Source organism: Mesoplodon mirus (genome assembly GCF_964341445.2).
Source record: "Mesoplodon mirus genome assembly, chromosome: 11".
Classification (NCBI taxonomy): domain Eukaryota; kingdom Metazoa; phylum Chordata; class Mammalia; order Artiodactyla; family Ziphiidae; genus Mesoplodon; species Mesoplodon mirus.
The window spans coordinates 75,749,215-75,876,560 of record NC_138987.1 but is presented as its reverse complement, the minus strand read 5'-3'; the positions used below and the strand labels follow the sequence as shown (position 1 = coordinate 75,876,560).

General features: G+C 38.3%; 2 protein-coding genes across 2 annotated transcripts; one reads left to right on the top strand and one right to left on the bottom strand.

Moving 5' to 3' along the window:
• Window positions 1–20,615: 20,615 nt before the first annotated feature.
• Window positions 20,616–105,669, bottom strand: PKP2 (plakophilin 2). Its single transcript, XM_082635455.1, has 13 exons — window positions 105,405–105,669; window positions 92,942–93,054; window positions 91,920–92,593; window positions 83,599–83,734; window positions 66,571–66,778; window positions 58,701–58,878; window positions 37,504–37,621; window positions 36,475–36,639; window positions 35,097–35,270; window positions 29,619–29,772; window positions 25,201–25,390; window positions 22,424–22,511; window positions 20,616–22,292 (listed from the first exon to the last, which is right to left on the bottom strand). The coding sequence occupies exons 1-13, from the start codon at window positions 105,616–105,618 to the stop codon at window positions 22,224–22,226; spliced, it is 2,481 nt and encodes an 826-aa protein (XP_082491581.1). The 5' UTR covers window positions 105,619–105,669; the 3' UTR covers window positions 20,616–22,223.
• On the top strand, window positions 42,882–43,730 carry LOC309812094 (very-long-chain (3R)-3-hydroxyacyl-CoA dehydratase 1-like; the record flags this gene model as incomplete). Its single annotated transcript, XM_082635600.1, is given in 4 exon segments — window positions 42,882–43,222; window positions 43,224–43,361; window positions 43,363–43,430; window positions 43,433–43,730. Coding segments are annotated over 4 exon segments (735 nt in total). The 3' UTR covers window positions 43,621–43,730.
• Window positions 105,670–127,346: the final 21,677 nt, after the last annotated feature.

The window sequence follows — 127,346 nt, the reverse complement described above, 5'->3', positions numbered from 1 at the left end:
GCTGCTTCCCACTAGCTATCTATTTTACGTTTGGTAGTGTATGTATGTCCATGCCACTCTCTCACTTTGTCCCAGCTTACCCTTCCCCCTCCCTGTATCCTCAAGACCATTCTCTAGTAGGTCTGTGTCTTTATTCCCGTCTGGCCCCTAGGTTCTTCATGACCATGTTTTTGTTTTTTGTTTTTGTTTTTTAGATTTCATATATATGTGTTAGCATACGGTATTTGTTTTTCTCTTTCTGACTTACTTCACTGTGTATGACAGACTTGATGTCCATCCACCTCACTACAATTAACACAATTTCATTTCTTTTAATGGCTGAGTAATATTCCATTGTATATGTGTGCCACATCTTCTTTATCCATTCATCTGTTGATGGATACTTAGGTTGCTTCCATGTCCTGTATTGTAAATAGAGCTGCAATGAACATTTTGGTACATGACTCTTTTTGAATTATGGTTTTCTCAGGGTATATGCCCAGTAATGGGACTGCTGGGTCGTATGGTAGTTCTATTTTTCATTTTTTAAGGAACTTCCATACTGTTCTCCATAGTGCCTGTATCAATTTACATTCCCAACAACAGTGCAGGAGGGTTCCCTTTTCTCCACACCCTCTCCAGCATTTATTGTTTGTAGATTTTTTGATGATGTCCATTCTGACCAGTGTGAGATGATATCTCATTGTAGTTTTGATTTGCATTTCTCTAATGATTAATGATGTTGAGCATTCTTTCATGTGTTTGTTGGCAATCTGTATATCTTCTTTGGAGAAATGTCTATTTAAGTCTTCTGCCCATTTGTGGATAGGGTTGTTTAATTTTTTGATATTGAGCTGCATGAGTTGCTTATAAATTTTGGAGATTAATCCTTTCTCAGTAGCTTCATTTGGAAATATTTTCTCCCATTCTGAGTGTTGTCTTTTGGTCTTGTTTATGGTTTCCTTTGCTGTGCAAAAGGATTTAAGTTTCATTAGGTCCCATTTGTTTATTTTTGTTTTTATTTCCATTTCTCTAGGAGGTGGGTCCAAAAGGATCTTGCTGTGATTTATGTCATAGAGTGTTCTGCTGCTGTTTTCCTCTAAGAGTTTGATAGTGTCTGACCTTACATTTAGGTCTTTAATCCATTTTGAGTTCATTTTTGTGTATGGTGTTAAGGAGTGTTCTAATTTCATTCTTTTACATGTAGCTATCCAGTTTTCCCAGCACCACTTATTGAAGAAGCTGTCTTTTCTCCACTGTATATTCTTGTCTCCTTTATCAAAGATAAGGTGACCATATGTGCATGGGTTTAACTGTGGGCTTTCTATCCTGTTCCACTGATCTGTATTTCTGTATTTGTGCCAGTACCATACTGTCTTGATTACTGTAGCTTTGTAGTATAGTCTGAAGTCAGGGACCCTAATTCCTCCAGCTCTGTCTTTCGTTCTCAAGATTGCTTTGGCTATTCGGGGTCTTTTTTGTTTCCATACAAATTGTGAAATTTTTTTGTTCTAGTTCTGTGAAAAATGCCAGGGGTAGTTTGATAAGGATTGCATTGAATGTGTAGATTGCTTTGGGTAGTATATTATTCCTAGATATTTTATTCTTTTTGTTGCAGTGGTAAATGAGAGTGTTTTCTTAATTTCACTTTCAGATTTTTCATCATTAGTGTATAGGAATGCAAGAGATTTCTGTGCATTAATTTTGTATCCTGCTGCTGTACCAAATTCATTGATTAGCTCTAGTAGTTTTCTGGTTACATCTTTAGGATTCTGTATGTATAGTGTCATGTCATCTGCAAAAGGTGACAGCTTTACTTCTTCTTTTCCGATTTGTATTCCTTTTATTTCTTTTTCTTCTCTGATTCCTGTGGTCAAAACTTCCAAAACTATGTTGAATTATAGTGGTGAGAGTAGGCAGCCTTTTCTTGTTCCTGATCTTAGAGGAAATGCTTTCAGTTTTTCACCATTGAGGATGATGTTGGCTGTGGGTTTGTCATATATGGCCTTTATTATGTTGAGGAAAGTTCCCTCTATGCCTACTTTCTGGAGGGTTTTTTTCATAAATGGTGTTGAATTTTGTTGAAAGCTTTCTCTGAATCTATTGAGATCATCATATGTTTTTTCTTCTTCAATTTGTTAATATCATGTATCACATTCATTGATTTGCATATATTGAAGAATCCTTGCATTCTTGGAATAAACCCCACTTGATCATGGTGTATGATCCTTTTAATGTGCTGTTGGATGCTGTTTGGTAGTATATTGTTGAGGATTTTTGCGTCTATGTTCATCAGTGATATTGGCCTGTAGTTTTCTTTCTTTGTGACATCTTTGTCTGGTTTTGGTACCAGGGTGATGGTGGCCTCATAGAATGAGTTTGGGAGTGTTCCTTCCTGTGCTATATTTTGGAAGAGTTTGAGAAGGATAGGTGTTAGCTCTTCACTAAATGTTTGATAGAAGTCGCCTGTGAATCCATCTGGTCCTGGGCTTTTGTTTGTTGGAAGATTTTTTTTTTTTTTTTTTTTTTGCTGTACGCAGGCCTCTCACTGTTGTGGCCACTCCCATTGCGGAGCACAGGCTCTGGAAGTGCCAGCTCATCAGCCAAGGCTCACAGTCCCAGCCGCTCCATGGCATGTGGCATCCTCCCAGACTTGGGCATGAACTTGCGTTCCGTGCATCGGCAGGTGGACTCTCAACCACTGCGCCACCAGGGAAGCCCTGGTGTGTTATTTTCTATTTCTTCCTGGTTCAGTCTCGGAATGTTGTTCATTTCTAAGAATTTTTCTATTTCTTCCAGGTTGTCCATTTTATTGACATATAGTTGCTTGTAGTAATCTCTCATGATCCTTTGTATTTCTGCAGTGTCAATTGTTACTTCTCCTTTTTCATTTCTAATTCTATTGATTTGAGTCTTCTCCCTTTTTTTCTTGATGAATCTGGCTAATGGTTTATCAATTTTATCTTCTCAAATAACCAGCTTTTAGGTTTATTGATCTTTGCTATAATTTCTTTCATTTCTTTTTCGTTTATTTCTGATCTTATCTTCATGATTTCATTCCTTCTGCTAATTTGGGTTTTTTTTTGTTGTTGTTGTTGTTCTTTCTCTAATTGCTTTAGCTGTAAGGTTAGGTTGTTTATTTGAGATGTTTCTTGTTTCTTAAGGTACGACTGTATTGCTATAAACTTCCCTCTTAGAACTGCTTTTGCTGCATTCCATAATTTTTGGGTCATCGTGTTTTCATTGTCATTTGTTTCTAGGTATTTTTTGATTTCCTCTGTGATTTCTTCAGTGATGTCTTGGTTATTAAGTAGTGTATTGTTTAGCCTCCATGTGTTTGTATTTTTTACAGATCTTTTCCTGTTATTGATATCTAGTCTCATAGCATTGTGGTCGGAAAAGATACTTGATACAATTTCAATTTTCTTAAGCCTTTTACCAAGGCTTGAGTTTTGACCCAAGATATGGTCTATCCTGGAGAATGTTCCATGAGCACTTGAGAAAAATGTGTATTCTGTTGTTTTTGGATGGAATGTCCTATAAATATCAATTAAGTCCATCTTGTTTAATGTATCATTTAAAGCTTGTGTTTCCTTATTTATTTTCATTTTGGATGATCTGTTCATTGGTGAAAGTGGGGTGTTAAAGTCCCATGCTATGATTGTGTTACTGTCGATTTCCCCTTTTATGGCTGTTAGTATTTGCCTTATGTACTGAGGTGCTCCTATGTTGGGTGCATAAATATTTACCATTGTCATATTTTCTTCTTGGATTGATCCCTTGATCATTATGTAGTGTCCTTCTTTGTCCCTTGTCATAGTGTTTATTTTAAAGTCTATTTTGTCTGATATGAAAATTGCCACTCCAGCTTTCTTTTGATTTCCCTTTGCGTGGAATATCTTTTTCCATCCCCTCCCTCACTTTCAGTCTGTATGTGGCCCTAGGTCTGAAGTGGGTCTCTTGTAGACAGCATATATACGGGTCTTGTTTTTGTATCCATTCAGCCAGTCTGTGTCTTTTGGTGGGAGCATTTAATCCATTTACATTGAAGGTAATTATCGATATGTATTTTCCTATTACCATTTTCTTAAGTGTTTTGGGTTTGTTATTGTACATCTTTTCCTTCTCTTTGTCTCCTGCCTAGAGACGTTCCTTTAGCATTTGTTGTACAGCTGATTTGGTGGTGCTGAATTATCTTAGCTTTTGCTTGTCTGTAAAGGTTTTAATTTCTCCATCAAGTCTGGATGAGATCCTTGCTGGGTAGCATGTATCTCTTCATATTAGAGTTTTCACCTTTTCTGGATATATGCCTAGGTGTGGTATTACTATATCATATGGTAACTTTATTTTTAGTTTTTTGAGAAACCTCCTTACTGTTCTCCATAGTGGCTGCAGTAATTTACATTCCCACCAACAGTGTAGGAGGGTTCCCTTTTCTCCACACTCTCTCTAACATTTATTATTTGCAGACTTTTTGATGATGGCCATTCTGACGAGTGTGAGGTGTATCACACCTCATTGTAGTTTTGCTTTGCATCTCTCTAATGATTAGCAATGTTGAGCATCTTTTCATGTACGTGTTGGACATCTGTATGTCTTCTTTGGAGAAATGTCTATTTAGGTCGTCTGCCCCCCCCCCTTTTTTTGTGGTACATGGGCCTTTGACTGCCATGGCCTCTCCCGTCGTGGAGCACAGGCTCCAGATGCGCAGGCCTAGTGGCCATGGCCCACGGGCCCAGCTGCTACGTGGCATGTGGGATCCTCCTGGGCTGGGGCACGAACCTGTGTCCCCTGCTTTGGCAGGCAGACTCCCAACCACTGCACCACCAGGGAAACCCAATCTGTCCCTTTTTTGATTGCGTTTTTTTTTTTTTTTTTTGATATTGAGGTGTATGGGCTGTTTATATGTTTTGGAAATCAATCTCTTGTCGGTTGCATCATTTGCAAATATTTTCTCCTGTCCCATAGGTTGTCTTTTTGTTGCCAATAAGTGGTGCCAGACAGTTACATAGGGAAGAATGAAACTAGAACATTCTCTAACACCATATACAAAATAAACTCAAAACCGATTAAAGACATAAATGTAAGACAGATACTATTAAAAACTCCTAGAGGAAAACACAGGTAGAACACTCTTTGACATCAATCACAGCAATATTTTTTTTCAATCTGTCCCCTATAATAATGGAAAAAATGCAAAAATAAACAAATGAGACCTAATTAAACTTAAGAGCTTTTGCACAACAAAGGAAACTAAACAAAATGAAAAGACAACTTTCGTTTTGTTTGGGAATGGGAGAAAATATATGTACTTCACTTTTGTGGGTGATATTGAGTCACCTGGAACCATCCTTGTCAGTCCAAATCCTTCTTTCAGAGTACTTTTGAGAGTAGATTTTCTTTTTTTAAATTTTTGTAGCACTCTAGGCCAAATAGCAAATATATGGATTTATAGCTTTCTTGGTCTGGCCATAAGTGTACATTCTGCTTCTGCAGCTGTGCTACCAGGTTCTTCAGGTAGAAACTAAGAAGAATGCTGCGCCCACTTTAAAGGCTTAAGAGAGAGTTTTTCATTGAAATAGTTTTAGAACAAAGAAAAGGAAATTCTACTTTACATAGTGGGCAAATAATAAGTATGTGAAGCTTTTTACCAGTTAATGTTATATGGTGACTGCCGATTCTCAGTGAAATCACAGACCCTTGTAAGCCCCACAAGAGCTGGGTCATCTTCATCTTTTCATCATATCCCTAGTGCTGAGCACTGTATCTGACACATCACAGGCACCAAATAAATATCTGTTGAATAAATGAATGAAGGATGAATAGTATTGAAAAGGTTTAGGTATGCTCAAAGATGGCAGAGCCTTAACATAATCCGAGGGAGAGTTGATAAGTATATTTTGGGTATACCGGCTTGTTTATGTTGACACTGATGTAATAACTGTCATACTATCTTAGTAAATATTCCTTAGTACCATTTTCAGAGAGAGAATGTTTTGTTGGATGAATCCTTGAGCAGATGAAATTCTTGAGAATTCCAGGTGGGTAGGTTTAGAGACTTCATATCTGAATGGACATTGTTATACAAACAGACTGAAGAAAGGAATCAAAATGCTAATGAAGTTTTTACATTCCACTTTTAACCTGAAATCTAGGAGCCTTCAGATGATTTCTGTACTCTTTTGCATTTTAAGCCACAATAGATTCTTTCTGCCTCTCTCAAGATTTCCCACTTGTTCTGTCATTTAGGAGGCCCCTTCAGAGCTTACCTTGTTGTTAAGCAGAACTGACCAAAGGTGATGTTTTTCTGTTTAATGCAGACCTTAGAAGTTACCACCTGATTCTCAAACAGGGCTGAAAGACAAATGCTGGTATCATGTTCAAGATGCATTGTCTCTTAAATTCCTGTCTCTAAATATATCAGCCTTTCAACAGCAGCATGGTGATAACTAACGTGGGATTACTTACATTGGTAATATTTCCTTAGAAGGCAAAATTACGCTTTTATATTTTGTTTTCATTACATTTAAGGAAGAGTCTCTCACATCCATATAAAGTAAAAGTGGAAATTCCATTTTGGAGTTTTGTATTCAAAATGGTACAGCACCTTTGTTACTATAAGAGGTTTCTGATGAAAAACACCTCCTCAAGTTAAAGAGGTTCTGGACAGTATGCAATTTTGATAACTTGTCATTTTATAGAATGATACCTGTTTTCAATAATATGTAACTGGCATATTTTCTCAATGAACCTCAAATATTTCTAATGTTTTACATAACGATTTAGAGCATGTTTATGTGATCACATTTAAATTTTCTGAGGAAAAAAAGGAGCTAGACCTTTATAATCTCAATTTAACCGATCTGTGGGTATGGGCTTTCCCTGGGAAGGGGGTTTATGTATATATATGGCTGTCTCCAGCCAAAGTCAAGTCCCAAAGAGGGACATCTCTCGGCTGAGAGATGGTGGTTGACAACACTCCTAGGAGCTGGAAGTGTGTGTTTCAGACCCAGGGTAAGGGATCTTGGTGGTACACAATGGCCTCTACTAGAGATGGAGGTGCAAAAAAGTGTGTGTGACTGCCCATAGCTCGGGCTTCCTCCATTTTTAATCATGGAAGCCCATATTTAACTTTAAAATTAGTTTTAAACTTTTTAATCATGACATATATCATACTAGAGAACTTATAATACATGTATTACAAAGAGACCATTTTCAATAACTTGGAAGCCCCCACACGAATCTCCTTAATTGTATTCTCTCCAGAGGTAACTGCTGACCTAAGTTTAATGGTTATCATTTACTGGCTACTCTTCACAGCTTTTTTTTTTTTTCTTAATAAGAACATCAGGAAGAAATTAGAGAAAGAAGAACAAAAAACACACAAAGTTATCAGAAGGAAAGAAATCATAAAGATCAGAGCAGAAATAAATGAAAAAGAAATGAAGGAAACAATAGCAAAGATCAATAAAACTAAAAGCTGGTTCCTTGAGAAGATAAATAAAATTGATAAACCATTAGCCAGACTCATCAAGAAAAAAAGGGAGAAGACTCAAATCAATAGAATTAGAAATGAAAACGGATAAGTAACAACTGACACTGCAGAAATACAAAAGATCATGAGAGATTACTACAAGCAACTCTATGCCAATAAAATGGACAACCTGGAAGAAATGGACAAATTCTTAGAAAAGCACAACCTGCCAAGACTGAATCAGGAAGAAATAGAAAATATGAATAGACCAATCACAAGCATTGAAATTGAAACTGTGATTAAAAATCTTCCAACAAACAAAAGCCCAGGACCAGATGGCTTCACAGGCGAATTCTATCAAACTTTTAGAGAAGAGCTAACACATATCCTTCGCAAACTCTTCCAAAATATAGCAGAGGAAGGAACACTCCCAAACTCATTCTATGAGGCCACCATCACCCTGATACCAAAACCAGGCAAGGATGTCACAAAGAAAGAAAACTACAGGCCAATATCACTGATGAACATAGACGCAAAAATCCTCAACAATATACTACCAAACAGAATCCAACAGCACATTAAAAGGATCATACACCATGATCAAGTGGGGTTTATTCCAGGAATGCAAGGATTCTTCAATATATGCAAATCAATCAATGTGATACACCATATTAACAAATTGAAGGAGAAAAACCATATGATCGTCTCAATAGATGCAGAGAAAGCTTTCGACAAAATTCAACACCCATTTATGATAAAAACCCTCCAGAAAGTAGGCATAGAGGGAAGTTTCCTCAACATAATAAAGGCCATATATGACAAACCCACAGCCAACATCGTCCTCAATGGTGAAAAACTGAAACCATTTCCACTAAAATGAGGAACAAGATAAGGCTGCCCACTCTCACCACTCTTATTCAACTTAGTTTTGGAAGTTTTAGCCACAGCAATCAGAGAAGAAAAGGAAATAAACGGAATCCAAATCGGAAAAGAAGAAGTAAAGCTGTCACTGTTTGCAGATGACATGATACTATACATAGAGAATCCTAAGGATGCTACCAGAAAACTACTAGAGCTAATTAATGAATTTGGTAAAGTAGCAGGATACAAAATTAATGCACAGAAATCTCTGGCATTCCTGTACACTAATGATGAAAAATCTGAAAGTGAAATCAAGAAAACACTCCCATTTACCATTGCAACAAAAAGAATAAAATATCTAGGAATAAACCTACCAAAGGAGACAAAAGACCTGTATGCAGAAAATTATAAGACACTGATGAAAGAAATTAAAGATGATACAAATAGATGGAGAGATATACCATGTTCCTGGATTGGAAGAATCAATATTGTGAAAATGACTCTACTACCCAAAGCAATCTACAGATTCAATGCAATCCCTATCAAACTACCACTGGCATTTTTCACAGAACTAGAACAAAAAATTTCAAAATTTGTTTGGAAAAACAAAAGACCCCGAATAGCCAAAGCAATCTTGAGAACGAAAAACGGAGCTGGAGGAATCAGGCTCCCTGACTTCAGACTCTACTACAAAGCTACAGTAATCAAGACAGTGTGGTACTGGCACAGAAACAGAAAGATAGATCAATGGAACAGGATAGAAAGCCCAGAGATAAACCCACACACATATGGTCAACTTATCTTTGATAAAGGAGGCAGGAACGTACAGTGGAGAAAGGACAGCCTCTTCAATAAGTGGTGCTGGGAAAACTGGACAGGGACATGTAAAAGTATGAGATTAGATCATTCCCTAAGACCATACTCAAAAATAAGCTCAAAATGGATTAAAGACCTAAATGTAAGGCCAGACACTATCAAACTCTTAGAGGAAAACATAGGCAGAACACTCTATGACATAAATCACAGCAAGATCCTTTTGGACCCATCTCCTAGAGAAATGGAAATAAAAACAAAGATAAACAAATGGGACCTAATGAAACTTCAAAGCTTTTGCACAGCAAAGGAAACCATAAACAAGACCAAAAGACAACCCTCAGAATGGGAGAAAATATTTGCAAATGAAGCAACTGACAAAGGATTAATCTCCATAATTTATAAGCAGCTCATGCAGCTCAATAGCAAAAAAACTAACAACCCAATCCAAAAATGGGCAGAAGACTTAAATAGACATTTCTCCAAAGAAGATATACAGACTGCCAACAAACCCATGAAAGAACGCTCAACATCATTAATCATTAGAGAAATGCAAATCAAAACTACAATGAGATATCATCTCACACCAGTCCGAATGGCCATCATCAAGAAATCTAGAAACAATAAATGCTGGAGAGGGTGTGGAGAAAAGGGAACACTCTTGCACTGCTGGTGGGAATGTGAATTCGTACAGCCCCTATGGAGAACAGTATGGAGGTTCCTTAAAAAACTAAAAATAGAACTACCATATGACCCAGTAATCGCACTACTAGGCATATACCCTGAGAAAACCATAATTCGGAAAGAGACATGTACCAAAATGTTCATTGCAGCTCTATTCACAATAGCCCGGAGCTGGAAACAACCTAAGTGTCCATCATCGGATGAATGGATAAAGAAGGTGTGGCACATATATACAATGGAATATTACTCAGCCATAAAAAGAAACGAAACTGAGCTATTTGTAATGAGGTGGATAGACGTAGAGTCTGTCATACAGAGTGAAGTAAGTCAGAAAGAGAAAGACAAATACCGTATGCTAACACATATATATGGAATTTAAGAAAAAAAATGTCATGAAGAACCTAGGGGTAAAACAGGAATAAAGACACAGCCCTACTTGAGAATGGACTTGAGTATATGGGGAGGGGGAAGGGTAAGCTGTGACATGGACATGGACATATATACAGTACCAAACGTAAGGTAGATAGATAGTGGGAAGCAGCTGCATAGCACAGGGAGATCAGCTCGGTGCTTTGTGACCACCTGGAGGGGTGGGATAGGGAGGGTGGGAGGGAGGGAGACACAAGAGGGAAGGGATGTGGGAACAGATGTATATGTATGACTGATTCACTTTGTTATAAAGCAGAAACTAATAAAAAAAATTTTGTAAAAACAAAAAAAAGGAACATCAGGCAGATTGGGTTAGGGTACACAGTTCAGTCTATAACAAGATTGTTTTTTCCTTACAAACATCTTTATTACAAGTGCTCTTTTTTTATTAATTAATTTATTTTTGCTGTGTTGGGTCTTCGTTTCTATGTGAGGGCTATCTCTAGTTGTGGCAAGTGGGGGCCACTCTTCATCGCGGTGCGCGGGCCTCTCACTGTCGTGGCCTCTCGTTGCGGAGCACAGGCTCCAGATGCGCAGGCTCAGTAGTTGTGGCTCACGGGCCCAGCCGCTCTGCGGCATGTGGGATCCTCCCAGACCAGGGCTCGAACCCGTGTCCCCTGCATTGGCAGGCAGATTCTCAACCAGTGCGCCACCAGGGAAGCCTGCTCTTTTTTTTTTTTTTAATAATCCTTCCTCCCTCCTTCCTTCCCTTCCTTCCCTTCCTTCCTTCCTTCTTTCCTTCCTTCCTTCCTTCATTCCTTTTTGGCTGCATTGGGTCTTTTTGCTGCGCATGGGCTTTCTCTAGTTGCGGCGAGGAGGGCTACTTTTCATTGTGGTGGATGGGCTTCTCATTGCGGTGGCTTCTCTTGCTGCGGAGCATAGGCTCTAGGTGCGCGGGCTTCACTAGTTGTGGCATGTGGGCTCAGTAGTTGTGATGAATGGGCTTAGTTGCTCCACAGCATGTGGGATCTTCATAGACCAGGGATCGAACCTATGTCCCCTGCACTGGCAGGCGGATTCTTAACCACTGTGCTACCACGGAAGTCCACATGTGTTCTTAAGCCCTTCTGTACATGCATTACAGAAAGGCTGCCTCATGCATTCACTGATATAGTACTGATTGTTCTCAACATGGCAAGCAAGTAGCACTCTTACAAGCATCTTTCTTATATGTGTTCTTAAAAGCTTCTCTGCATGCTTTCTTTTTATAGCTTTTTGGTTTTTTTTGGTTTTCACTACTCTATTTAACATTTTTATTGGAGTATAATTGCTTTACAATGGTGTGTTAGTTTCTGCTTTATAACAAAGTGAATCAGCTATACATATACATATAACCCCGTATCTCTTCCCTCTTGCGTCTCCCTCCCTTCCACCCTCCCTATCCCACCCCTCTAGGTGGTCACAAAGCACTGAGCTGACCTCCCTGTGCTATGCAGCTGCTTCCCACTAGCTATCTGTTTTACATTTGGTAGTGTACCTATGTCAGTGCCACTCTCTCACTTTGTCCCAGCTTACCCTTCCCCCTCCCTGTGTCCTCAAGTCCATTCTCTTTTTTTTGTAGCTTTTTAAAGCCATTATAAGTATCTATTCCTAATCAATATATTTTTTAGTTTAGTTTTGTTTAAGAACTTTATATAAATGGAATCACTGCACTTTATATTGCCTTTTTCTGCTTAACATGATCTAATTTAGGTTTATTTTTATGGATGCTTGTAGCTGTAGCTCATTCTTCTTTACTGTATATCATCTCACTGTATGATGATTTATTATGTAATGCCACTGATTTTTTTTATATGGTCTTCTGTTGTTCGTTGGACTTTTGGGGATACCTTTCCTTTCTTTTTTTAAAATTTTAATGGAAGTATAGTTGATTTACAATGTTGTGGCAATCTCTGCTGTACAGCAAAGTGACTCAGTTATCCACTTATAGACATCCTTTTTAAATTTTTTCCTTTTTATTTAAAAATTCTTTTAAATTAAAAAAATTTTTTATTGGTGCTACCTTTCCTATGAGAATTTGTATTTTAAGAGCTTCTAATTTAACCAAAGCCTTAATCTCTAATTGTTGACTTCCAAGTACTGTGACAAACTAGATGTAAATATCTTATTCAAGTAGGAACCTTTTATTTTGATAGAAATATCTTCCTTATACCACCTAATCAGACTCTGTTGACCCACAAAGGATGGTTGATTTTTGTCAGGGCACAGTTAACATTATAAAATTCAACATTTTGTGACTTTACAGTTGAAAGACTATATTCAGGAATACCATCTTTAAAAAAGACGTCTCATTTTAAAAAATGAGATTGAAAGGTTAACCAGGAGTCAGTAAATAACTGTGGTATATAGAAACAAATTTTGTGTATGGGCACGTCATGAATAATACTGAACATCATTTCTCAGTTTTATTGCTGTGATTGTCAAACATGGGGTCTTAGCCTGGAACACAGCTATTCAAAATAATGAATCATGGGCAGTGAATCAAGAAATGTTGAACTTAAGCCCACAACTCTAAGAATGAAGAATTCTGCTAATTGCTTGGGTTTTCATATTGTACTAATGTGGTGAATAGCTTTTCAAACAAGATTAATTTGCCAAGCACAACATTTCTGGAAATGACCTTTCTCTAATCGTTTTCCTGATGCAGTAGAAATTCCTACAGGAAACCTTGACCTTCAATGTAATTTCCAGTAGCTAAAGACAGAACAAATCAATAGGTTTTAGTTTGCTAAATGTCTAGGTCTACCCTGTTAGATCTATGAAGGCCCTGAGATACACTGACATTTTGTGATTGTAGTTTAAACTGCTTATAATTAATGACGGTGTTATTAATTTGGGATTAATTATTCTGTTAAACTTATCAGTTATTAAAATAGTAATCAAAGATCAAGTAAAAGGTTTATAGAAAAATTACTAGATTTATATTGAAAATGACCAGATATTCAGATATTTAAATTACGCTTATGTTTAAGAAATACAAATATTTATTTATCATAAAAAAAATTTACACTTCACCTACATCCCACTGGCTAACACTTAGTCATATGACTTTACTCAGTTGCAAGTGAGGCAGAGAAATGTAGTCTTTATGCTGGGCACTATGTGTCCTGTTAAAAGTCAAGTCTATGCCATACCCAACTTTCATACAAACAGTTACTCTTGAAGGTTATCTGAATACTCTCCTCGCAAAATCAATTTTTTCAGAAAAGGAAATTAAGTTTCACTATTTGGCTGAACTGACACATTATTTACCTTGGGTAGAACAAATTATTTTAGTAGAAAAACATATTCAGTATTTCCACCTAGGTTAGCGAGAACACATTGTCTCCTGCTGTACCCCTAAGCAGCAAAAAGGGGAATTGTTTCACTTTGTGCCCCTCGAAGTTTCCCCTGATTTGAGTTCTTCAGGAGGATGGAGTTTGGTATAAAAATGGGCAGGATAAGGGACTGTGGGTTTGTGGATCTCAGGTCAGCAGAAGAACAGTGAGCAAAACCTGGTGGCATGAGGAAGGGCCGGAGGGGGCAAGGAAATTCAACACACAGGTTTTCCCTCCTCTATCATTTCCTGTTTTACCACTATGGAGTTTGCTTTCTGCTTTAAGATGATCCCCGGGACACCGAAAAGCAGAGGAATAAAACTGAAGGCAGAAACTGAAGCCTGGGGACCTCTGTGCAGCAGCCAGATCTACAAAAAGGAAGTAATCACTAGGAGCCAGTCATTTTGAAAACATCATCTCAGTTTATCCCCTCAACAATCCTATAATCAATAATTTTCAACTCCATTTACCAATGAGGTAAAATTGACACTCAGGAAGTTAAAGTAACTCCCCAGAGTCACACAGCCATTGAGAAGTAGTCAGAATCCAAACCCAATTCTTTCTACTCAGCTAAACTAATGTCTCATTGGAGTAACTGGAGATTATCCAAACACCTCAAGCTCAAGCCAACTTTCTTCCAAGGTAATTTGGTCAATGAAGGTACAACTTCTGTTCCATAATTAGCAGTTAAAGGTGAGGAATAGTATATGTCAAGAAAAGGAGAGAATGAAAAAAAAAAAGGAGAGAATGAAAGAGGCACAGTCGTTTCTGAAATGATTTTATTCTACCTCTACAGTTCAATTGAGCATCATCTTTTATTGTTCTCCTTGAAATCATGATTATTTGCTTAACTACAGTTCTCCTATCATTCTTTTTTTTTTTTTTTTCGGTACGCGGGCCTCTCACTGTTGCGGCCTCTCCCGTTGCGGAGCACAGGCTCCGGACGCGCAGGTCCAAGGGCCATGGCTCACGGGCCCAGCCGCTTCACGGCATTTGGGATCCTCCCGGACCAGGGCATGAACCCGCGTCCCCTGCATCGGCAGGCGGACTCTCAACCACTGCGCCACCAGGGAAGCCCTCTCCTATCATTCTTTAACCATAAACTTTCAAGGACTTTGTCCTAAATGCAATGCAACAGCCATAGTAGATAAACTTGCTCTTTTATCTGCAGCATTTGAAAGAACAGTTGTCTTATAAGTCAAATGAAATCAGTTTGCTAAAAAATGTTTAATCCTTTTTTCTTTGAGTGTCTCTACATAGGGCAGGCAATGTTCGTTGACTATTCTGCAGCCCCCCTTTTCCTTGCTCAATTATACACTGACTTTGTTCAAGTATTCACCATTCATGAGTCTCAGGTAAGGTAGCTCCTGCCTTCGGTGAAATATGATTGGTTTAAGAAAGGAATAGTAGGGACTTCCCTGGTGATCCAGCGGTTAAGACTCCGCGCTCCCAATGCAGGGGGCCGGGGTTCCGTTCCCTGGTCAGGGAACTAGATCCCGCATGCCGCAACTAAAAGATCCCGTATGCCAGAACTAAAGATCTTGCATGCCACAGAAAAGATCACGTGTGCTGCAACTAAGACCTGGCACAGCCAAATAAATAAATATTTTAAAAAATAATAAATTTATAAAAAAAGAGAAAGGAATAGTAGTTTCATTTTTCTCACCAGGAATTGATTTAGGAATGGATGTGTGATGTAATTCTGGGCAATATGAAATGAGGGATGTCTGATGGAAGCTTCTGGGAAATTTTTCTTTGTTTTAAAAAAAAAGGATGCAAGAAAGGAGTGTTTACTTTTCTGGCCTTTGGACATGGCTCTGTGAAGATGAGATGTTTGGAGTTGCTGCAACCATTTTGTCAACATGAAGAAATCAACCTGGAGACAAAACCTAATATGGTGAGGATGACAGCAGAAAGATTAAAGGAATCTGAATTCTCTCTTTTTTAAAAAAAAAAAATTCATTTATTTATTTTGGCTGTGCCCGGTCCTAGTTGCAGCATGCGGGATCTTTAGTTTTGGTATGCCTGCGGGGTCTAGTTCCCCGACTGGGGATCGAACCCAAGCCCCCCTCATTGGGAGAGCAGAGTCTTACCCACAGGACCACCAGGGAAGTCCCAGAATCTGAGTTCTTGATGACCTCAATGAACTGCTGAAATAACCAAACCTGAGCCTAAACCTGATGTTCCTGTTCCTTAGGCAAAAATCATTTATTGCCTAAGCCATTTTGAGTTGGACTTTCATCTTACTCAACTGCAAATGAAGCATCTTAAGTGATAAACTAAAACAGAAACTAAAACAGGAGAAACACAACATGAGATGAAGAATTGGGTCATTTTAGAGATGAGCCACTAAAAGTTGGAGTATGTTAATATGCTATTTAATATGTTCACACCTAATTCTTTTTTAAAAAGCTGTTTTGACAGTACCACTAAAATAGATTACTTATGTCTTTTAAATTTAGGACTGCAAAAATCTCCAATTCAAGCAAGGAGTAAAAGAAACAAGTTCCTGAGGAAAATAAATTTTGTCAATTTTCAAAATATTAGAATTTTCATGCACTCTTATTACAGGAGTGTCAATTCTGACTTAACCCCTTCTGGCTAAAAACAAAGGTATTTTCTTAATAATTCTCTGCTTCTCACTCTAACCATTTTTTTGTTTTATGAGAGAGATCTATTCCAGAAGACCTGTGTAGTTCTAGAGCGCCTTAACCCTCACCACACAGTTGATGACTTTTCATTTCCCAGGTGAAGCAAAGGGCACTGTAAACTGTGAAACTGTCACAGTGAAGTCAGTTTCATGAAGAGCTGTGAGTGCTTCCTCAGATAGTTACATCTCACTGGTCCTCAGCTCCAGAAACAAGTGCTCAATACATGTATGTTGACAGATACCCTAATTGAAAATGGATACCCCTAACTTCCTTTCCCAAACAAGAAAACATCCAAAACAAGAAAACACCCAAAACACTGTTACTGGGAAGAACATACTGCAATGGTTCTGAGAAAATCTGCAACAATTTGGACTTGATTTTTATTCCTTGCCAGATGTGTGTTAGCAGCTTACAAGCAAAGTTCAGGCTTCTGAGAGATTTAACTGCTTCTTGAAGTGGGATTTAAGAGGAGGTCTGATCAGCCAGATGTAAGAATGTTTATCGCTGTCTCAATCTGCTTCTCTGGGCTAATACGTACCTCCTGAGTTACCTTCCCATCCACAGATGCAGCACTCCAGGTGGGAATGAGACAAAATGTTCAGGAACTAGCCCTAAATCTATTGAAGTCGCTGATTTTCAGATTTTACTAAATCATGACTAAGCCCAGGTATGGTTTACTAGTAGTCCAGGCTTTAGCAAGATGAACTGGGCTAGACTGTGAACAAGATAAATGCCTTTTTTCCTCTTGACTATGGCTCAGATCACTGCTGGTCACAGTGTTTACAACAGAAGCACAGCTTCAAGAATCATCTAGGAAAAAAGGGGTTAATTGATTCAACCAAAGGTTTGTGACATGCAGCATACTCTAGCCCCTTTTGGAGATTTCACAATGTACCCTGCATATTAGGGGCTCTGAGAAGTCTTGTAATCCAGATTCTTTCAATATTTGTATAACTCAGCCCTTTTCAGACTTCAAGTATGGGATATTTCTTTTCACATAACACTTATAAATACTCCCAAAGAACTTGTGTTCTGAAGAACAGACTTTCAGCAACACTTGTCTGGGCCATATTTATTTTCCTCATTTCTACCTGGCCTTCTGAGGGATGGATCAGTATGTGTATGTGTGGGTGTACAAAATGCATGGCTGGGGGGAAGGTCGGGCTTTTAACTGAACCAACCTATCTGAGAAGTGAGAAACTTCCCCCAACTAACCCTAACCTTAACCCTAACCTTTACCCTTACCCTCCCAGTAAGTAGAACAGTCACAATTTGAGCTCAGGCTGGCTGGTCCTAGAATCAATCCTCTTAACCATTATATCAGACTATCCTCTTAACTCACCAAGAGACAAGCCAAAGAGAGCCCCAAGTTTCCCCAACACAGAGACCTGAGTCTTGCATTCTTGCCTCCCAGGGACCCCAGAGAGAAGTCATCCCACCTGGGTTTACATGGCCCCTCTGTACTTTCTAGCTATGCAGCTTTGGAATGTGACCTAACCTTTCTCTGCTTCAGGTTATTTTCATGTGTAACATGTATTAAAAAAAAAAAAAAAGAAGTACATACTTCATGAGGAGGCTGTGAGAAGTACTCAACAAATGTCCACTCTTGTTCAGTCAAAGCCAGTCACACAAGCCTCTGCCTACTGACCCTGGTCTGTCCTCTACTCTGTCAGAGGAAGACTGTGTCATCTTCTATGCCGTGGTCTCTCAGATATTTAAAGACAGGTAACACGACACCCTTCCTCCAGGCTGGATATTGCTGGGTTCTTCGTGTCTCCCTATGACTTTCAAAATGCTTTCCCTTAACATTTTTTTTTTTTTTTTTTTTTGCAGTACGCGGGCCTCTCACTGTTGTGGCCTCTCCCGGTGTGGAGCACAGGCTCCGGACGTGCAGGCTCAGCGGCCATGGCTCATGGGCCCAGCCGCTCCACGGCATGTGGGATCTTCCCGGACCGGGGCACGAACCCGTGTCCCCTGCATCAGCAGGCGGACTCTCAACCACTGCGCCACCAGGGAAGCCCCTCCCTTAACATATTTTAAACAACTTCTATGCCAATGTGTGGCATTTTGGTCTCTCTTTCTGAATAGATCATAAAAAGAGAGTTTTCCTTTCAGTTACAGTTCTTAAAGGGTTGAAGTTTATTTCATAAGAGATGAAACTGTCATTTCCACTATAAATAAAACATTAAATCTAAAGCTGAGTTTTGTTTTGAAGAGTTTGTTTCCTTTTAATCTTTTTTCACTTCCACAACGAATACATTAAAATGCAACAGTTACTGAATCTGAAGACAGGCCAGTTACAGGGTCATGTTAGGCATTAGTTGAATGAATGATTGCATGTTTTTCTTCTCTGTTACTTTAATAAGAACTGAGTCTTTTATGATACAAGAAGATACTCTAAAGAGGACTTGACCAGATGCCCTCTAAATCCCCTCTTAATCCTCAGATTCTGTGATTCAAGTCTTCTGCAACTTTGTTCAAAGTACACACATACTGAAGTCCTCCTCATTCCAATGCAGTGCCTTCATTATATATTTTATTCAGAGGAAATTTCATTTGTAACTATAGTATATAAATTACATATATATACACATACGTTTCAATATATATTAAAAATACATATTTATATATTTAAACATATATATGTGTGTGTATGTATATATATTTCTCCCCCAGCATTTCCTTCTTTCTTCTAAGGGATTGCTTCTTCATAGGGTGATAAAATTGGTTTTAAAGTGGTTTATCTACTCATGCTGCTTATTTTCCCATTTGACATGTTAATCTCCTCTTTATCTTATCAGATAACCCTTTGGTTTTTTTTCCATCTGGTATAAAATGTTTTTCATTTGATAGAAATCCAGGGCAGCAACCTCCCATATTCCAGAAGATCACTAAGAATTCTTGACAAGGTAGCAAGGCCTTTAGATCTCTTAACACAAATGCATGCAGAGTCCCAGCTCAGTCCTTTTGTTCCTTTGATGACATGGGTACAGTGTGGGACACATAGAAAAGCAAAAAAGCTTTGTGTATATACCTGTGATCAAAAGTGATATTCAGGGGGCTTCCCTGGTGGCGCAGTGGTTGAGAGTCCGCCTGCCGATGCAGGGGACACAGGTTCGTGCCCCAGTCCGGGAAGATCCCACGTGCCGCGGAGCGGCTGGACCCGTGAGCCATGGCTGCTGAGCCTGCGCATCCCGAGTCTGTGATCCTCAACGGGAGAGGCCACAGGAGTGAGAGGCCCGCGTACCAAAAAAAAAAAAAGTGATATTCAGGGCGCTTCCCTGGTGGCACAGTGGTTAAGAATCCACCTGCTAATGCAGGGGACACGGGTTCAAGCCCTGGTCCGGGAGGATCCCACATGCTGCAGAGCAACTAAGACCGTGAGCCACAACTACTGAGCCCCAGGGCCACAACTGCTGAAGCCCGCGCACCTAGAGCCTGTGCTCTGCAACAAGAGAAGACACCGCAATGAGAAGCCCTCACACTGCAACAAAGAGTAGGCCCCGCTCACCACAACTAGAGAAAGCCCGTGCACAGCAACGAAGACCCAACGCAGCCAAAAATAAATATAAATAAATTTATTTAAAAAAAAGTGATATTCAACTGCATAAGGACCTCCCTCAGAAGTGTTCATAGAAAGTAAAGAAGTGAGGTTTTTGAACAAAGGGACAAAGCAGGACATGGGGATCAAGCACAGTCTATCTTTTCATGGTCACAGACCCACTCAATTTACTGAAATCTAGCAATACCTAGATTTGTATGTTTCTCCATTTTTACATGTTTTAGTCACTAGCTAGTCCCGTCTTTCTTATAGGAAGTGTTTCCTGGTAAAGAATTTAGGACTAATTAGGGAAGAAATACAGCAATTACAAAGTATTAAACCCTTAGTAATTAAAGTTGAATTTATGTCATGTCAATCATACCACATACACTAAGATACACAAATAAGTCAGATATACACAGATACCAAGGCAGGCAATGTTATTTTTGCCTCGTTTTGTGTTTAATATTATTGAAGGCTCTACCAATGTCTTAAAAACACAGAAACTTCTTGAATATACATTTAATTCTCTGGAGGAATAAATATACTCCAAATGCTTATCATCAGAATTCTGATAAAAGGGATATAATTTCTCTCTTCAGTATTTTAAAAATTGGTATCTAAATAATTTCATTTTGAACTAGGTTAGTAACCTAAGTCTTCTTCATAGAGCTTTTGAAATTGAAAAAATTTTAATTCTAAATATAATAAAGACTTTGGGAATTCCCTGGTGGTCCAGTAGTTAAGACTTGGTGCTTTCACTGCCGTAGGCTCGGGTTCGATCCCTGGTTGGGGAGCTAAGATCCCACAAGCTGTGTGGCCAAAAAAACAAAACAAAACAAATATAATAAACACTTAAGTACACATTCAAATTGAAAGTGGCAATTTATTTCCTATTACACTTTTCTGGCCAAAAGGAGCTGAAGGATTTTTTTCCTTCTTACTTTCTTACAACAGATATTGTCAGATTTTTTTTTAAAAAGCAAAATATAACAGAATTATAGTTAAGAAGACTAATTCTATCTGAATGGTATTAATCACAGCCCAGTTAAAATAACACTTAATATAGACTCACTTCAATAGATGATGTTGTCAACTTTAAAACATTAGTATTTCTCATATCATTTCTGGATGGCCTAGACACATTTTTCCTCAACATAACTTCATTTTTTTTCCTAGCTTTTCCTTGACTTAAAATAATGGCCTAAGGAAGGTCACATGAGTTTAGTGGTTCTATTTTTAAAATGTTGGGCATGGGCTTCCCTGGTGGCGCAGTGGTTGAGAGTCCGCCTGCCGATGCAGGGGACACGGGTTCGTGCCCCGATCCCGGAAGATCCCACATGCCGCGGAGCGGCTGGGCCCGCGAGCCATGGCCGCGGAGCCTGTGTGTCCGGAGCCTGTGCTCCGCAACGGGAGAGGCCACAGCAGTGAGAGGCCCGCGTACAGCAAAAAAAAAAAAAAATGTTGGGCAAAGTAGGGCTGGTTGATAATGCACTTCATTAAAATGAGCTGTGTTTCCAGGGCCCTGGCTGGTCCAGTAGTCTGAGAGGCCTAGGTTTCTTTTGTAGCCAAACAGTAGAGTCCATTCTTCCACCAGCCCATAGCAGTGGCTGAAGAAGTCCAGGAAATAAATTACACTGAATGCTACTGTCAGAAGAGATTTGCATTTAATGGTGTTATTATAGGTGAAGTATTTCCTTGAGTAAAAATCCTACTTATTCAGTATTTTGAGGGAACACTGAGTTTCATAACCTTAGTTGACTTTCTCTGTAGAAAAGACTTTTAAATTTGCTATGATCACTTCCTTTCAATTTCTTTTCCTTATAGTCATGCATGTTCTGTGCTCTAAATTTCTTAAGTTCATTGAAAGTCAGAGAAAAGATTCAAGAGGATAAAAACAAGCACAAAGTAAACAAACAAGTAATTCTGTCACTACATTTTCACCTGGATAAACCCACAAATATTTCTTGTTGTTTCCATTCTGTTTCAACACTGCAGAACAAGACACTCATGGCTCAATGGTGAAGCAACGTGCATGTGAGTGACAAAACATGGAAACCAGAAAAGGAATATAAATGTAAATCAAACTTTTAAAATCCTAGTAATACAGCAGCTTCCTTCCTTATTTATTCTGTTAACGTCCATTCCACATGAATTCACATTTTGATTCCAGTAGGACATACACCGTCAGCCGTGATCAAAAAGACCACTATTTGTAGAGGGTAAAATCGAGCCTGTTGCCAGTATCTACTGGTGGCAAACTTGCAAATGTTCTCTGGAAAACTAATAAAATTATATTTTGATTATTTGTTTTCTGGATCCTGGGGACCATGGAAATAGAAAAGGATAGCAACAGGACATGCTTTTTTGAAGTTTCTTGGGCTGGGAAGTAGAAAAATAGGTGTTTTCCTTTGGGGCTTTTTGTGACTGAGAATGATGAGGTTCATATTTCTGAGAGCACTTTTTCATGTTCCTCAGTCTTTCAGGGAGTGGTAGGCTTTGGCAGTCCGGCTGTTGACAAAATCTGTCTTCTTAAACTGAGACTTTGGAATAAGCAAACAGAAATGAGAAAGGTTAACAACATTTTCACACAAGAAAATGCAGTTTTTAGTGACTTCTCACCAGGGTCAAGTCAAGCAGGACATCATTATCTGGCTCTTTTTAGCATTCTTACCTTCTTGTAGGCATTATGGAGCTCCGTGTGGGTCCACAGAGAATATAGGAGAACAGAAGCAGCTTTACTTGCTTTGTTGGAAGCACAGCTGAAAAGAAGAAGAGGACATTTTTCGGAGATCAGTGAGAAAGTATGAGGCTTCTGGATGCTGTCTTTGCACGTTCTGTAAATCTTCTTTAATTGCTGTCACTCAGGAGCCATCCACTAAGTCAGGCCACTCACCATGACAAGAGATTAGATGGTGAGCTTTAGGAGGCCAGGGGCCACGTTGGTGCTTTTGTTTTTTAAAAAATCTTTTCAAACCACTAGCAAAGTGCTAACAAATAGTTTATAAAGCAAATTCCTGATATTTATAAGGCATATATTCTTAGAGTTTTATAATTTCTTGAATTTATTTATAGAATAAAATTTATATTTGTACATTTATATTATATATTTTTAGAAAATACTTGTATATTTATAACACATATTTATAGAGTACAAACGCATGAAAGTATGATTGAAAAATATGTATAACTCTTAGACTTAGTGACACCATGAATGTAGGGGTTATGTACCTTTTTCAAATTAATAAATTCTTACTGGAGCAACTGTTATTTTAATACAGTTTCAAAATTTATGTTTTTGTATACAGCAAATGGAAAGTGTGTTCCTGTTATAAATCCAAGTCCGCACTGAATTTGACATTGTACTTACTTTTTTTTTTGGCCACGCTGTGCGGCATGTGGGATCTTAGTTCCCCGACCAGGGATCGAACATGTGCCCCCGGCACTGGAAGCTTGGAGTCTTAACCACTGGACTACCAGGGAAGTCTCCTTACTTTTTTTAAAAACTTTATTATTATTATTTTTATATGTACTTAGTTTTTGATGTTCTGCTTTTAAATTTGTCTCAAACTTCTTGTTTCTGGCTAAGGATCAGTGCTTTCTTAGGTCTCTCTCTCTTCCATCACTTGAATTAGCACATGGCTGCATTTTTTCTTTTAATAAAGAAAAAAAGATTTTATTTTTCCTATCATAGGAGTTTGTAAGCATACAACCAAGAATAGAGAATGCAAAGCTGTATGAAGAAGCCCATGCTGGGTTCATTTAATAGCTAAAAGACCTTGTCTTTCATACCAGCAGTGTAGGGAGGGTAAGTTAAATTAGCACCCTACAGATTTGTTTTAGTACCTCAGGGACTTTTCAGAGTCACTTGCTAATAACTGAAGTAGTAATAAATCCATTAAAGCTGTGGATCTCTAATATTTAAAATTGTAAGTTCTTAAATTGCAAGGGTGTTATAGTCATGAAGGTTGTTCATAAGTTGGTTGCTTGGCACTTGGAACTCATTTATTCAAAGATGAAATGTAAATGGTGATTGGTTATCAGGCTAGCCCATAAATTATGGGTTAGCTGTACAACACTCTAGCAAGGAAGAGACAGTAGACCCAACTGGTAGGAGTTCCTCGTTGAATATTTTTTTTTCTTTCTGGAGACAGGGCGTATGAGGACTGGCTCACAAATGGGACACTCAGTGCAACGAAAAATAGCAGAATAGCACACCCCGTACTTTTCTAAGCTACAAGAAATTTCCAAAAGTGATGGTGTATTCCCATGTGCTTCTTACGTCTGAATACTCAAATAATTAGTCATACTGTCTTATGGAGATTTGGTTAGAAGTCTGGATGACAACTGGGAATAGTCATTTCTGCTTTGCAGCAATAATTCATACTTTCCACAAAGGCTGAGCAACTGCTACTTGGGAGCAGGTAAATATTCCCTGCTTTTGGGAAACAGACATTCTAACTAGGGCTCCTTTTAATCATGTGACTCTGAATGTAGTCCTCCTTCCATGTGAGCTTTGCCAGAGGGGAACTGCAGAGCACAAGGGGCCTAAATTGGGCGGGGCTGTGGGGGGAAGGGTTGTGCTCATTTGGGGTACCACAGATCCCTATGCTAGCCTCTGTGCAGCCAAGCACACATTTATCTACTACAGGTCAAGTCCATTTGCTTTGCAACTCATTAGAACTGGCCTATAATAACATTTATTTTCTTTTTTGGTTACTTACAAAACTAACTTTATTTAACAAGTCAAACAATTCAGAGTCATCATATAAAGAGAAAAAAATAATACTCTTCATACTCCCTTGGGATCCCATCACTCTGAGTTAACTAACAGTAATAATTTGGTTACACAATGTTTTTCATTCTCTTCTTCATCTTTTATTTTTAAAATGGGGAATATTTGAAGACACAGACACAAGGATGTGGGATGACTTATATGCATTAAACCTTCTACTTCAAAAGAGAATAAGAGATGGCATAAAGAAAACTGAGAAAGCAAGAATTTCTTGTTATGTTGCCTCCTACTTCCCCTCCTCATGCTATTACGGGTGACACCGGCTTCACATATTTAAGTGAGGAAAAGGGCATTCCTTGTCCATAGGACTCCAATTTGCCTAATTTCTTCTCTTTTTAAATCACAGCTGTGACTCTGGGAAACAATTCATTAGGTCAATAAAATGCTGGAATGCACGACCCAGATAAGCTATGGAGTTTTACTATTTCTGGATATTTTAGAAGAGAATGAGCAACTACTTGGCTTAGAGGATTCAGCCTTCACTTGCCTGATCACCAAGGACTGGAACAGATGATCTGGTCCGGCTTTACAATCTTATTTTTTGGCCATGTTGTCCATGGTACTCAATGCCTGGACATTCACAACTGCATTATTTACATATGGGAGTGGTGGTGGGGAAAGGGGAGACGCTGACAGGCAGATGCTAAAGGACTTACGTGTCACCTGTGCTTATGGTCATAATTTTCTGCAGGCCCCCAGTGTTTAGAAGATCCCGTGCATTCTGGTAACTATTTTGGATTATATTGTTCAATGTGTAACAGGCAGAGGCTGTAGTTTCAATGAGAAGATCAGTACTTGGGACTGTGTTGGGAATTATGGTAACCAAATCAGGTAGAGTTTCTCTGGCTACAAATGAAAGAAAAAAAGAACACTTGGTTAAAAAGATTGTTTCTTAACCTCAAGATTCCAATAACATTTAAGAAGAAACATTTTGTTAACAAACATATGGAAGGATGTAACCACTTTAATACACAAATTACCAAAAAAAAAAAAAAAAAGATTTTTAAAAAGATGATACTTTGTGCTCAGTGCACTGGAGATCTTTCCAGAAAGCAATTTGACAGAAATGTCAAAAATTTTTTAAATTTTCACATTTTTTGATTCAGTATTTCCACTTTTGAGAATTCATCCTGAAGACATCACTTTAAAAATGGTAAAAGCAGAGATCTTTATTATGGTATTATATATATCATGAAAAATTTTACAAAGCCTAAACATCCCAATGTGAATATGATTAACTAAAGCACATCTGCAAAGAATATTATGCACCCCAAAACATATCTATGAAGCATGTATAATAACAAGAAAATATTTGTTAATATTCTATGAGAAAATAACCAGTATACTTAAAGAACAAACATATATACAAGAAACCTGAGAAGAAATACACTAAAACAGTAACAGCCCTTCTTCTTCTACAATAGTATTAATGGTGACTTAAAAATATTAAAATAAAATTATCTGTACTGCCCAAAGTTTCTTTAATACATAAATAACTGTTATTAAAAAAAAGATAAAGAAACTATTTAAAATTTATTTTTTCACTATGTATATAAAATCTTGGTTATAGGGTTTTCGTTTAGCTTTTTCTGTAGTAACAAGAGAGGTATTAATATTTGATGATGTCATTATACCTTGTCCTATGGTATATATTTCGGGCAATATGAATTTATACTTGATATTTTGCAAAAGTTCTTTCCATGTATTTTTTTTTTTCCTGTAACTACTTCGGACTCTCCTTGAAAGATAGAAGGCATGCTTCTATTGCTTTGTACAAATACTTCTGCCTAATTTTATTTTCTTCATCTGAGTTCATGTGACACCTTGAACTGCACTTCTCTCTCTGATACTGGACTGTAATTAGTTATGTGCCTGTCTGAATTCCAAATGGAGCCATGAGTTGCTTGAGGACAATTACTGTATTCATTTCTGGATTTCCAGCATCGATCACTATGCCTAAAATAGAGAGGTACACAGTAAAAGGAATGGAACCATATGTCTTCCTTTGATAATAGCTGGACCTGATTGACAGGAAAGACATACCTTCTGCTCAAAGGCCTGAACACTTCCTTTTTCACTGTTGTCTAAGCATCTTGGCATGGTGTTAGGAGCTCAGAGCTCAGTCTCTGAAGATACACTTTTTTAGTTTTAGTCTTGTCTCTGCCACTTCATGGCTGTGTGGTCTGGGTAAGTTACTTAACCTCTTTATGCTGCATTTTCCCAATTTGTAAAATGGAATAATAATAGTATTTACTTCACAGGACTGTTTTGAGGGATTAAATGAGTTACCATGTGTTAACTGTATCACAGTTCCCGGCACATAGTAAGCTCTCCACAGATGTGAGTAACTGCCAGAAGGCTTCCTCCTTTTAGTAAGTTAAACCACAGAATGAAAGGCCTTGAGAACCTGAATTTTCCTTTTGCTGAATTTAGGTCGACAGCATGAAAACAAGTGTGAGACAATCACAACAGAAAATGTACAACTGATCTCTCTGCAGGGTGCATCAATGGTTGGCTGAGACCAGGCTGCCCACACGGAGACTGATCCCTGCTGAGAGAGTTCCACCTCTCCTCCCTCAGTATGACCAACAAGAACGTCCAATTCTACAGATCAATTTTAAGGTTGAAACTTTGGGTTATGTCTGAGGAGGAGTGAGAATTAAGAGAAGTTAGAGTCTCTAACATTTTATATCATGTTTGTTTTTCTTAGAAGAGTAGTCAAACTGTTTACATCGACAAAGTTAAACACTACAGTACAGTAAAGGAGTGGTCATTCCGTCTCTCTACTCTCACACACACACACACAGACACACACACCCTGTGGGCCTGAGTAAATACATTCACTTTGAGACAAAGTTAGATCTTTAATAGTGAAACATAAAATCAAAGGCCCTATCATGATATTGGAGGGTTACAGCTCAATGTCATATTATTGAAAGAGATTTTAGTTAATGCTGGTGCTTGCACATACATTATGTTATCTGATCCCTGGAAAAACACTGTTCTGAAGTGATTACTAATTTCATTCGGTTTAGGGCAGTTAAATGACTATCCAAGGTGACATGTGGCAAAGTAACATTATAGGATGCAGAGCAATGTCTTCTGCATGAGACCTGTTATTCTGTCACCATGCTAAGTTGCCTATCTTCAAGTTTTTAAGAAAATAAGTTTCAAGTTTATTTCTGTTAAATCTAAGTGAAATGTGATGACTTCATTCCAGGTCAGCCCATGGAAAGTTTTACTTGGCCTAGAAATCTCTCATGAAAAACACAAAGCTTGTATTTCAAACTGATTTTCATTTATTCCTGGCTATTAATACCCTGAATTAACACAAGTATTTTTACTCAAATTACATATTTGACATAAAGCCAATTTGGAATTCAAAAATTGTATTTATCTTGCTGAAGCCTCTTCTCACGATTGTCCTTAAAACGAGGGGAGGTTGATCAGTGAAATCACCTTATATAAATTGTGGGGCTACAGCTGTATTGTTCCAACAGCTGGAGGACTGTGGAACTTGAGACAACAGCATTTCTGCCCTGAAGGCACAGGCACAGTGTGCAGAGCTCAGTTCTTCTCATCAGCTATGCTCTAAAGATGGACTTAACATTTCATTTGAGAAAAAAAAAGTCAAAGGATAATACACCTGATTGAAGTGCAGCACAAAAGTCCATGAAAGACAATGAGAAGAACACTTTCATAATTTTGAGACAGTGCCTTCGGCAAGGTTTCTTTCAGATTCACTGAAAAATTTCCAGGCTCTCTACGTTCATAATGGGCACAAAAGCATTGTATGAAACCTCCTGTTCAATGTTGTGCTACTGGCTGTCTTTGAAAATGACATTGTTAAAACATAACCACAGACTTTTGGCACTGTGTGAGTGTGAGTGTGTGTGTGTGTGTGTGTGTGTAGATTTCAAAATAATCCAATCCATTAAAAAAACAAAAAACAATTCAGGGGGCTTCCCTGGTGGCGCAGTGGTTGAGAGTCTGCCTGCTAAGGCAGGGGACATGGGTTCGAGCCCTGGTCTGGGAGGATCCCACATGCCGCGGAGCAGCTAGGCCCGTGAGCCACAACTGCTGAGCCTGCGTGTCTGGAGCCTGTGCTCCGCAGCAAGAGAGGCCGCGGCAGTGAGAGGCCCGCGCACCGCGATGAAGAGTGGCCCCCGCTTGCCACAACTAGAGAAAGCCCTCGCACAGAAACGAAGACCCAACACAGCCAAAAATAAATAAATAAACACATGTGGGGTTAAAAAAAAAAAAATTAAAAAAAAAATCTGTTTAAAAAAACAATTCAGTGGAATTTTTGAAAAACTGAGTTTTAAATTGTCAGAAATGACTAATTTATGGAGCATTAGAAAGCATGATTAATTTTAGCATTATCTTCTTATTATCTAATTTTATAGTTTATGACTTAATTCCCAAACATTTACATTTTCAGGTATAAAGAAAATGAATGAAAAATGTTATTTGAAAGTGTAACACAGTTACCATCTTTGTCAATAATACGGACTTAGAAAAAAAGGAGCAAATGTGTTTCATCGTATTTATTCTAAAACCTATGCCAAATCTGTTATATTCATGATTCCTTCTCTTTGTGATTCTCTGTCCAACCATTTTTTTCTAGTACAACAATGGCCAAGCTTCTGAGGTGAACAACCACTGTGTGTGTGTGTGTTTGTTTAATGTTTCAGAAGAGTGGTGCTTAAGCAGGCCACACAGAGAACATTCGGAAAGACATGGGTTAAAAAGACTCACTGGATGGCATAGCTGAGGGCTGAGAAATATCAAATATATTACCTATCTCATTAATTATTAGTATGGTCTAACATTTCTCTTTGGTAGTAATTAGAACAAAAACAAAGCTGGATATTAAGAAAAATCTTATTTGAGACCAGTGCGAAAGCCAACACTTGATGTCTGGGTACACAAAAACTAGTTCTATTTATCACATTTTGCTCTTTATTCACATTTTCAGCTCATCATTGTAAAAAGAATGTGATAAGGACAATGTTTTATTGCATTTGTATTTTCAACATATACACTTTACATCTAGAGACTTATACTGACTTACCAATTTCATTCTGCAGAGAAAGATTCCGAGACAAATTCCTCAGTAGAGAGATGGCAGTCTTTTTCACAGTTGGATCACCAACATGCAGCATCTTTCGTGTGTGCTGAAGGCCATTTTCTTTCTGGACAACAGTCTGAGCTACTGATGTTGGCATCTGTTTTGTGAGACATGTTCTATAAATACTATTGTATTTTACTTCATGGTTAAAATTTCTTAATTTCTGTAGATTACTAGAGATTGAGTGAGATGTTTTAAAAGCTAGAGATACTTTCATTAAATTCTTATTAGGTTTTCAATTTAATTACTGGATAAAGACAGTTTATTCAGTATTTTTAAATAAAATACTGGATTTGGTTAGCTATTATGTTTTGTTTTGTTTTGTTTTGCAGTACGCGGGCCTCTCACTGTTGTGGCCTCACCCGTTGCGGAGCACAGGCTCCGGACGCGCAGGCTCAGCGGCCATGGCTCACGGGCCCAGCTGCTCCGCGGCATGTGGGATCTTCCTGGACCGGGGCACGAACCCGTGTTCCCTGCATCGGCAGGCAGACTCTCAACCACTGCGCCACCAGGGAAGCCCCTAGCTATTATGTTTTTTGCATCTGGTTATAAATAAAATGGGTCTGTCTTTCCCTTTCCTTTCTTTTTTATATTCGTTTAATTCACATTTTCAGTTCATCATTGTGAAAAGAAAAGGACGTTTTAGAATCAAAGTTACACTAATGTCATAAAATTTAGTGGGTAATTTTTTTTCCCCTTTTCTATTTTCTTGAACTATTTGTGTAATATAAGAATAATTCCAACTTTGTGGATCTGGTAGAACTTAGCTATAAAGCCAACTGAGCTGAGAAAAATTTTAAAGGGAGATGTCTTTGATTACTATTTCAATGTATTTACTGGTTGTTGGCTTATTCATCTTCTCTGTTTGTCTGTTCAAATTTTGGCATGTTACATATTTAATAAACTTATTCATTTCTAAAAAGCTAGTTTATTCTGAAAGAGATATTGGGCTTTTAAAGAAAGGAATGTATGGCTAGTCAGATTACCTGTAACTCTATTCTCTGTATCAGAGGCTGCATGGGCAAGTTGCTGGTCCAGGTCTAGGTCCACCAGAGGCAAACCTTATTTGGAATTAGGCTGGTCACCTACTTTCACAGGGTCTGAGTACCAACTAGGCCCTTCCTAGCATCAGCAAACCTCCAACAATACTAAGACCTTAGCTTGTGTCTGCAACTTTATATATTTTTATTTGAAGCTAACATGAGGCTACCATGCCAAAAATCTGTGTATTCTTGACCATTCTTCAGGGTGTCTATCTTCTCTGTTTATCTATCTAAACTCTGCTTGCTTCCCTTACCTCCTGCACAGTGCCCTCCTTACATTCTCCACTGTACTGTCTAAAAAAGGGGTTCTTAATATAGGATCCAGGATAGGTTTCAGGGAGGGAACAGGAGGTCCCTAAAATTATTTTTGTGTTTATAGTAATCTTTTTCAGGGAAAGAGTCCATAACTTTTATTAGATACTCAAAGTGCCCATGACTCAAAGAAGTTTAATAACCACTATTTTGCAATGTTTGCTCCAAAGTTACACTTTGTCTTTCACTAATTTGCAGAACATTCCATCAGACTCTTTTCTTTCCTCTGGGAAGAATCCTTCACCTGCAGCCATTCTGTACAACTCCTCCTTGGACATAGAGGTAGATTTAGCATCCCTCTCTCTTCCCAATGGCCCATCTAAGTAATTATATCTTTCCTCATATGCAAAAGCTCTGCTCTTCTGAGTCAATGAGTCCAGCTCTATCTCTCTCATAGCGTTTTCTTTGTCATCTCAAGGCCTAGTATATAAAAATGATCACAGAATTCTGATTCATTGAGGGAAGTGGGAGAGGCTGATGTGGAATGGTCTTTAGAATTTGCTCATTAAGGAAAATAAACAATCAAATTTACCAAATAGAGATTTCATATTCCAGCTTTGGGGAATTTGTGAGAATGACTGCTAGTCAATTATTTACAAACAGCACTTCTAGTTCATATTGCCCTGATTACTAATGAGGTTGAGCACCTTTTCAAATGTTTAATGGCCATTTATACATTATGTTTGTGAAGTGCCTGTTCAAATCTCTTGTCCATTTTTCTATTGGGTTGTCTATCTTTTTATTGTTAAATCGATGAGTTTTATTTCCTAGATACCAACCTTCGTTACTTATATGTTACAAAAATCTTTTGTTACAAAAATCTTTTCCTCCTCTGTGCTTTGCCTTTTTACTGTCTTTTGATAGCTTAAGTTATTAATTTTAATGTAGTCAATTTATAAAATATTGACTTTATGTGCTTTTTATGTCTACTATTAAGAAATCTTTCCCTATTCCAGGTCATGAAGATATTCTATGTTATCATTTAGAAGCTTTATTGTTTTACCTTCCACATTTAAATCTCATTGCTGTTGGAACTGATTTGTGTGTAAGGTGTGAGACAGGGAACACATTTTTTTTTCCATTGGACATCAAATTAAGTGCCTTTAAAGTGTTTTAGAAACTTGAAAACTGTTTATTTCAATGATTTTTAACTTGTACATTGAATGTTTAATTTTATGTGTATATACAACATAATGAGTTGATATATTGTAAAATAATTATCACAGTAAGTTTAGATAACATCCATCATCACACATAGTCACACATTTTTTTTCCTTCTTGTGATGAGACCTTTTATGATCCACTATTTTAGCAACTTCCAAATATACAATACAATATTGTTAACTATAGTCACCATGCTGTACATTACACACCCAGGAGTTATTTATACTGTACTTTATACTTTACACTATCCTTAGAGAATTTGCTAAATGGGTCAATTTTATCAACCCATCCCCTTTCCTTATTTATTATTTTGTGGTTTTTTTGTATCATTTAAAAAATAATGACCATTATACCTGAACTAATAAAGTTTACATTAAGGTATTCTTACCAGCAAGAAATTACTGCCATAATTTTATACTAAAATTATAGAATTTATCTTTTAGAAGCTATTCAGTCCAGTTCAGGTTCTTTGCCATCTAAGGCACATGGCCATCAATGCTCAGTGCTGTCTCAGTTATGAACACAGGTGAATGGACTGGGTATTTTTTGGAACTATGTTTAATGGTCTGCTTTTCATGTTTTTCTATTCAGTGATTCCTTTTAGAAACTACAAAGCCAAGCATTTTTTTATCACACCATCTAAACATAGCAAAATTAGGGAAAGTAATAATTAGAAAAAATATACATGTAAGTCAAAATTTTAATAAAAAGCATCTTGTAACTTAAAAGAACAAAGGGTCCTCATATCATTGTCCCATGCTGCTAATGATTTTATCCTATAAATCTCTAGTCAAGTTCAACTCTAATAGCCTTGAGTATGGATTAATACCAGTTTAGTGTAGGTCTCCTTTCAGGGGACTGGACTGGTCTAAGGTTAGGTATGATTTAAAATCCACTGCTTGGATTCCTTTTGGACTTGGAACTCTTAGATTTCTGTTTATTTCTTTTTCCCAGCTAGATTATTACCAAACACAGGGATTTTGTCTTATTCACCACTATATACTTAGCACTAGGCTAGTGCCTTTTATATAGAAGGTGCTCAAATACTGTTTGTTTGATAAATGAATAAAGGAATTATGTAGTCTGAATAAACTACACATTCAGAATGGCATATTCTTGTATGTTGGGTGGCAAATATTCCTGTATTGACAGAAACATGGAACCACCTCTGGATAGTTTGGATTCCACGAAAGATTTTGGAGTGGAAGAGGCTAAAATCCAAGCTTAAAGGGTTAGCTCATATTGAACCATCCTCAGAGCATAGTGAGCTTAAATACATACAGACACAGCAATTTAATTTCTGACCTTTTCTATTAAGTTGGCTGGTAGTCAGTTAATAAGAGGGCTTCTGTAGTTTGGGAAAATGAAAGAAATGGTTTTGGGAAACCAAGCATGGGGAAATGGGAAGATAAGACAGTAAATTATGTCTTTCTGTGTGTCAGGGCTCCCTGGTCACTCCCCATTTCTTTCTCTTTGTGTACAAGTACATTCTGAAGAATTTCAAAGAGATTAAAATTGGGTTGTATTCTTAACCACGGTGCTAAAATTAGAGAAATACTGGTTTTAGTATTTCACAATTTTATTCAAAACTGAGCAAAGAATGAACATGGTTCATTAAAGAATGAACATGGTTTCTTAAGTAAAGAATAAATAATATTTTTGTTATCAGTAAGAGTGCTTTCCTCTACGATGATGGATAATTAGACTGGCCATAGAGTGAACTACTTGGGGAGAGTTTAATCATTTTATGATCAAGGCAAAGAATACAAGCTTAGTTCAAATAATTAAATATTTATAGAATCCTTTATTATGTTGCAAGCTGTAAAATACGTGGGGAAAGGAACAACTTTTTACTCTTTTTTAAAGTAATTAAAAAATTTATTTTATTGGAGTATAGTTGATTTACAATGTTGTATTAATTTCTTTACAGCAAAGTGATTCAGTTATACATATATATACATTCTTTTTCATATTTTTTTCCATTATGGTTTATCATAGGACCTTGTAAGTTTTTACTCTTTTTAATATTTTGATTTTGCTGGTATAAAGTACATCTGGAAAGAGAAGAAAGTCTTTATTTTATAGTTGACTTTCTGGGACACAAAAGCACAGATAGCCTTTCTAACTGCGGTGGACATGTGTTGTCTCTGCCTTCTAGCATTCATCCTTCCTTTTGGTAACAACACTCTAACTTTCCATTAGGGAGCCACTCCATGTGGTACAAGTGGTAGTGACCCTCGCTCACTGAAACGCCTGCCCCTGAAATTCACATGTGAGCACATAACCCAGACTTGGCCAATTAGAACACCACAGGCTCCTGGCCAGGTACTGGTTTGGAAATGGGCAAGTAAGACTCATTTCCCCAGTTCTTAACAGAGCTATTGGGAAAATAGTAGTAGTTTCTTTTCCTGTGGAGACATTGAGCTGGACAAGAGGTAAGCCTGAAATCACTGGTGGCTATCTTTGCTGTAATATGAGGCTAGCCTTTGAGAATGAAACCAACAGAGGAAAACAGAGTCCAGAGATAGAGAATCACAAATACAATTGCTGGGCACCTATGTCCCACCATGACAGAAGGAAAACCCACCCTGGACTTTTCAGTTATATGAGTCAAGAAATTCCTCTCTTTTGCCTAAGCCAGTTCAGGTAGGATTCTGAGACTTGTAACAGAAAGAGTTCTGACTGATACTCATAAATACCAACGAGTCTTTCACTCGCAGTCTGACCGGGGTTTGCAGAAGCTGAGGCTGAAAGTCCTGCAAAGCCGAACTCTCTCTGGCAATTCCTGAGAACTGTTTTGATTGAAGTGAGAAAACTTCTGTTCTTACTTCACTGTCATTTCTGAACTTAATGTAGGTGTGTCTACAATACCATTATTTTAAAAAGTAATCATGATACTCACTGGTCCACTTCCTGCCGTGAGATTCTGGAGAGCTCCCAAAGATGCTTCTTGAGTGTAGTTTCGGACACTCTTGGCGATCAAGGACAAATACATCCGTATCACGATGGAATGCCACAGCCACTCCACGCCCTTGGGGTTGCTCTTTTCCTCTGGCATTAGCATGTCCTGGTATTGCTAACCACACACACGATGAAATCCAAAATTAATGCCTTCAAGTCATTTCTACAATTCCACACCCAAACCAAGAGACCAGAAGTACTGTCTTGTCTAGGGAGACTAATAATTAGCATAATAAGAAGCCCTTAAAATAAAAATGAAAAAGCAAATATGTATGATTCACAATCATTTAACTTTTAGCCCATGATGACTATTTCTCCCTCACAATACCCCATACTCACAACTTTACATTTCACAGCGAGAGAGAATGCAGAGAATTAAGCATTGACTGTTCTAGAATAGTTTTAAGGCTGCTGTTAAGCTAAAAGCTAAATAAGTCACATCCACTCTGAAGATAAGAAAAACAGGCCTCTTCCCTCAGAGTCTTGTGAAGTTGTCCAGGATAGCATCAGGATTCTAAATTTACCAGTTGTCCTCCAAGTTCACGTACACTGTGATACTCTGAGAAGTAGGAGAGATCACATTCCTTCTATTTCATGAAATGCCAGTCTGGACAGCAGTCCTTCCTATGTATGGGGTTTGCTTTTAGGATGTACAAATTTGTTTTTAGAATGCTTAAAGCTGAACGTCAGGGCTGCTTTTAATGTTAAAACAATGCTTTGCCACTGGCCATGTGGCATTAAGCTTACTTCCTAACCTGCAGGGCATAGAGCAGTATGGTTTGATGGCTAATAGTGTAAATCTGGGGCCAGATTACCTGGGATTCAATTCCATCTCCTCCACTAATTTGAATTATTCTGAATTAACCTTTCTGTAGCCTCTGTTTCCTCATCAGTAAATGAGGGTATTAATAATACATACCTCATAGGGTAGATATAAGGATTAAAAAAACTTAAAATAGAGCCTGACATATACTAAGTACTCAGAAACACACACACACACTTATTCTTTTTTTTTTTTTTTTATAAATGACCTATTCCTTGAGAATGTGAAGCACTCAGATCAGTTTATTTATTTATTTATTTATTTTTGCGGTACGCGGGCCTCTCACTGTTGTGGCCTCTCCCGCCGCGGAGCACAGGCTCCGGACGCGCAGGCTCAGCGGCCATGGCTCACGGGCCCAGCCGCTCCGCGGCACGTGGGGTCTTCCCGGACCGGGGCATGAACCCGTGTCCCCTGCATCGGCAGGCGGGCTCTCAACCACTGCGCCACCAGGGAAGCCCCTACACACTTATTCTTTCAAAGGTCTCCCCCAACATACCTCTTTTACTTTCCTGCTTCTATTGCCAAAACACCCAATACTTTTGTTGTTGTCAGACTGGATATTCCGGCTTTGAATATAGATACTCTGGGAATATTTCTCTGGGAGCTCTGCCTCCAGCTGGTAGGAGAGATTATGAAGAATGCACACACAGTTCTCTGTGGCCTGAGAAAATAGGACATGAATATTGATCATATACATATAGATATCCCTTTGCAAGGGTTATACCACAGGACCTCTTAGGCTTTAGATCTTACAAGGTTAACTGGATACAACAGGGTGCGCTTGGACTGCAGGGTGGCTGGGGGACTGAAATGAGTACAGCTCGAAAGGCTAGGGCTAAATCATAAATGGTCATGAGCACAATGCTAAGAAGTAGAGGCTGAATGTTTTAAAACATTGGGGAGCAGTTCTAGTTTACTTTTAAAGAGTGTTCAGAATGATTTTAGATTTTAGGTACATTGTTTAGTAGCCACGTGGACTTGGAAAATAGGAGGAGATATTGCTTATAGAGACCAGTCGACTACAATAATCAGTATAAAAGATGCACAAACTATGACAGCAGTAGTAGCATTAAAGAGGACTGGTTAAACTAAAGAGCATTTCAGAAGTAAAATGCACAAGATTTGTTGTCCAGTGGATGTGGGATGTGATGGAAGAGAGGAAGTGCAACATTACTCAGGTTTCTATTTTCATTTGGTAGATGGTAATAATTATTAGGAAGGCTTATACAGAGGAGTAAGTTCAGAGATGAGGGAAGAGATAAATTTCATTGCTGAATATGTAGCATTTGGGCTCCTCTCAAATATCCAGAGTTGTTAAACAGTTAGAAATTTGGGTCTGGAAAGTAGAAAAAAAATGGGGCTAGATAGATATTAATATATATGAGCATGTATGGGAAATCTTAAGCTCAGCAAATGAGTTAATAAATAAAGCCAAACCCAAACAGCTACTTCAAGAATACTCTGAAGAGTCTTAGTAAGACAAAATAAGTAATTCAATATGAGAGACATCTAATTCTTGTATCACCTTGTCATCTGGCTGGTAATCTGCAATGGTTCCTCTGACATAATGGACCAGTGAGTCAATCAGCCCATCACACCTTCTCATCACTTTCCTCCCTTCAGGGCCAGCTGAACTCATGTTTCTATCAGAAAAAACAAACAAACAAATAAACGATCAATCATAAGACAGGCAGTGTATCTAATAGGTTTTTGTTTCAAAGTTTCTTCCAAGGGTTTGGAAAACTGGCAAATTTGTCAAAGTATGACAGACTTGTCCTTGGGTCAATAAATCATCAACTGCCTATGGTCATCAAATCTAGACACAACTTGTAAATATATTCATAACACATTATTACATCAATAAAAGTCTTCTGTCTACTTCATTCCAAGCACCAAGGTCAGAGCATTATTTATTTAATCTTTACACCATTTTGGACAGGGTATAAATATATGAGGAAAACATTTTGCAGTTAAAAGGAGAACAAATGGCACCTTAGCCATAGCAATATACATGTCCAAGTCCCAACTTGTGCCATGCCTTAATTCTAAGTAACTTAAAGCTACTTAAATTCTCTGGGCTTCAGTTTCCTCATTTGTAAATACAGGGTGTTAGACTATATTATTTGGAGTTTTTGTAGGTTTCAGCATATACTGTTATTGACAAATATTAAACCAAATGATCTAAAATATGATAATTCTATAATTAAAATGGCAGAGAGATGTCACAAAAATGCAGTTTTACACAGTGTAAGACCTAAGTTAAAAGCATGACCTGGAAACATCATTGCAGTTAGTCTATTTTTTTAAAACAAATTTATTTATTTATTTATTTATTTTATCTTTGGCTGCATTGGGTCTGCACTGTGGTGTGCGGGCTTCTCACTGAGGTGGCTTCTCTTGTAGTGGAGCACGGGCTTCAGTAGTTGCGGTGCGTGGGCCTAGCTGCTCCGTGGGCCTAGCTGCTCCGCAGTATGTGGGATCTTCCTGGACCAGGGATTGAACCTGTGTCCCCTGCATTGGCAGGCAGATTCCTAACCATTGTGCCACCAGGGAAGCCCTCTATTTCTAATTTGGCTAAGCTATGACACCTTTCTATAAACTGATTAAATCTACAAGTGCAAGTTGCTTCCTTATAGAGACTGAAGCTTATCAAACACAGCAAAGTAATACATTTAGGGATTAAGTTTCAGATTCAGATCATGTTTATATTCTGGTATTACTGTTACTATGTTCCTTTGCATTAAGTTCTTGTCGGCATTAACTATTTAAAAAATTTTTTTTTCCAAAAATGTTAACAGCTCCATCAACAAGAATGGCAAAAGAACAATGCATTCAGGTTTTTAGAATTTTGAGAATCACCCTTATTCCCTTTTGCTAACTTCACTTGCTAAGAACTATTCCTATATATTTTAACAGACCAGTTCCTTTCACTAGTAGGTAGAACATTCAAAGCATATTCTTTTTTTTTTCAGTTTGCTCCTTTTTAAAAATTTTATTTAGAATGCCTGCCTACTTGTTGAAGTTGGCATCATTTTACAAATTAGAAAAATTCAATTTTTCTGTCTCTGCAAACATTTATAATAGGCTAGGAATAACAGATTAGAAATGTAATACATTACAAAACAGTTGCCTATGACTACCTGTACCTTTACTGTGCACCTTAAGGAAAAGAATTCAACAGTGTGCTGTACTTACACTGCAGATAACATCCTTTTATTCTATTTTACAAAACTGACCAGTGGTAGTGATTGAATTTATAAATGGCCATTAAACAGGATATTTAACTTAGATATATAGTTAGCATGCTGAAAAGTGAAAATTTTCAACTGAAGTTCTGTGGCTCACAAAGCATACTTTTTGTGTGTATAATATCTCAGCGTGATTCTGAACATCAAAAGAACTACAATTCTGAGAAATTTTTGGTAGCATTTTCTTCTTCTTTAAAATAATATATTACACTAAGTGATTTAAAAAAGGCTCTCTGTTCCCAAATACTGTTTTCAATACATTTTGTCAAAGAACAAATGTGCCCAGCATTATATCAAGAACTGCAGGGAACAAGGGAGGAGTACCCAGCATTGCACCCTGCTCCCAGGGAGATCACATCTATAATACTCGACTGTTTTTAACCCATGAAAATGCAATTTCATAATCCAACCTAATAGTTGAGGAGATAAGACAAATACATCTAAAACTAAGGATATACTAATAATTTAGTGGTTGCTGAATTGATACAATGAGTTTTTGATTTTAACAAAATCCCTTCTGTGACTTTGGTTCTCATTTGAGGTTTCTAATGTAATTATTCACATCCTTATTTTTCACTGTACCTGACTTTAACATTTAGTCCATTAAAAAAAAAAGATAATGAACAGGCTCATAAACTGTAAATAAAACCATTTCTCCTATAGTTTTTTTTCCAAGAAATGATTATTTGAACCAAGATCCTCTATCTACTCTCTGAGCCCTTTAAGGTCATGGGATCTTAAGAAGCTTGACAAAACTGAAAAAGCATCTTTTACGGTCTCCTTATTTTACACATGGAGAAACTGAGAGTTTAAGTTACGTTTCCTGGTGAGATTAAATTACTGGTGAAGTCAGGATAGGAGAGCTGTTCTTTATTCTGTGCTAAGGGTGGCTCCAGAGTAGAGCAAACCTTACCTAACATTCATTCAGTCTGCCATTTGTTTAGCAAGTACCATGTGTCCCCCAACTCCAAGACAGCGTTATCATATTTTAAAGCTCCCTTTGACCTTTTCAACATCTGGCTTGGAGAAATGGCAGTAGCTTTAAAATTGCTTTGACAAATCAAAAGGTCTCTCTCCCTAGCTAAGCCCACTACATACCTTGCAGATGGATGACTCAGCTTTGTTTAACTTCAAGTCTGTTTATTTTGGGTGGGAATGGTAATTCAATTTGGCAGTACCGCCAGTTCACACACACTAACTGTTGTCTTGTAGTTTGGTATTATCCAGACTCTACTGGCTTGAAATGGGACTTATCAGTGGTTCCTGACAGTTGATACCTTTGCTGACAGAAAGTGCATGGAACCCCACTGCTTCAGTATTTGCTCTTGCATATCAAAAATAGTTCCTACCTTACTCAACTACCCAGAAATATGAATGATAAGGGTGGATTATTTTATAGCAATACATCCATGAATAGAGGTCACTAGTCAGAAAGGAATTTGTTATTGTACCACTTTAAAAATAATCAGAAATTATTAGAAAATGATATATTCATCTTAAAGTATTTTTTAACAGCTAATACATAAGTTTTTTGGAATCAGAGAATTAACATGGCTAATCTTAGGCAGAACTGATCCTTTTACACTGTATCTCCTGAGTCCCGAGAAACATTTATCTATCACTGTTTCCTATATGCAGCCCAATAGAGGTTTAATCTGGAAAACTATCTCAAAACTATACATGAAATATATCAAAACAATTATCTTGCTGAAAAGTAAAAAAGAAAGAGCATAAAACCCACAGTAGTTACTCAATAAAAGTTGATTATCAGTTACCAATGAACATACTGGAAATGTTTAATTCAGTGTCTATGGTTTGAATTTGATTAAATGATGAGTTTATTTCCCCTGGTATAATCTAGCAGAAGTCTGAGTAAATATGTGAGTACCTTTTAGGAAATTAGAACTGCACACTGTTGTATACTGAAATTTAAATACCAGGTGCTTGGGGCTAGGGGTTGGGGCCTCAGGAGGAGGTGGGTAGAGAAGGATGTGAACTACTCTAAACATAAAAGCAGGACTGTTTCAGAGCTCTCCACCTTCACTGGGCCTGAGCGGGAGGCTACCAGTGCGAACTGTGGCTTGTGTTTGATATTAAGGATTTTTCTGCTAATATGACTTATAAAGGGTGAGAAAAAATAGAATCTGAACCTCTGTATGTCCCTGAACAAAACTTCACATATTTAGGAGGCTTCAGGTGATTTATCTGAAAGCAAATCAGTGATTCCTGACTCTCTCCAGGACCATTTATCTCACACATTCCTGAGTGTCACAATGAAAAGGAGAAAAGAAAACCAAACACCCTGGACCTTGCTAGAATTAAAATAAAGAATTGTCTTTGTTAAGATTAATGACAGTGTGACTAAATCTTAAATTTGTATGGCAAACCAAAGAGTGAACAGTGTCAAATGATAAGAAGAACTGCAATTTCGTGTGTGTGCTAGACATTATTATAGATGCTTTGCAGATATTAGTTTTTACAAAATTCCTTAAATTAGGGTGTGCTAGAATCTCATTCAGAACCCTGACCTATGACTGTTGTTTAAAGTCAGAATTACCTGCTTCTAATGGGATTTTTAATGGCCCTTCCATAAAAAGTTATCTGTGTGGGGCTACGTGCAGGCATGTTGTCAAATACAGCTAGTCTGCCAGCACTGGAAGGAAGTTTGTTACAACACAGAATGTCCAAACTTGGGGTATGGACAACTGGCCTGGGGAAATGATGAGCTAATATGAAATGTTTAAAGTAAAAGGTTACAGTTAGTTACCAGGGCATGAGAATGGCAGGCAATAATAATAAGGCAGGAGTGAATCTTTTCAAGACATTTCACCAAGTAATTCTAAGATACAGAGATTTTTATTAAAAAGTGGGGCTATTTCTAATGATAATAGGTGGTTTCCTACTAACATACAATTTACATGTGTATTAATGTGACCTGTCTTAAAGGTCTAACCAGCATACTGAGATAGTGATCACCACAGTGGTTTTTAAAAAATTGTGGCTGTATCTTCATTTTCATCAATAATTATACGCTTCCTAATACCATGTGTTATAAATTATATCCCAAGTGGTACCAGTCAATTAAGCGCTTGGTCCAACTCCATTCAAAGACCCAATGGGTACTTGATAAGACACTGGCTGATAAGGAGGCATCCTTCTTCCTCTGGTTATTTGAGATTTAGGTCTGGGTTTTTGTTTAACTCTCAGCTGATACATATCAAACAGTTGGGCCTTGTCTGTGATTAACCTAGAGAAAGCAGCAGAGGCAGTTTGTGGTTGCACAGAACAAAAGGGGAGCCTCGTTTGAACTGGCAGAGGAACAAAAACTCTATGTCAAAAGAAGGGTTTGTCTGTTATTCTGAGTCAACATCAGATCCTGCAGGTATCCGCAAACATCAGCCAAAGTCAGCTGTTCATTCTGCAAAAGGAAGCAACACTGGGAATAGAACAAAGCTGTACAGCCTACACGTCTCGTTCCTTCCAGGACAAGGAACATCAACTTAATAAAGTGTTAGCATCTATTACACATCAAGAAACTAGAAGGTGTAGGTAGAGAAAATCTATCCTTAAAAATCCTTTAGTTCTGCTTTCCTACATTTTCAGGTCTTCCAAAAGTATTCTGAAGAGTCAGTTCTGAGCCCCCTGCGCACGGCACATGGGGCGCCTGACGGAGGCGGCGGCAGCGGGCCGCGGCGCTTCAGCGGCGCGCTCGGCCGGGCCCCCTCCCGCTCCCCTGCCCCTCTCGTCCACGTTCCCCAGCTGCGCGGCCACCATGGCGTCCAGCGAGGAGGACGGCACCAACGGCGGCGCCTCGGAGGCCGGCGAGGAGAGGGAGGCCGCGGGCAAGAGGAGGCGCCGGGGCTCGCTGGCCACCGCCTGGCTCACCTTCTACAACATCGCCATGACCGCGGGGCGGCCGGTACTAGCTATTGCCATGGTACGTTTTTATATGGAAAAAGGAACACACAAAGGTTTATATAAAAGTATTCAGAAGACACAAATTTTTCCAGACATCTGCCTTGCTTGAGGTAGTTCACTGTTTAATTGGAATTGTACCTACTTCTGTGCTTGTGGCTGGGGTCCAAGTGAGTTCAAGAATCTTTATGGTGTGGCTCGTTACTCACAGTATAAAACCAATATAATTTTTTTATCATCTTATATCCTGTTGGAGTTGCTGGTGAACTTCTTACAATATACGCTGCCTTACTATGAAGAAAACAGGAATGTTCTCAATAAGACTTCCCAATAAATACAATGACTCTTTTGACTACTATTATTTTCTTCTTATAACCATGGCCTTGTATATACCATTGTTTCCACAACTCTATTTTCATACGTTATGTCAGAGAAGAAAGGTGCTTCACGGAGAGGTGATTGTTGAAAAAGATGATTAAATGATCCCTACAACAAGGTGCTTTTTCCAGAATAACCAGGATTACCTGAGTTCAAGTTTTAATAACAAGAATAAACAACTTCATGGAAAAAAAAAAAAAAAAAAAAAGAGTCAGTTCAGCCAGAAATCATCTGGTTGGTCAGCAAGAGTCATTTCCCCTTGACTTAGCAGGCTGTTCAAGGTAGAATGTCAAATTCCATTTTAAATGAATTATAACAGCAAACTAATTTAAAAAATATGCCCAGGAGCCACTGGAACTTGAGTAGACATTCTTAACACCTAAAGGAGAAGTTTGGGATGCTAGACTAGGACAGATGAAGATGCTTAAGATCTAGAGTAGAATAATATGGTGCTCAGACAGCCTGTACCTCCAAGGTAGGCATGTTTTTTAAAATTTATTTTTTATTGCGGTAACATTGGTTTATAGTATTATACAAGTTTCATGGGTACAGCCTGATATTTCTACTTCTGTATACACTACAGTGTGCTCGCCACCAAGAATTGTTTTCATCCTTCACCATACAGTTGATCTCCTTTATCCATTTAACCCTCCCCTGCCCCCTTCCCCTCTCGTAAGCACTACTCTGTTCTTTGTATCTATGTGTTTATTTTTGTTAGGTTTGGTTTGTTTACTTATTTTGATTTTTTGACTGTTTTTTATAGGAGTGAAGTCATTTTCTACATATGAGTGAAATCATACAGTATTTGTCTTTCTCCATCTGACTTATTTCACTTAGTGTAATACCCTCAAGGTCCATGACGGCATAAACTTTAACCACAGGACAGCAACAAAGTCATCAGTGGCTTTATCCAAATATATCAACTCACTTTTTTTTGATGAAGAATTTTTAAAAATTTAATAGTAGTTCTATGACAGTATTAATTTTTTTGGAAAATGACTTTGAGTGTCATAAGATACAGTTAATAAGACACTACCTTCAATTTAAGATACACAGAAGTTTTAAACATGAGGATGCTTTAAAAAAAAAATCTCTGACAAAAATACACACTTGGTTTCAGCCTAGCGCTGCAGATATTATCTGTTGCAGAGGGAGACAGGACCTTTGTGGAGAGAACTGCCAGATCACCCTTGACCAAGTGATCAAGCTTGACATCATGGATAATAGGCCAAAAGGATACCATGCCACCCAACAGAAGTACACAGCATCACCCCCGACTTTTCTTACTAAAAAGTTTGACTTGAATCTGATCATGAAGAAACAATTCAATAAACCCATACCGATACAGTCAAAAAAAAAAAAAATCTCTGACAAAGACATTCTTGGGAATTTCGTTTTCTGTTCAAGACTCATCTCATAAACTGATGCAGAAAAACAAGCAAATACAGTCCTCTTGATATAATAAAAATTATTCTTCTGTTTCCTTCGCTGATCCTTCTTCCTCCATATTATCCCTATTCATGTGTTTTAACAATTATCCCAGGGGGGCTGGACCCAAAGTAGACAAATGATATTTATGAACTGGTTGGTAAGAATGAAGAATTTCTTTGGCAAACTGAAATGTCGTATAATTTCTGTGAAGTACAACTTTTAATCTGGGCCCACCTGCTAAGGACACGAATAAGATAGTGGAAAATTTACTCTGAAGAGTGGGGACCTTTGCAAGGGGGCTGCTTAACATTTCTAATGAGACAAATATTCTTTAAAACATTGGACTCAGGGAGACCAGAGAGGGGTGACCAGGTAATCATGGCCATATTTGCTTTGTTTGTTTGATGTGTCTGCTTTAACAAGTTAATTATTGTTGAGAGATTTAAAAATAATGACCTAAAACCCCTGAGGCTTAGTTTATAAAACAGTTATTTAAAAAAATCACTTATACCTTTTAAAATTACTTAAAGAGAAACTTACACAATAATTTAACTCATTAAATTACTCATTAAATTAAATAAACTCATTAAATTTAACTCATTAAGCCACGTTTGTTTGTATATCTAAAATATTCAATGTATAAAATGTGATTATGACCAACAGAGTAATATGACTAGAAATACTGCCAATTCCATTATTTATGGACTTCATATTGGTTATGTTTATACATCAAATGTTAAGAGTTTAAATAATTAACCAAATAACTGAGGCTGAAGTTGATAATTCAACTTTTTATTTCTGGAAGTCATTCTCCAGACTGAACTATCTGGATACTTCTATCAGGCTGTGTTGTTTACACTGTCTCAGCTAACATTCTTCTAGTTTATGTTAAACTATTTTCTAGAAGTAAATAACCACACATTTAGATTATGGTTTTAAAAAATATATACACTACTAAACGTAAAATAGATAGCTAGTGGGAAGTAGCCGCATAGCACAGGGAGATCAGCTTGGTGGTTTGTGACCACCTAGAGGGGTGGGATAGGGAGGGTGGGAGGGAGGGAGACGCAAGAGGGAAGAGATATGGGAACATATGTATAACTGATTCACTTTGTTATAAAGCAGAAACTAACACACCATTGTAAAGCAATTATACTCCAATAAAGATGTTAAAGAAAAAATAAGTTCTGGCCTGCTTTTAAATCTATAGTCTTACAAAAAAGGAAAATACTTATTTGATAATAAGGGAAATTAGACTCTCATTTAATTATCTAATTCTTAATTATTTAAATAACTAAATAGGATTATGCACAGACATAGACCAGATAAATCCTTTTCTGTTAGGAGTATTTAGAATAAGGGATAACTGAGCAAAGGTAAACAGAATGAAAAGCATAATTAAGGAAATTCAGATTCAGCAAAGTTCTGAAGTTTGATATCCAGATATACATAAAAAATGAAATTCAGGAACACAATGACATGTTTTATTGTGCAGGAGTAGATAGATATAATTGAATATATTAAAAATTTACATGGAGATATTATTTTTCCAGAAAGTAGTTGGTATTGATATTACCAAAAAACTTGCCCTTAACCCAGAGGCTCAATAGGATTAAGGCTGATAATTATAGCTTTTCTTTCTAAATGTACAGTTTGCTTCCTCTGACCACTCCCCACCTTAGCTAGATTTATCATAAGTGACAACGGAAGTTTCTTTTAAGACATCATAAATTTTAGTACAAATAACTATATTACACATTCATTAAAATACATTTACTACACTATGACACATATAGGAAAGAGTGAAGTTTAAGTCACTTGCAGGGGAAATGCATTACCAATTGCTTTTCCTCTTCAACTGGCATAAAATATAATTAAGAAAAAGGAGTATATTTCATAATGTTTTATAGTAATGTTTTGTCATTTTGTCCTATTATCCTAAACAAAATGGCAAATTCTGGGGTGGCCTTTACAATGCAGAAACAGTTGTGTGTTTTTTAACTTTTAATTTATATTGGAGCATAGTTGATTAACAACGTTGTGTTAGTTTCAGGTGTACAGCAAAGTGAGTCAGTTATACATATACATGTATCTAGTCTTTTTCAAATTCTTTTTCCATTTAGGTTATTACAGAATATTGAGGAGAATTCCCTGTGCTATATAGTAGGTCCTTGTTGGTTATCTACCTTAAATATAGCAGTGTCAATCCCAAACTCCCAGTTTATCCCTCCCCTCCACCCTTTCTCCCATAACCATAAATTGGTTCTCTAAGTCTGTGAGTCTGAGGAACAGTCGTTAATCAGATTGTGGCGATAAGATTAAGGCAGCAAGTTTATAAGGCTTTCTCATAAGCAAATGATTAACAAATAATAGGAGTTTAGGAAAACAACTTGTCAGAGTTTTGTGAATTCATATTTTTAATGACTATATTGAAAAAGGATAGAGATGAACTAGTGATAGCATGATGAGCTAAAGATTGAGAGGGACATTCAAACAGCTACTCTTCCTTTACCAGCTCCTTAAATGTGACTCTCCAGTCAACATTTTTTCCCAATCCCTAGGCAACATCAGTTAAGCAACTCAATGTCTGCATTAACAGTCTTTTCAAACCTCTTCTACACTTCTTATCAAATGGACTGTGATAATCTCTTCTGGTGCCTTTCCCCCACTAAAACTGGAGGTCCTCCAGGGCAAAGATAGGTCCCATTCCCCTTTGAAATTTCAGAAATTTAAACAGTGCTTTGGATACAGCAGGCACTCAAGTACTGGAAAGGATTGGATAAGAGAAAGAGGGAAGACAGACCAAGTGGTAAAATCCCAAGAAGGCTGGATTAGTTGCTTTTCTCAAGTTTCTGATAACTGCTTCTATTATTGTGGAAGGGTCACTAGTACTCAATTTCTTCAACTGAAGAATGAGACTGCTAACAGAGGCTTTCTCAGAAGAGTCTGTGTTTGGCCTGAAGTGTTTTCCAGAACTTTGAATGTCACTGCTCCTGGGGTAGGCATTTTTTTCCATTCTGTAATCTGATAGCAGCCCATAGTCTCACACCTGTCCACTTAAGTGCCTGTCTGACCCCTGGAGGCATTTTAATTTCTGACCTCTAAATTGTTTCCACATCTTCCCTTTTAAGAGAACAAAGAAGACTGAGGTAAGAAAGGAAAGAAGGAAAGAAGGTAAGAGAAGGAAGGAAATAGAACCAAATGGAAGAATGGAGAAATAATGATAAATCTTTGGTAGGAATTTTGAACATACACCCTGATAATGACCATTGGTTTTATTTATGTCACATCCAAAGGTGTCCCAAAAGTGTAGCAATCAGTGAGGTGGAACATAGAGAATTGACAGCCATGTCACAGCAATTTCCAATGAGTTACCCATACTAAATTGACAAACAGGGGCTCGCAATAAGTATGTGTAGGAAGGGTATACAATCAAAGAAGGCAGCTAATGCTCTTTGGTAATTTACAATTCTATGGTTGTCACATAAGACTTTTGCAGTTTGAAATGTTTAGAAAAGTATCCTACTAATCAAAATAAATTATTAAATATTTTAACTGTTATACTTCTTGTCCTAAGTAAATAAAAATAATTTTGAAAAAAAGAATGGGGCATTTTAGTAGGTTTTCTCCACTCAAAAAAAAAAAAAAAAAAACACGGGGTGGATAATGCTGCTGCTTCATACTACCTTCCAAGAAGACAAAGGAAGTATTTCTTCTTTGAAAAGAGATATGTAAGGAGAAATATGCCTTTACCCTAATTATCCACATATTGATGTTAATCAACTAATGGAAATTCAGTGCCAGCGGTATGCCAACCAGCTTTCTGGGGTGGTGGAGTGGGGAGAGCTCTGATTTGTAGCATTTGCCAATTTCTATAGTGTAAATACTCCCACCATGGCTGATTTCAAGCTACCAACATGATGTCACTGAATGTGGAGGTATGAGGAGATCCTGACAACTGCTCTTGATGGCTCTAGCACAAATTGGAGTGTATCAATTTATTTTTCCTCTCCTAACTTGGATTTTATTATTCATTATGCTGGCATAGTGTTTAAGAAAAAAACTGAAACTTGCAATGAATATTGTTTTCCCTATTGCAAAATTTGTATCACCTGTCAGTGAGTAACTTTAGTCATGAAAAGTATGTAATTCCAAAGGAGTTACCTAAAGAAAGCACCAAGGCCCACGGTAAATGCTGCAGCAGGCAGATGCTAATTCTGTAGAAAAATGACCTGATACCTGACAGATACGGTGTATCTGACAGTTTTCGAAGGATAAGTTGTGCACGTTCTCCTGTCTGAATGCGATCTCACTGTAGCAGCTCCAGATGGGCAGAACTGGAGCCACTGTTACAAGTTCATTAATGAAGCAAAGATTTTACCTGCTGAGCAGATTCACTCTGCACCACTGCTATCTAAAGACCACGGAAGTCCCTCTCAGAACTGATCTCACTGTCAAGTTAGTAAAGGGACAAAGTCACTGGTCTATGCAGAAGTTCTACTTCAAAGTAGATTGAAGGAATTTAGCTACACTAACCTAAGTCAACACAATGCCCAAAATACTACTCATGTTGCCAGTTCACTGTTGGCTCTACACCCAGTGGCAGAGGCCATACCTCCAATGAACTTGTAGCAGTTACAATACTTGCTAACATTTATTTTTATGTAGTTAAGATTCACTCTTATTAGACCTAGTCAACACCTGTCTTAAAATCTTTTTAGAGTAACTTGGAGTCAGAAATAAGCAACTATTCAGAAGACAGCTCTATTGTCGTGAAAACTGAGACTATTTGATTACAGGTTCCCTACAGGTCCCTTTCTAACTCACATCTCCTTACTGACTTTCATAGTCATTGTGACAACATCTACCCGAAGTTGTCTACAAAGCCATCTCCTCTCTTGGAAAGACCTCCCAGTTCTTATGCTTTCTATATTCTCTGTTAATAGGAAATGTAGTGCAGAGTTCCACTTGCATAGAACTCCTAAAAAAAGACAACGCTGAAATGCGGACACAATGCCCATAATGAGACCTGAACGTGACTGTACACTGGCCTACCTGACCCTGCGAGGTTGCGAGACTGTGAAGGGCAGAGGCTGAATCCACAGCAGAGCAGTCTGTAGACATGTGACTAATATCAGCGTATCCAGCACACTGATGAAGAGCTTGGTCCTGGAGACAGCCTTCCTGGATTAGAATTCCAGCTTTGTCTCTTACTAGCTGTATGATGTTGGGAAAATCTCTTAACCTCTCTGAGCTCCAGTTTCCTTATCTATAAAATGGGAAGGCCTACTTTACAAGGGTTGCTCTGAGAATAAACTGAGGAAATCCTCATAAAGCATTCTGAACAGTTTTTACAACGTAAATATTAGCTATTATTATTATAAATTAGATATACAGATGAAATAAGAATAGATATTTTAGTAAGCAAATACTATGATACTCAATTTCCCAAATATTTTGCAATATTCTGCTTCTGAAAGTAGTTCAAATCAGTGGTTTGGACTGACTTTGCAAACACTGTTTAAAATGGTGTCATTATGATGGGAGTGGATTCAGGCAATAACATATCTGAAAAATGTGTGCCAACAAGGGCACTGCTTCATCCAAACCACGCAAGTCTGTTATTCCTTGTTCATAAAAGGAGACTACAGGAAAAGATCTGTAACCAACATCTTTATTTTTAGATTTCCACCTTCCCAATACACCTTTCATGTGGATATTATAATTTTTCTTCTTCATGCAGAACTTATATTTCTATCCTCCCCACACTACTAACTTTGCTTACAGAAGAAAAATATTAACTCCTTAACATGATTTGTAAGGTCCCCTCAGTCTGGCTTTAGCTAATGTTTCCAACTTCTGTTTGATTACTTTCCATCACAAATTTGATACCTTGCCAGACATGATTATCCACCTAATTCGTAATGGATTTTCATTTGCTCACTCATTCATTACTCATTTCACTCAAATACTTTATACTTGCTTACTATATGTCAGAAACCTTGCTATGTGCTAGGAATTAGAGATTAGAAAAATGCATAGGCTTAGCTCTTAGAGTTCACAGTCTAATAAAAAAGGTATGTAAACAACTTCCCATAAAAATAGTAATGTAATACAAAGTCTGTACAGAGGTGACTTACCTGTAAAAAGGCCCGTTTGAATTCTTATAAACAAGTAATGGCTTTTGCCTGAGGCAGGAAAATGTTTTACAGAAAAGATGAACTTTGTCTTTGCTATTATATGATTAGGAGATTAAGTAATCAGTAGGCAGACAATAGAAAATGTTTACCAGGCAGTAAAATTGAATAAAGCCTTGACTATATGAAATTACCTATAATATCTAAGGAAAGCAAGTACTTTGTAGCTTGCTTGTACTCGAGTATGTTTGCAGGAAAATGGGAAGTAAGATTGTAAAGAAGGTTGTGGATAGACTGAGAAAGGTTGCATATGCTGTAATTGAGGAAGGTGTCTTCTATTTTTGTTTTGTTTGTCCAGCAAGTGTTCCCCTCCCTCTTGCTACTTTAACAGACCTTGTTGCCATTGTTGCCATGAAGCAAGTATCTGATCCAGGTCTGGTCAATCTAGGGGAACAGAGGCTCAAACGATACACACCTTTCAGAAGCAGGGTCAGGGTTAAACCTTCCAGGAGATTGACATTTAAAGAAAGAAGTGCACTTTTTCTGCTGGGTGGCTAAGCAAGGGCTGCCTGTGATTTAGGGATCTGCTACATGGAGAAGGCTTGTTTGCATTTTTAGAGAATGAGCCCAGTAGTCTTCAAAGAGGACGAGTAAGCGGAGATGAGATATACAGGCATACCTCGTTTTATTGTGCTTTGCTTTATTGAGCTTCACAGACATTGCATTTTTTTTTAAAAAAATTGAAGGTTTGTGGCAACCCTGTGCTGTTAGAGGATGGTTAGCATTTTTTGGTAATAAAGTATTTTTAAATTAAAGTATGTCTATTGATTTCTTTAAGACATAATGCCATTGCACACTTAACAGACTGTAGCATAATGTAAACATATTTAAATAAGCACTGGGAAACTGAAAAAATCGTGTGACTTGCTTCATTGCAATATTCACTTTAGTGCGGTGGTTTAGAATCGAATCCACAATATCTCCGAGGTATGCCTATAAATAGGAGACTGAGTCCTAGAGATGCTGAATTTCTGTCCCAGTCCTTGAGGCCATGGTTCCTGGTGCACTTCTTTCACTTCCACAAGTGACCGTCAACATCTCAGCCACATGAGCCACTTGATTTAAGGAACTTTGAATTGTGTATTTGCCAGTTTCAATTGAAAGAGTCCTGAGTCTGCCATGCTAAGAACTCTGTCACACATGGTAAGGTAATGGGAGTGACAGAAAAATTTTAAGATGCAAAATGTTTTTAAATGAATCAAAATGTTTTAATGAATCAAAAATACATTAAAAAGTGGCTCCAAGTGGGTGGAGTACTAGGAGGACGTGGAATTCGTGTCTCCACACAACTAGGGCACTTAACAGGCACTGGTAGGGGACCATGGACACCTAAGGGTACAGGAGGAACTCCCAGTGATTGGTTGTTAATTATAGTTTTATTTTACCTAATATATTTTTTATTTTTCTAATTTTATTTTGTTTTTTATTTTTGATACTGTACTGCTCCTTTTTTTCTTTCTTTCTTTCTTTCTTTTCTTTTCTTTTCTTTTTTTTTTTTACCACACCACAAAGCTCGAGGGATCTTGCTTTCCAGGTCAGAGGTTGGGCCTGAGCTCATGTGGTGGGAGCTCCGAGTCCAAACTGCTGGACTAACAGAGAACCTCAGACCGCAGGGAATATCAGTCCCAGTGAGGCCTCCTGGAGGTCCTCATCTCAGCACCAAGACCCAGCTCTATCCAACTGCCTGCAAACTCCAGTGCCGGATGGCTGAGGCCAAACAACCAGTAAGACAGGAACACAGTACCACCCATCAAAAAAAAAAAAGAAAAAAAGAAATGACAAAAAAAATATCTTACAGATGAAGGATTAAGGTAAAAACCTACAAGACCAAAAAAATGAAGACGAAATAGGCAACCTACCTGAAAAGAATTCAGAGTAATGATAGCAAAGATGAACCAAAATCTCAGAAACAGAATGGAGAAAATACAAAAAACATTTAACAAGTACCTAGAAGAACTAAAGAGCAAACAAACAGTGATGAACAACACACTTACTGAATTAAAAAGACTCTAGAAGGCACTAATAGCAGAATAACTGAGGCAGAAGAACAGATAAGTGAGCTGGAAGATAAAATGGTGGAAATATTGCCAGGGAGCAGAATAAAGAAAAATGAATGAAAAGAATTGAGGACAGTCTCAGAGACCAATGGGACAACATTAACCGTACCAACATTCAAATTATAGGGGTCCCAGAAGAAGAAGAGAAAAAGAAAGGGTATGAGAAAATATTTGAAGAGATTATAGTCGAAAACTTCCCTAACATGGGAAAGGAAATAGTCAGTCAGGTCCAGGAAGCACAGAGAGCACCATACAGGATAAACCCAAAGAGAAACACACCGAGACACATATTAATCAAGCTATCAAAAATTAAATACAAAGAAAAAATATTAAAAGCACAAGGGAGGGCTTCCCTGGTGGCGCAGTGGTTGAGAGTCCGCCTGCTGATGCAGGGGACACGGGTTCATGCCCTGGTCTGGGAAGATCCCACATGCTGCGGAGCGGCTGGGCCCGTGAGCCATGGCCGCTGAGCCTGCGCGTCCGGAGCCAGTGCTCCGCAACAGGTGAGGCCACAACAGTGAGAGGCCCGCGTAATGCAAAAAAAAAAAAAAAGCACAAGGGAAAAACAAGAAATAACATACAAGGGAATCCCCATAAGGTTAACAGCTGCTTTCAGCAGAAACTCTGCAAGCCAGAAGGGAGTGGCAGGACATATTGAAAGGGAAAAACCTACAACCAAGAGTACTCTACCCAACAAGGATCTCATTCATATTTGAGAGAGAAGTCCAAAGCTTTACAGACAAGTAATAGCTAAGAGACTTCAGCACCACCAAACCAGCTTTACAACAAATGCTAAAGGAACTTCTCTAGGCAGGAAACACAAGAGAAGGAAAAGACCTACAAAAACAAACCCAAAACAATTAAGAAAATGGGAATAGGAACATACATATCGATAATTACCTTAAATGTAAATAGAGTAAATGTTCCAACCAAAAGACACAGACTGGCTGAATGGATACAAAAACGAGACTGATATATATGTTGTCTACAAGAGACCCACTTCAGACTTGGGACACATACAGACTGAAAGTGAGGGGATGGAAAAAGATATTCCATGAAAATGGAAATCAAAAGAAAGCTGGACTAGCAATTCTCATATCAGACAAAGTAGACTATAAACTAAAGACTATTACAAGAGAAAAAGGCCACTACATAATGGTCAAGGGATCAGTCAAGAAGAAGATATAACAATTGTAAATATTTATGCACCCAACATAGGAGCACCTCAGTACATAAGGCAAATGCTAACAGCAATAAAAGGGGAAATCCACAGTAACACAAAAATAGTAGGGGACTTTAACACCCTACTTTCACCAATGGACCAATCATCCAAAATGAAAATAAATGAGGAAACACACGCTTTAAATGACACATTAAACAAGATGGACTTAATTGACATTTATAGGACATTCCATCCAAAAACAACAGAATACACTTTCTTCTCAAGTGCTCATGGAACATTCTCCAGGATAGATCATATCTTGGGTCACAAATCAAGTCTTGGTTAATTTAAGAAAATTGAAATCGTTATCAAGGATCTTTTTCAACCACAATGCTATGAGACTAGATAACAATTACAGGAAAAAAACTGTAAAAAATACAAATACATGGAGGCTAAACAATATAATATTAAATAACCAAGAGATCACTGAAGAAATCAAAGAGGAAATCAAAAAATACCTAGAAACAAATGACAATGAAAACATGATGACCCAAAAATTATGGGATGCAGCAAAAGCAGTTCTAAGAGGGAAATTTACAGCAATGCAATCCTACCTCAAGAAACAAGAAACATCTCAAATAAACAACCTAACCTTACACCTAAAGCAATTAGAGAAAGAAGAACAAAAAAACCCCAAAGTTAGCAGAAGGAAAGAAATCATAAAGATCAGATCAGAAATAAATGAAAAAGAAATGAAGGAAACAATAGCAAAGACCAATAAAACTAAAAGCTGGTTCTTTGAGAAGATAAAAAACATTGATAAACCATTATCCAGACTCATCAAGAAAAAAAGGGAGATGACTCAAATCAACAGAATTAGAAATGAAAAAGGAGAAGTAACAACTGACGCTGCAGAAATACAAAAGATCATGAGAAATTACTGTAAGCCAATAAAATGGACAACCTGGAAAAAATGGATAAATTCTTAGAAAAGCACAACCTTCTGAGACTGAACCAGGAAGAAACAGAAAATATAAAGAGACCAATCATAAGCACTGAAATTGAAACTGTGATTAAAAATCTTCCAACAAACAAAAGCCCAGGACCAGATGGCTTCACAGGCGAATTCTATCAAACATCTACACAAGAGCTAACACGTATCCTTCTCAAACTCTTTCAAAATATAGAAGAGGGAGGAACACACCCAAACTCATTCTATGAGGCCACCATCACCCTGATACCAAAAACAGACAAAGACGTCACAAAAAAAGAAAACTACAGGCCAATATCTCTGATGAACACAGATGCAAAAATCCTCACCAAAATACTAGAAAACAGAATACAACAGCACACTAAAAGGATCATACACCATGATCAAGTGGGGTTTATCCCAGGAATGCAAAGATTCCTCAGTATATGCAAATCAATCAATGTGATACACCGTATTAACAAATTGAGGAATAAAAACCATATGAGAAGAAAAACGGAGCTGGAGGAATCAGGCTCCCAGACTTCAGACTATACTACAAACCTACAGTAATCAAGACAGTATGGTACTGGCACAAAAACAGAAATATAGATCAGTGGAACAGGATAGAAAGCCCAGACGTAAACCCACACACATATGGTCACCTTATCTTTGATAAAGGAGGCAAGAATATACAATGGAGAAAAGATAGCCTCTTCAATAAGTGGTGCTGGGAAAACTGAAGAGCTACATTGAAAGAATGAAATTAGAACACTTCTTAACACCATACACTAAAATAAACTCAAAATGGATTAAAGACCTAAATGTAAGGCCAGACACTATCAAACTCTTAGAGGAAAACATAGGCAGAACACTCTGTGACATAAATCACAGCAAGATCCTTTTGGACCCACCTCCTAGAGAAATGGAAAGAAAAACAAAAATAAACAAATGGGACCTAATGAAACTTAAAAGCTTTTGCACAGCAAAGGAAACCATAAACAGGACCAAAAGACAACCCTCAGAATGGGAGAAAATATTTGGAAACAAAGCAACTGACAATGGATTAATCTCCAAAATATACAAGCAGCTTTGCAGCTCAATATAAAAAAAACAAACAACCCAATCCAAAAATGGGCAGAAGACCTAAATAGACATTTCTCCAAAGAAGATAAACAGATTGCCAACAAACACATGAAAAGGTGTTCAACATCACTAATCATTAGAGAAATACAAATCAAAACTACAATGAGGTATCACCTCACACTGGTCAGAATGGCCATGATCAAAAAATCTACAAACAGTAAATACTGGAGAGGGTGTGGAGAAAAGGGAACCCTCTTGCACTGTTGGTGGGAATGTAAATTGATACAGCCATTATGGAGAACAGTATGGAGGTTCCTCAAAAAACTAAAAGTAGAACTCCCATATGACCCAGCAATCCCACTACTAGGCATATACCCTGAGAAAACCATAATTCAAAAAGAGTTATGTACCACAATGTTCACTGCAGCTCTATTTACAATAGCCAGGACATGGAAGCAACCTACGTGTCCATCAACAGATGAATGGATAAAGAAGATGTGGCACATATATACAATGGACTATTACTCAGCCATAAAAAGAAAGGAAATTGAGTTATTTGTAGTGAGGTGGATGGACCTAGAGTCTGTCATACAGAGTGAAGTAAGTCATAAAAAGAAAAGTAAATACCGTATGCTAACACATATATATGGAATCTAAAAAAAAAAAAGTGGTTCTGATGAAACTAGGGGCAGGACAGGAATAAAGACACAGTTGCAGAGAATAGACTTGAGGACACGAGGAGGGGGAAGGGTAAGCTGGGATGAAGTGAGAGAGTAACACTGACATATATATACACTACCAAATGTAAAACAGATAGCTGGTGGGAAGCAGCCGCATAGCACAGGGAGATCAGCTCGGTGCTTTGTGACCACCTAGAGGGGTGGGATAAGGAGGGTGGGAAGGAGATGCAAGAGGGAGGGGATATGAGGATATAGGTATGCATATGGCTGATTTACTTTGTTATACAGCAGAAACTAACAACATTGTAAAGCAATTAAACTCCAATAAAGACGTTAAAAAAAAAGAAAAGCAGTTCTAGTGGACTGTATAGCAAATAAATTTCAAGGGATACTACCTAGAGAATTTCTGTCTACTGAAATAGCCCACCAAAGCCCAGCTCATTTGGCACCTCTGATCCCACTCAGCTGGCATGAATGGTCCTTTGTTCTGCATTCCTGCAGCACTTCACTTGTTCCTGACACGTGTTCCTGAAACTTCTGATTTAGTAGGTCTGGGGTGAAATCTGAGAATTCTAATAAGTTCCAGGTAATATACATGCTACTAGTCCAGGGGCCATGCTTTGAGAATCACTGCTGTAACATATTGCATTCTGGTTTATTTGCTCATCTGCATCCCCTGCTAGATTAAAGGTTAGTTAAGAATTTTCTTATTCATCTTTGTAAAACTCTCAGTGGCTAACATAATTCTTTATAAAAAACTGGCATTTGGTATGCATTACTGTGTGATTAACTGTGGAGATAAGATAAACATCTTACCATAATCCCTCTGTTATCATCCAAACAGACTCCCTCAAAAAGTGAACTGTGAAACTAGAGAAAAGATCAAAAGGCAGAATATGACCCAACTTTTTCTGTGCTGCCTAATTTTGATTACATATCTATCTGGTTTCTTTTAATCCTTGGACATAAATGACAATGATTATTTTCAAATATATATAAGAAAGCCTGAGAGGCACGCTTCTACAAAAGTTGAGACTAAAACGTTTCTTCCTCCTGCATGTGTTTCTATTTCCTCTTGGTTTAGCTGGCATCTGACAGCCCAGGGGAGAAAACATTTCTAGCATTTTTTCATCCCAATATTTAGAAATGCTGATCAAACTAACGTTTTTTGTAAGCTATTCTTGTGGCAAGACATTCTATCCTTTTAGGCTTTGTTGTCTATTTAAAAACAGCAGGTTCAAAACTATTTTTTTAATCATGTCATTAAATTATATTTTTGTGAACTAAAAATACAGCATGGAGCCTGGCTTAAATCCTGTGAGACAGGAAAGGCCAGTATGCCTGGACTTCTAGGTGTTCGGACTGGATTTCTAGTTTCTTTATTGGAAGACATGCTCTCTCTCATGAGCTAATGTGGGTAGCTTCTGAAATCAAACATGTCTGGAAAAAATACTCTTTCTACATTGTGCTTCTAGTATTTAGAGTGATCTTTATAATTTTTACCATATCTCCAGGTAATTGGGTAGAGTGTTAGACAGATCTGGATGCAATATTTAAAGTGTACAGAGAAAAGGTTGAGGGCGGTTGTAGAGTGGTATTACCTTAGGCATCCTGTGACATTGTAGAATATATCAAAATCGAGCAAACCATTGGCTTTGGGGTAGTCTCCTTCTGGCCACCCCGAAAAGGGGATGATGATATTCTCAGTCAGGATAAACAAGGCTTCTGTTACCATGACATTCTTAAGTCTGTCATTAGAGGACAAATTCCACAGCAAACCTAGAAAAGCAAAGAGTACCATCAAAACAGTGCAGGGTTGGGTCAAAGTGACTGCTGAAAAGATCAGTTAAGACCGTCACCCCTAGAGCTATGGCTAGTTATAAAAGGAAAAAAAAAAAAAAAAAAACAAGGTAGGGTGAGACAGCCCTTTTCCCAAGGGAAAGAACCTGTTTAGACCTCATTAGATGGCAATGGAAGCTGTTCCATAAGAATAATTTAAATATATATATATATGTATACTAGTGGTGAGACAATGGAATATTACTCAGCCATAAAAAGAAACGAAATTGAGTTATTTGTAGTGAGGTGTATGGACCTAGAGCCTGTCATACAGAGTGAAGTAAGTCAGAAAGAGAAAAACAAATACCGTATGCTAACACATATATGTGGAATCTAAAAAAAAGAAAAAAAAAAGGCCATGAAGAACCTAGGGGCAAAACGGGAATAAAGACACAAACCTCCTAGAGAATGGACTTGAGGACACAGGGAGGGGGAAGGGTAAGCTGGGACGAAGTGAGAGAGTGGCATGGACATACATACACTACCAAACGTAAAGCAGATAGCTAGTGGGAAGCAGCCACATAGCACAGGGAGATCAGCTCAGTGCTTTGTGACACCTAGAGGGGTGGGATAGGGAGGGTGGGAAGGAGGGAGATGCAAGAGGGAAGAGATATGGGGATATATGTATATGTATAACCGATTCACCTTGTTGTAAAGCAGAAACTAACACACCATTGTAAAGCAATTATACTCCAATAAAGACGTTTAAAAAAGAAAAAAAAATATATGTATACACACACATATACATACAGAGAGAGAGGGAGAAAGAGAACTTACAATGTAAAACTATACATGTTTAATCAAGAACATAAATGAATGCCAAAAATCCTTAGTGCTGTTTCTCTTAAAAGACCCTACCACAAAGCTGACCTCATTAGTATAATAAATTCTAGGCTCACCAACAGGAAAGCTTGAAATGATCCTGTTGTAATTAAGAGTTCAGCATTTTAAAAGTCGCAGCTTTCTCCCTTAGATACATACATATCTAAGGACATCTCTGCCTGCCTACTGCTCCCCACTGCCTGCAACTCCCACCTGACATCTGCCTTCCAATAATAGCAGGAAGAGCCTCTAGAAAGCTTTTGCCTATGCCTGTCAACAGCAGGCTGCTCAACATCACCAAGTAATATTTATTAACTCCTACCCAATGGCAGACTTTATGTCCTCCCAGAATTTATGCTGGCTCTACCTCATCTACTTCTTATATTACAGTTTGGCAGAGAAGGAGAGACAAGAGCATTTTATCTACCTGCCAACTTGCATGGCCTAAGCATTGGTCTAAGACTGGTACCACATTTACTCACTTAACTTTCCTATTCCTCTTGAATCCCCTCCACCCCCAATTAAAAAGAAAGGCCATCTAAGCCAACTCAGGAAGAAATTAAGATAACAGGATACTGTATTTCCCAGGGCATTTGTGAGACAGGAACTGAAGCTGGGGTACTGAGAGAGAATACAAAGTGGCATATACACTTAGGATTTGTTTTTCTCACAAATTTGGTGCTCGAATACCTCTGATTCAGTGGAAGGACTATACCTCTATTGCTTGCTATTCCACCGACTCCCAGCAGGTGTCAAGTTGCTTTGCCATCACTCATTCTTCAGTAAGTTACTCTAACTCGCTATCATCCAGGAAAGGAGAAACAGAGAGGGGACAGAAAGAGAAGGGATCTTCCTTTTCTTCCTATTTATGCCCCCACCGCCCAGTCAGTTAATTCTTACCTCTTAAATTTACTGCTTCATCTGCAGGAAGGACAGAGGAAGCACGGATATACAGGACAGTCCACGTTATGAAGAAAGCAAACGTGGTGGTCTTGCCAGAATTACATGGCGATATCACCTCCCCTGATATTAATGACTGGAATAATAGTCTGTATGGTTAAAGCTTAGTAGTTAATCAACCATACTTGTATTTGGCCCATCAGTTAGAACACTCTAGGCCTAATGTAGTCTTTTGGGGCTTAAGCAGTTTACTTTGTGTACAAGTAACTAATTTTTTAAATAACCAAATTTCCACCATAGCTTACATCTAGCTGCCATTAGACAGAGCAATGCTGGGTCTAGTGCTTCGTGAGGACTAGAATTCTGGCTGATGAGAAGGTCTTTTCCTGATCAAACTGGCATTTGGGGTTAGTCATGAGCAGTGTCCCTCCGCCACAGGTTTTGCAACACAATGACTTCATGGGTCACACCTCATCTTAAGAGGCCCTGGAGGGGGACAGACAGAATAAAACTCCCAAAACTCCTAAGGTGGTTGAAAACAATTGAAAGGCAGGTCTGAGGTTGAGTTTTGGTTACTAAGCTACAAAAGAAAGCTAAAAAGAAAAGAAAAAAACAAGCTTCCTGTTCTAAATAAGCAAACAAATTAACAGTCTCTGCCTGTCAGAGGCTTAAAAATGTGAAGCATAATGATAAAAACCAGAGAGGATTAGTTTGAACAAAGGGAGTGGAATTTTCCTCCAAACAGTCAATGTCCTTTGTAGCTTGTCACGCTGTATTATTTCTACAGAAGTATAAGGTTTGGGGAGTTTTAGTATAATTTTTGAATTTTTAATGTAGGATATTGTACAGAAATGTCATGCTTGCCAAATTTCTGTATGGTACAAAGCTAAGGAAGAGCTTAAATGTTCACTAGAGATTTGGGATTGTACTTATACACACACCCTCACACACATACATACAAAATCAATAAAGGACCAATTACAAATTGGGAAAATGTGCATGCCAATATGGGACAAAGGGTTAAATACCATTAATATACAGGGTTCTTATAAATCATTAAAAATTCAGTTACTAGTAGAAAAATTAACCCCAAGCTAAAAGAGTCTAATATACATAGGAAGGCAGGCTCTCTAGTAACTAAAGAAATGCAAATTCAACAACTACATATCATTTTCTGTGGCTACAGAAGACAAAACCAGACCAATGAGCAGAAATTCTGAGGAAGGAGATTTTGGCTCAGTGAAAGTATAAACTTCTAAGACAGCTTTGAAGAAAACAGAAAGATCTGCTTATAAGATCCAGCACTATCACTGGAGCCAATAAAAAAAATGAGCTCATCCTTTATCAAAATATCGACAAGGGGGTTTAATCTTAAAACTAGAGTGTTCGAAGAGACTAGCAGTCACCAAATGAGCCCAGTGACAAATCGGAATCACATATTCCTGGGCCACACCACAAATTTACTAAGCCTGACTCCCAGGATGAATTCCAGGAACTTATACTTTAAATATGATTCTAATTTCTCTCATTGGGAAATTAATGGTTTAGATGACCCTAAATAGATGTCCCTTTCAATGATTAGATTCTATATTCCCTGATACTGTATTATATTTAGGGTTTGGATTTTCATTTGTTTCACCTTTAACTTCCGGTCAATTTAATCATAGTGCCTAAATTTCTATTATTACAGCCCTTTGTTGTAGCTGTTCTGTCTGTAATTTTCTATCACTAAGCTCTCATTCTAGCCAAAAAGAAGGGGAACTGGATTCTGGTAAGGGATATACTTTGAGTAATTAGCAAGAAAGATAAGATAACTGCATTATCCAGAAACTTATTGCCAATTGATATCTACAAAATGCAGCTACCTAGTAAAGGGATTTAATAGATATTGAAACTCATGTTTTACTAATATTGCTCTTTAGGACTGGAAATATAGTTATTTAACTAAATCTGTATAATGTTTAGTAGCAAAACTTGTAAATTTTATGATTAAATCTTCAAGGAGGAGCAGGAGGAGGAGAAGTGGTTCTTTTTTAACTTGTTTTTCAAAATTATCACAGAGCAAGAGGAATACGTGTTTGCAATTTCCCTTGCATGGATATACTCCTCCTTTCACCTAACTTCTGTAAGTCTTACCTGGAATATCACATTATAGCAAAGGCCATTTATTCAAAACTATAAATAAACCCAAGGTACCTTATTGCACCATTACAAATGCAGAATAAAATAATTATACATTTAAAGAACGTGCATAATGAATTTTTTTTTTTTTTTTTCTGTACGCGGGCCTCTCACTGTTGTGGCCTCTCCCACCGCGGAGAGCCCAGGTTCCGGATGCGTGGGCTCAGCGGCCATGGCTCACAGGCCCAGCCGCTCCGTGGCATGTGGGATCCTCCTGGACCGGGGCACGAACCCGTGTCCCCTGCATCGTCAGGCGGACTCTCAACCACTGCACCACCAGGGAAGCCCCAAAGACGAACTTTTTGAGACTAGTATATACTGTTCTCATTTCAACTAAATACACTACCACACTCACTTGGTAAGGAAGGGGAAACACACTCATGGGAGGAAAGTCTTTGATCCTGAAGTCTCTTCTTCAGAAGAGGGAAGAGCTTCCCTCCTAGGCTGGTACTGAACATGCCAGAAAAGTTAAGTGAGTTGACTTTCTTTCCCAGCCAACAAAGCTCTGGTGCTGAACTTCTCATGCATATATAGAAGCAGAAGGTTTATTTTTTTATATCCTGGCCAGAAAAGTCAGGGTCTTATCTGAAAACACACCTGATTCTCTCATTTGTGTGTAATCTAGATATTCCCAGGCCATAAAACTCTTTTTTTATATTTGGTGAGGCATCCACAGCTGTTGAGAAACTTATATGAGTAACACAGTTGTTACTGCAATTACATACTGGCACAAAATAAGTGGCAACTTAATATGAAAGGACACAAAGGTAGTTCAGAGAAGCCCCTTCCTTCAAAACTCTGCCTGAGAGTAAAGTACAGAAGGATGGTATTTGAAAATGCTTCAGAGAGAGAAGTGATACTTGAGTAGCTATTGAAGAATGAGAAGGTTTACCAGGTGGTCTAGGTATGAAAAAGGATTCCACTCCAAGACAACAGCAGAAGCAAAGGTATAGAGACAGATGAGACATGGGACAGAGCAGCAAATTCTTTAGGATTTCAGAGCCTGGGCTACAAGGGTATGAAAAGAGACACTGCTGCCAATGGTCACCAGGCTCACATCATAAAATCTTTGTGTGAGATGCTACAGAGTACAGACTTCAACATAGGTAATGGAGAAAATAAAGGGACAATATTTTTATTTTAGAAAGAAATCACTAGAAGCAGAGTGGTGGACAGACTGGGAATGTGCAATACTGAATCATAGAGGCCAGGCACAAGGTTACTGCAAGAGTAGACCAGAGAGATGAAGACGGTTTGAATCAAGGCAGTGGCCAGAGGAGAGAGAGGAAGGGCCAAAAAGGAGCAAGGGAGAGCTCTCTGATCCAAGATCTCAAAGACAAAGCCCCTTCCTAAAGAAGTGTAAAAATGAGTCACTTTTTACCCCCAAAACAGTAAGTAGGTCGGAGCCACTATGATATAGCAAAACACCCAGATAATACTGGGTTCAAATCTGGCCTTGTTCTTTGCTAGCTGTGCAACTCAACCCCCTGAGCCTCACACTGGTCATATGTAAACAGTCAATAATACCATACTTAGGGAGCTGTCAAGAAGAACAGAGATAAAAAATGGAAAGCCCAAGCTTATGACTAGCATGTGATAGAGGCTCAATAAAAAGATGTTTATAAAATAGACATGAAAAGATTCACATATATGGTTACTCGCTTTGTGGTTTGTTGTTTTTTTTTTTAAATTGGGGTATAGTTGTTTTACAATGTCGTGTTAGTTTCTACTGTATCGTTTTGTGTTTCTAAACAAAGATATAAACATGTCTAAATTAGTCAACAATTTATTTTTGAGGCCCAAAAAGCACTTATTTAGCACTTCCATTAATAGAGCTAAAGGAAGTTATTTAGTAGGATTTGTATCAAACATTCAACTATCAACTCAATTCAATTAATATGTAATGAACATATTCTGGTAGGGATGTTTAGCTTATACTAGAAATCCTGGGAACTGCACAATCAAACTCCATTTATCACCTCTGTAGTTTATCTAAAGAAGACAATGGTTTCTGTGGCATCAATACCACAGAACATTTTCTGTCCTTAGTTTCCTTCTTCCTACACAAAAGAAGAGGAAGTTCATAAACAGTGGATTATTTCCTTGACACACAGCCACACATCCTCTCAAGCTTTCTGGCTACCACGCACCCTAACCTATTACCCAAGTTTCCTCTGAACGACCAGCAGCTTCTTTGCTTTGCTAGTGATTTTCACTTTGCTGGGAATAACTTTCATTCTCCTTCAAAACACTAGTCCAAAGCCTAACCCTCTTTTAAGGTCCACAGTGAAATATATCTCCTTCATGAAGTCTTTTCTGAGTGTAAAACAGAATAATCTGTTTGATTCTCTTTCGTGGTTCATAACTGGTTTTTAATAAAGAAACTGTTAGGTTCTAAACATGAGGTTTGGTTGCTTTTTTTTTTTTTTTTTAATGCCAACCATCACATGATTGTTCACGTTTTAGTAGATGGAAAATAAAATTCACAACCTCTCTAGACTGTGATTCACCCTGGGTGGCACTTGAAGGCTGCCCTCTAACTGTTGGCTGAATGAATGACTGACTGAATAAGTGATATCACTCTTAATTTCTGTAGGTATTTTAATATAAGTCATAGATATGAAAGGAAATGTCTCATGGGACATGACAGCATGCTGGCAGAAGGGTAGTACGGTGCAGCCCTTCATATAGTTTTATAAAATTAAAATATATTGAGACAGAAAAATGTGATATTTTGAGATATAAATGGATAGAGAAGATATAATGACAACATTTTTATAGAAAAAAGAATACTGTTGTATAATAAAGGATGGCAAAAGTGCAACATATATTCAGTTCAACTTAAACAATATTTATGGAGTACGTCTTTTAAATAAGTATGAAGACTGTCAACTATTATCATTAAAAAAAACTTTTATATGATATATTAGAAAGGGTTAACTTCTTTGGGCCTTAGTTTCCTCATCTGTAAAACTGAGATTTAGTAGCCAATAACACCTAAAAATACCTCAAAACCTAAGGTTTTTGTGAGAATAAATTAAAAATGTCTACTACCTGGGACACTGAAGATACTTAAAAGTTTCCCCAAGGCAATACTACTGATGATTATACTCAGTAATGTTTCTTGCACTCTTTGTAATGTGTTCATGGAGCTTTAGCAGAGAGCTGATGAACCATTTTCATTTCATTTTCAATGAACTATTTTCTCTTCTATCACACGTACTATTCATTTAAATGAAACTAGGCCTCCTTTCTCCATGCTTCAAGAATTACCAAAACCATTAGTTTAGTTCTATTTGATTATTTTAGTTTTCCAATCTATGCACAGAAGGGAGATATTTATTTTTCCAAATCAGTATTTGAGTAGAAATAAAAATGGAGAACTGAAAAACATATCCAGTCATGCTTTTTTCTTGGGGGGTGTAGAGGGACAGGTAAGCTAGGAAGCTCGTATTGAGAGAGGTCCAGGTGATGGAAGCTGCATAGAACTTCTAATTAAAAATATTAACCAAAAGCCTCAGAATAATTTCCCCTTCAGAAAAAAGGAATTCAAACTTGACTCGAATCTGGGGTCTAAGCCAGCAGTAATAATGTTCCTTGAAAGCCCTCTCAGATAACAACGAGCCCATCAATCATTTGTTCCAGGAAACTTCAGAAAAAAACAGATGATATTAACACATTTGGCTGGGGTGCACTGCGCTACCCCCTGTGATAGTCAGTAAGCACTACCTGTTATTTGTTTCTTAGTCTCCAAGTCTCTGGTTTGCTTCAGCACCTGGAGCAGCCGAGGTACTCCATTGAGTTCAGCTACCTCCAATTTGTTGTCATTATCTTCAAACACCAAGTTTCTCAAGGCCCCACACACAGCTCGCTGGATATCTTCATTCTGAATTTTGAGGAGCTGTAGAAGCTTGGGGATGCCATGAAGCTGATTAACCTGGGGAAGAAGTAGATGCATATTTCAGATATTTATTAATTTTGATGTGGCATTAAAAATCTTCAATGTAGGGGCTTCCCTGGTGGCGCAGTGGTTGAGAGTCTGCCTGCCAATGCAGGGGACACGGGTTCGTGCCCCGGTCCGGGAAGATCCCACATGCCGCGGAGCGGCTGGGCCCGTGAGCCGTGGCTGCTGGGCCTGCGCGTCCGGAGTCTGTGCTCCGCAACGGGAGAGGCCACAACAATGAGAGGCCCACGTACCACCAAAAAAAAAAAAAAAAAAAAAAAAAAAAAAAAAAAAAAAAAAATCTTCAATGTAATATGAATGAACAGATGAAGTTCACTGACTTTGTTGATAACATTATATTAGCTTCAGGTGCAGAACATAATGATTCGATATCTGTACATATTGTAAAATGATCATAATAAGTCTATTTAACATCCATCACCACACATAGTTAATTTTTTTTCTTGTGGTTAAGAATTCTTAAGATCTATTCTCTTAGAAACTTTTTAGAGTCACCATGCTGTACATTACATTCCCATGACTTATTTATTTTATAATTGGAAGAGTGCAAGCTATTTTTATGATCAATTGCTTTCAGTATTTAAAAACACTGAAATAAATTATGCAAGCATTTTAGGTAAATAACATAACTTTACACTTTTTAATGTGCTATTTTAAAAATATTTCTTCTATACACATATGCAAGAAAGGGCATGATATTGGAGAAAGAACCAGAGGGTCAGAACTAGGAATAAAAAAGAAAATTAGAAGGTTTTGATTCTGAAACCTAAGGCTGTTTAAGAAGAGGCCAAGGGCTTCCCTGGTGGCACAGTGGTTGAGAGTCCGCCTGCTAATGCAGGGGACACGGGTTCGTGCCCCGGTCCGAGAAGATCCCACATGCCGCGGAGCGGCTGGGCCCGTGAGCTATGGCCACTGAGCCTGCGCGTCCGGAGCCTGTGCTCCGCAACGGGAGAGGCCACAACAGTGAGAGGCCCGCGTACCGCAAAAAAAAAAAAAAAAAAAAAAAAAAAGAAGAGGCCAAATAATGAGTCTGAATAAAGTGACTTAGTGTTTTAGGCTGCAAATATTATCTACTGGGCTTCAGTAGTTGCAGCACGTAGGCTCAGTAGTTGTGGTTCTTGGGCTCTAGAGTGCAGGCTCAGTAATTGTGGCGCACGGGTTTAGTTGCTCCACGGCATGTGGGAACTTCCCGGACCAGGGCTCGAACCCGTGTCCCCTGCATTGGCAGGCGGATTCTTAACCACTGTGCCACCAGGGAAGTCCTATACAGTCAATGTAAATAATAGAAATCGCTCCCATCAGTAGCAGAAATAAAAATTCATTTACCATGGCAACTGTAGTAGCAATGCGAAACTAACCTTAAATGCAAGCTATTTTTTTTTATCGAGTAGACTAGCAAGTCAGGAATAAAAGTCAAGGTTGTAAAATAATCTAGTAAAAATAATAAACATAATAATAACCACAATACTAACAAAATAACAACTGTTCCTCCCACTTCTATCACTAGGAGGTGTTGGCATAGTGTTAAGAATTTTATATACATTCTCTAATCAATAACTTGCAAGAACCTTAAGAAGAAAGTACTCTTTTGGTCCCTTTAAGGCTTCAGTGGCAGCAGTAAGGAAGAATACTTCCACTTTTGGTTCCCTTCAGAGGAGACATTTGCAGAACAGGAGACAACTGGGAGACGGGCAATGTCTAAAGCCATTCTAATGTATTTGTATGAAAATGCTAACGATAGCTATCAATAAGATCTGGTCCAGCAGATCATCTATTTGATCACTTCATCTATTCCTATTATTACACTTCCTTAAAAGCAGAAAGACACAACTTATTTGAAAACAGCCTGTAACTCATGTGTTTCACTAATTCTGCCAATTTCTATTTCACAGTTAGGTTTTATGATGGTTGAATTCATACGCTCTAGACTTCATAAATGGCAGCTAGACAATAGAAATATTTTATTACTTCATTTACAACTAATAAGTTGCCTTCTTCAACATACGATGTGAAATGGCCTCCTGGCTAAATTGCATTTCCAGCTGTGATGATAGCATGAGTGAGAAGTGGCTAGTGGAAGCCTCCACTGCCCTGCCTGGGTGGCACGAATGGCTGTCTTCTGCTAACAGCCCTCTAACCCATTCCCTTACCCTGTCACTTTTATCCCCTTGGCTTTCAGCACTTGCTCCAGTCTGGAAAGAAGGAACTGCAGACACCTGACACTCAGATAAATGCTGAAATCCAGCTACAGCTCTGCTCACTGTAGAATGTGACCCCCTAGTATCTGGCACCTACCTCACATTTAAAAATAGATTTTAGTACCTTTATCCATTTTATCAAATAGATATACATCATATCAAATACAAGAAGTTGATAATATTCTGCTCATTGCCTATAACTAGGGCAGTTGGTAGCGAGTGACTCCTATTCACATTAGGTCCAACATTCTTGCCCCTCTGAATTCAGGGAAACAGGTGGGACCAGAGAGGTTGCATATGTTTGTTATACTGAATCCTCAGGGGATTTGTTCCCCCTTTGGGAAAGGAAACAACCAGACTAACATGAACTTCTCAGAACTTTAAAAAAGCTTCATTTGAGGTGGTTTCTAAATATGTGAAAGGGGAAAATCGCATATTAGAATTTTAACTTTCTCCTTGACTGTTGATTCTTTTCCCTGCCAACTCTAAAAGAATTAAATGATGAGGGTTTCTGGTGGCAAGTAAGTTGAGGGAACAAACTGTTGGCTCCCTCATGCCTGCTGACTTTGCTCTCAGTTCCTTTCCTATCTGGAATGCTCTGCTCACTCTGCTTTTCTTCTGGCAAAGTCCTACTCAGCCTGCATAAGCCAGCTCAAATGTCGCCTCCTCTGTGAAGTGTCACCTTCTTTCTCTCCCTTCCCTCCCATTAGAATTAATCACTCCTTGCAAATTGGTATAACCTTTCAGGAAGGCAATTGTCAATATGTGTCAAAAACTTCAAACATATTCACTTTTAGTAAACTTCATTAGGAAATAATTTGAAATGCAGACACAGACTAACATGATAATAGTAACTACATTATTTATAATATGGAAAAATAAGAAACCATAAATGTCCAAAGATGGGGGAAGACTGGTTCATGATTGTCACATATCCATATACTGAGGTGTCCACAGGAGAGGCACAGCAATGTTTGAACTGACATTTTATTTGTCATATAGTTCCCTCATCAGTCAAATGGGGATTGTGCAAGATTAGCAGTGTGCTAGGCCCAGAGTAGTTACTCCACACATCATAGCTACTACTATGACCATTAATATGCCACCATTAAAATAAAGTTTACAAAAATATATATATATATATATATATATTTTTGGCCATGCAGTGGCACGACCAGGAATCAAACCCATGCCCCTGCAGTGGAAGCGCAGAGTCCTAACCACTGGACCACCAGGGCCCACCAGTTTTCAAAATATTTTTAATGTTATGAGAAAATGCTTGAGGCAATGCTATTGAAAAAGTTGAATAAAATATCTAATGCATTTCTGCTCACAGACATAAAGAAGGGAATGAAACTAGGGGGTTTGGGAGAAATGGTGGGGTTATAATGTATGAGTGGGGCATGCTACTTTGTATTTTTTTAAACAACAAGCATGTATTTAGGCATGCTTTTTTAAAAACAAAACATCCCCATAAACAAAGCTACATATTCAATTTGATGACAGCTATGTACATGTATGCATTAAAAAAATCAGAGAGTGATACCAAATGATAACAATAGAAGGACTGTTTTCCTTTTTTCTTTCTTAATTTCTCAAATTTCTTATAATGAGTTTGTATTAGTTTTACAATAAGATTTTGCAAGACAGTTATGGCAGTCACTGCTTTGGTGATGAGATTTGAAGCAGGCATGGAAACAAAACCAGCTTAAGGGTCTTGCAGATTAAATTAAGGGATTTGTCCTTTATATTGCAGGCAAGCAGGGCAGATATTGGAAAGGTCTTGCTGGATGCTGTGAAGAGACTGGGATTAGGAGTGGATAAGAATGAAGGCAGAGGGATTAATTAGGAGGCAGCTGGATTAAAAGGATGATGGTGACAGGGATCAGCATCATGATTAGGGAGAGCAAGATGTAGGCAGATTCAGGACACTTTTTTAAAAATATATTTATTTATTTATTTTTTGGCTGCGTTGGGTCTTAGTTGCGGTACGTGGGATCTTCATTGAGGCATGTGGGATCTTGTGTTGTGGTGCTTTGGCTCTTTGTTGTGGTGCACGGGTTTCTCTTTAGTTGTGGCATGCAGGTTTTCTCTTCTCCAGTTGTGGCGCGCAGGCTCCAGGGTACATGGGCTCTGTAGTTTGTGGCATGCTGACTCTCTCGTTGAGGCGCGTGAGCTCAGTAGTTGTGGTGTGCGGGCTTAGCTGCCCCGTGGCATGTGGGATCTTAGTGCCCCGACCAGGGATTGAACCCACGTCCCCTGCATTGAAAGGCAGATTCTTTACCACTGGACCACCAGGGAAGTCCCCCGGACACTTTTAAGAGCGGCATTAACAGGACTTGAAGACTGCATGAACATGAGAAGTAAGAAAGAAAGAAGGTTCAAAGTCTCTGTTCCTATTTTGGTGTCAAACTACCTGGGTGAACTACCACTCACAGAGGAGCGAGTTATTATTTCAGGGCAAGCATTGTATGATTATCTGATTGCACTCTCACAACAACTCTTTGTAATAGGACTATTAGTTCCAGTTTAAAGGAAAGCTGAGGTTTAGAGTGGTAAAATATCTTGCCCAAGGTCACCCAGGTAATTAGGTTGCTGGGATTCACACCCAGCCCCTGGCTACTCTTGAGAGTCAATGCTTAAACCACCACATGCCCTACTTGCCAACCCAGCAGAAAGAACAAGTTTAGAAGGAGAACTGACTGGACAGTAGAGAAAAAACAGCAATGAATATAATGTGTTCATTTTTAGATAAGTTGATATTGAGTTCAGTGGGACGTCTAGCAAATAGACGGACATGTGGTTTGGAACCCAGGGAAAGATAAGGTCTGGAGATGCCGTGAGTCATTAGCACTCAGATCACACATTAGTGGAAGCCAGAGGAGTAGGTGAGGTGGGTCAGGAGATGGTGTCAAATAAGAAAAGTCCCAGGAAAGCATCTAGGGAACACAAACATTTAAGGTACAGGTTGTGGATAATTTTTTTTTTTTTTTTTAACAGAGGAAACCTGAAGGAGCCAGAGAAATGGAAAAAGAGCCAGGAGACTCTGGGGCCAAAAGAAGAAAGTTTCAAAAAGGAATGAGGGATGGACAGTGTTAAATGCTGAGTCTTAATCAAATAAAATAATAACTGAAAAGTTGCCATTGAAGTTTATGATTTAAAATTTTGATCTTTATATTCAAACTGTAACTGTTTTTTGTAAATAACATTAAAAAACTATAGTACTATTCTTAATATTAATGGGATTTTGTTAATGCCCTTGGGTTATATTTTCTCTTCTTAGATTTTCTACCAAGCATATACATGTATAGCTTTCATACAGTTTTCATGTTTCATTACTTTTAAAACCAGTCTTTGTTCTAGCTTTATTACAATGAATAAGAGCTAAGAAGGCAAGCATAGGTTTAATCCTATATGCAAACAAAATGATATTTACAATCAAATTAGTAATTTAAGAGATAGTGGAAATCTAGCCAAACTTGGGTAACAAGAGAAAATTTCATGTAATTCCACATTATAAAATGAAAGCATGTATAAAAATGCTGAGTTTTAAAAATTGGGAATAAAAAAAGATTTGTGTAAAAAGAAGGTTTATTACTAGCTAAATATATTATTTTAAAAAATGCTTACTGGGCTTCCCTGGTGGCGCAGTGGTTGAGAGTCCACCTGTCAATGCAGGGGACACGGGTTCGTGCCCCGGTCTGGGAAGATCCCACATGCTGTGGAGCGGCTAGGCCCGTGAGCCATGGCCGCTGGGCCTGCACGTCCGGAGCCTGTGCTCCGCAATGGGAGAGGCCACAACAGTGAGAGGCCTGTGTACCGCAAAAAAAAATAATAATAAAATAAATAAATAAAAAAAAATGCTTATTTTTTCCATGGAATAAACATAGGCAAAGGGTGAGAAATACCCAAGACTTACATAACTTTTAAAATTAAAATAGATGGGATAGGTCTTTTGAAGCAATACATAAAATACAGATATCATGAAGAAAAATATTGACAAATTTACTTCATAAGAATTTAAAACTAGGGACTTCTCTGGCAGCACAGTGGTTAAGAATCCACCTGCCAGCACAGGGGACACGGGTTCGAGTCCTGGTCCGGGAGGATCCCACATGCTGCGGAGCAACTAGGCCCGTGTGCCACAACTACTGAGCCAGTGCTCTAGAGCCCACGAACCACAACTACTGAGCCCATGTGCCACAACTACTGAAGCCCGCACACCTAGAGCCTGTGCTCCGCAACAAGAGAAGCCACGGCGATGAGAAGCCCGCATACCACAACGAAAAGTGGCCCTCACTTGCTGCAACTAGAGAAAGTCACATATGTAGCAATGGATTAACGTGCATAACTCTTACAAATAATTAAGAAACAGACAAACGTCTTGGGACTTCCCTGGTGGCAAAGCAGGTAAGACTTTGCGCTCCCAATGCAGGGGACCCAGGTTCGATCCCTGGTCAGGGAACTGGATCCCACATGCATGCCGCAACTAAGAGTTCGCATGCTACAACTAAGGAGACAGCGAGCTGCAACTAAGGAGCCTGAGAGCTGCAACTGGGGAGCCCGCCTGCCACAACTAAGACTCGGTGCAACCAAAATTAATGAATGAATAAATAAATAAATAAATAAAATATTAAAAAAAAAGAAACAGGCACACGTCTTAGAAAAAATAGCCAATGAATTAAAAAATGACAACTGACTGAATAAATAAAAAGTCAAAAAAATACCAAAAAATGCTCATCTTCATGAATAATTAATGAAATGCAAGTGAAAAAAAATCAGTGGAAACTCATTTGTCTGACTTACTAACTGATCTGCAGGATTAATCATATTCTCTTTTCCTTCTGTGACATCCACGGATTTTGAGTACTATCAAAGCTGTAGGTTAGTATATGTTGGCCTTCGCATTCTTATTTCTTCTAGTTTACCAAGAATAACTTAGGTTTCTTACTCAATGCATTTATGTCAGTTATACTTGTTATTGTAATTATGTAATTTACTTACCTATTGTGAAAAAGCTCTGTGTCTCTGAAAACTAATTTGAATGCTTTAGAAAGACTAAATAAAGGTAAAGAGCTTTAAAAAGCTCTGTAACTGGTTGTGGAAGAAATTAACCTAAAAGACTACGTAAAAATATAAGAATCTAGAAGGATATGAACTCAGATGAATAAGAGCCACTAAGTTCTCATCTCACTCCAAAAAAACTAAAAATGGCAAATGAAACATAATTGGCATAGTTTATGCATGAAAGACAATGACAAACTGTAAGTGTGTGTGTGTATAATTTTTTAAAAGAATTTCTCTGTAACTCTGATTACCTGATCAGTTATTCGTCTTGATTTCCAGAAATAGAGAATTTCTTCTATAAAGAGACACCTTTCTTTCTCCTTATCAGATTAACAAAAATGAACAAAAAAGAATAATATCTTGTGGTAGTAATGGTGCATGTAAATAGGCACTTTGACACCATACTGATGGGAGTGTAAATTTGTATAATTTGGGGGAAGATTTATAGGAGGTTATTTATCAAAATTAAAAGTGACTCACTAGTAATGAGGACTGGATTTACCTACCATTTGAACAATTTTAAAAACCAGACAAAACATACAATAGTTTCAATAACTGGACATGAGGCAATGATGGACAGTGATCCCTAAGAGATGGAGAACAAGCAAGGACAGCCCTACTGCTGCCTCAGATCACAGTCTTGAGAGAGTTCCCAGGCTGTGGTGCGATTCGGGAAAACCTAAGTGGAATTCAACAAGCAGAGCTGAGGAGAAAGAGTGAAGAATCTAAGAAGAACAAAGAGGCTAGTGTTTGCAGGGAGGAGTAACAGTAAGAAAAGAGCTGCACAGAAAGAGAACTCCTGAGATCTGCAGAGGGTCCCCATTTAGTATTCAGTAGAGTATTAATCAGTTCACCTTTGTGAGGAAGTTGCCTGAGGCCAGGGAAGTAACTGCCTAAAAAAGTTACTGCTCCTCATGCTCACACAGGGCCGTGAACAGGGCCTATTCTCACTAGCCAGCCAGAAAGCCTCATAATTCATAATACATTGGGTAGAGTTCTCAGAAGTGTCTTGCCTTAAGAAGTGGGGACTAATTAGTTCTAGAATAAATGCTGCTCTGGTCCCACCAACAAATCTTAAAAGCAAGATTTGAAAGAGTCAAACTGTTTTCAAGTAATTTAATTATATCCTTGAGCTTGTGAAGAAAACTCAAGAGTATCTACAAATATAAAAATGTCCAGCATCCAACAAGATAAAATTCATAATACCTGGCATTTGATAAAAAATTTCCAGGCATGCAAAGAAGAAAAATATTATCCATAATGAGGAGTAAAAACAATCAAATGAAACCCACTCAGAATGTAAATTGGTGCAGCCACTATGGAAAACAGTATGGAGGTTCCTCAAATAACTGAAAATAGAGTAGCCATATGATTCAGCAATCCCACTCCTGGGCATATATCTGGACAGAACTATAATTTGAAAAGATACATGTACCCCTATGTTCATAGCAGCACTATTCAAAATAGCCAAGACATGGAAACAACTGACAGATGAATGGATAAAGATGATGTGATAGATATAATGGAATACTACTCAGGCATAAAAAAGAATGAAACAATGCCATTTGCAGCAACATGGATGGACCTAGAGATTATCATACTAAGTGAGTAAGTCAGAAAGAGAAAGATAAATACCATATGATATCACTTATATGTGGAACCTAAAATATGACACAAATGAACTTACCTATGAAACAGAAACGGACTCACCAACATAGAGAACAGACTTGTGGTTGCCAAGTGGGAGGGGGAGGTAGGGGAGGAAAGGATTGGGAGTTTGGGATTAGCAGATGCAAACTATTATATATAGGGATGGATAAAAAATAAGATCCTACTGTATAGCACAGGGAACTATATTCAATATTCTGTAATAAACTGTAATAGAAAGGAATATGAAAAAGAATACATATATGTATACCTGAATCACTTTGCTGGACAGCAGAAATTAACACAACATTGTAAATCAACTACACTTCAATAAAATAAATTTAAAAAAAATGAAACCCACCTAGAATGGACACAGATGTTAGAATTAACAGACAAGGTCATTCAAGCAGCTATTTTAACAGTCTTCCCTACATTCAGAAACCTTGAGGAAAAATGAAACATGTTAGGTAGGGACACAGAAGATATAAAAAAGACTCAAATTTAACTTCTAGAGAGGAAAACTATAATTTATGAAGTAAAAAATACACTGAATGAGATTAATGGCATATTAAACATTGCAGAAGAAAATTTTAGTATATTTCAAGCATAGAAAATGAATTTATCCAAAAAGAAACATACAGAAAAAAAGAAACCAACTAAAAAAGAAAAACAGAGTACGCATGAGCTGTGGGACAACCTCAAGCAGCCTAATATATATGTAACTGTAGTTCCCAAAGGTGAGACAGAAGAAAATTTCCCAAACAAAACTCCAAAATTTGATGAAAAGCAGAAATCAACAATTTTGAGAAGTCTAATGAACTTAAGAAGCCTACGGAAAACTGCACAAAGGTACATTGTGACCAAACTGCTCAACACCAATGATTAAGATAAAATCTTAAAAGCAGCTTGGGTAGGCAGGGAGAGACACATCATGTACACTACAAAAATAAGGAGGACAGGACATTTCTTGTCTGAAACAATGCAGGTGACAAGACAATGGAGCAACAACTTTCAAGTACTGGAATTAAAACACCATCAACCTAGGGTTCTGTTATTAGTGAAAATATGTTTCAAAAGCAAAGATGAAATTCTTTTTCAGATATTTGAAGCTGAAATAGTTAATCAGAGATTTGCATTATAATAAATGTTTTAAAAAATTCTTCAGGCAAAGGGAAATGACATCAGATGACACCTACAAAAAGAAATGAAGAGCACTGGAACAGCTTAGATAAAATGAACAAAGACTTTGGTCTTTGAATGACATAAACTACCAAAACTCAAGAGGAAGAAATAAATAGTCCAAATAGCCCCATATCAGTTAAAGAAATTAAACTTATAGTTAATAACCTTCTCACAAAGAAGACTTAAGGTCAAAATAGCTTCACTGGTGAATTCCACCAAACATTTAAGGAAGAAATAATACCAAGTCCAATCAAAATCTTTCAGAAAACTGAAGAGACGAGGACACTTTCCAATTTATTCTATGAGGCTAGTATTACCCTCAATCTAAAACTGGACAAAGACATTACAAGAAAAGAAAATTACAGGTCAATATCATTTGTAAATTAGCTTCGTAATTTCTTGACAAAATTTTAGCAAATCTAATTCAAAAATATAAAAAGTGACAGTACATCATGACCAAGTGGGTTTCATCATAGGAATGGGGTAACATTTAAAAATCAAAGTAATATATCATATTAGCAAAATTAAAATAAAAACCAGAAGTATTTCAATAAATGTATAAAAAGCATTTGATAAAATTCAACAGTCATTCCTGAGGAGGGGAAAAAATCTATTAAATTAGGGACAGAAGGAAGTTATTCAACTTGATTCGGTGATTTATGAAAAACCTACACCAACAGCTAACATCATACTCAATGGTAAAAAGCTGAAAGCTTTCCCTCAAAGATCAGAAGCAACAAGGATGCCCACTCTCACCACTTCTGTTCAACATAGTATTGAAAGTCCTAGTCAGAACAACTAGGCAAGAAAAAGAAATAAAAGGCATCAAATCAGAAAGGAAGAAGTAAAATTGTGACTATTTGCAGATGACATGATATTATGTACAGGAAACCCTAAAGACGTCACAGAAAACTGTTAGAACTAATCAACAAATTCAGTAAAGTTGTAAGATACAAAACTAATATACAAAACTCGGTTGCATTTCTGTATACTTAATAACAAACTATCAGAAAGAGAAATTAAGAAAACAATCCCATTTACAATTGCAGCAAAAAGAATAAAATCCTAGGAATAAATTTAACCAATGAGGTGAAAGACCTGTACACTGAAAATTATAAGACATTGATGAAAGAAACTGAAGAAGACACAAGTAAATGGAAATATATTCCATGCTCATAGACTGGAAGAATTAATATCATTAAAAACGTCTATACTACCCAAAGCAATCTCCAGATTCCATGAAATCCCCATCAAGATTCCAATGGTATTTTTCATGGAAGTAGAACAAGCAATCCTAACATTTATATAGAACCACAAAAGACCCTGATAGATAAAGGAATCTTGAGAAAAAAGAACAAAGCTGGAGGCATCATGCTTCCTTGATTTCAAACTATATTAAAAAGCTATAACAATCAAACCAGTATGATTTTAGAATAAAAAGACATATAGATCAGTGGAACAGATTAGAGAGCCCAGAAATAAACCCACACATTATGATCAATTTACAACAAAGAAGGCAAGAATACACAATAAAAGGTTTTGGGGAAGCTGCACAGCCACATGCAAAAGAATGTAACTGTACCACTATCTTACACCATACACAAATATCAACTGAAAATGGATTAAAGACTTGAACGTAAGACCTGAAACCATAAAACTCCTGGAAGGAAACATAGGCTGTAAGCTCCTTGACGTTGGGCTTGGTGATGATTTTTTGGATTTGACATCCAAAAAAAGGCAACAAAAGCAAAAATAAACAAGTGGGACTATATCAAACTAAAAAGCTTCTGCACAGCAGAAGAAAAGATCAACAAAAGGCAACCTATACAATGGGAGAAAATATTTGCAAATCATATGCCTGATAAGGGATATATATAAAGTATATACTTTATATACTTTATGTATATAAAGTATACAAAGAACTCATACAACTCAACATCAAAACAAACAACCTGATTAAAAAATGGGAAGAGGACATGAATAGACATTTTTCCAAAGAAAACATACAGATGGCCAATAAACACAGGAAAAGATGTGTCACTAATCAGCATCACTAATCAACAAGGAAATGAAAATCAAAACCACAATGAGATATTACCTCATACCTGTTAGAACTGCTGTTACCAAAAAGACAAGAAACCCTTGTGTACTGTTGGTGGGAATGTAAATTGGAGCAGCCACTGTGGAAAATGGTATGGAGGTTCCTCAAAAAATGAAAAATAGAACAACCACATAATGCAGCAATTCTACTTATAGGTATTTATCTGAAGGAAACAAAAACACTAACTCAAAAAGATATATGAATCCTTGTGTTCACTGCCGCATTATTATTTTTAAAATAAATTTATTTATTTATTTTTGGCTGTGTTAGGTCTTCGTTGATGTGCACAGGCTTTCTCTAGTTGCGGTGAGTGGGGGCTACTCTTCATTGCGGTGTGTGGGCTTCTCATTGTGGTGGCTTCTCATTGCAGAGCACGGGCTCTAGGTGCACAGGCTTCAGCAGTTGTGGCACACGGGCTTAGTTGTTCTGCGGCATGTGGAATCTTCCTGGACCAGGGCTCGAACCCACGTGCCCTGCATTGGCAGGTGGATTCTTAACCACTGTGCCACCAGGGAAGCTCGACTGCAGCATTATTTATAAGAGCTAAGACATGGAAACAACCTAAGTGCCCATCGATAGATGAAGAGATAAAGAAGTTGTGGTGTGTATGTGTGTAAATATATATATATGGAATATTATTCAGCTATAAAAAGGAAGGAATTACTGCCACTGCAACAACATGTATGGACCTTAAAGGCATTATGCTAAGTGAAATAAGTCAGACAGAGATAGACAAACACCCTATGACCTCACTCACATTTGGAATCTAAGAAACAAATAAAACAAAAAACCCCCAAAATTATAGGTGCAGAGTACAGTTTGGTGGTTGCCAGAGGTGGGGAGGGAGTTTGGGGCAGGGTGCAATGGGTGAAGGGGATCAAAAGGTACAAACTTCCAGCTATAAAATAAATAAGTCCTAGGGATGTAATGTACAGCATGATGACTATAGTTAATAATACTGTATTGTATATTTGAAAGTTGCTAAGACAGTAGATCTTAAAACTTCTCATGACAAGAAAAAAATTTTGTAACTGTGTGTGGTGATAAATGGTAACCAGATTTATTGTGGTGATCACTGCACAATATATACATATATCATACCATTATATTGTATACCTGAAACTAATATAATGTTATATGTCAATTATATCTCAATTAAAAAAACAAAACAAAAAGCTGGAAAAAACTGTTGTTAAAAATACTAAAGTATAAGCCTTTTCCCTTTCTTCCAAAAAAAAAAAAAAGGAAGAAAAGAAAAAGAAAAACCACAAAAATACCCTAGATTAAATTCCTCAAAACAACAACAACAACAAAAACTTACAGGTGGCATCAAACTTTATACTGTAAGCACAACTGAATGCTTTCCCCTACAATCAGGAACAGGACATGCCCACTCCCACTTCTTTTTAACATTGTACTGGAGGTTCTAGCCAGTACTAAATTAAAAAAAAAAAAGACATATAAGTCATCCAGATTAGAAAGGAAGAAACAAAACTGTCCTTATTTGCAGTTGGCATGACCTTCTATGTAGAAATGTGATGAATCTACAAATATGCTACAAGAGCTAATAAGTGAATTAGGTAATAACACAGATACAAAATCAACATATAAAAATCAACTGCATTTCTATCTACTCTCATTGAACTATCAAAAATTGAAATGAAAAAAAAAAACTTGACCATTTATAAAAGCATCTAGAAACATGATATCTTTAGGGAAAGATCTGACAAAAGAATTAAAGATCTCTAGAGTAAAAACTACAAAACACTGTTGAGAAAAATTAAAGAAGACCTAAGTAAGTGGTGCAGTATACCATGTTCAGAGGTCAGAAGACTTGTTTAGATGTCAGTTCTCCACATATTGATCTACAGATTCAATGCAACCTCAAAACAAAATCCCAGCAGTTTTTTAAAATATAGAAATTGACAAGCTCATTTCTAAAATTCAAATGGAATAGCAAAATACCTAGAACAGCCAAAATAACTTGAAAAAGAACAAAGTCAGAGGACTAACATTACTTAATTTCAAGACTTAATATAAAACTATGGTAATCAAGACAGTATGGTATTTGTATAAAGATAGACAGAGATCAATGGAATAGAATACATAGTCCAGAAATAAACTCACATATATGTATATGATCAATTCCTTTAAACAAAAGTACAAAAATAACTCAGTACCAAAAGGCTAGTCTTTTTAACAAATCCTGCCTAAACAATTGCATATACATATATTTTAACAAAAGGAATTTTGGTCCACATCTTGCAATATATACAAAAATTAACCCCAAAAGGACTATTGATCAACTATAAAATATTACACTTAAAAAACTTCTAGAAGAAAATATAGAAGAGCATTTTTGTGACCTTGGAGTACAGAAAGATTTCTTGGATACACCATGAAAGTATGACCCATAAGGAAAAAATTGATAAATTAGACTCCATCAAAATTAAAAACTGTTAAGAGAATGAAAAAACAAAACACAACTGAGAGAAAATATTTCCAAATCATATATATGAAAAAAGATTTAAATCCAGAATCTATAAAGAAATATCAGAATTCAATAAGAAAACAAAAAACCCAAATAAAAAAAATGGGCAAAAGATCTGGAAACACATTTCACCAAAGAAGGTATACAGATGATAAATAAGCAAATGAAAAGATGTTCAACATCATTAGTCATTAGGAAAATGCAAATTAAAACTACAATGAAATACTACCACAAACCTATAGGCTCTAATAAATACTGACCATGTCAAGTGTTAGGATATCGAGGAACTGGAACTCTCATACATTGCTGATGGGAATGTAAAATGGTACAGCTACTTTGTAAAACAGTTTGGCAACTCCTTAAAAAGTCATACAACTACCATATCATCCAGGCATTCCACTCCAAGGAATTTACCCCAGAGAAATTAAAACATTTGTTTGTATACATATGTTCATAGCAGCTTTATTTGTAATAGCCAAAACTCAAATGTCCATCAACAGGTAAATGGATAAACACATTACGGTGTATCCATACAACAAAATACTACTCAGCCATACACATGATACATACAATATGGATAGATCTTAAAAGATTTAAGTTAAGCTGAGTAAAAGAATCCAGACAAAAAAATGCATATTTACTATATGATTCCATTTATATACAAATCTAGAAAATTCAACTTATCTATAGTAACAGAAAGCGGATCACTGGATGCCTGGGGACTGGAAGTGGGTTGTGTAGGGGTGGGATGTATTGATTATCAAGGGGCACAAGGAAACTTTGGAGGTAATCGATATGCTTATTATATTGATTGTGATGATGGTTTCACAGTATCAAAACTTTGTCATTTTGGACCTTAATAAGTCTGTTAAAAAACTGAACAAACAGGGGCTTCCCTGGTGGCGCAGTGGTTGAGAGTCCACCTGCCGATGCAGGGGACACGGGTTTGTGTCCCGGTCCGGGAGGATCCCACATGCCGCGGAGCAGCTGGGCCCGTGAGCCATGGCTGCTGGGCCTGCGCGTCCGGAGCCTGTGCTCCGCAACGGGAGAGGCCACAACAGTGAGAGGCCCACGCACCACAAAACAAACAAACAAACAAACAAAAAAACTGAACAAACAAAATTGGTGCACTTATACAAGAGAAATCTATGTAGCAGTTTTAAAGAATGAAGTAGGGCTAATAAATACTGAAGATTTCCAAGATATAGTGTTAGATAAAAACATAAAGTACTGAGTACTGTAAATAACCTGTTACCATTTGTGATTTTATTTTAAACAAAAAAGGATATTCAACCAACCTATCCAATAATTGTTTCTACATGCATAAACTATCTCTGGAAAGATACCCCAAAATTGATGAGAGAGACAAAGAGAGAAGGAGGGAAGGAGGAGGAGTGAGAATGGGAGGTTGAGAGAGAAAGAGGGAAATGGGGGGTAGACTGGGGTTTGGAGTAGGAGAGAAACTTACTTTTCACTGCATACCTTTTTGAACTATGATTTTTTTCCCCCACAAATGTACCACTTTTTAAAACGAACATTGATTCCATTTTGGAGGATCTGTCCTATAGCAACACTGGTGGAAATGCCAAAAGATACATGTACGAAGCTATCCATTGAACCATTGTTGTAATATGTTAAAGAAATTGTTTAAGGAAAACAAAAATTGGAATACACTGCTTACATTTAATATATTTTTGTAAACGTAGAAAATAATAGCCTAAAATGTACACTCATTTTCTCTCTCTCGCTCCCTTTCTCTCTCAGAAAAATCTGAAACTACACAGACTGATACAAACAATTATCTCTGGGGATGGTTCTAAAGGGTCAGACAAAGAAGGGAGAAGTATGTGTAGTGATTTACATTCTAAGTTTCTGGATTGCAGGAAAGTTTTTTTTTGGCAATCAGTGTATATTTCCTTTTAAATTAAAAGGTCTCAATAAAGAGTATTTTTATTTATTTAATTTAAAAAATTGAGCTATGATTGACATAACTCAATGAAGATTTTCAAAAATCAAAATAAATTAAAATTGGTTTCAGTTTGCAGTATCACCGTAATAGATGTGAAAGTGTGCTAGTTTTACATCAGACTTAATATGATATGCTCACCCTTTTCCGCGCTTCAGACTTCTGGAAGCACTCATGCTGTATGAAAGTAGCTGCAGCAGAAATCCTGGACGGCGGCGTGTGGTCTGCCTCAAGCATACTCACTGCTCGCTCCAGAGTCATCTCCGTGTCTGCATTCCTAGACAAACAGTCACAGATTCAGCAAAATTCCAAACCTGCCCTCTCCTGTCAACTTGATCCTCCAGAGATGACTTGGCTAATATCAGGAAGCACCTAGAACGTCTGAGCCTTGGCTCCTCTTCAGCCAGAGGAATAATCAGCCTTTGAGATCAGAAGGTATAGGAAGCTAGCAGCAGAAACATTCCAGCTCTGGTCAGACTAGCCTCTGAAGATACCACTGAATTGAGAAGAAACTTAACTCTGTTTAAGATAAATATGTATCTTACATGAAATTTAAAAGAAATTTGGTCACAGAAATTAAAAATTATTCCTACCCTGGTAATGTCACACTTGTAAGTTAAACACCTTCCCTCAAAAATCATTAGATTTTTCTCACAGCTGCTCAAAGTCTGTTATTTCACCTGAAAATCAGTTTTAAAAGAAGCATTCTAAAAGTGCTCTTATTTGATGAATATAGTAGTATGTAAACAGTACAAGCCAGGAAAACTGAGTTTGTTTGGTTAAAATAAGTCACGCTAGTGTGACAGAATCCATCAGGAAAGGTAATTATTACATGCTACAATAAAAAGCCCTTTTTTTTTTTTTTTTTTGCCGTACACAGGCCTCTCACTGTTATGGCCTCTCCCGTTGCGGAGCACAGGCTCCAGACGCGCAGGCTCAGCGGCCATGGCTCATGGGCCCAGCCGCTCCGCGGCATGTGGGATCTTCCGGGACCGGGGCACAAACCCGTGTCCCCTGCATCGGCAGGCGGACTCTCAACCACTGCGCCACCAGGGAAGCCCTAAAAAGCCCTTTTCAAAGACAATTTTATAAACATTCTGTTACCATTTGCTTTGCCGTTGTAATGACATTCAGTTTGCATCTAACTAGTAGCATACTCTGTCCTCTACGAATTGCAGGTGTGTACAGTGTTATGAAATCTGACTCAGTTCGATACTGACAGGATAATTTATAGAGAACAAATAAAATTGCTATGTGTAAAACAATAGCTCCCAAATGCCTCACAGAAGTGGCATTTTTCCCCCCCTTTTACTTCTGCCTAGAGGGTGACTAGGCTAGGCAGCCTATTACCAAGGTGGATTTGCACTTCCTTTTTTTCTTTTGCACATTTGCACTTCCTTAAGTATCGCCTCAGAGAAACCATACTCAGGATGGCAACATGTTAGGACTGTGGCTAAAGACATGCTTTAAAGGTAACCTAGGACTTTTTTGGGCTTCAAAGAAGGTTACACCTGATTCATTTCAGGTAATGGAGACTCCAAAGACATTATGGGAGGGAATTTTCCAGTACCTGCTAGCAAGAACAGTGAGGAAATTCTCTCTTATAGCTGGCTAACCCATCAATACATGCACCTGTGTACAGAGGTGAGCACGTGTATGTTGTGAATGGCTGTGTGTGAGTGGGTGTGGCACAGGTGAGGATAAGAGTAATGGGCCTCATGACTAAAAACTAATTTCCACTTCTTCTGAAACACATGTTCAAACACAGAAGTGTTACCTCATGCGTATAAGGGTATTAAAAATGAAGCACTTCTGGCATCTATACTGAGAATTATATAATGATCTCATATTTTTAACTGTTGGGACTTAGCAATCAAGTTAATTGGTAAAAATGTAGGCTATTTTCACTAAAACTAGAATTTGAATCACTTTTATTTAATATAAACACCCTTTTAAAAAGAGATGGAACCTCCACCCTGTTTTCCAATAGTTAGCTAGTGGGAAGCAGTGGCATAGCACAGGGAGATCAGCTCGGTGCTTTGCGATGAACTAGAGGGGTGGGATAAGGAGGACGGGTGGGAGGCTCAAGATGGAGGGGATATGTGGACAGGTATATGCATATGGCTGATTCACTTTGGTGTACAACAGGAACTAACACAGTACTGTGAAGCAATTATACTCCAATAAAGATCTATTTAAAAAAAAAGAGATGGAAATTTTTCATATGCATGGACTCCAATTCCTTTACAGGGAAATCAAAAGTGAAATTAGTTTTAAGTCTTTTACCATCCACCACTACAGGTGTTTAAACTAATGAAAGATCATTCATAACCTAAGAATAACCTCCTGTTTAACACTTCTTTTTTTTTTAAGATTCAGCCATTAATGTACTTCCTAAGTCATAAATGACTCAGGAAAGTTTGAATTCCCAAGTCTCTAACACCAACAATCAATTCCATTCCTGAACATGATTCACAAAGAAGCTCTGCATTCACTACCAGCCAACCTAATGCTACTTTACTTTATCATTAAAAACAATTCCTAAACATAATGAAGACTTCCTCAACAAGAAGGTCGGCCACAGCTGTCAGGGCATCAATTTCCTGTTTTGTTATTGTCTGTAAAGTCCAACTCTATAACATGGCATATGTTCTGACTCCATCTCCTGCCATCCTCCACCCCATCTCCCCTCCTTCCCCTGATGGACTAACCCATCCTCCAATCACACCAGACTTTTAATCCTTCTCTAAACACTGCATGCCTCTTCACAAGCCACTCCCTCTGATTTTTCTACAAAGCCCACCCTTCTACCTTTTTTTTTTTTTTTTTTTGCGGTACGCGGGCCACTGTTGTGGCCTCTCCCATTGCGGAGCAAAGGCTCAGCAGCCACGGCTCACGGGCCCAGCCGCTCTGCAGCATGTGGGATCTTCCCAGACCGGGGCATGAACTCGTGTCCCCTGCATCGGCAGGTGGACTCTCAACCACTGCGCCACCAGGGAAGCCCCCCTTCTACCTAATTCTTAATTCTTCAGACTCAGTTCAAATATCATCACTTCTGTGAAATCTTTCCTGGATCCCTACCCCCAGCTAGAGCTATTCTTTTCCTCCTCTATTTTCCCATAGCACTCCTCTCGTTTCCCAACAAAATTGGAGTCTGCTAGTGCAACACACAGCAGTCAATCTAATGACACAGAATTGTGGTGAAGGAAAGTACAGCGTTTACTTCAGGGCACCCAAGCAAGGAGAATGGGCAGCTCATGCTCAAAAGACCAGATGGCTGTCAGGGAAGGGTTTTTGTTTTTTTTTAAATAAATTTATTTATTTATTTTTAGGGTCTTCGTTGCTGCGCGCGGGCTTTCTCTAGTTGCGGGGGGTGGGGTGGGGGGGATACTCTGCATTGTGCACGGGCTTCTCACTGTGGTGGCTTCTCTTGCTGCGGAGCACGGGCTCTAGGCACGGGCTTCAGTAGTTGTGGAACACAGGCTCATGAGTTGTGGCTCACGGGCTCAGTGTTATAGCTCGTGGGCTCTAGAGCGCAGGCTCAGTAGTTGTGGTGCACGGTCTCAGCCGCTCCGCGGCATGCGGGATCCTCCCAGACCAGGGCCCGAACCCGTGTCCCCTGCACTGGCAGGCGGACTCTTCACCGCTGCGCCACCAGGGAAGCCCCAGGGAAGGGTTTTTAAAGGCAAAATTAGGAGTGAGGGTTGCAGGGTGCCTGATCAGCTTGTGGACGTTCTTCTGATGGTGGTGAGTTAACAGGATGATGTTCCAGGAATCTCAACAATCAACCTTCTGGTTCCAACCAGTATGGGGTCTAGGTGTTGGTGGTCAGCACATAGTCACTATCCACAATGAGTGGCGGTCCTAGTTTCTTCAGAACAACTCAGAGATATGTGTTAGATTGTTATCTATATCCCTTCAGGATGAACTAGGAGTCCTGTGGCTCCATTGTTCTAATCATTAACTACTTGAGCCTGCTCTTAGGAACTCAGAGAGGGCCTAGGAGACAAAAGCCTTTCTTCAAACAAGAAAGGTGGGATATGGAGGGAATTTTGCTCCCAGGCAAGGCCCTGCAGGGTCCTGCTTGGTTTCACCTCAATCTCTCTTCCTCCCTACTTTCTTCCCTGCTTCCCTTTCGTCCTTCTTTCTCCCCTTTCTGCTCACTCACAAAACATTTCTTGAAGCCTGTAGAAATGTGGCTTGGGAGATGGGGTTGGGGAGGGAAGCATCAGGATGAGCAGCTGTTCCTCGGCCCCATTATCCACTGAGCATATTCTCCAGAAGTGAGTCTTTTCAACAACTTTAGTTAATATGTTAATATGATATCAAAATATGTTTTACAAAAATGTGAAGAGGAAGCAGTGTAAAATATCACTGGTCAGAATATGAGACATTATGTGAAAAAATTAAAAACGGTCCTATTTTTTAGGTGTGCAATCCCTCAGCAACGGCATTCCTGCCAATAATAATACAGCCCTGCCCTAGGTTGGTTCCCAGATATTAGAATAGCTCTGAAGGCCAAGCAAACACCAGATGATGAATGAAGAGCTCCCTCGTGTTGTCAGATGCTTAGGAAATGCAAATCGCCCTACCTCACAAAGATTTTAGGTGTGATGAAAGCACTGCTTTGGAAAGATGACTTTGGAGTGGACATGTGTCTCTAGACACAGTTTTGAGGGCACTACAAGAGTCTTAGCTGAAGCAATAAAGTTGTGAACTGGGCTGTTAAAAATGGAAATGGAAAGAAAGATATAACTAAAAGAGACCTGAGGAATCAAAGAACTAAAGAGGTTGGTAATTAAGAGGATGTGAAGGGAAGTTATTATGACATCTTTTCTGCTCTGTGTTGCTCTATGTCACAAAGTTGACTGGTGATCCTACCAGAGATAAAGTCTCTCACCTTTCTTTCCCTCTACTAATACATCACTCTTTTGTTCTCTGAATTCCTATAGACACTAGTACAATCTAGCACTTGATGTGTCTTATTTTCTTTTTTACGGATCCTCTGTGGTGCTTACTGCAGTGTTGGGTACACTGGAGCAACCTAATATTCATTTGCTGAACCACCAGTCCTCCACAGGTACAGAAATCATATTTTCAGTAAAACTGATCTACAGTGTTTTACTTGGTGATTTCTTAAGCCTTTTTCATTAGTCTGATTTAGAACAGTTGTTCACTATCTCTCTTTACTCCAATGTTTTGATTTTCAGCTGCATTAGAAACTGAGCAGCCATTCTTCTTTTAGAAACAAAGATCTGTTGTTTAATACCTTATGTCATTATATAGGTTTATAGTTTTATCGAACTACTCTATAGGAACGTTCCACAAATGTGAAAGAACACTTCTTTACATGTGGGACTTTCACTAGACGTAAAAAAGCAGTTTCCAAATATAGGGACTGGATAGAGGTTGAAATATGAGACACTACAAGGCAAAGGAGAGCAGAGTGTGTGTTCTCAAGGGCAGAGCTCTCACGGGGCAGCCCGGGGAACTGAAATGAGCCATGTGGCACACCAAAGGAGGAAGAGAATCAGATATGGATGTCACCTTGATCATTATAGGAAATATCCCAGACGCCCTTTCCTTTCCATACATAGCAAAAATTTCAAGAAGTGTTCATTTCTATGATTTCTGGTCTCTAGGATGGCAACTTTGGGAATCATCAAGAATAGATTTCTTTCCCTTTATTTTAAATTTCTTGACCCCAAGTATTCCTTCTAGTCTTTGAAATACGATCAGTTATTTTAATAAAATCCACCCTATTAAAACAATAACTCGAATTTAGAGGGGGTACAGATAAGAAAACTAATAACCACAATATACTATTCTGGTAGAGGCACCCACACAGTACAGCTCTCTGGGGCTCCTAAACTAGATTGTGAGGGGAGTGGTCAGGGAAAGGGTGGTAACTGAGATAATTCCAGAATCATGAGTAGCCAGCCAAAGCTACTGGGAGGAGATAGATAGATAGATAGATAGATAGACAGACAGACAAAGAAAAGAAGGAAGGAAGGAAGGAGGAAAGAAAGGAAAGAAAGAAGGAGGGAAGGCAGAAAGAGAAAAAGAAAGAAAATATGTGAATAAATATTTTCCATTATGGGAAGTAAAAGAGGTTCGAGGTGGTTTGACTGTTTGGGGATGTGTTTGGGGAAGGTGATGATGACAGGTGGAGGACAGTAGAAAGAGATGAGACTAGAGTGATAAGCATAGCTGAAAACATGGGCCTTGTGTGCCATGGTAAAAAGCACAAAAATTTGGTGGAATTATGGGAAGGTTATAAATTGGAGAGGGGAATCATCAGATTTGGGAAGACCATTCTAATGGTCCTAGAGAATGGTTGAGTGAGCAAGACCAGAGGCAGAGAGACCTATGCAATAGAGACAGAAAGAAGGGTAAAAATTTAAGGCCCATTAAGGAGAATAAAATATGGCTTGGTGATATGTGACTATGGAGGGAAAAGATAAGAATGACTCCCAGGTTTGTAAAGATAGGACTTAGTATGAGAAGACAGTTAGAAGTAGAGGGTAGGGAAGAGCTAATAGATTTAGTTTTGAACATACTGAGTCCATGACTTTGTTAGAAATACATACAGATCTAGAGTTCAGGATGGAGGACAGAGCTGCAAATAAAACACTGGGAATCACAGGATACAAGTGCAGGACACAGGGCCTCTTTAGAAGAGCACCAAGACCAGAAGAGAAGGGTTGATGAAGATGACTTCCTTGGGAATGCAGAAAAGTCTTCTCAGAGAAGACTAAGACATGGCTAGAGAAAACCAGGAGAAGTTGGTGCCCCGACAACCCAGGGAAGGGAGAATTTCACAGATAGTGGTGTCAAATGCTGCCCACAGACTGAGTAATATAAGGACTGCTTCAGATGTAGCATTAAGGCAGTCATTGGTAGATCTGTGGGGAGCCTATTTCAGTGAAATGGTGGGGACTAAAGCCATACTGTAGTGGATTGATGACAGACTGGGAAGTGACAAGGTGGTGGAAGCAGTGTGGGGACACAGAGATGCAAGAAGAGAAGAATGCCAGTTGCTGGAGAACGTGGCACAATAGTTTTGTTATTATTAGAATCATTTTGTTAAAACTGTGCTTGACACAAATCCTAGAATACAGTAGGCATTTAATACATCTTGAATTATCCATTTAAAAGACTTGATCAGCTTTTTCCTCCATAAATAATTACCTCATGTATTTTTCTTCTTTATAAGTGTGTCCATATTGACAAAGATCTGCTTTCTACAAGAAATGTTAGAAGTCTCATGCTCGGGCTTCCCTGGTGGTGCAGTGGTTGAGAATCTGCCTGCCGATGCAGGGGACACGGGTTCATGACCCGGTCCGGGAAGATCCCACATGCCGCGGAGCGGCTGGGCCCGTGAGCCATGGCCGCTGAACCTGCGCGTCCGGAGCCTGTGCTCCGCAATGGAAGAGGCCATGACAGTGAGAGGCCCGCGTACCGCAAAAAAAAAAAAAAAAAAAAGAAGTCTCATGCTCAATTTTGCTTTATAAAAAATATTTCTTGCTTCAAGATTAGATTAGCCCTAACAACTTTTCTCACCGGTGCCTACCTAATCAATGAGTATACTGCACAATTTCACTTAAAGGGATGATTAAAGGTAACAACTTTCATTAGAAATTTTTAAAAGTCATGTATTTAATGTTTTACCATAATGATAGTACATCATTATTTTGGGAGTTACTGATGTAATCATCTATCCATTTCTTAACCTTTCTCTTAGTGAGTTCCTCAGTTTAAGAAATTTGTGCTCCAGCATTAAACTTGAATAAATGTTAAAGTTCCAAAAACGAGATTAGTCAAGGTATAAAGTAAATAGGATAGGCAAAGGAATGACTTTGAAACTTCAATTATTTTAATTATTCAGTATTGCAAAACAAAACCCCTCCAATCACTGATACCAGAATCAAAAAGTAAAATTATCAGGTATCAAAGGAAGGAAAGAGACATCTAGAAATTAGCTGCCTTTGCTTAGCTCCATCTTTTTGTGGTAGTGTTATCAAAACAGCATTTGAGGTTCACTCTTAGCACCAGGAATAAACACTTCTGCCTTTTTCCTTCATTTCAAGGAATGATTGAGAATAATTGATGCATGCAATTATCCATTTTTTGGTCTACTCTCGAGTTAGCTCTCATTCAAAGCAGATTTTCATATAGCCAAGGGGCAGCCATCCCTTTAGCCAGCATCTAATTTGGAACAGATGGATTAAAAGTCACATCTCCCCCGCAGAGCTGCCATACAAGCAGGTAGCTTGGCCCCCGTCCCTGAGGCAAACAGGCTAATCTGTCAATTAGGCAGCTGCCTGAGAAGTCATTGTTTTAATCACTTATCTCTGGAAGCCTTTCTCTGCAGCCCCAGGAGCGCCAGCTCACATGGGTAAGAGCTGTGGGAACAGAATGTGCTGGCACCGACCGTGCTGCAGATTGAGAAGGGGACTCACCCAGCCTGCGCGTCGGTGAAAGTGCTTCTCTCCGCGAGCACGTTCCCACTTCCTCCTGCTGCCACTTGGCCCACGGTCATGTGGGTCCTCCTCCCGCCGAACTCGGCCTCCCTCGTAGTGCGGGTGCTGTGGAAGGAGCTCTGATGCCAGGACGACCGCGCCGCCCGGCCCTGTGTGCCCGGCTGCACGGACGCCGGCCTGGCCTGCCCCGCGGCGGGCCCCGCAGTCACGTAGTTCTCCTTCTCCAGGAGGTTGCCCAGGCTGTGGCTGGTCCCAGGCCTGGGGTACGTGAGCACCACCGGGTGGACCTGGGCGCCGTCAAAGACAGCGTCGTTCACAGACCGGTACTGGTAGCGCCTGTACGTGTCGTAGTGGCGCTGTCTGCCCACCGCCCCGGAGTGGCTGAAACCCACAATTTCTGAGCGGGCGTAGCGAGGCGGCACGAGAAGCGTGGACCTCCTGCTCTCTTGCTGCCGCGAGGTGTGCCCGGCCTGGCTTCTCTGGCTGTACTGGTGCTCGCTGTGTGCGTACTGAGCCCGCTCAGGGCTGCTGTCCGGGGAAATCTCAAGTCTCCTCAGAGGCTGCCTCAAGTGCCTTTCTTCCACTGACTTCTGAGAGCTGTACTGCGAAGTTCCTCTCCCCCAGCGACCTTCATAAGTGGTAGCTGTGCCTGTCTGCACAAGAGAGAAATAAAGTTTAAATGAGGCATGAATCAGTTTTCATCTTTGTTGAAGATTAACTATTCTAGGACTATTACACAAGGTGTTGGTTTCTCTGAATCACACGGAGAAGTCAGCTCCTTTCTGGGTAAAATCTGTTTTTAAACAAGACTTGGTTGTCTAGTTATTTGCACCAGGATTTAATAGTTTAAAGTTTCCAGTTTTCCATGGTGTCCACTTCTCATAATTCATTTAGGAAATGGTAATACTTGAGAACGGTAAACATTAAAAAATAACCTACAGAAGTTTAAAAATGTTTTCTTGGTAACCTGGTAACTAGGGTTATATTCTTTGGTATCCTACCTTTAGCATGTCATAGGTTTTAGAAACAGGGGAACGCCCCCCAGCAAAATCATTTTCAACCAAGTGTAGATTGTAGACATATTCAGGAACACTGCTAGTTCGGTGAAGATTTCCTGTAATCAAGCATATATTAAAATAATATAAGTGGGCCAATCAGTAAAGATTATATAACAACAATATATTTTAAATTTAAGTAGTTAAGGTCGGGACTTCCCTGGTGGTACAGTGGTTAAGAATCCACCTGCCAATGCAGGGGACACGGGTTCGAGCCCTGGTTCGGGAAGATCCCACATGCCACGGAGCAACTAAGCCTGTGTGCCGCAACTACTGAGCCTGTGCTCTAGAGCCTGCGAGCCACAACTACTGAGCCCAGGTGCCACAACTACTGAAGCCCTTGCTCCTAGAGCCCATGCTCTGCAACAAAAGAAGCCACTGCAATGAGAAGCCCACGCACCGCAATGAAGAGTAGACCCCACTTGCTGCAACTAAAGAAAGCCCATGCGCAGCAACGAAAAACCAATGCAGCCAAAAATAAATAAATAAATTTATTTTAAAAAAATTAAGGTCAATGACAAGTACTAGATTTACATTAGTGTTTATTTATTTATTTATTTATTTTTTACATTAGTGTTTTTTAAGTGCTAGGTTAACAGGACCCTTGGATATGGCAAATGATTGCAGGTTATGACAACATTCTCCACAAGCTTTTCAAACTAAAAGTTGAATTAAAATTAAAAATATTTATTTAAAAAATTTTTTTTGAGAAAAGGGAAGAAAGGAGAGAGGAGATTTTCACAAAAATCTAAAAATGTTATTAACTACAGTTAACAGTTCGGTAAGTCAGAGGAATATCCAAGGCAGAAACTCTGAAGCTTCCTGAGAGGATGTAGGTGAAGGCAATAAATACAATGGGTGGTGTGGTCAAAGAAAACATGGATCAGCTTGAAAAATGCCAACCCTGGGCCTGAGGCATTTGGCAACATGAGTTAGGCAGGAGAGAGAATCAACTTGTACACTACAAATGAATTGCGGGCTAGTTCTTAGTTTGGGGTATAACAAGTCAGCCCTTTCCTGCAGACACTGCATAGGAGGCAGCCCTTCCTGCTCAGCTCTGTGGGGCCTGCAGGGACTCTCAACTGAAGCAAGTCTTAAAACACTCCTCTTTGAGCTTAAAAAGCCCCCAGCTTTTTGTTTGTTCTTTTGCGATCTCCCACTGCCCTACAAAAAAAAAAAAAAAAAAAAAGCCTAATCAAAATAATAAAAGATCTCTAAAACCTAGGTAATTTCTAGTTCCCTAACTTTAACCAAAATTACTGTGTCATGTAGCATTCTTTTAGAAATCAGAGGAAAAAATAAAATACTCAACTGACTCTTGCAGGATTGAGAGACTTGTGAAAGATGTTGGGAATAAAACAACAAAGGTAGACCCTTTCCAGTACAATTGGGACATAGCAACATATTTTCCAATAAATTGTTATAGAGTCTAACTGACAATACTTTCACAAGTTATTTTGAGGTAGAGGGGGAATGGAGAGTGTTGTTGCCAGAGAGCTAAAAAGTATGAATCCATCCCAAATTATGTTTGTATATGTGTCTTACTTCCTGGAGCCAAATAATCTGGCTGGTAAACAAGTTTCAGGCCTCAAGGGGTCCTGGGGGAGGCAGCTGCAGGCTTGTAACTGTCACCCTAAAGACCACAAGAGTTGAGCTAAGCCAGTCTTCTCCCGTTTCCAGGGGCCTGATTTCTTCTCAAGGGTTAGCAAAAGGTCAGGCAGCCCCTTAATTTTTAACTTCAATGACAGAGGATGCCTGGAACCTGGACATTGAATAAGGGAAAGGAATCTTCCGTCCGACCCCAGAGCAAAAGCTGTGAGAGGCTTAAGTACTAGCTCTCAATGCCTGCCTGAGGCTCCTGCTGAGGCTGCCCAGGCAGTCGGTAGTCCCCAACTCGGGCCCCACTGTTCCTTCTCTCACCCCCACCCCCACCCCAGGCTATCAGGGAGGCAGGGCTGCAAGGGTCCTGCTGGTGTGGGAAGGGAGGCTAAATGTTTAGTTTAACTCACGTTGTTGCTGGGGCTGGTAAGGCTTTTTAAAGCAACTCCTTACATTTCAATACTACTTTTCTTTAAGGAGCTCAAATTATTTTATTTTTCAATACTTTGTGATGCAGAGTTAGCTATTGGCATGTCCCTTAAAAAAGAGGGAAACAAATTACTTGCTTCAAATTGTGAAGAGATTTAATATCAGGTTTGAACTCTGGGCTCATCCTTTCCACTGATCTCTACTATTTGACTGCACTGTGGCTCTTCTGAAACTGCCATTTATCAAAACCCTGGAGAGATTATTATTATCATAGTTTTTCTTTAATGAGAACCAAAAATAGTCATTCTCTTTCCTCTAGAACCTTTACCTGGGCAACTCCAAATACTCTGTAAAAGTTCTTTATTTGCTGACATAAATCCTTATAAGGAAGCTTCTCCTTCAGTTTTCAGATGAAAGAATTTAGACCGATTTACTGGTTCCCAAAATAACTACAAGGTAGTTGGTAACAGGGAATAAAATCAGATTAGATCTTTAAACCACAGACTCTCTTCCTGTTCAAGGAAAGTTGTGACTCCTGATAGTCAACCTGCAGGATGGCTCAATAGATGTTTTCTCTGGTTAAAATGCCAATCTTAAACAACAAATAATGCAGGTTAATTTGCCTAGGCAGTCGTTGAGTTTGAGATCAGTATAGTGGATTAATGAATTAGCAGCTGTGTTCTAAGATTTTAAAGAAATTTTGAACTGGGTAGAATTAAAAAATAAATATTAATCAGAATGGAAACTAATCTCTTTAAGGCAAGTCATTATTTTCTGTTCAATCGGAGAATAAAACACATAATAATATGACAGTTAAACATATAAAATAACTCAGCCATGCCCTTCTCCAAAAACAGAAATAAGAAAGCAACAAAAACATATTATACATACAGGCACGTACTGCTTTAAATAAATCCAACATAAAAATCCATATTTTCTAACATGGAAAATTAGAGCATGACTATATTTCAAAGGGCTTGCTTACATCACAGATGTAGGTATCTTCCCTAAGCTGTAGAAATCTGTGGACTTGGTCTGGAGCCTCCAACTCTACTCCTTTCCGTGTGTCTGGACACATCACCTAGATTTATTTCCCATAATTCCACCTACTAACAGAGTTGCTGAGAAAGAGGTTTACCTGAGAAAGCATACATTCAAATACTTTTAAAATTATAAAGCAACATGCAAAAATGAGATACGGTTTGTTTTGTTTTGTTTTGTTTTTGCGGTACGCGGGCCTCTCACTGTTGTGGCCTCTCCCGTTGTGGAGCACAGGCTCCGGACGCGCACGGGCCCAGCCACTCCGCGGCATGTGGGATCTTCCCAGACCGGGGCACGAGCCCGCGTCCCCTGCATCGGCAGGCGGACTCTCAACGACTGCGCCACCAGGGAAGTCCCTAGATACGGTTTTAAAAATAGAATTTGGGTCACAAAATCTGTTTTTCACACATTTTCATGAATTAATCTGTTGTAGAAAGAGGGATAAACTAGTTTGCATGCTTTAATTTACACTGTGTTGTATCTAAGAGTTTTTATTCGGGTACTGAATTTAGCTTTTTCTGGTTATTTTTGATTGACCCAGCCACTGAGAATGATCATTTTGTGGTTTTAACTGGTCATTCATTTCACTTACACACTGCATAATGTGCTTTTGCTGTCTCCTAAAGAAGGCAATGATTTTTAGGGACTATTTTAAATTATTAATCATACTGACTCAGGCAACATTATCCAAACCTTTTCTTCTAAGAACACTGTGGACATCTACGGAGCCCACTTTAAGGGAAATGAAGGACACAGTTACAGAACTCCATCCTCCTCAAATAACAAGCAATTCAGGTCAAAGCAATTGTGGGGGCAGGGTGGGAGGATGAGAACGAGGGGGGTTGGTTTCGATGGAAGGATTCCAAATTGCTCGGAAGACTGCAGAGGTGCAGACCTCACAGGAAATGTAATTTTCTCTCTTTCCAATTCTGAATGTTAGTCTGAATGATGTGATCCCTAAGCAGCTGTTCGTGGGGAAATATCTTGACTTCTGGCCGTCTATGCAAGTGTTGTCCAAAATAATGAAATATTGTTAGGGTCAAAAATAGAAAATTAATTTCCATAATCAGTTCTTTGTAGCTTTTGTGACCAGCTTTATTAGCCAATTGGTTAAATTTAATATAGTTATGAAATCAAATTGACAAGCCTCTGTTGTGACTCCATTACCGGTATCTGGGCACGTTTAAAAATACAGCTTCCTTTATGGTAAGTAGATGATAGAGAGTTGCTAAACAAACAAACAAGACCTTTAAATAACCTGCTTATATTAGAGAGAAGTGAGTAGCATTCACATTCAGAGAAGCATCTTTTCTTTCAAGCATCTAGCACTCTCTGAGCATAGGTGAAAAACTGATTTGGTTCACACTGAGCTTTAAAAGGAGAATGTGTAGAGATGGAGGTATAAGAAATTCCCGTGAAAACAGGTATGCATAGAAATCAGTATGTGTTCACTACCAGTACTGATTTAAATGCTACAATTTATTGTGCTCACAATCACAAGCAGTTGCCTTCACTGTGTGGATTCACAATGGTCTTTTTGATGGAAAGAGATTAGATTCTGGAAGTCTGAAAGCTCTAAAAGCTATCACTTTCTTGTATTTGGTCTTTTCACAGCAACCTCTGGGTAGCAACAGCTCTCTTTCTCCATATACCTTAAAAAGATTTAACTACATGACCTCTTGAAACTTATCAGAAGGAATTTGTATAGCAATTCATATTTAAATGCGTCCTTAAAATAATTTACTAACAAAAGTAGGTACTTAAAAGAAAACACAAAATATGTAAGGACCCATCAAGAACCATACAACAGGACTCCTGAGTTGGTGAAGGATTTTCCTTTGCCTGTGTGGGCATATAACATAGAATTCATTTTCCTGGACTTAACATTAAAAAAAATTATTTCTTTTATCTTCTTCTGTTTTTACTTTCTAAGAAAAATGATCAGATATTCACGCAAACCGCAATTCTACAACCTTATGTGCAACTCAGGTAAGCACTTGCTCAGGCTGGAAGAGGAGTGGAATTTGTTGGTTTAAAAACTATGGTGAAAAATTGTTTTAAAGCAAACCAAAGCCTAATAATGTTTGCATTATTGAAAAATTAACAAAAAGTGTGCAGTGTTGTAACTTACCAGTTAAGAAAGCTCACATAATCAACCATGAGGAACAACTCAGTGTATTGAGTGTACAGTTGGAAAGTACTGGCTATGAGTTCTTACAAAGTGGAATATGCCAGGAGTCAGTGTTGGTAGTACAGTGGTGAGTAGAGCTGGCTTCAAACAAAGTTGAATATGCCAGGGACAGACCAGCAATCCTAGCAAAAGGGCCACACACTCCATGTGCCACTGTGTCAATAAGTCAATGGCTATCACCCACTAATAATATACTAACTAGCCACCAGAAGTCCTTATTTTTCAGGAGCCTCTTATTCAGTTTATGACATCGGTTTATGACATTTCTGGGGTAATCCTCAAATTACTGCTCTAGATAACCACAAAACACATATTTAAAAGCCCCTTTAAAAAAAAAAAGGCCCTTTTATACTGCAGGTGTCTATATCATGTATTTTGTTTGAGTAGCCAGAATATGTGATTATAAAATTTGTGATTATAAACTGGTAACTTAGCACACTAGTAAAGCACTAAGTTGGTACACCCTGGAGGTTTCTAAATCTATATGAATTCCTATAATTTATCACCTTACTTTGGCATTCTTGCCAATTCATTTGCTGAGATACCTCATAATGATCACTTGTAAAACTTTAGAACCACAATGACAAATAGCACATTATACTCACAATGATGCAACAAATAGTCAAAAAAGATGAATTTAAAGAACTTTTTCCTTTAAAAAACTTGCTATAGGTTTTTGTAATGACTCAAGACATGATATTTCCACCGCCCCTCACTTGCCAGTACTAACCTCTCCTCTCCCAACTGATTCATAACTGCTGTCCCTACTTTAAATCCACCAAATCTGCCAAATGTATTTTCAGAAAACCCCTGCATTTTTTCATGTTTTTCCCCTACTGAAACATCTTGCGTGCATCACAGTGATCAAATCTTTAACTTGGATCAGGATGGATGAGGGACGGCTGCCTATACAGGGGCACAACTGAACTGAGTTTTGAGGGGCTTGTAAGAGTTAACCCAGCCAAAAGAAGGGAGAGGAGTGAGGGCAGTAGGGGGTAGGGATAGGAATTGAGCAAGATAAATCGCTGGTGTTTGGTTGGGTGTGGGAGTAGTGGTGATAGGACCAAGTTTGAGAAGATGCAGGCATGGAGAACTTGGAATGCCATGCTGAATAAGGATTTCACTCCTGTAGAGAACAGCAAGAAACAGAAGTAATTTAAATCAGGAAATGATGTGCTGAGATTTTAGAAAGTTTACTGCCTAGGTGAAGAATGAATTGGAGTGAGGCCAGATTTACGTTCTTGATATAAAGAATCACATCTTTTACTACCATTTCTGGCACAGTCCTTCATCAGCACTTGACAGGTTAATGGTTGATTAGTCAATATTTCCTTGTACATTAAAAATATCCTAGTTATACACATTCAGTTTGCACTTAATCCTTCAGGCCTACATCTATCCTGTGGATTACCACAGTGGAGCCAAAATGTGAAGATGATAGTTGCATGTATGCTTTTGTCTTGGAGTGGATGGAAGGTGCTCAAATATTTCCTACTGTTTCTCTGTCATTCTGGGAATATAGAGAGAAAGAAAAAAAATTTTCCCCCACATGCAGGCAGACTCTAAGTGATTAGAAAAGATGACTTTTTTCCTTTTGGCAAGGTTGATTCTACCTCTGCATAATATATATTTACTGTCATTCTCTTATCTGTATGGCTTGTGTTTTTATCTGCAATATTTTGGTATTTTATAATAAGTTCCTATGATCTGTCAAGAAAACTTTCCATTTATTTTCCTCCTTCAAAGAAAAAGGTAATCAAGATACAATAATTCAGATGTGATTCTCTTCACCCGTATCCTGTGAACATATTAGTGAGATTTAAGATAAAGTGGGAATAATTTATTAAGCTTCTAATGAGCAGTATTTTCTTCTGGATATCAAGGAATTGAGGAACTTTGATTATGATGCTTTGGCCAATTAATATTATTAAGCCTAAAGCTGATTACTCCAAGAAAACAAATATGTGAGTTCTTTTAATGGTAATGGTGAGCTGTGTTTTCAAATGCTCAAGATTCTTTTTTCTAAATATGCTTTTTCATTTAAGTCTACATATTGATTGGGGTCCCCAGCTCATCTTTAAGCACTTTACTTAAGAATAGAGCAACTGTTTTTATGTCCTATATCCAATCACCATTAATAGCATAACATAAAATATACACAATAGATTTTTCAATCATTCTATTATAAGAGGACCTGAAATTCTGCTTATTGTTCTTACCTTAATAAGTCAGGGGAGTGAGATGGCTCACTCTAGCACAAAGATTAAGTTTTCTACTAATTGTGTCTATTCCCACTTGCAACACTCCTTTTACTGTTTACTTCCCTAGAAGGAATATGGTATTTATGTCTTCATACATTTGTGTACTGGCACAAAATAGTTGGAGTCCAACATTTACCTCAGAATTGTATAACTTAAAATTCTTGAATGTCATCTGAGATAGTATCAAATGATCTTATTACAGACAATATTAATCAAGTCTGATATATAAATTCCAGAGGTTTTAGCAACATATTTGTTATACATTATTATCATAGATAGGTTGCCAATAATATGCTTGCTCTCAGAAAGGAAAAAAATAAAGCTTTTAATAATTTCTATTGATCAGACCAGAAATTCAATGAGTGTAAAATTAATGTTAACTATTTGAAGATAAAGTAAATATGTATGACCTTATTTTAACACATAGGAAAAAAATTTAAAGCTGATATCCAAAACAATTAGGAGAATAAGCCAATGTGAACAAAAAATACCTAGAATATCTAATTCAAGTGAGCTGTTCCCATGACTGGAACTTACTAACACAGGGCATAAATAACATTAATGCAGTCTTTTAAAAAGCCTAAGTGAACAGTTGTTTTCTCTCAAGGAAATTTCTTGCACCTTATCTGGGACACATAGAGCAATGTACTTTTATAATCAAACACTGTTAATACTTCCACTGATTCTGAAGCACCCCTACTTATGCCTTCACTCAAGACCTTATCCATAAAAGATGTGTTTTCATCATTTCTAGGGGAGGGGAGTTAATTTTTTTGGAATCACCATGTTGTTAACATTCTATTTCCTTTGACTTATTATAATCAGAAGAATTTCTAAAAAAAAATGCACTTTTTTTTTAAGTCATTGCAATTGATCTGCTAGACACTGGCAGACAAGGAAGTACATTAAATCATGTGGCACTACTGACATTTTACAATCACAGCAGCATGGCCATGTCCCTGCCACCCCACCATCTAACTTTTTTTCCTTCTCTCTTGATTTCTCCTGCTTTCTAAATGACTAGTCGCCTCACTTCCAGAATTGCTTCATTCCTGGCATTCCTTTTTTTGGCAACAAATAATTCATACAGGATTTAAACAATGTCTAATTCCCCCCCACCCCACCCCGGGCCTCTGTCCCACAAATAATACCTATTAATTGCCTTTTTTGCTACCTTAGCCAATTTTCAGTCTTTTCTCCAAAATTCCTTCTGATTACAGATATTCAAAACATCTTGGCCAGGAAAACCATTTAAGTAAACAACATGCCTTTGGCTGATTTCCAAAGAAGCTGAAAATTTTATTAGGATATTGTTCATTGTGTTTTATAAGTATTGTATACATACAACAATTTAAAGCATGACTTTCTTCCTTACCCAGGCACCCAAGGGGGAACTGTTGTAATAAGTAAAGTAGTAGTACTTTCAAAGTAAATGTAATAAATAGGATATGGACACTTAAAATTCTTCCCTTTGCTAATACTGTACTTGCAATTCTTAAATGTCTTCTATGTGACTTTTATAAAAGAATTTTTAAAATTTCCTACAATACAGACTCATCTCACAGTGCTGCTATACACCTCTGTTCCACACCCCACCCCACTCCCACCCCCAAGAGTTACGGCCAATTTTAAAATGTTCAACACAATTTAAAATAACAAAAGTTAGAGTAATTTACAATGAAAACCACTCACTTATATAAAGGCATTAGAGAGAAGTTGACAGCTTAAAGACCCTTGCAGGGTATTTATCAACAAATCAGTCACATTTATCTCATCTCTGTTTTCAGCAGATTATCTGGTGCCTCAATCTTACAGGTATGTCAACAATTCAGCATTCTCCAGGTCCCTGGAGCTAACAGCAGTTAACACCAGGGTCCTTTCTTCCCGGAATTTATGTTGATACAGGACTTTTTCCAGACCAGCACCGTTTCAACAACAGCCTGTCTGTTTCAACTTTAGAGACAGGATAGTAATACGGAAATAATAAAAACAATACTCACAACCATAAGGAGCTCCCAAACCTTTTCAAAGAACTTTAATTAAACAACATACACAAACCACCCCTGGTAATTGTTCCATGGTGTGTTAACGCTAAATTCCTTTGAAGCTGATTTCTCCTTTGAGTCTCAGAAAGCTGAGGTTTAGAGTAAGTAGGTGTTGTTTGTTGCCTTATCTCTCTGCCTGACTTGCCCTTCTGTGTAGGCTGAGTGTATTTTCAGCTTGTTGGGAAGCTCCTGTTGCAATAAAAATATTTCAAACACTTTGTTCCTTAGTTGGACTCAAGCAGTTGCCCTAAGCATTGGAGAAGCATCATGACAGTGCCCTTTGTTCTATCTAGAATATGTTTGCATTTTATTATATCAATTCTGTGAACTGTGTAATATTCCTGCTGTTCCCTCCTAGAATGCTCTTCCTCCAAACCCTTCCTTCTGTCCAATCCTACTGAATTTTTGAGACCTAAAATCCCAATTGCTCCAAGAAGTTTTTCAAAATTCCCTTCAGCTAGTAGTCTAACTCATTCTTCTAAACTCCATAATTCATTGGCTGTTCTTCCTTTGGGTAGCTTACCATTTTTTATTTGATAACGCATTTTTTTAGAGAGCGCATTTTCCTTCTACAGACTTTGAGCTCCTTGCTTTAAAGCAAGGAGAGTGTATGTTTAATTCAGCACCTGCATAGTGCCCTGCATGAAGAACAGACTCACCTGATAGTTCTTGAATTCACCAAACAACATGAATGTGCCATTGTCAAGAGAACAAATCATGTGCGGGTTTGGGACTAAGCGTCCAATAAATATTGAGAGACTGACACATTCTTCATATGTGAAATGGATCTGCATATCTATCTCATATAATTGTTTTAAGGATATAATAAAATGCAAACATATTCTAGAACAGGGTTAGGCACATAGCAGATGCTCGACAATGCTCCCTTTCCTTCTGTTCACTCCCTGCATTTACTGAATAGTTGATGTCTGGTTGCTCTTCCTAGCCAGCCATTCTCAGACGGTAAGAAAGGATATTTCAGGTGCATCCCTTGTGTTCCCCTATGCAGAAGCAGCTAGTTTGGTTCCAGTTTGGCACTGGACCTGCACAGACTAAAGGGGGTACAATGACCCCACTGGTCAAAAATTGGCCTCAGTTGTCCTAGGGTCTTTAGTCAGACTCCTAAATGTAAATATATGTTCTTTTTTTCCATGTGCTGTGGGAGTTCTGTGTCACTGAGACCTCCCCACTTTCTCAGAACTATCTCAGTTTTAAAGGAAAATGGGATGGGGGCTTAGAGAGGCTTAAGGTTTAATTAAAATCCCACTTTATATTAATTACCAAAAAGCTTAACAATATAACTGATGAGTGGTTTAAAAATTCAGGTTTGGGAGTTTAAGTACTACCAGTTTTGCTACTTACTACCTGTGGGAAATTGAGTGTTACTTAACTGCTTAGTTTCCTCATCTGTAAAATGGGGATTAAAGCACCCTACCTCACAAGCTTTTTTTTTTCTTTCTGGAAACATAAGTAACATAATGAATGCAAACCACAGAGTTCAATTCTTGGCACATAGTAGGTACACAATTACATCAACTGTAATTATTAAACATCTCTTTACCTTTGTATGTAAAGGTATGTAAATATTGATTGCCTGATCCTTTAAAATTCTTTTACATAAATGTAAAACAATACAGCTTCGCAGGGTCTGCTGTTTTAAATCTCTGAGCTGGTCTGCAAGCATTTTTCTTTTTCCTAATGGGTTCTACATTTGTCATTTCTCGAGTTAACTTCCTAGAGAAACAGTTCAACATTGCAGGAAACAACTGATAACCCAACTTAACCGTTTAATTTCTTTCCTCTCGTTTCCATAATAAGCCTAGAATACTTTTATAATGAAAAAATCAATTAAACAACTAGTAAAAGAATTACTGAGTGGCTCTGATCATCTGACTTTTACAGGAGAGAAATATTTCACGTTCTCTAATTTTCACAACTGGTTTGCCATCTTCTTCCCCTTCCACCTCCTTTGACTATCAGTTACTAATATAGTGTTCTTTGTGTGTGTGTGTGTGTTGTTTTAACTCTGTTCACCTCCAAGTTTAATTTTTCGTAGATACCAGCGCTGTGCTCACGAGTGCGTTGGCGGGGCGCAGCAAGGCGGGCGGGGCTGCTGCCGGCGGGGCAAAGTCCCCTTCTTTCTCCTCCTCCTCGTCACCCGCGGGGTGGGGTGATTGTTCTCCAGCCCAAACCCTCCCACCCAATCTTTTCACTTCCTAGATCAACCACTCGCTCAGTACACGGGGTGGAGTGCCCCGAAGTACCTGGGCGAGGCACCACAATCGCAATTTACAGGTTGTAGGAGCGCCAGTGTTTTCAGGTTTTCTTTTTTTAAATATTTATGGAGGTCATAGATCCTTTAAAATCTTTAGTAGAAGCTAGGGGCGCTTTCTCCCAGAAAAATGATCATACCAAATTTCTGCAGAGAATTTCAAAGTATTTACAGACTGCCGGAGCCTCCAGATGAAGTCCCCTGGGGTGGGGGTGGGGGCGGGGGGCCTAGGGGAACAGGTTAAGGAAGGGAATCTTGGGCTGAATTCTTTCATATATATATGTATATATATATATATGTATATGCACTTAATATACGTAGATACATATACGACACATCTGAGTAAGAGTTTGTTTTTAAAAACAGTGCTTTCCCAAAGTAAGCTGGTCTGAGTCTGGAGGCGTGACAGATCGTACAAAGGGCCGGCGACCCACAGGTGGGCAGAACACCAGGTTCCGCACCCTCAGGAAGAAGCGAGTCGAAGCAACTGGGCGCTGAGGGTGAGGGAAGGGGAGGGAAGGGATAAGGGGCAGGGTGGGGGCGGTGCAGGGCACAGCGGGGCTCCACTCACCGTTGCCCACGAAACTGCGGCCCTTCCGGGCCAGGGTCTGCTGCACCTGCTCCTGGATCCGCAGGCTCTTGACCGCCTGGCCGCTGCTCCCCACCAGCTTCAGCTTGGCCTCGGAGGGCAAGGCCAGGCTGGAGCTGTCCAGCTGCCCCAGGATCTGCTGGCCCAGGACCGTACGGATGTAGCCGCACTCAGCCGAGGAGCCTGGAGCTGCCATGGGGCCGGAGCTGGCTACCGAGCCACGCGTCTGCCGCGAGACCTGCGGGCGAAGCTGCGGCGGAGCCCGGGGCACTGATGCGAGCCCCGCCCCGCCGCGCCGGCCCCGCCTCTGGCCCCGCCTTCGCGCCGGTGAGAGGCCCGAGCTGCGGCGAGCGAGGCCTCGGGAATCCTGGCGCTGGGCCTTCCCCCGGGAGAGGGGGCGCGGCTCCAGCGCGGCAAGCGCAATCCGCCAGCGAGCCGTGCCAGGCGGGCCGCGCGCGCCGACACCTGACGAGTTGAACTCCTTGCAGGGAAAGGGGCGCGATCCGCCCCAGGGCGTGCACGCTCTCCGAGTCACCTCGGATCCTGTGGGCGGGGGCCGCGCTCCGCTCTCTTTGCCTCGTCCGGCCTCGGCCCAGCCCTCGAAAAGGATGTGATTTCCGCTTGATTGCTCAAGGGCCGACTTCCAGACAAGTGCACCCTGGAGAGTCACTTCTGTTCTTGGGCTGGGGTTTGCCTCTGGGATCCCGGAGTGAGTAGTCTATTTGGTTATTCAGGCTCTGTCAGACTGTTCGAAACATTTCGTGGACCTGGGGTGAGAAGGGGCTATTTGGTCAGGCGGAAAAGGAAGTAGGAGGGAAATGTGCCAAGAGGATGTCTTGTGTAAAATAAGACATTTTAAAATTGTTTGTTTGTTTTGTTTTTCCTTTAGTACAGTTTCAGGGACTGTGTCCTTTTTGCACAGATGCAGTCCCGGAAACCTATGTTCTTCCTCACTGAGAGTTTCTGTTTTCTCTTGCACATACTCAGATTGTACCCAGTACACTCTTGCCCTTAGGAACACACCCACACAGAGAAACTCCAATAAGAGAGCACACTATCAATAGGTGATACTTTCTAACAGCCCTGCTAACGTTGATGAAGTCCTCCTTATGATAGGCTCTTTGTAGGGGTCCCATGGAAGGAGCCTCTGACTTTCAGTCCTATCTTCCACAACGTATACTTACCCGGCTATTAGTTATGTTTCACACTTAGTTGACTTCTGAGAACTTGAGAGCTAAGCTCAACAGAAAGAGTCCTTGACCTTAAAGTTTACAACAAAGCCACTTGTCCTGCTTTCCCTCTTTGGACCTGAGAGGCAGACAGAAAAATATCTACCCCTGGTATTAAGATAATCTTCCCTTTGATTGCTTGGGATTGTATGTCCACTTTCCCTCAAATCACTCAGTTATTGCAGAACCCCACTTATTCAGTGGCTGGAGAACAGCTTCCCCTGTCCTCATTTTCCTACAGCATACCCTTCTATCTTTACACACACACTTAATGCACAGGTATAAGGCCTTCCGGGGGGTGAAAAGGAAATCAAGGGGCCCAAAGCCTGGACAGCTGGAGAGGTGATAGCTCTGCCACCCTTTCTCAGCTTAAGTGAAGCCATGTGGATGGTGGGTCTTGGATGCAATTCCTTCTATCCCTGCAGGACCAGTCTTGAGGTAGATTATACCTTGTGAAGAACTCAATTATATAGCCAGATGTAAACATCCAAACCTGGTGCTGAGATTCAACTGAAAAGAGAAGGGTGAACTGAAGGGGAAGTGATATAGAGACTTCCAACATCAAACTCCATTCCTGTTCCCTTCTTCTTCCTCTCCTGACTCCCTACACCTGGCCTCCTCTGGCAGCTCTGTGAATGCTGCTTTGAAAGACAATTTCAGTACCTGCCCCACAGGGTCAGCTGGGTCATTCTTTGTTTTTTGTGCCTGGAGAGACATAACTTACAAGGTCAGCTCTGTTTCCATCTAGATCCTTCACCACGGGGGTGGAGAGGAATGTTTCTCATTTATTTATTTGATTGAGCCAAACTTCATTTACTTTTTAACTCTCAAATTGATTTTTTTTCCAAGTGTGATGTTGTAACTGACTAACCTAATATCCTATTGAGCACCTATACATCTTGGTATTGGGTAGTTGCATGATTTGACAGGATGGTTAAAAGCACAGCTTGTGAATGAGGCAGATCTGGGTTCAAATCTTAGCTTGTCCTTTGTATACAGTGTGGCCTTAAGCAAGTTTCTTTACATTTTTAAGCCTCAATCCTCTTAACTGTAAAATGGGAGTAATAAAAATACCTACCATGAAGTGCTGCTGTGAGGATTAAATAAGTGGTTCATAAGAAACACCCAATGAATAATGCTCAATACTCTTTAACAAACATCCTCCTGAGATCCAGTTTTGGATTTCCTCACCTCCTTCAGGTCTCTGTTCATATGTCAGCTTATCATTTGGATGAGATGCCTTCTCTCTCCCTCTCTCTCTCTCTCTTTCTCACACACACACACACACACACACACACACACACACAGAGTCACTATCTGCCTTCTCTGCTTCATTTTTCTTCATAGACTTATTTTCATACACATGCTTTATATTTAATTTATTTGTTGTTTCCCTACTGGACTGTAAACTCCATGTGAGCAGGGACTTTATTTTGTCCACAGCTGTCTCTAGGACCTAGAATAAGGAACATAGTAGAAGATAGAGATATGTTGAATGAATGAATGAATCATGTATAAAAACACTTATATATTACATGAGTACTCAACAACTGTTAGTATTTAGGTATTCTACTAGTTAGCTATGTAATAGTCCCTGTAAATAAAAAACAAACTAAACTGAGGTAATTTTTGAATGCTTTTAGAATTCAATGATTCATTAAAATAATACCTTTGAAAATAAGGTAAACATAGAAATTAATTAAAAGAATAACTTTGGAGGTGAGAATCCTATTGTAATAGCAATGGTTATTTACAAGGTAAGAAATGCAGACTCTGGCATTGTGCCCCCAAACATAGTCCAGATGTACTTCTGTTCCAACAGTCATTTTCTCTGCATTTACTGGGAAAGCTGCCTAGCCGATTTCCTAAACTGTGAGTAATACGTGTGAGATAACTGCTAATCATAGTTTCTAGCCAACAAATTGAAGCATGGAAATTAAACACTATGAATACTTTTGTGGTGTTTTGCTGTTCTACAATCTGCTACTTTTTAGTGTTTAGGTTCAGTTTTGAAAACTCTTCCATCTCTTTTTTCTTCATTTACCAACAGAATCTGATAAAAGGAAAAAAAAAAGTAAAATCACAGGAAGATTGAAGTGGAATGTAAATAACAATTATGAGGCTACAGTTCCTTCTGCTGGAAACCTACAATAAGGATTCAAAAATTCTTGAGTTTTAATTAAACTTGCATTTTTATCTGATTTACACACTATAGCCTTAAAACACTAATTTTTTTATTGTTTTCAAATCTAGTTAGGGCTTCCTCAGCATAATCTCTACTTTCTTTAACCATATATAAATTCCAATATGAAAAATCCAGGAAGTCACTAAAAGACTAAACATAGTATAAATTTTAGAGCAGAAATAATATTTTAGTAGAGAACATTAAAGAACATTAATGGCACCAAAACTCTTTGGTTCAGATTTAAAAAATAAACTCTAACATTTTCATGAGTATCTTCCCTTACGAAATATTTTCCTGTTACTATTTGTAGGCTACTAATATCTATCTCTTTTAAAACCTATTTCCCGGGAATTCCCTGGCAGTCCAGTAGTTAGGACTTGGTGCTTTCACTGCAGTGGGCCCAGGTTTGATACCTGCTTGGGGAACTAAGATCCCTGCAAGCCTCGCAGCCCGGGCAAACAAACAAACAAACAAATAAACAAATAAATAAAATGTATTTCGTAAATTAGTGTAAGAGACCTGGCAGATAGAAAATTAATATAAGCCACGGGCTTTATTTCCTCTTTTAGCAAATGGATATGTTGCCAAGGCAATGGTAGCAGGTTTATCTTTAGCCACATATAATGAGGCTGGATCAGGAGTGGAAAAGGAAGCTCTGAACATGTAGATGCTGAACACCACCCTCTGGTGGGGACTTTCAACAGCAGTGAGGGTTAAAGTGTTTATCTTTAATGCAGACGTTCATTTTATCTGCTATTTTGGATATATTGTGAGTGTGTAGGTCTGAAAATTATTCTTTTTAAAAGACCCCAAATATGATGTGGGAGATGGAAACCAGGTGGGCAACCATGAGGGCTGGCAATGAGCAATTTGTTCATACGAAGGCTTTCAAAAGTTCCTTTCATGACTCATAGGCCTGTATGCTTTCGGTACATCAGTTAAAACTATTACCTTCTGGGTGGATGACTACAGCTGATACATTAATGGTTGTCAGATCTTTCATCTCATGGCCAAAGAGGCTGAAGGGAGGGAACAACTTGGTGGATTTCCACCATACATTTTTGGCTTCATATGAGACAATGTTTCTTACTTCTTTGTCTCTGCCACAGAACCTAGCAATGAGATTACTAGCAGGTGCTCAATAAATGGTTAATTGAATGTAACCTCTCACCTATGGGCATTTTGATTAATTAGCTTGCCTCAGAGGGAGCCCAGGTGCAGCTGGGGATCCTGAAGGTGGTGGCTTGGCCTGAAACAAAAATCTCAAAGTGACTTGAGTGCCCAAGGGAGCACAATGTTTAGTGTTTTTAAGCTTATGAAGCTATGAAGCTTAAGTTTATGAAGGTATCAGAGAAATTTGGTAGAATTGATTTTTTGTAACTTTGTAGAACAGCGGTCCCAACTTTTTGGCATCAGGGACCGGTTTCGTGGAAGACAATTTTTCCACGGTGTGGGGGACATGGTTCAGGTGGTAATTCGAGGGATGGGGAGTGATGGGGAACAGCAGACGAAGCTTTGCTCGCTTGCACGCTGCTCACCTCCTGCTGTGCGACCTGGTTCCTAACAGGCGGCAGACCGGTACCGTGGTTGGGGACCACTGTTGTAGAGGATCTAGCACCTCAGCATCATGCATTGTTTAAATTTTAAAAATTATTGCACTATACACTTTTTGAATTGTTTGGAAATTATTTGAATATATGATACTGATTGATATACGTGTATGTATATTCAGTGACAAATAAATTATCTGTATTTTAGATTTGTCTCCTTTCTCCATACATACTATCTTTTTTTGCAATTCCCAAAACTGAAGTATTATATTCCATGTAGAAAAATAATACTGGCTTGGATTTTAAACGCCTCATCATCCACCTTTTTTCCTTCACAAACATTATCATAGAATGATAATGGGCTGGCCAAAAATTGCCTTCGTTTTTTAAGTAAAAATAAAAGACTCATTTTCACCAAGAACTTTATTGAACAACGTATTCACCCTTTTGTTCCCTACCTTTTGCCATTTTTCAAGCAAATTCATAATTCCATCTTCCCAAAACTTTTTATCTTTTTGAGCAAAGAACTGTTCCAGGTGCCTTTTATAGTCTTTTACAGGGAAGTGAAATTTCTTCCATTAAGAGAATTTTGTAAAGGTTGAAACAAATGGAAATCTGAAGGTGCAATGTCTGGTGAATATGGCAGATGACTCAGAACTTCCCAGCCAAGCTGTAACAGTTTTTGCCTGGTCATCAAAGAAACATGTGGTCTTGTGTTATCCTGATGGAAGATTATGCATTTTCTGTTGACTAATTCAGGACTCTTTTTGTTGAGTGCTGCTTTCAGCTGGTCTAATTGGGAGCAGTACTTGTTGGAATTAATCGTTTGGTTTTCCTGAAGGAGCTCATAATAGAGGACTCCCTTCCAATCCCACCATATACACAACATCACCTTCTTTGGATGAATACTGGCCTTTGGTGTGGTTGGTGGTTGTTCACTTTGCTTGCCCCACGATCTCTTCCATTCCACATTATTGTACAGTATCCACTTTTCATCGCCCATTGCCATTTCTTTTAAAAATGGAACGTTTTCTTTACATTTAAGTAGAGAATGGCATGTGGAAATATGGTCAAGAAGGTTTTTTTCACTTAACTTATCTGGAAACCAAACGTCAAAGGGATTAACATAACCAAGCTGGTGCAAATGATTTTCAACACTTGATTTGGATATTTTGAGTATGTTGGCTATCTCCAGTGTGGTATAATGTTGTTCTCAATTAATGTCTTGATTTGATCACTATCAACTTCAACTGGTCCACCTGACCGTGGAACATCATCCAGTGAGAAATCTCCAGCATGAAACTTCACAACCACTTTTGACACATTTGATCAGTCACAGCACCTCTCCATACACTGCACAAATCTTTTTTTTAGTTTCAGTTGTGTTTTTACCTTTCTTGCAATAATAAAGCATAATGTGCCAAAAATGTTGCTTTTCTCCTTCCATCTTCTATATTAAAATGGCTACACAAAAATCCACCAATTTTGATAAGTCTTTTTTAAATGTATGCTGATATGACAGCTGTCATATACAATCTAACAAAATTGTTTCCAATGAAGTTAAAGACAACTAAGTGCTACTAGGGCCATCTTACGGAAAAAACTGAATGAAACTTTGGGATAACCCAATACTTTAAAACATCCTCATAGAATGGTAGAGTGATATAAATAGTTTCTTGAGGCCAGAGCTTGATTTAATTTGTTGCTTTACCTTCAGCAAGTTACTTAAATTCACTGAGCTTCAAGTTCTTTATTTGTAATGTGGTGTCTTTAATAGTATTGCCCTCACAGTATTGTTAATAAAATTCATTTAGCTACTAATTATAAAACACTTAGATCTCCTAGTCCATACTAAGGATATCATTTATCTATAATTGCAAAAAATCCATCCCAATGTTTAAGAGCTTAAAAAACCAATTTTTTGGGTTGGTTCAAGATGGCAGAGTAGAAGAATGTGCGTTCACTCACTCTTGCAAGAGCACTGGAATCACAACTAACTACTGAACAGTCATCAACAAGAAGACACTGGAACTCACCAAAAAGATACCCCACATCCAAAGACAAAACAGAATGGTGGAATTCACTGCTGCAGAACAGAATAAAGAAAAAAGAATGAAAAGAAATTAAGACAGCCTAAGAGACATTTGGGGCAACATTAAATGCAGCAACATTCATATTATAAGGATCCCAGAAGGAGAAGAGAGAGGAAAGACCCAAGAAAATATTTGAAGAGATTATAGTTGAAAACTTCCCTAACATGGGAAAGGAAATAGCCACCCAAGTCCAGGAAGCACAGAGAGTCCCAGGCAGGGTAAACACAAAGAGAAACATGCTGAGACAAATAGTAATCAAACTGACAAAAATTAAAGACAGAGAAAAATTATTAAAAGCAGCAAGGGAAAAATGACAAATAACATACAAGGGAACTCCCATAAGGTTAACAGCTGATTTCTACACAGAAACACTGCAAGCAAGAAGGAAGTGTCCCGCTATATTTAAGTGATGAAACGGAAGAACCTACAACAAAGATTACTCTACCTGGCAAGGATCTCATTCAGATTCGACAGAGAAATCAAAAGCTTTACACAAGCAAAAGCTAAGAGAATTCAGCACCACCAAACCAGCTCTACAACAAATGCTAAAGGAACTTTTCTAAGTGGGAAACACAAGAGAAGAAAAGGACCTACAGAAACAAACCCAAAACAATTAAGAAAATGGTAATAGGAACATTCATATGAATAATTACCTTAAATGTGAATGGATTAAATGCTCCAACCAAAAGACACAGGCTCATTGAATGGATACAAAAACAAGACCCATATATATGCTGTCTACAAAAGACCCACTTCAGACCTAGTGACACATAGAAATGAAAATGAGGGGATGGAAATAGATATTCAATGCAAGAGGAAATCAGAAGAAGGCTGGAGTAGCAATACTCATATCAGATAAAATAGACTTTAAAATAAAGAATGTTACAAGAGACAAGGAAGGACACTACATAATGGTCAAGGGATCAGTCCAAGAATAAGATATAACAATTATAAATATTTTTGCACCCAACATGGGAACACCTCAATACATAAGGCAAATGCTAACAGCTACAAAAACGGGGGACTTTAACACCTCACTTACACCAATGGGCAGATTATCCAGGCAGAAAATTAGCAAGGAAACAGAAGCTTTAAACAACACAATAGACCAGATAGATTTAATTGATAATTATAGCACATAACATCCGAAAACAGCAGATTACAGTTTCTTGTCAAGTGCGCACAGAACTTTCTCCAGGATAGATCACATCGTGGGTCACCAATCAAGCCTCAGTAAATTTAATAAAATTGAAATCATATCAAGCACCTTTTCTGACCACAACGCTATGAGATTAGAAAGAAATTACAGGGAGAAAAATGTAAAAAATTCAAACACATGGAGGCTAAACAATATGTTATTAATAACCAAGAAATCACTGAAGAAATCAAAGAGGAAATCAAAAAATACCTAGAGACAAATGACGATGAAAACATGACACCTGAAAACCTATGGGATGCAACAAAAGCAGTTCAAAGAGGGAAGTTTATAGCAATACAATCCTACCTCAAGAAACAAGAAAAATTTCAAATAAACAATCTAACATTATGCCTAAAGGAACTAGAGAAAGAAGAACAAAGAAAATCCAAAGTTAGTAGAAGGAAAGAAATCATAAAAATCTGATCAGAAATAAATGAAAAAGAAGTGAAGGAAACAATACCAAAGATCAATAAAATTAAAAGCTGGTTCTTTGAGAAGATAAACAAAATTGATAAACCTTTAGCTAGACTCATCAAGAAAAAGAGGGAGAGAACTCAAATCAATAAAATTAGAAATGAAAAAGGAGAAGTTACAATGGACACCACAGAAATACAAAGCATCCTAAGAAACTACTACCAGCAACTCTATGCCAATAAAATGGACAAGTTCTTAGAAAGGTATAACCTCCCAAGACTGAACCATGAAGAAATAGAAAATATGAACAACCAACCACAAGTAATGAAGTTGAAACTGTGATTAAAATTCTTCCAACAAACAAAAAGTCCATGACCAGATGGCTTCACAGGTGAAGTCTATCAAACATTTAGAGAAGAGGTAACACCACCCATCCTTCTCAAATTCTTCCAAATAATTGTACAAGAAGCAACACTCCCAAACTCATTCTATGAGGCCACCATCACCCTGATACCAAAACCAGTAAAAGATGCCACAAAAAAAGAAAATTACAGACCAATATCACTAATGAATATAGATGCTCAATCCTCAAAAAAATACTAGCACAAATGCTCAACAAAATACTAGCACACAGAATCCAATGACACATTAAAAAGATCATATATCATGATCAAGTGGGATTTAAGCAAGGGATGCAAGTATTCTGCAATATATGCAAATCAGTTAATATGACACCGCATATTAAAAAATTGAAGAATAAAAACCATATGATCATCTCAATAGATGCAGAAAAAGCTTTTGACACAATTCAACACCCATTTATGATAAAAAAAAAACTCTCCAAAAAGTGGGCATAGAGGGAACCAACCTCAACATAATAAAGACTATATATGACAAACCCACAGCAAACATCATTCTCAATGGTGAAAAACTATGAAAACATAGTTTTGGAAGTACTAGCCATGGCAATCAGAGAAGAAAAAGAAATAAAAGGAATACAAATTGGAAAAGAAGTAAAACTGTCACTGTTTGCAGATGACATGATACTATACATAGATAATCCGAAAGATGCCACCAGAAAATTACTAGAGCTAATCAATGAATTTGGTAAAGTAGCAGGATACAAAATTAATGCACAGAAATCTCTTACATTCCTATACATTAACAACAAAAGATCAGAAAGAGAAATTAAGGAAAAAATCCAAATTACCATTGCAACAAAAAGAATAAAATATCTAGGAGTAAACCTACCTAAGGAGGTAAAAGACCTGTACTCAGGAAACTATAAGACACTGATGAAAGAAATCAAAGATGACACAAACAGACAGAGAGATATACAATGTTCTAGGATTGGAAGAATCAATACTGTGAAAATGACTATACTACCCAAAGCAATCTACAGATTCAATGCAATCCCTATCAAATTACCAATGACATTTTTTACAGAACTAACTAGAACAAAAAATATTAAAATTTGTATGGAGACACAAAGACCCCAAATAGCCAAAGCATTCTTGAGGGAAAAAAATGGAACTGGAGGAATCAGGCTCCCAGACTTCAGACTATACTACAAAGCTACAGTAATCAAGACAGTATGGTATTGGCAAAAAAAGAGAAATATAGATCAGTGGAACAGGATAGAAAACCCAGAGATAAAACCACGCATCTATGGTCAACTAATCTATGACAAAGGAAGCAAGAACATACAGAGGAGAAAAGACAGCCTCTTCAATAAGTGGTGCTGGGAAAACCAGACAGATACATGTACAAGAAAGAAATTAGAACATTCCCTAACACCTTACACAAAAATAAAATCAAAATGGATTAAAAACCTAAATGTAAGCCCAGACACTATAAAACTCTTAGAGAAAACATAGGAAGAATACACTTTGACAAATTACAGCAAGATCTTTTTTGACCCACTCCTAGAGAAATGGAAATAAAAACAAAAATAAACAAATGGGACCTAATGAAACTTAAAAGCTTTGCACAGCAAAGGAAACCATAAACAAGACAAAAAGACAACCCTCAGAATGGGAGAAAATATTTGCAAATGAAGCAACTGACAAAGGATTAATCTCCAAAATTTACAAGCAGCTCATGCAGCTCAATAACAAAAAAACAAACAACCCAAGCCAAAAATGGGCAGAAGACCTAGATAGACATTTCTCCAGAGAAGACATACAGATGGCCAAGAGGCACATGAAAAGTTGCTCAACATCACTAATTATCAGAGATATGCAAATCAAAACTACAATGAGGTATCTCCTCACACCAGTTAGAATGGGCATCATCAAAAAATCTACAAACAACAAATGTTTGAGAGGATGTGGGGAAAAGGGAACCCTCTTGCCCTGTTGGTGGGAATGTAAATTGATACAGCCACTATGGTGGACAGTATGGAGGTTCCTTAAAAAACTAAAAATAGAATTACCATATGACCCAGCAATCCCACTACTGGGCATATACCCAGAGAAAACCATAATTCAAAAAGACACATGCACCCCAATGTTCATTGCAGCACTATTTACAATAACCAGGTCATGTAAGCAACGTAAATGCCCGTGAACAGATGAATGGGTAAAGAAGATGTGGTACATATATACAATGGAATATTACTCAGACTTAAAAACGAATGAAATTAGGTAATTTGTAGAGATGTGGATGGACCTAGTGTCTGTCATACAGAGCGAAGTAAGTTAGAAAGAGAAAAACACAAACTACCACTGGCATTTTTCACAGAACTGGAACAAAAAATTTCACAATTTGTATGGAAACACAAAAGACCCTGAATAGCCAAAGCAATCTTGCAAAAGAAAAATGGAGCTGGAGGAATCAGGCTCCCTGACTGCAGACTATACTACAAAGCTACAGTAATCAAGACAGTATGGTACTGGCACAAAAACAGAAATATAGATCAATGGAACAGGATAGAAAGCCCAGAGATAAATCCACGCACATATGGTCACCTTATCTTTGATAAAGGAGGCAAGAATATACAGTGGAGAAAAGACAGCCTCTTCAATAAGTGGTGCTGGGAAAACTGGACAGGTACATGTAAAAGTATGAAATTGTAAGGCCAGAAACTATCAAGCTCTTAGAGGAAAACATAAGCAGAACATTCTATGACATAAATCACAGCAAGATCCTTTTTGACCCACCTCCTAGAGATACGGAATTAAGAACAAAAATAAACAAATGGGACCTAATGAAACTTCAAAGCTTTTGCACAGCAAAGGAAACCATAAACAAGACTAAAAGACAACCCTCAGAATGGGAGAAAATATTTGCAAATGAAGCAACTGACAAAGGATTAATCTCCAAAATTTACAAGCAGCTCGTGCTGCTCAATATCAAAAAAAAAAAAAAAACCCAATCCAAAAATGGGCTGAAGACCTAAATAGACATTTCTCCAAAGAAGATATACAGATTGCCAACAAACACATAAAAGAATGCTTGACATCGTTAATCATTAGAGAAATGCAAGTCAAAACTACAATGAAAAAAAAAAACTACAATGAGATATCATCTCACACTGGTCAGAATGGCCATCATCAAAAAATCTAGAAACAATAAATGCTGGAGAGGGTGTGGAGAAAAGGGAACCCTCTTGCACTGTTGGTGGGAATGTAAATTGATACAGCCACTATGGAGAACAGTATGGAGGTTCCTTAAAAATCTAAAAATAGAACTACCATACAACCCAGCAATCCCATTACTGGGCATATACCCTGAGAAAACCATAATTCAAGAAGAGTCATGTACCAAAATGTTCACTGCATCTCTACTTACAATATCCAGGACATGGAAGCAACTTATGTGTCCATCAACAGATGAAGATAAAGAAGGTGTGGCACATATATACAATGGAATATTATTCAGCCATAAAAAGAAACGAAATTGAGTTATTTGTAGTGAGGTGGATGGACCTAGAGCCTGTCAAACAGAGTGAAGTAAGTCAGAAAGAGAGAAACAAATACCGTATGCTAACACATGTATATGGAATCTAAGAAAAAAAAATGGTCATGAAGAACCTAGGGGCAATATGGGAATAAAGACACAGACCTACTAGAGAATGGACTTGAGGATATGGGGAGGGGGAAGGGTAAGCTGTGACAAAGTGAGAGAGTGGCATTGACATATATACACTACCAAACATAAAATAGATAGCTAGTGGGAAGTAGCCACATAGCATAGGGAGATCAGCTCAGTTCTTTGTGACCACCTAGAGGGGTGGGATAGGGAGGGTGGGAGGGAGGGAGATGCAAGAGGGAAGAGATATGGGAATATATGTATATGTATAACTGATTCACTTTGTTATAAAGCAGAAACTATCACACCATTGTAAAGCAATTATACTTCAATAAAGATGTTAAAAAAATAAATTAATTAATTTAGAAAGAGAAAAACAAATATCGTATATTAAGGCATATAAGTGGACTCCTGAAAAATGGTACAGGTGAACCAGTTTGCAAGGCAGAAATAAAGACACAGATGTAGAGAACAAACTTATGGACACCAAGAGGGGAAAGCGGAGTAGGGGTTTGTGGTGGTGGGATGAATTGGGATATTGGGATTGACATATATATGCTAATATGTATAAAAATATATAACTGATAAGAACCTGCTGTATAAAAAAAATAAAATTCAAAAAAAACCCCCAATGATTTCTTTCTCATGATATTTGTGGTTGACTCCACAATTCTTCTGTGGGTCTTGCCTGGGTTCATTCATGTGGCTGAGGTCAGCTGATGGCTTGGTTGGGGCTGGTTTGGTGGTCTAGGACAGCCATTCTCATGAATCTGGGGCCTCAACTTGTATGGCTGGAATAGCTAGGATGGTTGACCCTCTCTTTCCATGTGGCCTCGCGTTCTCCAGTAGGCTGGTTTTGGCTTCTTTACAGTGTTCTTGAGCAGCATTCTAAGAGAGCAAGAGCAGAGGCAATAGACCTTGTAGGCCTAGGCTCTGACACTTGCCCAATGTCATTTGACCACAGTCTGTTGGTTAAAGCAAGTCACAAGACCAGCCTAGATTCAAAGGGCAGTGAAAGAGCCACTTCTTAAGGGAGTGATCACAAAGTTGTATTGTGGCCATCTTTGCAAACTTTCTAACATACTTACTGCTCAATAAAAGGTAGCTGCTATTATTATGATTATTATTTAGAATTGACTTATCTCTCAAAGGTCGGCAGGATTGTTGTTATTACCTTTTGATGGCTGGAGGAATGAATCTAAAGGAAAGCAGTCTTGATTTACCCAAGATAGTGGATACATGTAACTCTCTGCCTGTTACATCAAAGCAGTTTGAACTCTATTCAGAGGAAGCTTGGATACCCTTAGAAATCAAGTGCAGTTAATCCAGACATATTTCACTGGATGTGAAGGATTCCCTGCTGATCCTCTACTGGTTCAAAAGTGGATGGACTTCCAGTATTTTCATCATCTCAGTTATGTCACTGGTGCGCCAATAATCATCATCTTGGATTATATTTATATATACTTACTAATAATTTTAAAAATTATTAAAAATGCAAATTTGAACCTCAAAAGTGGTCAATAGTATAATTTTATTGTGGCATTCCTACTTATAATGATAAAAGAAGAATACATGACACCTTTACAATAATAAGGACAGTGTACTATTCACTTGGAATATCGTTGCTGTAGTCCAAAAGAAGAGCAATTACCAAGAGAACATGTGGATGAGAAAAGGTAGACAATTGTTAGTCCAACCCCATTATTTCACATTGCTTTTCCATTATTGTCTTAGTCCACTCATGCTGCTAAACAAAATATCATGAACTGCGTAGCTTAATAACAATAAACATCTATTTCTTAAGTTCTGGAGTCTGAGAAATCCAAGATCAAGACACCAGTAGATTCAGTGATTGGTGAGAACCCACTTCCTGGATCACAGAAGGCATCTTTTCACTGTGTCCTCACATGGCAGATAGGGAAAGGATCTCTCTGGAGTCTGTTTTATAAAAGTACTAATCCCATTCATGAAGGCTCTACCTCCATGACCTATGCATCTCCCGAAGGCCTCACCTCCTAATACCATCACATTGGGCATTAGGTTTCAACATATGAATTTTAAGGGGACACAAACATTCAGACAAAAGCAATTCTGTTCTGTTCACTTTTATTAGGTCTGAAGAACAGACCCCAGTTTAAAAATTGTCCAGGTGAGGTTGAGCAATAGGGGTAGTAACCTTTTTTATTTCTTGATGAAATACGCTTGTGTCTTAGTTCTTTCCTCTTCCTGGAAGATGCTTTCCCCACATTTTCATGGGATTGACTTCTTGTCATTCAGATTTGTTTAAATATCTCCTCCCCAGAAAGAATTTTCCTGGCCAACCAGTCTAAAGTACCTATCCTATCACTCTGTACAAAGCACTTACAGGACCTGATAGTTTTCTTATTTACAGAAGTATATGTATTCATGTGTTATTTCCCTACTAAAATGTAAGATTCATGGAAACAGAAAGTTTTTCTTGTTCACCAATTCATCTGAAGTTCTTAGAATCCAAAATATAGTAAGCTCATGGGATTTGTTAAATGAATGCATAATAGAAATACATTTTAATTTTAGTTCTTCACTCTTTAATAGAGTTTAAGTGTGAGGACAAATCTTTTTGCGTTTTTCTGAAAAAAAAGGTTTATAATGGAAGATGGGATTCTAGACTTATTTATTGATACTAATTTTATTTCACTGGATTGAACTAAACTAGTCCAAATTTAGAACATGTCCAGGTCTGCTCTTTTTAAGCTTCAAGCGTTGTATCTTAGATAGCAGGAAACATTTTGAAGAAATATTCTGGCCATAGAACCAAAGTCACATAGGAATACTAGTGATTGCCCTGTGAGACAGAAGAAGGGGTAAGAAAGTAGTCCTTCTGAAGTTGTGATTGTGGCAACAGCTTCTGATAAAATGGTTCAGAATGATTTGCTGGTTGTTTTGATTGACCCTGCTAATATTTCAGTGTTGAGATTTCAGCAGAAATATTAAGCTTTGGAGCCATAAATAACAAGGCAATAGTTGACTGAAGTGAAATTTCAAAAATGTTATCAGGAAAGAACTTAAGTGAGGAAATGACCCCATTAACGATTTGTTACATAAGGGATCAAGACAGCATTAATTTCATGGCATTCTAAGATCTTTTTCATCAACCTCACTGTACCAACCTGAATTTATCTCACAGTATGGAACTCTCCAGCGCAAACATTCTGAACTAGCCAGGCTCAAATTCTTATCACACCCTAAAAATTGTTGGTGCTCATTTCCTCTGATTTTCAGTGGCTGCCTAGTTTATTTCTACCCATCTTTTAAGGTCCAATTCATGCATCCTCTCCTTAGCAAAGCTGATTTCATTTGCCCTCATGGATTTCCCCTTGCCCCACCCCCAGACTCCTTAGATTCATTTGTTTTTGCTCCTGGGAATTAAACGAGATGGCATTTTTAAGAGTTCAGACTCGTTCCTGAAACAAACAAGACAGTTTCATGTTTGTTTGCTTATGTAATATACTTAAGATAAAAATTAGGGGATAAAAAAGTAACCAGTAGGGGCTTCCCTGGTGGCGCAGTGGTTGGGAGTCCACCTGCCGATGCAGGGGACGCGGGTTCGTGCCCCGGTCCGGGAGGATCCCACATGCCGTGGAGCGGCTGGGCCCGTGAGCCATGGCCGCTGGGCCTGCGTGTCCGGAGCCTGTGCTCCCCAGCGGGAAAGGCCACAACAGTGAGAGGCCCGCATACCACAGAAAAAAAAAAAATGGTAACCAGTAAGTGTATGATATATAAAGAAATATACCATAACAATTCAGAACTTAGCCTCTGGAATTAGATAAACCTGGATTATTTTTCATACTCTGACACTTTATACTTATTTAATCTTGGTCAGATTGTTAGACTTCTCTAAGCCTTAGTTTCTGGCTTGAAGATAGGGGTAATAAATAATACCACATTTAATAGGGCTAATGTGACAAGTGAAATAAAGGTCATCAAAGAAACATGCGGTCTTGTGTTATCCTGATGGAAGATTATGCATTTTCTGTTGACTAATTCAGGACTCCTTTTGTTGAGTGTTGCTTTCAGTTGGTCTAATTGGGAGCAGTACTTGTTGGAATTAATCGTTTGGTTTTCCTGAAGGAGCTCATAATAGAGGACTCCCTTCCAATCCCACCATATACACAACATCACCTTCTTTGGATGAAGACTGGCCTTTGGTGTGGTTGGTTGTTGCTCATTTTGCTTGCCCCACGATCTCTTCCATTCCACATTATTGTACAGTACCCACTTTTCATCGCCCATTGCAATTTCTTTAACAAATGGAACGTTTTCTTTATGTTTAAGTAGAGAATGGCATGTGAAAATACGGTCAAGAAGGTTTTTTTCACTTAACTTATCTGGAAACCAAACGTCAAAGGGATTAACATAACCAAGCTGTTGCAAATAATTTTCAACAAGTTTTGATTTGCATATCTCTGATAATTAGTGATGTTGAGCAACTTTTATAAAGGATTTTTATATCTTTGATGACCAGGCAGAAACTGTTACAGCTTGGCTGGGAAGTTCTGAGCCATCTGCCATATTCACCAGTCATTGCACCTTCATATTTCCATTTATTTCAATCTTTACAAAATTCTCTTAATGAAAGAAATTTCAATTCCCTGTAAAAGACTATAAAAGGCACCTGGAACAGTTCTTTGCTCAAAAAGATAAAAAGTTTTGGGAAGATGGAATTATGAATTTGCTTGAAAAATGGCAAAAGGTAGGGAACAAAAGGGTGAATACGTTGTTCGATAAAGTTCTTGGTGAAAATGATAAATGTGTCTTTCATTGTTACTTAAAAACCAAAGGCACTTATTGGCCAACCCAACTGCTTAATGGGTACAAGGTTTCTTTTTGGGGTGATGGAAATGTTTTGAAACTAGTTAGAGGTGGTGGTTATACAACATTGTGAATATAATTTATGCCACTGAATTGTTCACTTTAAAATAGTTAATTTTATGTTATGTGAATATCACCTTAATTAAAGAAAAAAATCATGGCTGGATCATCTCCAGATACAAAACCTGGCACTTGGCATAGATTTAGAATCTCTTTTTCAATTTTACTCAAGTAAGCATAATTAATGATATCTGTTTTCTTTCTGTTGGCAATATTTCAAGTATTTGGTGTTAGTGTAATCAGTATTTTGGCTATTATCAGAATTAGCAATGCAATTTTTTTCTTTGATATTCTTCCTAGTTGTTTTTTCAGGAAAAAGGCAGAATTAGGCAGTATATTAAAATCAAATCAGTATTTCTTATATAAATAATTGGTTTGGGCAAGTCTGTTTTTAGTCACAAATCTCCTTTGAAGTCTAAAAGCAAGCAAGAAACTTGATATAGCTGACATTTTTAAACAGGAGAGCTGTAGAAATGCACTGAGTGTTACAGAAAGAACACAAGAAAACATAATCTTCATTTTATCAGCCAAAGGTGGGATTACTAATTCGGTTCTTTGTCCAAAGGATAGGTTCTTCTGTCCCTTACTTAGCAAAATTTTGAGAAATATCCTATACGTGTTGGATTGGGGCAGAGCTGCTGGCTCACAGTTCTCAGGTTTGCCATTAGCCCTTCTTCCCTGGTAACCAGAAACAATATGACTCATCAAGAAGATTGCATATTATACCATTATGTAGGGCTCTTTGTATTTAACTTGTAGTCTAATTTTTCTTGAGGTCTGCACACTGGGCACTTAATAAATTCGTCAGTAGCAAGGTGATCATATTTCTGATAAGACAAAGCAGCATCTAAAGGAGAGTGCAAAAACCTGAGAAGGTGTTTGAGTTAGAATTTCTGACCTTCAGATTAGGGTGTGGGGGTGGAGGAGGCAATATTCTGGCTTCAGTTTCTTCATTTGTAAAGATATGTTAATGGTACTATTCACACAAGGTTTTATGAGAGAATGCACCTATGTATGTAAAATGTCTTATTTAAGATTAGGTATGTAATTGGCCAGTTTAGGGAGTGTTACTGTTGTTGTTGCTTTAAAAATATATTTGACATATAACATTGTGTAAATTTAATAAGGGAGTTTGTTTTTATTGCTTGTCAGAAAAGGGACGATCAACAGCTCAGCTTTCTTTCAATTGAAAAGTAGATATATCAGTAAAGCAAAATATAAAATTATTGCTATTAAGGGAATGTATGCTATGTAATATTTAAAGAAGGGAAAAATAAAGAGGCAATATGACAAAAAGAAGATTAGAGAAAGTTGAATGAGAAATGGAGTGCAACCAAAAAATTCCTTTTGAGTGATGTATGAGGATGTGAAAACGTAAAATTGTTCAGTTAAATAGAATATCAGGTCAGCTTATGTTCTCTAATGTTATAAATTAGGAGAGGTATAGGGCAAAGTGGAACAGAGATTTCCAATCCTTACTGATGCTGAAACTTGGTCTCTGTGCACCGGTGCCAAATTGATTCTCGGAAACAGGGTTCTGGGTGCTTTGCCAGGCAAAGGGGGACATGGTGGGCTCCTGCCCTTGAAAACTGTGTGTCCCACCTGGAAGGATTTGGTAAGGAGTTTTATAGCAATGGTTCAAGGGTGGTGTGGCTGATAAGATTAGGGTGTGTGCAGGGCCTGCACTCCTTTAATCTGGTCTCAGGTAATCTATTGATGAGCTTCTCTGGTTCCTTTTAATCTGGCCTCCAGTGGTGTTCTCTGGAATGAAGAATGCTGACATCTTCCATTTATTGGGGGTTTTAGTTCTATAAAAAGTTCAAAAGATATTGTTATGTGTATCCCTTGTGTCAGAGCCAGGACCCTGCCCCAAGGCTGTACTATTGTTTCTTGGCTGCTCTTTCCTTGTCTCTGCATCCCCTCTCTTCCCTGATTAACAACTGTTTGAATCTGCCCTTTGGGACTCTGGGAAGGTTGTGGAGGCTGGAGTCTGTTCCCTACAAAAAAGAATGGCTTCCATGCCCAGGAGGCCCACAGGATCCTGCTCGGTTTCATTACTGATATTTAGAATCACTCTGAGAAACTTAAAATATAAATCCCTATGCCCCATTCCAGAGACTCTGATTCCAGAGTTCTGAATCAGAGTTCTGAACCCCATACCAGAGTTCTTGGGTGGAGTCCAGTGATTTGTGTTTTAAAAATATCCCCAGATGAATTTTGATACATAGCTACATTTGAGAACTGCTGATATGGGAATGGAATATTTGTCTTTGTCTAGTAATGTCTGCTCAGTATCTTCCTGTAATTGCCTTCTCTCTGCAGAGCAAGAAAAAGAAACAAGGTGGAATAACCCAGTTTAAAACTGAAACAATCATTACCTCTAAAAAATGTCCATAAGAATATTAAAAGTACATTTGTCTAATTTTTCTTTTCTGGTGACTTAGGAAGGAGGCAACTTCTATTCCTCTCCAAAGCCGGAGACGAGCTACAGTAGTGACATCAAGTGGTTGTTATAGGGTATTTCCCTTTTTATTTGGGACCTTGATATTTAAACAAATTAACTTAAATAGTGTTGCTTTCTTTTTCTTCCTCCAAACAGAGAATGTATTCTTTAGTTCTTATACATTTCACTCTCTGGAAATGCTAAAAGAATGAAAAAAACAACAAACAAAATTTGACCCTGACATGTGATCCTTTGAGTGCTGATCCAATATAAACACCTTTGTTTAGTTGTTTATAGAACCAGGTGGTTTCAGTGAAGTGAAAGAAAGCCTAAACTAAACTCTACATGCAAAAAGAAAAACAAAAAACCCCCCAAAAAACTCTACATGCAAAAACTATGATAATGTTGATGAAACTGTCAGTGTATTTAAAATAATAAGACACATAAATTAGAGAGCACTATGAACTTGACTAAAGTGAGAATACTCCAGGCTGATGCCAAGAACTCAATAGACTATCATGAAGGTCAAAGCTCCCTTTGTAATCATCTGTGGTAAGCTAAAGCTTAAGTATCCAAAGAACAACAACACTCAAAATGTCTTAATTAAACAAACAAAGTAAAAGTAGATTTGGAAAGCTTTTATACTCTAAAGACCAAAAATGTTTATTGATACATAACACTTTATGCAACTCAATCCGTGGAAATCAGATTTTATAAGAGAGAAAGTAGGAGGTGGCTCTCAAGATTTCTACTTTATAATAACATTTGTCAAAGATCTCCTTTAAACAGTGACCTCACCAGTATAGTTATACCATGACTAAGTTTATAAAAATTTTATATACACAGTTAAAAAATACATTTGCTAAACAGAGTAAGACATGCCCAAATTATAAACAAAAGAAAAAAGAGGAAGTTAGGCAATTAATTGGCATGTAGACAAGAGAAATGTATTTAGTTACTCTGGACCGTGACTCTTTCAAACACTGGCAGAAGAGAACACAATTATAAAGAAGAAAGCATAAAGGAAATGAGATCACTCTTGGTCTATTTGTCTCAGGGACCATCATTTTGTATGTAGAACCAACCAACTGATTTGGTTAAAATATCAACAGTAGGCATCCAGATTAGCCACTTATACCAGGCTACCTGTGCTAGTGTGAGAACTGTAGAACAAAGTCACCAATTTACAGGAAGTGCTCTTTACTTTTCCTCCTGTGTTTCTCAAATGTCATTTTTCTTAGTTTTTCTTCATTATGTCTATATGACACTTCTAAAATCTGAAAAGCAAAGGAAAGATGTCTCATTTTAAAATGATATATTTAACCACTATCTAAGTTGGGGAAAGGACTGGTCCTTAGTTTAACTCCTAGATACTTACTCATTTTAAGTCATTAGTAGAAAGCTGTCACATTTAGAAAATTGGCAGGAGGAAAATTGATATAAAAACTAAAAACAGCAGTTTTTAGTATGATGGATCATGAACTTGCTGCCATAGACAATTTAATGATCAGAAATAATAAGCAGGGAGAGAATTTTTAGGAATTATCTATTTTTGAGCTAAATGTTCTAAAAATTGTGAATGACTGAGTGATGAGGCATCTGTCTGAATTTCACATTCATATGTGAATAATAGGGAGAGATTAATGAGTATTTTTCTTTAGCTTCTGAGTAATAAACAATTCCAAGATGAGGAAGAGTGCTTTGCCTTGCTTTAAACCAAGAGTGTCCCTGGATTGAAATACTGGGAACTTTATAAATCTCTATGAAATTATGTAAAGGCCCCAAATAAGAGGACTGAATTTTCACTTTTATTTTGCCCAATCAGATGTTAAAATGGATTGAACAAAACTGTGTCTACTTGGACAA

What these genes read in the sequence shown, in the direction of transcription:
- PKP2 (XM_082635455.1), bottom strand. Translation starts at nt 105,618, where the DNA reads ATGGCAGCTCCAGGCTCCTCGGCTGAGTGCGGCTACATCCGTACGGTC. An exon ending in CCGCAGTTTCGTGGGCAACG is followed by an intron (nt 93,055 to 105,404) that starts GTGAGTGGAGCC and finishes GCTTGATTACAG; the next exon opens with GAAATCTTCACCGAACTAGC. An exon ending in ACCATAAGCACAGGTGACAC is followed by an intron (nt 22,512 to 25,200) that starts GTAAGTCCTTTA and finishes TCTTCTTTTCAG; the next exon opens with CTGTGCTTCCAACAAAGCAA.